Source organism: Sorghum bicolor, chromosome 2 (genome assembly GCF_000003195.3).
Source record: "Sorghum bicolor cultivar BTx623 chromosome 2, Sorghum_bicolor_NCBIv3, whole genome shotgun sequence".
Lineage (NCBI taxonomy): Eukaryota > Viridiplantae > Streptophyta > Magnoliopsida > Poales > Poaceae > Sorghum > Sorghum bicolor.
Window position 1 is genome coordinate 216,167 of NC_012871.2, and position 142,425 is coordinate 358,591.

Here is a 142,425-nt window from a genome sequence, read left to right on the forward strand (position 1 = left end):
ATGCATATCGGTTTGCACTGCACTGCACTGCACGCGTTATTATGATGATACAGTCGTAGCTAACTATTATAGCGACCTGCAACACAAACATGTACTACACCAAATTAGAAATTGGACAATAATTAATAAATTAAACCAGTCGTTCCCATCTTGATTTTCATGGTCTATATATAAACTACCTGGTGAAAAAAGAAAGCAAAACAAGTCCATAACCTAAAATACCCATTATTGTACACGTTTCCATATCTTAGGAACCAAATTTCTTCAAGAACCGAGGAACCAAACCAAATACTGTATTACCTAAGACACAATGTATATCTTGATGTATAGCAAAACCATGTATCTTGAAAAGTAAAAAACAACTTGCAATTTAGAATAGAAGAAAGATCAAGATGACTTAGAACCACGTAAATAAATATGGCCAATAAAACAAAAAAACTAGGAAAAATAGAACTATAATAATAAATGTATAGTAGCTAGGTGTAATAAGGGGGAAAACGAGATAATAACACCCCGATCTATATTAATAAAACGCTCCTAATAAAAACGATAAAAAGACAACATATATTTTCTCTTTTTCCTTACCTATGTACGCCGGGCTGTCGGCTTGGCTGGCGAACATCATAGCTTGAGGGTCACGATCACGACCTTGATCAGATTTGTTCTTCTCTTCGTAGCGACTCCTAGGTGCGTGGAAGACAGGAAGCGGGGTGATCCGGTGATGGATGGATGGGTGTAGTGAGATGTCCACCGCCTGGTTGGTAGGCAGGTAGCCAATCACGGAGAAAGACATGACTCCGATCCGTTCCTGCGCGGTCACCAACATATTCTTGTTTTCATGGACACACAATGACAGAACTTCTTATATGTGCTTAAGTTTAAACAAAAAACTCATAACTCGCTAGCTCCATTGACTAGTTCGTTAATAACTCGGTTTGAGCTCGACTGATTTTATAATGAGCCAGTTCGTTTTATAACGAGCCAGCTAGATTTATAACGAGCTAGCTCATAAACTGTTCACGAGCCATAACGAGCAAGTCAATTATCATGCTAACAACTAAAATTAGCTCGGTTATATGTCCATATATTTCTCATTAGCTTGACCTAGCCTATTCGTGAATTCCTTTATCCTTCAATGGATGATGCTTAAATTGTATGAGTATGGCTATCATGTAGTCACGGTTGTAATCGTAGTGGGCTGGCTAGACAAAACTCTAGTTCGTTTGTTGAATTGTTAAAGCTATAAGTACTTTGTTTAGTTTATTTTAAATATGCATGTGATGTATTTTTTACTCAATTGCTTTTATAAATTTATAGTCTCTTTGTACTGTGTTTTTATGATTTGGCTCGTGAGCCAAACGAGCTAGCTCGAGCTCACTAACAAGCCGAGCCGAGCCAGCCTTCTAGCTCGTTTGTATAACGAGCCGAGGTATAACGAGCCGAGCTGGCTCGATATCTAGCCCTATATGTGTGTTAATATATATATATATATATATATATATATATATATATATATATATATATATATATATATATATATATATATATATATGATGTTGATGATGCAGGAATATGATATAATATATGTACATATTTTTTAGTATAATTGTAGAAATTGTATTTATAGTGGATGATGTATCTCGCTGATGTGGATATCATTATTCTTATGCCAGTGAACTTTAAATGCAAATGATAGTGAATTGTTAAGGTGAACACCTCAAGAGAAATTACTAGTGACAAATGAAAGTGGACTACTAGATGGACGCCTTGCATGTCAAGAGAAATAGCTAGTGGAGTTTTGTTTTATAAGAGTTATAGATACAATAGATTCAAGCACACTCGGTTCTATGGATGTCCACATGCATGTCATATCTCTGTACTACATCTAGTTAAGAGAAAGAGAACGAGCCCATTGTTGACATACACTGGCACCCAGTGGCGAAGCTATATACAAGATAGTGCGTGCACCCACGAAAAAATTAAACACCATTGAGTAAACCAATTTTTCACCATAATTATAGCCTGAGTTTATGTATCTATAAGAGAAATGCACCACTCTCTTATTTGCTCTAGCTTCGCCACTGCTGACACCATCTATTACTAAAGGAATAATTAACTGTAAATACGAGCACTTATATCAATACTACTATAAAATTAATTTTTATAGACAATCAATTCCATTTTTAGAGACGGCCATAAACATCACCCATCTCTAAAAATACCTCATGCATCATGGGTCACATGTGTAAATCCTAAAGTCCAGATCATGTACATCTTTAGAGGCAGAGCCTAAATGGGCCACCTATATGATCAGCCAGTGTAAAACTATTTGCCACATGTTCAAAACCTTAACAAATAAAACCCGATTGGTCGCCCCTTCCCCAATCTCTTCTACTACCACACCAATTTGCCTATAGCGTTCACTCCTAGTTGCCCATCGACCGAGGCATGCAGATCCACCTTCCTCATCCCACAACGACGCCCTCTCTCTCCATATCTTGATTCATCTCGCTAGACCGAGGTGGGTATGGAAGGGTTGGGTCTAGGCTGTCAATAGCCACAACCTATCCTTGTTGCGGCTAATCTTCCTCATCTTCTTCAAGGTTGGTGGGAGGGGGGCTACCACACAGAGCTGACGGTGCATGTCCACGACTTACTCTATGTGTTGTTAGTCTTCCTCACCTTCCCTTTCATGGGCCGTCTTAGAGGTGCTGGTCACCATCAACCTGTGCTAAGTAACAATGGCTCTGTGCTTTATGTTGATCTCACCTCGAGCCCTTATTGGGCTTGCTTATGGGCACCTAGAAGTATGCCTTAGGCACCATCAAGGACGTTGTGTTCTTGGTGCTCTACTCTGGCTACCTAACATGCATCATGCCCACCATGTCTAAAGACAGACCCCATGTCTCCACCATCGGTGTCTTTAATGTCATGCTATTGTTCCTCAACTACATGGGGCACATTTTTCGCCTCACCGGCTACAGTGTAGATATGTTGTCGTACAACCATGATGAAGAGACGCTTTGCCCAACATTTCCTGTAGTGTCTTCTCCAGCTTTGTGTTTTGTAGTGTATTATTGGAGCTATCAGTGGGGGTGACAGTGGCTCTGATCCCTCGACTTAGCATCCAACAAGTTCACTACTAGGGCCGCATGTCAGCTATTGCCCCTACTTTGCCTCCTATCTCCCCATTTCTATGTGTTTATTCTTTTTTGTAGGTGTTAGTGCTTTCCTTCTCAAAATTGTGTTTTAGGTGGGTTGCACTCGTAATGGGGACACTATATATCCAAGCTTAGTCCACCGGGAGGAGGTCCTCACCTACACTAGTCATGAGGGTGGTTGATGCTAGCGCTGCACATGTCGGGCAAGAGATCCCTAGGCACTAATAAGGTCGCTCAACTTGTCCATGGACAAGACTTCTTTGTGCCCCTAGATGACCTCTTCATCACCTATGGCGGCCCGATCTGAGCAAGAAGATGGGGTTACTCCAAGTGCTTCGAGTGAAAAGAAGACAAGGATATTGCGGTTGACCAAGGTGGCGACGACATGGATTTGGCTGTCCTTTTTTGTTTTCTCTATTCCATTTTCAAGATGTGCATCCTAAGACACCAACCTCTGAAAATGATATTTTTAGAGTGGAGGTCCTGCCCGCTTGTGAAAGGTTCAATTTACACAGGCAGGTTGATAGAGGCAGGTGGCATAGCTATCTCTTAAATTCAATTGGGAACGTGAGTTTGGAGACAAAGCCACCAGTATGTAAGTTCTAATACAAGGAACCTAACTAAATAAGCTACACCTAACTGGCACAAGATCATCAAATACATAAACATGCGACTTAATTCATTTTTCAAATGACCGACCATCATGTACTTGTCCTCAACAATTTGCAATTCTCTAAGAATTTAAACAACAAACATCCACAAAAACTCCCTCCAATTCGATGTAAATGGGTATTTGGGTACGAAGAAGCAACAACAAGGTACTCAAACCCAAAGCTTGTTGCATGCATCTATCGACTTACAACTGTAAATGTTGAAATACAAGTTAATTGTTCTTCCTTAATATGATGCCAATGACATTTTTTTTTGACATGGGTCTTGAAATAGCATAATTAATAAACAATTTGTTTCATACTCCTATTATATGTTTGGTGAGACGTAGAGCGTTGAAGTATAAGTGATGTACGTCCTCGTCTTTTCTTATCAGTTACGCTTTGGGGTGCAAATGATTGGTGCCTACAACTGTAAGTCTGCAACTCAATGCTATACATGCATGTACGTATCTACTCCTTCTCTCCTTTATTAAGTGTCGTTAAGAGGTTTATGACAATCAAATTTATTACATTTGACTAGTTTTGTAAAATATATTAGCAATATTTATATCTTTAAATAAATTTATTATGAAAATAAATTCTAATGATACTAATTATGTACCATAAATATTAATATTATATATATATATATAGTCAATGAGAGTTAAAAAAAAAGGGATGGAGGAAGTATATACTAACGATAGCTAGCTGCACATACACATTGTGCATCATGTGAGCGCACAGCTAGAGCTAGATAATTAATTGAAATAAACTACAATCCTAACTGTACGTACGTTGTGCATCCACACAAGGCCACCACCGTGCAGCCTGCTGCATGCTGAATCAGTTCAATCTAAGTATCATTATTTCCATGGAAGAATAATCAAACTATATAGCAGAGGGATCGGCGGAGCGCCAAGAGTCCACTGCATACACTGCATACCCAGCAAATTCTCTTCTCTCTGGGGGACCGTGGACGACAGGAGGGAAGAGGGAATGCATGATATATTCCTTTGCAAGAAAATAAATTAACACACAATCGATTATGATATTTCACTCATGCATGGCGTGTACCTGTGTTTTTTCTATGCATATATAAACTACCATAAAAATGTCCTTTACCGAGAGCCTCTATATTTACCGAGAGCAAAAACACAGGATCTCGGCAAACAAGCCGTTTGTCGAGCGCACCTCTCAGCAAAGACGGGCCGTCGGCAAAACAACGACTTGCCGTGGGCCTAAATTTCAGCAACCAAAAGCTTTCAGCAAACGCCAGTAAAAAATGGTACTTTTCAAACTAGCTCGGCTACAATTTTTTTTATTTTTTTAAAAAATCTTTGCTGAGCGGGGCTCTCGGCAAAGGTGTTTGAAAATTTGTCAGAGATGACCGTTAATGGTCGTTTTGTGAAAATTTGTCAGAGATGACCGTTAATGGCCATTTTGCCGTTACTGTCGCTAATGTTTGCCGAGAGCCGGTGTTTGCCGAGCCCTTGACGTCTTGCGCTCGACAAAGCCTTTGCTAAAAGCTGCTCTCGGTAAACCATTTGCCGAGCGTCTATATATAATTTTTAGTTACGTAAGGATTTATTAACATCTTTTTGAGACCGCGACATGGTCACCATGCAGTGCGCGGTATCGGTATATGACGGTCTCCATCACATCATGGTGTGCGAAACAGGGACGCTAATCCAATCTCACGATGGTTGTGTTTGCTACGGTGGAAACAACCATCTAGATGGAGTGTTTGGGAGGATTTTCTCGATTCTCGCTATGGAGCGAGTGCAGATTCGACCGAGTTTGAACGGTCTCAAACACAAATATAAGGTCGATCTGGGTCCGCATAGGGAGGTTCGATCGACAACCAACTATAAAAATGCTTATCAACCATCACTGTTCTGCCATTCTGTGTGCTTGTGTAGTTGTGTACGTACATATATATATATATATATATATATATATAAGGAGTGTACATGCTTGTTCCTGCGAAATACTTACTATATGAACAGTAGTGCAATGCAACAAGGCGAACGGATCGGACTGAATTGATGATGAGTGGGAATATGTATAACGAACTATTGATTGCTACACATTGGAGCAATTATGATGGATCGATAAGCACAGCATGGTCGTATAGTAGTTGAGACATTGATGCAAAAGTACATATACCCAGTGTATAATTGTACCTGCTTGTGCATGGACGACGGATCGTCATTACTGCTGAATGCTGATCGAAAGCCACTATGGACTGGCCTGCTTGATGGAACACTGTACATACTCCCTCCGTACTGGTATTAGAGGTCGTTCTGGCATCCGCAGAAAATGAATGAAAGGAAGTCGTTCTGGCATCCGAGTGAAAAATTGGACGCCACTGCCCTTCGCGCTTCGGCTCCCGCGCCGCGCGTTAATGCAGCAGGTAGTCGAGCCGTCGGACCTGCTGCGTGGTGAGCGCGAAACAATTGAAACTGCCGCGCCCAAGCGAAACAAACGAGCGAATAAAACAAATCCGTGCGGCCACGCGCCATTGGAAAAAAAAAATCGTGCGGTGTAGAGGTCAAAAAAACATTGCGGCCAAAGTTTTCGGACGCTGGACCTCCAGCTTCGGGCCATGGAGCACATACCAATCAGGCAACGAAGAATTGATGGATAGGAGACACCCATAAGCGTATTGAATGAGGGCAAAGAAGGAAAACTCTCCCACAATTAATCACTCTTCGGCACTCCTTGGTATGCGCAATCATGTCCTAAACGACTTCTAATACCAGTACGGAGGGAGTATTATTTAAACATATGCGTAGATCGCAAGAGTACTTGCATTCGGTGAACTTCTTTTCATTCCGACCAGATAGACAACCGCACCCCCTACCCCTCCCCCTCTCCCGGCGCATTGCATACTGTGTGCTTGCTGCAAAAATAGGTGCAAACTCCATGCACGTTCTTACCCCAACACACACGCGTGCGCATAGGAAGAGAAACACGTGATGAGAATACAATAGGCAACCATTTTCATAACTAGTTTTTAGAGACGGTTGGGGTCTCTTAAGAGGGCACACCTCATGTGCCCATTTACAAAGATGCCCCCTCTTAAAAGGCATGCCTCGAGTTTTTCTATGGACCACCTTAGCAAATCAATGATGTCCCTATCACTGCACCACAACCTTTAAACAGTGATGGACAATCTGTTGCTGAAAGGGGTATACAACAATGTACAGTCCGTTGCTAAAGGCTATAGCGACGGACCACTGCTGTTGCTATTGAAGCCGTCGTTATATATATAGCAACGGACATCATATTTAGCAACGGACAGTTCGACAGTCCAAACTTTAGCAACGGATAGTCTGTTAATGCTTTTAGCAACGGACAGTCCATTGCAATAAAAAACTTTTAGCAATGGACAGTCCATTAAGATCAATTAAATATGAGAAAAAATAATCTAGATGTATATAAAACTGTAGTAAACATTCATCAGACAATACTGAATGAAATAAACAAATGGGGACATCCACCATACTCATTCATCAGCATATATCAAATAAGAACACACAAATGGGCACATTCATCTACATATATCGAATCATGTCACTAAGTTGAAGCTTAATTGTTTATATCAAGCCAACATACAAGCACATATAGTAGCTATTAGGTTCGAGTACAGAAGCCAAAACTACAAGTCCAGAACTGCTTCCAGCAACTTTCCTACCATCAAGCCAACAAGCTTGCACCTTAGTCAACACCAGCTAGTAAACAATGCTAATAGTTTAGCCAAAAGCCATCACGTTTGAGTCCAAAAGCCAACACTACATGATTGTAGTCCAAAATTGCTCCCAACACCCTTTCTGCCATCAAAACCAGCAAGCTAGCACCTAGGTCAGAAACCACTTAATCCAACCAAGTTAGCACCGCCTAGCATCTCTGAGACGATCCTACAACAGCACCTTAAGAAGATTTGTGAGAACCAGCAACACCCTTAGAAGATCTTGGTTGCTGACTGCAGACCTTTAGCTATCACAAGTATCATTAGTTAGAAACTGTAGATACCACATTAAAAAATGAGATAATAGAATCAAGCTGACATTACTCGATTAAATGGCCAGGCAATGAGCATCTTTATAGCATCGCCTAGAGTCTTGATTTCAGCATAAGGGCGTGGCACTAATGTTGCACGTCGAAGGACAACATTCACAATAACTTCACAATATTTTGTTCTAAGAGCCTCACCCGCTAGCTTATTGTTTGGATTAACTGGAACAACAGTTGCCTTAGCCATTTTTTCATTACCCGACGAGGCAAATAAGATTACCTCATTTCCAGCCTGAAGTAGATGAACTTATGAGAAATGGATAATGCTAGGTTGAGCAGATAATAAATCACAAATATAAAATTTGCATGAGAGGTTGAGAAGATTACAAGTGCATCATGTGAAAAGTGTTGGACATCATTCCTTGCTGATGTTGTAATGTTCATGGCAGGCGAGGTTGTAGGGGCTACAACATGTTGATTGGGGTCACCATCAGGTTCCTCATTACAATTTTCATTCTCCACATAGTCATCATCTTCTTCACCATAAACATGTTCATTACCCTCACCAAGTTCAGATCTTGGGCTCTACATCAAGCATAGGAAGAACAATCATAACAAAGCAAGTGCTGAATGTAATATGACAATTAAGACATGTTAGGTACTAAAATTTAGATTAGTATCACAAAAATTAGATTTGTATACAAGAACCATTATGTGAAAAAGCTGTTTGAATTACTTTACCATGTGTTGTCTTGAGTTAGAACCATGCTGTGAGTTTGTTTCGACATTTAAAAATTCTCGTGCCATCATTTGCTCCTCCCTTTGTTTCATTTCCAAGATACTTTGTCGCAGCACTAGATTGTCACTTTCAGTCTTTTGGCGTGCCAAAACTTGTATTTGAAGCCTTGTCGATGAGTATGCCTTCAGACCTGGGGCACCAATGCCTTGAGGAGTTGGTCCTAGACCCAAACAACGGACTCTACCCCTTGGCTCCTTTTCTCCACAAACAACAGCAAAAGCATCACCTTGTTGAATTGCCTTGTCCTTCAACTTCTTTTAGGGAATTCGAGTAGTGTAGGCAGCTACAACTACTAACTTGAGCATATATTGACTAAGATTAAACAAGCTGCTCCAACAAAGAACAATCAACAATAGAACTCAATAAGATTAAACAAGTTGCTCCAACAAAGCATCATCTAATATGACTTCTCCACCAAATCAAAATAAACAAATAATTGAGTATGCCACGATTGAACTGGATTACTTTTGTCAACCAAACAATTATTTATGCCATGCCTTTTATCCCCCAAAGACATTTTATTCATGCCATGCTATTTATCCCCCAAAGACACTTCTCTCTAGCATAAGAAAGAGAGACAGACAAAAATAGAGATGTTAACCATTCCAGATCAAGAGGCACCAACATAACTTAGCTCATAAAATTCCTTTTCTTGGTTCCCAAAATTACATATTGTAACTAATATGTAATATGTCGAAACATAGTAAAAGTATTATTAAACTGAATTGAAAAGCATCATCTAATATGTCTTAAAATAAAATCTGCAATTATATAAAATAAGTCCAAAAATCTTAAAACTAGATTGTGAATCACAAGCCACATCGACTCCAAGTACAGAGGCAGGAATACAACACTCAGGCACTGGTTCATAGTAATTGTGATACTAGGGCAGATGGGGATCAAATTTTGGGGAATAAGATTTGGGGGTACATCACCTGGCACACCTCTATCGATGGGTCGATGACACTTGGTGAAATAGATGCAGCACGAACAGTGTTGGAGCAGGTCCTAGGCTCGCCGGTCGGACCAACCTTTGGAGCGGGCGGCGTCTGGGCTCGGCTCAGGGACCTCTGGAGCGGGTGGCGTCTGGGCTTGCGGAGGTAGGCGCAGGCGAGGGCCTTGAGGAGGCGAGTTTGCCGGATGGGGGCGGCGTGCTGGACGAAGCCGAACGGGCACCGGCCGGAGCGGCGTGCTGGATGCAGCCAGCGGGCGTCGGCCGGGGTGACGGGGTGGAGGCAGTCGTCGGCCGGGGTGACGGGGTGGAGGCGGTGGACGCAGCCGAACGAGCCGTTCGGCCGGGGCGGCGTGCTGGACGTAGCCAAATGGGCGCCGGCCGAGGCTGCGTGCTGGATGCAGCCGGGCGGGCGTCGGCCGGGGCGACGAGGTGGAGGCGGGCGTCGGCCGGGGCGGATGGGGCGTCGGCAGGGGAGGTGGGGCGCATGGGGCGTCGGCCGGGGCAGATGCGTGCGTCGGGCGTCGGGAGGGGTAGTACGGTGTCGGGGCGGATGAGGCAGACGCAGGGGCGGCGGGGTGGATTCAGGGCGCGGGGGCTTGAGTGGCCTTAGGGTTTAGGTCATGGGCCAAAATTTTTCACAGGACGGGCCGAAAACTTCGTGCCACTAGATATTTTATTTCATGACGGACGATCTGATTCAGTTGATGACATATAGCGACGGATGATCCAACGTAAATTTACAATAATTATAGCAACAGACCGTCCATTGAAGTATTGAAATTCAACAATGGATGCTCTGTGGGGATCCTTTAGCAACAGACCGTTCAATGCTAATATTTATCTTTAGCAACACACGTCTGATGCTATTTAAGTGTTGTGGTATAGTCATACAAAAGCTAGTGAAACCATAACTACCGAGTACCATCGTCAATTCCTCTCATTATCTCTCCCATCCTCCTAGTCGCCACCTCTCTATGTATCCTATCTCTCTCTCACACACACACACACTCACTCACACATGCATGATGACAACTTTGCTGCTCCTCTCACATGTGCATCCTTCTACCAACTCATACGCGTGTCGCTAAGAATCCTTCCCTCAACCTTTGTCTCGCTATAGGTTCAATGTCGATGATGGTGATCGTGTGAGGGCTGCCCCACCCCCCTCTATCTCGGCGCAGCCCTACCACCTCTTGCTCGATTTTGCCCCCACTGGTATCATGCAGTGTACCCCTTTTGGCGCCGCGCAACCCTGCCTTCCTCCAGCTCGACACCGCTGCTAAATGACCTATATATATATATATGATTTTGGTAATTGAGACAACTAATGGACTAACCTTTTGCAAAGTATGTGGTTAAGCTAGTAGATTAGGCCCACACTAAGATGGATAGCAAGGCTTAGAGATGGATGAAGGAGGATTAATCCAATTGGAGCAACCTCTCACTTGGAAAAGACAATCAAAATCCAAAAGTGCGAAGGCAAAACAATAAATAGGGGTTTTGTTTTGCTAGTCAAGATATAATAAAGTGCGTGATCGGGGTTATGATATATAGTTATACAGTTAAAAGGAGAGATCTAATTAGCAACATAGTTATCTAGTGCCATTAGGTGTTGATCTACATGCATTTGCATTTAGGCTTAGTCACGTGGTGAGTAGCAAGCAAAAATGGTTTTGGGAAACACTTTGAAAATGTTCACCTAGGCTTAGATGTTTGGCAAAACTTTAGAGAGTTGACATGCTTGTGACGAGATGAGAGAGTGCTGCTAATGCTGTTGTGTTTGCATGCACTGGACGTGTCTGATGTGCCACCAAAGCTAGGCACCAAACGCATTGGGCGGAGCGCTAACTGTGCAAGTTTTTTAGCTGAGCACCTTGGTCTTCGGTGTGCACCAGATGTGTACTAACTGTTGGGTATTTTAAACGCAAACAGAAAAATCCGCAAGCGCACGGATACCGATGTAGCCTTCACCCGGGAGTATTCCAGAGTATCGATTTTCAACAGAGAACGTGAGTGTACTAATTAAGAATCAAGATCGCCCAAGGATAACTATATAATTGTTTTTGGTGGGAAAAGAGGAAGTTTCCTGAGAGTTCTCTAGTTGATCTAAGAATCAAGAATTACTTCAAGATTATCTATATCGGGACATCAGAGCACTAACCACAGAAAGAGATGAGAAGGGGGCTAGGAAGGTCTGACTACGGTCCTACAAACACCGATCCGAACGAGGTGGAATACGTCGACCGTTAGGGCTGTCACTACCCTAAGGCTACCACAACAATCCGCAGGATTGGGTGCAATTCCAGGTAATTGCAAGACTAAACACCACGTCTAATCTATTAATTACTACTCTAGCGTTATAAAGACTAGAGCACTTGATGCAAGCGGGAATCCAATAAATAACTTGAATGCAAATAAAAGTAATTAAAGAACTCAGGAATTATGAATTGAAGAACCTAGAGAACGATGAAGGACGAACCAGTTGCTGCAAAAGTACAGTGTTGAGGAAGATCCGACAGATCCGGCTCCTCCTCCGCTCTCCTCTTCTCTCTCCCTATTTTCTAGATTACAACTAGAACTAACTAGAACTAGAACTAGAGGAACTAGAACTAGAACTAGATGAACTAGAACTAGATCTAGATGAACTAGAGGTAGAACTAGAAGAACTAGAGGGATCCTCTCTACTTGGATGAAGAATTGAAACCCTAGCTTTGATTCTGTAGAAGAGGTATGCTCTCTAGGGGCCAGGGGGCCTTGCTTATATAGTCTTTTCAGATGAATCTGGGCCGTCGGATCAAACCGACATTAATCGCACGGTTTTCCTTGGTCCCTTAGGTCGGTGGAGCACGATCCGCGAAGTTGAAGCTGATTGGTTACTGTAGCTGGGCGGGCACCCAAGGGACTTGGGCGGGCGCCCTGCCCCCGGGCCCGATCGGCCTCCCGTTCGTTACCGTGGCTTCTGGAGTCTTCTAGATGGTAGAAAATTGCGCGGCACGTTAATATCTCTATGTAAACCCGACGTGTGGCCCTTTCTTCCGTATTTCCTGATAACTCCCTGCAGAAATAGACAAACACCAAAACTCGTGGAATTCTATCAGATAAAACCCTAAGTCTAGGTGTTGGTTGCATAGAAGTCCTTTTCTATGATTAGTTGATAGTTAAATGTAAGCATTAAGGACCGTCAACACTAACCAAAGATGTCTGATGAGGGCCAGATGAGCACGTGAAGTTCAACTTGGCTCAGCGAAGGTGTCCCACGCCACACCATTCTACGAGAGAGCATGTTTTCGGGGATGTTGAGATCTAACCTTCACCAAAATTGTCCGGTATGCACTAGATAGGGCATTGAATCTTTGAGGTGTAAAACAACTAGTTTTCCAGCTATTGGAAATTTTGGTGGCATCCAGTGTGGCCATCTAGTGATCGCAGCGGCTGTGCAGAGTGGGTAACTGTTGGATTCATGGTTGGCTATATAAAAAGAGCTTGTGGCTAGCCTTGACCACTCTCTTGGACCCTCTAACACTTCTGCACACCCTTTGAGAGCTGAGAAACACAACCCACTCATTTACATCTATTTGACTCACATTTAGGTGAGATTGGAGAGCCTCTAGTGCATTTGCATTGTCAATTTGCATTTTGTGGCACTAGTTGAGCATGGCCGCTAGAGTGGAGATCTTATTACTCTTGGTGATTGTCATCACCTATCTAGCTTAGAGTTAGAGGGATCATTGAGGGGTATTTTTGATTGTTGCCAGCTTTGATCGAGTAATTATTGTAAGGGGCTCTTGTGCTCATCCCTATGGGAGATCATGAATAGAAATTATAGTGGAATGCTTGTGGCTAGATGGAGTGGACCACTTTGATTGATTCTTGTGGCACCCAAGTCATGTGTCTAGCTTGTAACACTAGTAAGCGCATGGATCATCATTTGGGGACTTGCTACAACAAGAACGCAGGTTGCCGGCAAGAAACCAAACCTCAAGGATAAATCTTTTGTTCATCTCTTCCTCTTGGTGTTTTGCAAACTACACCCTTGCTCTTTACTTTCATATCTTGTGCTTGGTTGTGTAGTTGTTGCTTGTTCAACTAGCTAGAGTAGTGTAATTGTAGTTTTAGAAGTACTAGTTGTTAGTTGCTTTTTTAGCCACTCTATAGTGTAGCTACTACTAGTTGTAGCTTGTGTGGTGTCATGCTTGAGATTAGAGACCAAGCTACTAGAATTATGTAGGGGCATTCTTTGGGTGAAGTTAGAGCTAGTGCAATGTAGTTGCTATTAGGGCCTTGATAAGGATCGACTCATGGAAGGTACAGGGTGGTGGATAGGATAAAACTAGAATCACTCAGAGATCACTCAAAGATCAACAAGCACTAGAGATTACTCTACGGGTTTCTCAAAGAAGAGATATGCTTAATTCTGAAATCATATCATTATCACCCCACAAAAAATGGATAACATGGTTATTTATACTAGGAACATCCCTCATAGTTGGATGTGAAAATAAGCATAAAAAAGCAATTAGAAAATCATATTAGTGGAGAAATTGAAGAGTCCAAAAAGGTGAACTATTTGTTGCGTTAGAAACTAGACTCATATATCTTTCTAATGATATAGCATATGAATGTTGAAGCCATGAGTATTAACACCAGCAAGCCACCGAATATAAGAGTAATTTTGCATGCTTCCCATGGCCTTATGAGGTTGCTGGTCTTTCTTAGCATCACTTAATACTAGATTGTCATCCCCAACATGATGCCAAAAATGTTTGTTGGTATTTATGAATATTCCATTGAGAACTTAGATATTTGAATGAAGGTATCCACAAGTGCACAAATAAAATACCATTATAACTTTCACTGAGAGTAATCTTGATATTGTTATTTTATATTTTTACCACTAGGCAGGGATGGCTATAGAATTATGATATTCACTTGTACATGAAATGGAGAGTTAACCATATCCAATCTATCTACCCATAATAGGGATAAGTCACAAGATAAATGTATAATGAATGATAAATGATAAATGACAAGTCATAAATGATATAGCTCACTCAGAGTACTCCATTCTATAGCATTATCATGGTTTAGGTAAAGTAGAGAAATATTCCTAAGTCAATTTTAATCATATGCCAAAGCATACTATGATTAGTGCAATTGCACCTAGCAATCATGGTAAGACACCTTCATATCTACATGTAAGGAACATTACTAAGGAAGATTGGAACAGAGCAAGTCTTTCTTCGTAACCGGGTCCTACTTGTCCTATATTCGGGGAGTGGACTACAAAGGACTCAATGGGAGTGTCACATCCACGATCTACCACATGGCCTGGAATATATGGTGCATTCACAGGTAAGCAATGTATAAGCACCACGCTTAAACGTTGTCGACCACTCACCCGTTGCACTAGGTGAGCGCTATACGATCTTATGCTTGAATATAAAGATAATCTAACTATACTAAGCATATAATCGGAGTAAACAATGAACACTATAATCAAGAACATAGACAATATATAGAGCAATGTCGAATCCATTGTAGTAACAAATAAATATAGAAAGATACAAAAGAGAGATTATAGAAGACTTTACAAAGCCGCGCTCTTAACATGATCCGGAATCCAAGCAAAGCTTGCCTCCCTCTAAATCTAGCCTAGGTAGCTACCCCCTAGAATATGGTGGAGCTCTAAGGAGATTAGGGTTTCTAGCTCTGATGACTTGATCAAATAACTTCCTCCCCTAAACCCAGGGGTAGGGGCTTGCTTATATAGGCGAGAGCATCAATTTTCGACCCTCAGATCAAACCAACCTTGATCAATGGCTTAGATACATACCCTAAGGCGGTGGAGGATCGACATACGAAGGCGGTGGCTAATAGGTGGGTCCTCGGGTCGGCTGGCCCCTTTTGTCTGCCTCCTCCTCTCTACTTCGGTGTGGTGTCTTATGGTGTCTTCTAGATCTTTTCTACATTGGTGCCCATGCAAAATATCCAACTTAACCTAACGGGTGGGTCCTCTCTTAACCATTTTTGATTAATTCCTACAAAAACATAGATTCACCAAAACTTGTGAAATTATGTTAGTTTAACTCCTAAGTCTATGTTGGATATTGATTTATGCCCTTATTCATGTTTCATTAATGGTACATAATAGTTGTTAACTACTATCGATAGAGGCCTCATAAACATTTGCTATAGTCTTATTATTTGTAGAAAAACTTATAGGCTATTCACTCTCCTCTAGCCATCTAGATCCTATAAGCTGCTTCTCTAGCATTGCATGTTCCCACTACTCTTCCCCTTGATCAGATTCTCATCACTCCATTCAGTGGTTTAGATATAGTGAACCAAAGTGCAGTAGAGAGACCTCTATGACTTTTGTGGGTGGTCAATCTATCACTTTTGTGGGAAGTAGATTAGGTAAGGAGAAGGTCCTAGTACAGTGTGAAACCTAGATTTGCCATTGTTAGAGGAGGAATATGGATCAGAGGGGGAGGTGACAACACCAGGCTTGGTAACAGATTTGATGACATTACAAGTACAGGCAATAACAAGCTCTCTAGGTGGGCGTAGGTAGGGTCGACTAGCTTAGGGATACTCCAACTCAAAGATGCTTCATCTACTTGGCAAACAAGGCATAAACAAAATCATTTCCATGATTGGTCAAGAGAATAATGTACAATGAATTCATGGTTTTTACCATTGCTTTGATATAATACCAAATGGTGAAAATCAATGGCCTTACCCCATGTGCACCTATCTCCAACTTCAGCTACCTACCCATCAACTTGTGCTTTCCTGGAGTGACTAACGGGTAGGGCCCATGTGCTTAAGTGGCATCCAAGGACTAGCTACCACATGAGGACATGAATCAACTGTCCCATGTTCCATTAAACTCCTTCCTACCCACAACTGCTCCCTCCACCCCCTTTGTCTATCGATATGTGCCTCCCTTAGGATGCAGTGACTATCACATGGCCCTCGATAGCCGAACCTAGCTCATAGCCACCCAATGACGTCCCAACACTCTACCCTTGTGCATGGGCCCCAACAACATGAATGGAGGTGAACTCCTCATCCTATCTCCCACTTCGCTCTCAATCTCTCTCACCCTCATCTCTCTCTATTAGATATGGCAACAGTGCTGACATGTGGTGGCATGAGTAGGAGGGAAACTTGGTGAGATATGGTGATGAGCTAGGGTGACGAGACAATGATGCAAATTTAGCCTCGACGACATGGGCAACAATGGTTGTGGAGTGGACATCATGACAATGGTGTGGTAGCGACAGCATGAAAGTAGATGGTTAGAGGTGGGGTCTAGGGGTAAATAGCCTATTGTTGGTATAAATTAAATGCACATAAGAAAATAAAGTATACACAAGTGCACAAATAGTATGCTGTGGGGGTATAAACCCCTATATTCTCATGGCTCGACATAGGCTGCACCATCGGAGGTGGTCCGACCCATAAGATGAAGACGTGCGGTGTACGACACTGTTTGGCGTGTATCGCAAGGCTATAAAAAGATATTATACCAAATAGGATACTTTACTTGTAACTCTATCCCTTCATAGCATATAAGGAGAGGCAGGGGTCCCCTAGAGGACAACTCAACTCAACAAATCTCAACATAACTCATATCAATACAATCAGACGCGGGGTGTAGGTATTACATACTCACGGTGGCCGAACCTAGATAAAATTCTTGTCTATGTCTTGCGTCACCATCTAGTTCGTAGCTTGCGTACCAGTCTACCGACAATCACTACCTCTTGGGTATACCCCTAGGTAGACTGTCGACTATCTTTCGTTGACAGTGGCGTGCTAGGTAGGAGATGTGCGTACAACTTCCTAGGTGAACCAAATGGTCATCATCCTTGACTTCGTGGCCGTGGCGAATGACCTCATATTCACCGTTGACCAGATCACCTGGACCATCGGCTTCAATAACCTTGCCACCACGATCATGGAAGAGGCGATCCGATCTACGTCGATCACTTCTTCATCGGCATCAGCTACGACTCCGACCATGCTAGCTATGGCTTCAACCACACCAGCAATGTCTCCAACCACGCCAATAACGTGTTGCCCGCTTCTTTCCTACAAAGGGAGGCAGATCGACGACACTGACCTGCTCGGGCTATCGACCAAGTTGTTTGGCCTAATTGCTCTAACCACCTGTCCTGTCGCAATAATAATCGCTATGAAGAACAACGCTATGACAACCGCGACCACCGTCATGATAACATGTCAGAAAGTTGAGGGGTAGACAATTTTGTCGCCACCGAACACACCTCCGTCCAAAGGTAAGTGCACTTCTAATATTTATTTATTTTTAGCATAATATTTTGTATAATGTCCTTACATGATTATCCTTCAAAATAACTTTTTGGTAAGCCGACTAGTTTGTTCTCCTACACGAGTTTTCTAGAGCCGGCACTGTCTTTGACTCCTCCCCACACGTGCACGAGATCCGACATCTACGTTTCGAGTGGTCGGCAGTATCTCTCTAGCGAGGGTGACAATCCTACACGTGCCTAGGCTCCGTGCCTCATGCTCCAAATTGTTGGTCAAACCAGAGCTAGTGCAAACTCTAGGATGAATTAACTACTCGTGCTAATTTTAATATAACAAAAAATCTAAAAACTTATCTTAGTGCTGATTTTTTATATAGAGTTTATTTATACATCATGTACTACCTATTTTCTATATTTATTTTTAGGAGCTTGGTCCAGTCAACAAGCTAGGCTTGAGGACTCATCGACTAATCCCTACGCTGTGCTCGTGGACTGCTCCGACCATCGAGCAAGTTTACATTCCCAACCACACTCAGGGACTTATCGACTAGTCTCTACGCTGTGCTCGAGGACTGTACCGACCACCGAATATGTTTACATTCCTAACCACGCTTGGGGACTCGTTGACCAGTCCCTACGCCATGCTTAGGGACTGTGCCAACCACCGAGCACGTTTATGTTTCTAACCACGCTCGGGGACTCGTCGACTAGTCTCTACGCTGTGCTCAGGGACTGCTCTTTTTAGTTATGTATGAATTAGACTCATATACAACTAAGGGGTAATTTTAATTTTTTAGACCTTACTATAAGGCTCATACTTTGCCTTTCAGGAAGCTCGGGGACTATATCGGTACGATGCACCTAGCGATACATCTCAGTATCAGAATTTCTATGTGGATTTTTTTAGACCCTAGCACCACGTGTCTATGTCATCTACTACTAGGCTCGAGGACTAAGTGGGCACACTTCACCTTACGGTGAATATGCTTGCCTTTTCAAACCCTATACTTTTTAAAAAAGTAAAGTTGGCACACTTCATAAAGAAAGAAATATTTTTTTCTCAAGAGCAATATGTATTATTCGGACAACCTACTTCTTCAATGTTAATGGTGGTCGACTGTCTTCTGAGCTGGCTGAAATATCGTCGCAACTGCTCGGGCAACTTCCCTACTGGTCGTAGACGTCAAGCCTCACTGGTCAAAGAAGCTCAAGATGGCATGTCACATCACAATACATGGAGCTCGAGGACTAGCTGTGGGGTTATAAACCTCTATATCCTCATGGGTTGACATGGACCGCACCATCGGAGGTGGTCCAGCCCACAAGATGAAGACGTGCGGCATACGATGTTGGTCGGCGTGCACCACAAGGCTACAAAAAGATATTATACCAAATAGGATACTTTACTTGTAACTCTATTCCTTCATAGCACATAAAGAGAGGCAGGGGTCCCCTAGAGGACAACTCAATTCAACAGAACTCAACACAACTCATATCAATACAATCAGACACAAGATGTAGATATTACGCCCTCACGATGGCCGAACATGGATAGAATCCTTGTCTGTGTCTTACACCACCATCTAGTTCTTAGCTTGCGCACCTATCTACCGATAATCTACTACCTTGGGTATACCCCTAGGTAGACTGTCGACCATCTTTTGTCGACGTATGCCGATGTAGCACTTCACCCTAGTGTATTCTAGAGTATCGTTATTTATATTTTACCATAGGGAAGATGTATGATACTAAGTCTATACTTAATCCCTGAGATAGCAAAAAGGTTTGAGACGATAGGGATAATAAAGCAGGTCACTAGGGTCGTCTAGTTCTAACCTTATAAGCTATGTATATTACTACTTAGGCTAGGGACATTACTTAAGAGAAAGCACCATATAAGATAACTTTAACTTGGCAACCACATCCTATGTGCCACTATAGATGGGAGGTGGACTATATAAGAATCAACAAGGCTATAAAGTCACCCTCGCAGACTACCACCGATCTAGAATGTAGGGTGCATCTATGAGCAACGATAGTCTAAGCATGCATACACCACGTATACTACCCTAATCTAGGAGATACCAAGACTAGAGCACTCAAAAGAGAGTCATAAACCAGATGTATAACAATAAAAATGAACATAGTTGAATTAGAAGTTGAATACCAAAAGACTCTTAGAAGCAAGCTCCATGGCTTATGGAACTTGATCCTGCAGGTACAAGCCGAAGAGGAGCCACCGACAGGCCAGAGCTTCCCTAACTCTTCCCCAACACTCTATCTCTCTATTTCTAAATAAGACTAGTTCTAATCTCTTGTGGACTACAAAACTAATCTTATCTCAATGATTCTCTTGATTCTCTCTAGGAACTCTTGATGTAGAAGTGGAATTAAGGTTTCAACCTAGAGGAGAATACCTTCATCTAAGAGAGGGGGCTTGATATTATAGCTTGGTGGAATGAACATGGGCCTTTGGATCAAACGAACTTGAACAACGGTGACGATTAAACCTTGAGGTCGGTGGAGCAATATGAGAGAAGGCTACTGCCAGGTGGGGCCAGGCTAGGGCGGTTGCCCTAGCCCCCAAGTCGGCTTACCTGGCTCTATGCCAAGTGGGCCCCACCTTGTAGGGTCTCACTTCTAGTGATCTCTAGAATCTTCTTCTTTTGGAGTTGCGTTGGAATGTGCTTTTTACACCGACGTCTACCATATCTTCTTCTATTTTCCTATTTAATCCCTAAAAACACAGATATACCAAAACTCATGAAACTCTATCAGTTTAACCCCTATCTATGCATATATTTCATTATGAGCATCTATTCATGTTTAGTTGATGGTTAAGAGTGACACTTAACAACTGTCAACACCTATTTAAAATTTCTCCATAAAACACAACACTTAGGCAAAGTGGTTAGAACAAAATATGAACCTAATGGCCATAACTTTTTTAGCCTAATACACATCAAAGCAAGCCTCCTTAAGCAATTCTATTGGCAAGGTTAGTCAGCTACTAGACCACTCAAACAAGTAAAGGATAGCAACTAAACTAGCTACTCCTAGTTGAACTAAGCAGGTAAAACAACTAAACTAGCTACTCTACTAACCTAAAGCTACCACAAAACAAAGAGAGATACATAAAGAAGAAGCAACTACACAAACTTAATTATTTCTAGAATGTAAAGCACAAGTGTGAGATGCAAACCACCAGAGGCAAGAGGGAGACAAGATTTATCTATGAGGTTTGGTTGCTTGCCAGCAACCTAAGTCCTCATTGAGGTGAGTCTTTTGGTGATCGCTTTGCGCACTAAGAAGCCTATCATGCTTCACCCTCAATGTGGGCGCCACAAGAAGCCAAGTAACCAAGCACTCCAACTAGCTCTGAGCAATCCACTCTAGTTGTTCTTAGCAATATCCCGCAGGGTGAGCACTATATACCTCTCACAATCAATTGGCTAGAGCCAACATATAATAGCCACAATGAGCTCAACAATCTACCATTGCTCCGAGCTATCTACTAGGTGGAAACAACCACCAAGAATAACAAGAAATCCGCAACCCAATGATGAACTAGTGGCAAGAGTTGAAAATTCTCTAAGCAAATGCATTAGATCCCCCCGGTCTCACTTTTGATCAATCTCTAAGTGGATATAATGTAGGTGGGTTCCAATTAACTCATACAACTTAATGCATAACAACATAACCAAGTTAATGGAAGGTTAGTTAGGGCTTCGGGAACACGCCGGCGAGGACCTCCTCCTCGCACTCCTCAACAATCTCATTGTATTCTGTATTAGTCTCTGGTGTGTTCTCTGTACTAGCTATGCATACAAAGCATCCAAACAAGATCTCTAAGACATCATATTTTGATGTCAACAAGAGGGATAAGAGTTTAGAACCATTATAGATGAGATGTTCCAGAGTGGTGATGAGATTGAACGAAGACACTTTGGGACTGATCAAGACACTACACCACAACACCAAGATTAACGTTGGATGATCTGATGCTAAAAGCAGATACAACGATGGATGATCTGACGCTAAAAACTTATAGCGTCAGACTTCTGCACACGCTATAAGTCCTGACGCTAAAAATCATTTGTGTCAGACATTACTTTTAGCATCAGACATTTTGTTGCCATGAATATTTATAGCGACAGATAGCCCACTGCTACTCTTTAGCGACAGATAGCCCGCTGCTTACATATAGCCCGCTTCTAAATGGTTAAAAAAATAAAAATTAATTTGTGAACGATTATTACAAATGTCACAATGAGCTTCGAAAGTTTATTCAGCATACACAACTAGAATTCAACTTCAATAAAGATACATGAATCTGCACAAATTTGACTAGAAGTTATACAGTAGCTCACAAGGTAAGCTCACCATCACATCTAGTTCCTCTAGCTAGAACAGATAATCCATCCTTTCTATACATACCACGAGCAACACTAATTATATCTTTATTCTCTTTAGTGGTTTGAAACTAACTAAGAAATAACAAACATATTCTTCATTCCCTTCTTTTCTTCTATCTTTTTTAGAATTACATAGTACAATATAGACGTCCACAACATGAATGCATACTCACCCCTATTAACACACTATGCAAGCCCTACTCCTATGAGCACATTCGAAGGACTGAGCCAATAAATCTCGAGATTTATAAAGACATTGCACATCGCGCTGTCAATGGGAACATCGTCTACCACTAAAAATATAGCGTCAATAAATTCTAGAATTAAATTTAGAAAAATATGAGCACCCGTGTCAAATCGATAACTTGAATACTACACCCTTGAGAAAATTAGTTATTATATAATTAGTCATCCAATAATTAATAAATAATCGTCCCGGCGGTTTGAAATGGCAGAGGAGAGGAGAAACAGCCGGTGTCTTAGGGCATGTTTAGATTGGGGATGAAAATTTTTTAGGTGTCACATCGGATGTGTCAGAAGGATGTCGGGAGGGTTTTTTAGAAACTAATAAAAAAACAAATTACATAGCTCGTCAGGAAACTGCAAGACAAATTTATTAAGCATAATTAATCTGCCATTAGCATATGTGGGTTACTGTAGCACTTAAGGCTAATCATGGTGTAACTAGGCTTAAAAGATTCGTCTCGCGATTCTCAACTAAACTGTGTAATTAGTTTATTTTTTATCTACATTTAATGTTCCATGTATGTGTTTAAAGATTCGATGGGATGGATGAAAAATTTTTGGGTGGGAAACTAAACAGGGCCTAATTAACACACACAATGGTGACACGGTAGCTAGAGACCGGAGAAGAAGAATCTTTGATCGATCCAGCCCGGCCGCCGGCCCCATCATGAGCATGACAGATCGATTGATTGATACTTACCAGTTGATCTGCTAGTGGTAATAATGAATGCCGAGAGAGATGCATCGCAGAAGCAAACGTACGGCAACTGCACTGCAATAATTCCAGCCGAGTTCAACTTAAGGCTTTATTTAGGTCTTGTTTAGTTTACTCAAAAACTAGAAACTTTTATGATTTTTTTGTCACATTGGATCTTGCGGTATCTAAATGGAGTATTAAATATAGACGAAAACAAAAACTAATTACACAGTTGGTCTGTAAATTGCGAGATGAATCTTTTGACCCTAGTTAATCTAAGATTAGACAATAATTATTAAATAAAAACGAAAGTGCTACAATACATAGAACACGGAACTAAACAAGGCCTTAGTTTCTAAAAATTGATTCTCATCACATCAAACCTTTAGAGCATGCCTGAAGCATTAAATACAAATAAAAAATAATTAATTATATAGTTTATCTATAAAGGCCAGTCTCAATGAAGTTTAATTAGAATTTCATAGGCATTAATAAATATGTTCGTGTGGCACCGTATTAATGAAGAGAGAGATGATAAGAGTTTCATAAAAATAGAGAGAGTTTCATGAGGATAAAACTTCTAATAGTGATGACTCATTTACGAGACGAATCTTTTGAGACTAGTCATATTTGGTTGAAAATCTCACACATGTCCGCCTTTTCTTTGAAATCTCAACGTGTTTAAATTCATCAGCTTAGGGCTAGCTCTTTTAAAGGTAGCAATACTGATTACTAAAAAAATATTAATCAGTCCAATAGAATGCCAGCATGCAGCAGCTGATTACTCATCAATTAATTAGTGCAGTACTACGTCCATAGAAAAAGTAGGTGATGAGACAATCGCATTCTGCTACTGCAGCAACTAGACACTATTTTAATTAGTACCCATGTTCTAAATTATAAGTCCATTTGACTTTTTTATATATCTATTTTACTATGTATCTAGATATATATAGCAAAATTGATGTAAAAAAGTCAAAAGTCTTATAATCTGGAACAGAGAAAGTAGCACAAAAATATATAGACGTACATATATCTATCCCTGTTAATTGAGACACACAATGAGTATGATACCATATAGTGTACACACACACACACACCAGTTTGCTAGCTAGGATGTTTAGTTCCATCTTGTAAACTTTAGTCGATGTCCCATCGAATATTTAAACGCATACATAAAGTATTAAATATAGACTAATTATGAAATTAAATGCACAGATTGAGACTATTTTACAAGATGAATTTTTTAAACTTAATTAGTTTATGATTTAACAATGGTGCTACAATAAAATTTTGCTAATGATAAATTAATTAGACTTAATAAATTCGTCTCGCGAATTATTGACGACTTCTATAATTTATTATTTTTAGTATCCGAATACCGCATATATACATCTTCTAAACTTTAGTCTCTGTATCGGATGCATGCAGCCTGCAGGGGCCGCATACGTACTATTTATATCGATATTTTCTATGTGTGTGATAATGGGAAAGCGAGACAAAGGTCACAAGACAAAGGCATCCACACAAGCATCAGCTTTATTATGACTTGAGAGACTATACTATCTCACACATTGACCCATGGGATGATCGATGGAGACACAGAGAGAGAGTTAGTTGAATCAGTGACGTGTGCATATGCTACTAGCTGGTGGTCCACCATCCATGGATCAAACAAGTGAAGAGACAAATTAAAGGCCAAAAAGTGGTGGTTGAGGAGTGCAAGCTATCACACATGTATAGTGAGTGAGTGGTACGAAATATATTTATGTGTCCATCGATCCATCATTCCTTTTTTTCCCCCTTATTTCTCGTTCTACCTTTTTTTCCCCTGATGGGCTTCCGATCGATCAGCATGAAATAAAATCATTAGCACAAATAATGCATATGTCACGCTAGGTAATAAAATTTAAAAGTAACCCAATAGTCATCTTTTGACTCATAGTCGTGTTATGATGCACATAGGTGTCCATCTACTTCTTATTAATTAACTTATATTCATTTGTCAAATTCTAAGACTTGATCCATACACACAGGCCTTGTTTAGTTCGCAAAATTTTTTATTTTTGGCTACTGTAGCATTTCGTTTTTATTTGACAAACATTGTCCAATCACGGAGTAACTAGACTCAAAAGATTTATCTCACAAATTACAGGTAAACTGTGCAGTTAGTTTTTATTTTTGTCTATATTTAATGCTCCATACATACGACCAAAGATTCGATGCGACGGGGAATCTTGAAAATTTTTGCGAACTAAACAAGGCCACAGTCAAATTGCTCAAGTTTGACAGTCCACTTTAATTTTACTGATTCGGTTATATGCTCAATATAATGTTTGCTTGTGGTCTTCTATGGGTGTATGATAAGGAATTACTGCTCATTCTGGAAAAAAAAAGATAAGCATATATATGGTAGTAATTGAAAATTTCAACTTGTTGATCGACTTCTCGCATTCCTCCTAGAAGTCACACATATAGTTGTGGGTGTGATTTCTACCTAGAATAATATTTAAATAGTAAATGTCTAACAATATATGTTCTTGGACTCTTACTTTAGAGATGATGGAGGCATGGATCTTGCTGATTATTTCTAGGGATGCATGTAAAACCATCATGTATCACTACTAGAAACTAAAATGACAGCGGCGCAAGGGGCTTGACACTCTTTTTGCGCTAGTATCTTGACATGTGTGGAAGGAGCGGAACGCCAGGTGTTTTCGAGATGTCTCAGCCACCATCAACGATCTGCTGCAGCTCATCACGATGGAAGCCGATCGTTGGATCAACGCGGGTGCCACCGGCCTTGCAGTCTTAGCTAGGAGTTAACTTTTTCCTCCGGTTTGCGCCACAATCGTTTTTTGTTTCAATCATGTAGCCCAGTTTGAGCAGCCAGCTAGCCGGCCTGGTCAGTCGGTCTTTGTATTAATTTTGTTTCTTCTTAATGGAAATGATGCGTAGATCTTCTGCGTATTCGAGAATTTTTTTTCCTATCAGTAATTTGTCCACCGATAGAAAAAATACATATAATTTTGTCGAGTGTGCTGAACCGACAAAAATATTGCATACCGATAGAGTAATTGATTTTTTTTCTATCGGTGACTTTAATTTTTGTCGGTGTTTGTATTACACATAAGGAAATTTTTCCCTGACGTCTATTAACTTTAAACAACTTCTTATTGTCAAGTTCATTTCGGGGAGGGGGCAGGGGTAATAGAATGAGTGATTGGATCACATGACCACTAAAATAAACTAACCCTACTTCTCTTGCAACTAGGCAAACTGAGCAAAACCCCAATTTAAAGGATTGTCATGTACGTCACACAAAATTCTCATATAAGTTCATATATACCCCCATTAACTAGCTTGGTAGCAGCTTGAAGCTAAGTGCGCGCTGTGCGCTTGACTAAATCCAATTTACATATATCTACATGAATTGGTTTATTCAAGAAAATAAGTGCATATATATATATATAGCTAGCTCTCGAAACTTGAATCGGTGAATCTAATATATACACGCTATATATACTCCTGGCTCCTGCATGTAGGCACCAACTATAAGAGCAAAATTCTCCTAAATTACAAATTAGTATATTAGTTGATTGAATTTGTTGTCCAATGATAGTACTACAATGTATTTATATGCAAGACTAGTTAAGTGTATGTAGTCAGGGGGGGGGGATCTATATATTCACTATGCTGGGTGTGGCCGCACCTATGAAAAAAATTAGTAGTAATTAAGAGCCAAATTTCATTGTATTTACACGCCCTCGCGTCACAAAACTTGCCCTCACAAAGCAAGTACACCCCATCAGATTAGCTCTAAACTCTGCCCCGCCTAGCCTGTATATGTATCGTAGCCATGATATATATCAGTAGTAGAGAACAAAACGCATAGGTCGCCAGCTAATATAGCTTGCTTTGTGGCCACTACTACTGTGCACCAAAGCAAGAGACAGTGCCTCTCCCAACTCCTGAATTGAAATCAACAACAAAACAAACTTATTGGCACACCCACCAAACACCTAATAAGCAAGCAAACGTACAAATAAGCGTCAATTGAGAAGACTTGCATGGTTCTGACTTCTAAACTAGCTAGCAGCTACATACCGTGCCATTAGCTTCATTCCTCCTCTCTTATATGTATGTATTAGCAGCTACTACTACATGCATGTAAACTAAGCTAGATACCCACTCATGGTAGTACATATATATACATACAGGGATCATCGCAACAATATACGCAAGGCAAGTTAAGTATTTGTATATGTGTCACATCATCCATAACATATGGTATCAATTGGACCATTGACACACTAGCTAGCAAGATAGCTAGGGAAACAACAAAAACCCAGCCTGCTAAGCTCCGTTCTCCATCCAATCCACTCCAACTCCAAGTTGGCATGCGCCACTGATGACTACTACAAGTCGATCGCAGCAGTAGTCTTCGTACTATACTAGAAGGAAGCATCAGGCAGCAGCAAGCTCTGGCTCTGGCTCTGGTTCTGGCTCTGGCATAGGCATAGCATCCCCCAGCCCATGAACTCCACCAACTCCGCGGTAGAGCAAATGGCCAAGTACTACTGGGGTATGCTGGGCGCCGCAAGGACGACGACCGGCGGCGCTGGCGCAGCGACTAGTAGCCTCATCAGGTCAAGCTGGCCTCCACCAGCAGCGCATGGCCGCAGCGGCGGCGAGCCGTCGTGGGAGGAGCTGGCTTTCGCCCGGGACGCGGCGGGGCAACTCGGCGGCTGCGTGTGGCCGCCGCGCTCCTACACGTGCACCTTCTGCCGCCGAGAGTTCCGGTCCGCGCAGGCGCTCGGCGGCCATATGAACGTGCACCGCCGCGACCGGGCTCGACTTCGGCAGTGCGCCTCCCCGTCGTCCCCGCCGGATCATGACCAGGAGCCGATAGCCGCGCCTCTTCCAACGCCGGAATTGGCGGATCACCACCAGCTTCTGCAACTGCAGGGATCTCCCTTGTTCAGGACAACCAAGGCGGCAGTATTAATCTCTGGCCGCCCTGCTTGTGATCATCATCACCAAAATTATTACAATGATAACAGGGAGGAGGAGGAGGAGGAGGAGGAGGAGGAGGAGGAGGCTGTGATTACCACCACTTGTCCTCGGTACATATCAACGACCATCATCAAGGAGAGCAAGAGCAAGGTAGTCATCTCCATACCTGCATCAACAGCGGCGGCGGGGAGCATCAAAGAAACCGCTATAGCAATCATCGGTGAGGAGGAGGAGGAGGAGGAAGAGGAGATCATGTTGGCGGGGAGGAGAAAGCGAAGGCGACTAGTTTCACAGCCACCAGAGCCGGCGTTTACATCGCCGCCGTTCTACGACCTGCGGCTTGTGGCGGCATCATCACCCAAAGGAGGAGTTGAGCATGATGCGAAGGTACCCAACAATAAAGTAACCAGTACAAGCCCTAGTAGCCTCAGTCCACTGCATCATCTTGCAGGCCGGCAAGAAGAAGTGGATCTGGAGCTCAGGCTTGGCACTAGCTAGCTAGTCCTCCTCCTAAATTATGTTGCGTGAATGATCCGCAAGATTGAGTGTGTGCGTGCACAACTGAATCATCTGCTTGCTGCTTCATATATACTTCTCGTGATCCTTCTTGTTCTTGATTAATTTCATCTGTCTGTGTGCTCAGCTATGTGGGCCTCTTTAATTTGGTCATCTTGTGCATGATTATATTGTTATTCCTGATTTTGTATATCCAGGCCAATCGATCGATACTCCTTCGACCAAAGGCCTTATTATTAGCATGTATATGCCGATTGTATATTAGAGTTCTGCATATATAGATCGGGATCGATCGATTTCAAGTGGTGCACAATTTTTTGTTATTAGAAAAGATTTTGCATATTAATTTTCAAGCTAATGTGTGTACTGTAATAACCGACAATCACTAAATTAAAATATCGACACTCTATGTAGTTCCTTTCATGATATTTCCTGACTACATGCATGTATAGCTCGACTGATATGATGATGAATATGGTGAACCATTTTATGTGTGTTTATATGTTATGTTCACCATTGATGCCGATTCTACAGGATGTGCTGCTTATCGGGTTGTTATTAGTTCATTGACGATCACACTGGCCTTTAATTTTATGCCTTTTCTTCGTTCGTAACCTACATACTCAAGCTTTTGTCAAGATTTGTAGTCATGCATCATTCAAGTACTATACTTTGTTCTGTTATAGCAGGAATAAATACAATGCTCTAAGAACAAACATAGATCGCGAAGCTTCCTTGGGAACCCACACAAAAGATGGAACTGTATATAACAAATTAACAGGTATCGGTAAAATGATGAATTTTTGTTACAAGCATGCTCAATATATATATAGATTATCCTATATATTTCTTCACAGCATCATTTTCCAAAATATTTGTTCGATCTGACAGCAAATGTAAAACTAACTTGTAGGTTTTTCTCCCAGAAACTAGCTTATATATATATAGCTATTTCTTGTATAGTAAAGATATATGGTTGATTGAATATATAACGAGATTCATGCATATATACACTGCCAAACAATGATTAAACCTTGTCCATATATCACTACCTAGTTAGAACCAAATTGCTGGTAGCCCTGGTACATGCTTGCCTCTGAATTGACTGTATTTTTTGGCATCGGCCGGTCTTCTGGTCCTTGATTCCCCCCTTCAACTATAAGGTGTTGTTTCTTCCTCTAGCTCAGATCGATCACAAGCAAACAGTAGACAGGGCCAAGTGGTCATCTGTTCTTGTCTTTTGCACGACATATATCTCTATGGAACAAGGGCAGCACTGCAAGAAATATTAATCTTTAATCTCTCCTTTATTACATCAGAAATACTACCAATATTAGAAATTAAGGTGGCTGCATATAAATTTACAGTTGCTGTAAATGATACTATTAGCTAGCACACTCATGCTTATTAATTAATTAATTAATTAATTAATATACGCATCGTACTTTTTGGTATTTTTCTCTTTTATTTCATTCAGATTATTACCAGTTAGGGTCTATATTTGAGGTTTTGTGATGAGACTACTTTTTCCTGGCTTTTAATTTGGATGCATGCATTTCCTCCCCCTTGCTTGATACATATATATGTATATGCATGCATTGTATAGCGAAAAGTTTGCACCGATGATCAGATAAGCGGTAGAGACAGAGGGAACAATCGATCATATATGTCTTGGCTTGGTCTGTGTTCTGATCAGCTGTGTAGAGAGAGAGAGAGAGAGAGAGAGAGAGAGAGAGAGATGGAATCATATCGATCCGTGCAATTGCAAAGATGGACGCATGCAGTAGAGGTGCAGTGGGCGCACCTCGTTTGTAGTTATTATTCCATGCACGGCAGTACACGTATAGTACATGCGTATTCTTAGCTGTGTGTGCTGGAATGTGTCAGTGGCATATATTGTGAGTGGGTGAGAGATTAGGTCCCTTGTGACAAGCATCTCTGTCTCTGCACCAAGTGCATATATATATATATAAGCATGTATATAAATATATATGTATGTGTGCTCCTGCCCCAGGTCCAGGACATCTGTCTGCTCTGAACCTTACCGTACATACACATGCATATATACTCTTAGCTTGGATCCATCTCTGCTGCGCACATCACTTAGGTCTAGGGGTCTAACTCCTCGCTCCACTGTTATTGTAGGGTTGTACAGCCAGCTATTAGCTAGCTAGTGTGTGTGTGTGTGTGAAATACTAGAATATCATTTACCTAAAAGTATATTTTCATTTTGCCTTACCTTATTACTGGAACACATATGTAATGTGATTCCTCAGCAGGTCACAATGTCTTCTGCATGGCCTGGGTGGATTTTGTTGGACATGTATATACCTTATTCAAAGGGGCGGGGAGGTGTTATTAATTCAGATATTCAGTAGGTTGCCAACGATATGATATGATCTTTTTAATTTAGTGTCCTTGTTGATCTGTTAACACGGCTGGGGTTGCATGAAGAAGCACATGCAAAAGTATGTGTACACCAGCCGGCCGGCTGTGGCCCCGCACAAAGAATATTAAAATGTTGAGCCCTCAGTCACTATGCTTTGTACATATAGTATATCTATATATGTGTCATTCCATTATCCTTTCATTATTGGTTAGGTAAACCCCTAGTGGCTACACTTAATAAATGAATATACTAAATTGCAATCATCTTATGTATATTAATTATTGAAGCTTGCCTATCTGTGTATCATACACATATGCATCTGTTCAAGTACACACATTGATTTACAAATTCATGTTGTTTATTAGGATATCGACACGCCCTCTTTCTAACCGTTTCAATTTTTGTAGAAATGTGCTATTTTAAGTTGAGAAAGGTATATGTTATAAATGTATTATATCTAGTAACATCAACCGTGTCATCAATCTAGTTAAATAAATCTACCAGTCAATAGTCTAAGGGCTAGCTTGCATGGTAGATCCCGACCGACTTCTGAAGCTAATTCTTTAAGAAAAGGGATCTTGTGGATCAAAGTGATTCCCTTTGGTTCTTTATGATAAATTCACAAAGTGATTCACCATTCTCTATGACAAAATCTATAGAGGAAGCTAGTGATCCTGTGTGTGAAATGAATTAGGAGAATCATTTTTTAGCTCCTATCTCCTTAGATCAATTTAGAGAGTCACTTCACAAAAATAGCAAGGAAATATTTTGTTTTGTAAAAAAACTAATCGCCGTCCTTTTGGATTTAGCTTGGAAGCTACTCTAAGACAATCTATCTTCATAATTGGAGGGAGTCGCTCTATGATATATAGGTCATATCTCTCGATCACCTAACCCGTTTAGAGGCCTAGCCACCTCATCTATACATCACATATACTATGGGAAGCGAATTTGTCACACCCCGTCTCGGTGGCGGAGCGTGGTATCAACCAAAGGAGAGGCTAATTCATGTTGCTTCTAACTTCTAGCTACTACACATTGCTTATTTTCTTAGTTAAACATTACTATTGTTTTACTTTGACACATGAAACAAAGAACGCATTGACAGGAGTAACAATGAAACATCATCGAGCAAGGGGGTGTCGAAGCCTAGCTTAGCCTCCATGACACTCTGCCACTGCCCCATCTTCTGATGATAGATATGCCCACTCTTGCTCACCTCCTCTTCCATCACTTCTCTCTTGTTCGATGAAGGGGTTTAGGTTTAGGGCTCCAATTGTATATAGGGGTGTCGAGGAACTATCAAATAGGTGGTAGAGGTGGTCCAGACGGCGACGAGGTGGGACAGTAGGGGCACCACACGTCTAGGGTGGTGGTATAGTCCAATTTGGCAATGGAGGTGGCAGGGTATCGACGGAGAAGGAAAAGATGTTGGGATTAGGGGCAATAGTGGTTGCTAGCAACAAAGGTTGAAGTGGGGGAGGTGCTCTGAGCCAGATTTGAAGAAGGATAATGGGATTACAGCTGCAAAAAATTGGAACTCTGAGATCTCTTAAGAAACTTTTTGACAATGATAAATACATGCATACCTCATCTTAAAAAGGAAAAACTGAAAGAAAACAGAAAAGGGCAATATAAAAGGGATCCTCCATGCATAATAATAGATCGGGTCGGGTAGCGTATTGCACCACACTTTTTGCTGGATCTCAGGAAGGATTATGGTTCCCATATTAATTCATTTCAAAAGTGCCTAAACTAATCAACAACACAAGAACTCTTGAAAGGATCACCTGACCTAATACTAACTTAAGAACTTAGCACATTGGCCAATGTCGTAATTGTAATAAGATAGACTATGAGACATACTAAGTTATAACTGTATTGCTTCCAGCTGTTGAGTTTATCTAATAACCACACAATCCGCACCTCTGTGGCCCGATCCACCGAGATTTTGTACACCCCAGCAAGTAGTAACATACCTATCATGATATGATCGTCATCTTAACCTACAAATTCAATCTTCTCCTTGCTCCTTCAATTGTGAAGCACAATACGCAAAGAAGGGGATATCATCTCCTAAGGATCTCTGAAGCACGGTAATAATCATGCCTGTCGAAACAAAGGAGAGATTAAGAGGACGACACGGATGATCAAGCGAAATATTAGATGTACTGTCACGACTAACAAAGCACTCAGTGACTGACACAATGGTATCTTAGATATGCTGATCCACAAGATTCCTCACTGTTCTTTGGATTATCTCTAGGCCCTATTGTCGGTAAAGAACAAGAAAAAAAATTAATTATATCACATGATGAATGACAAGCAGCCGTTACCAGTTAAATATGCATGCAGTCACAGAAGCTGTCAGCCTGTCACTATTCTGTTGCATGGTTTAGCAGAGAACAGAAGTAGCTTGATGCATCATTCTGAAAGTAGGCATATTGATTTGTTTGTGCGCGCGGGAATATTTTAGTTAGCAGGGGTTAGAAAAGAAAAACTCTGGCTGTACATACATGAACATTGAAGAAATGTGATCACCAGAATCCAACATATCGATTTTGAGTGCAGTGGAACTATCTTCAGCAGCAAGGATATATATTGCAATTCAACAAGGGATGGAATGGACATGTGTATTTTATAAGCTAGCTTTAGTTTTAACAGATTATTAGTAGTTTAGAACACACAGTTTATCAGGAAAGGGTCAGCTTCTGGTTGATTAATACAAGGAAATACTAGATAAGTTTGTCATAACTTGATAACATGTGTAGGTTATAAAGAAGTTGATTTCTAATAAAAGCTGAACATTTTTACGCCTTCAAACATGCGATTTTCCAAATGCAAAAAATGACATGATAAAAGCGCATGTTATACTTCTTAATGACATATATATGTCGGGCATATATGGACACAGAAAATAAGGTTGTACGCAATGGAATAAAGAAAACAAAAGTAGCAGCGCTTAGAAGTATGTGGTACCTCTCTGACTGTATGAATGAAAGCATTTGGACAGCTGCAGCCTTGCAGAAATACATATAGCAATTCCTATCTTTTAACACAGTAAGAGGAAATCTTGGAACCAGTTGCTTAATAACTTAAAAAGGTGATGATGAAGACAATCTGGTATATATAGATAAACTGATGAGCATATATTACTTCGTACTCCCACACAGGATGTCTATATCTCTAGATTTAGGGTGTATATAACCGAACGAAATGTATATAGACGAAGTATATGATCATACTAGACCAATAGGTGATATGTATGCTAAGTATGTATATATACATTGAGTATATGTTTATACTTATTATATATATTACAGTAGTGGCATTTTAGTAATATATTAAAAAAGTATGGATTCCTTCGAAATTTTTTTGTATGGTAAGATCTAGAGTATCTTAATATGAGTATATAAACATACTCAAACTTATAAACAAGTATAAACATATACGTAATGTGGTTTATTGAAGATGAGGGTAACTACTCTAGGAATACGAAAAATGCAAATCTACAATACATGACTATTATATATCCACCTGCAGGGAAATTAAAACTCAAAATTATTAAGGAGTGTAGATATGGAAGGAAGGAAGACAAAAGTTGCTCTGCTTAAAAGTACTGTATTTCTTTAGGTTCTACTTTCTCTCTCTGGCACTCACTGTATATTGACTTTGCATTGACTCATCGTCCTTAGCTTGAAGGTAAATTGGAATTTTGGAATAGTAACTTAGTAGTCCTTGATGCGTGCATGGTCTGCAGTACTAGTCGACAGCATAGCCTTATATGCTTGCGATGCAACGGCTAGTAGCGACCCACGTCGTCATAAGCGTACGTTATGATAATGTCGTAAGATTAGCTTCTATAATAAGCCTTACAAGGAAACAAGGTAACCAGAATCACTGGTGGGAATCTCAGAAGCAGTCTAGAGGACAATTAATTTCTGTAGTAGTACAACTTACCTGGCTAGTGGCCAGGCCAGCTTTGTTATTATATATATTATGATATAATGGGAGGACGTACGTATGTACCACAATATATATCAGGTGGCCGGGCAGCGAAGGTGCATTGATCAAATTCAAGCAGTCTCGTTCTCAACTGAGCCAACAAGCCATTAACCATCAGATTTCCGATCTCGACATTACATCTCCATCGGAGCTGAGAAAGCTCCAAAGCTTGAAAATAAAGGATGGCTTCAACACTCATCTACTGATCCACATGTACATACACTCCGCTGTGAAATTGAATCGAACAGCTTATATATCATCATCTGCAGTCATCAGAAAACAAAACATGGATCGACCAAAATTAAGTGAAGTGCGGCATACCTTCGTCTAGTATATATAGTAGTAGTAGTAGTATGGGTGGTTGCCTAGTCATCTAGAATATATATATGCTGCCTGCGAATTAAACCCTAGATAGATAGCTGGACCCCAAAAGCACTACGGGCAGCCTCTCCTATACATTACATGGTTGAGGAAAAGGAATAATATAATGCCTCCGATCCAACTCCAACTGCACCCCAGGTGAGCTAGCAGGTTTCCGATCGACGCTGTGACACGACGACAGGAGACCGGATCGAGATCGGAGGGTGGTGGAGGCCATCAGGCCGGCGAGACTAGAGGTGAGGGATGATGACCTGCCTCACCGGCCCGGCCGGCCGGGCCTTCCTTCCTTTTCTAATAAATGGGCTGGCATCTTCATTTTTGGGCTTTTATTTCTTCTTTTTCTTTTCCCTCTTTCTTTTTTTCTTTCTTTCTTTCTTCATTTTTGGGCTTTCCCCTAATTATATTTATATGCCGTATTGATTGGAAGCAGCTGGTCATGATACCATTCCATCGTCTTCCTCCTCTTGATTGAAAACCAGTTTCAGCAAGAAAGAAAAAACTACACTTTCAGTTGCAGCTAGATAGGGGTGCAAATATCAAATCATTAGGGTGTATCCAATGCCCCTTTTTAACTAAACTAGTTATACTAGCTAGCTTTTCAAAACGAGATTGTGTCCATTTTTTTTAAAAAAAAAGAAACTAGTGTAATGCATTTATATTTTACAATTACATAAAGTCCATTTTTAACCTTCTGCTTGCATACATGCAGTGTCAGCCCTAAGGGGAGGGCAGGAGGTGCAACGACCGAGGGCCCTCGTGGGATGGGGGCCCAAGCCTAAATATATAATGCTACATACCCTTTAGTTATAGTCCTTGTTTATTAGTACATGCATATATATGGGACAACAGCCTATCACAAAAAAAGTCGTAAGCCAAGGAGCTGAGCACCAATGCTCGTACACGCGCTACCGCACATAGCGATCATGAGTCGCTACTTCCGGACTTCCGGTGAGACGGCGAGACCACGAGGAGAGACGCAGTGGCATCACTGATATGATCACCAGTTCACCACACGATCACCAGTTCCAGTGAATAATACCAAAACCTCTACGCCTGAGTTGTAGTCTTCCAAAATCCAAATGACAGCGGCGACCAGCTAGCAGGGCTTGACGAGGACTATGACATGTGATCTTGGTTATTTCCTTCTACCCTTTTATTTTTTATGATTTGTGAATCTTGGTTTTCATTCTGAATTAGTTCATGTCCCAATTGTCTAAGCACTAGGTTTTTTTTCTTGTTCAATTTTTGTCTAGTACTTTATACTCATATAGTCATATTTTTCTTGTAATTTAGGTCAGGTGTTAGAATTTTAGAATGTTACCTAAGAAACATTTGTTAGGGACTGTGAAAAGAAAGTAAAAAAGACAAGAAGAGCAATTTATCTATATGATTGGATTTGCTTTCCCTTTACGAATAAAATTAGATTATATTATTATAAAATTTTATAGTTTCACCCGAGGGCCCTCAAAACAATTGAAGGGCATCCAATACTCGGCTTCATAGTCAAAGGTTAAAAATTGGACATGTATGCAGGCAGAAGGTTAAAAATGGACAAAGTAATTTCAATTTTATAGAAAAATAAAAAAAATAGTTTGATATATCTCTAAAGATCATAATAAACTTTTTTCAAAACAAAAAAAGAAACTAGTAACTTTTTTCTAAAAATGTTATCTCTGTATGTTGGCGGTCGCTTCCATGCATTGTTTGGTCCCATGATGAACTGCTGACGGACTGCAGGCGCCAACCGCCAAACTGTGCTTCCCCTTCGGATCCACATACCTGTTGTCGGATATTCAACAGTGAATGCATGTAACGGGTGAGAAAAGTGACAGAACTGTCAAGGAAAGGTGTGTACCACCTTGTTCATGCTCAAGGTGAGTAAATTTGCCAATACGACAATACCTCCAAGTGGCATTTTAGGTTTTGTTTAGTTCCTAAAAATTTTCAAAATTCCCCGTCACATCGAATCTTTAGACGCATGCATGGAGCATTAAATATAGATAAAAAATTAGGCGAGTCTTTTGAGCCTAATTAGTCCATGATTAGACAATAATTGTCAAATACAAAGAAAGTAGTACAGTAGCCAAAACCAAAAAAATTTCCCCACTAAACAAGGACTTAGAATTTGAATGCATGAGTGGCTAGCTTGGAGTCATAGCTATATATTTGTCATCTTAAATTTGTTCAATCTTCTATGGTGTGAACGCTACTGCCTACTAGCACAAGGTTCATCTGGATATGTGACCCCACACCACACCACACCCCACACAAATGCATATTGACTAGCTTTTGTCGGAGGTAGGAGAGCATTCGTACGGAGAATGCAATCAATTTAAAGAAACGTGCAGGTGTGAATGCATATATATATATATATATATATATATATATATATATATATATATATATATATATATATATATATATATAGTCGCTGTTTCTCTTTCAAGTAGGAGATACGTACTCAGGTTTATATGTGAAAAGATTTTGGATTTTACTATTGTAGCATTTTTGTTTGTTTGTGGCAAATATTATCCAATCATGGATCATGGACTAACTAGGATCAAAAGATTCATCTCGCGATTTACAGTTAAACTGTGCAATTAGTTTTTATTTTCATCTATATTTAATGCTTCATGCATGTGCCGAAAGATTCGATGTGACAGAAAATCTTGGAAACATTTTGGTTTTTGGGGTGAACTAAACAAGGCCTCATAGACAGACATCCATTACTATGCATTTGATTTTTTTAGTAACGTCTCCTCTTTTGATAGAGAGGGCTAGCCGTCTTACGAACCAAGTTGTCTCTAAAAATATGTTTGTAGAGACAGCTAAAAATAATGCATATAGTCTTTGTTTCTCTTTTAATTAGGTACGTACTCCTAGACAGGCATACACTATTACAAATTTGTTTTTTAGCAATACCTCTTTTTAATAGTTTAGGTTTTGTTTTTAGGGTAAAAAAACTTAAAATACATTTATATTAGTGGGGATTTGCTAAATTTTTGGTGTCTGAATTTTAGTTCTCCTTCAGACGATGGTTATTGCATATAGTTTATATTAAAATTGCAGTATTAGTCCGTTACAATTTCTATAAACACCATCTGTAATTTTCGGTTTTGAGAATAAAAAACCAGTTAGACAAAACCACAAACCTGACAGGTCACTAATATCACTTTATTTATTGAGGGTTATTGAATTTCCTTGAGGGTTATTGAATTTCCTTGGAGGTTGGCACCCAAGAAAATGCTTATAAGTATTTTGGTGACTCCGACTGAAAAAACAATAATATCTTAACGGTGTCCAAAAATCATAAAATTGGCTTGAGATCATAATATGGTTGTATTATTTTACCATAAAATCTTCAAATTGTATTAACAATGTATAGTGCCACTTTTTTAAAAAAAAATCACAAATGGGTGCATCTCTCATATAGTTATATAAATATGTGAGAGATGTTCCATTTATTAACAATGTATATTACCACTTTGTTTAAATCATTTGATTTTTTATACAAATATTATACATCAAAACCATGTTGTCATGCAAGTTTATAGAATTTTCTATCAAAGTTTATATATTATCTTATGGTAGTTTGGAGATAGAACTATGATTTTTTGTCCAAGTCCAATATATTGTCTTCAATGAAACATATGATCCAAAATATACTTTTATGAATTTTTTAAATCTAACTCAAGATACATGTAGTTCAATTCAAAATTACTTCTAACAAGCACATAGAAATTCATTTAACTATATAAACTAGTAAATCTATTTAAAAATTTCTAAAATTCCTACACTACAACATATATATAGGTTGTTGCCTAAAAACATTATTGGATTATAGAAGCTATTTTAGGTTGATTCACATGGTGCCTTATTTTTTTATTTGAAAATAGCAAAAACAAATAAAAGTCATTATTAGAAAGTAAAGGGCTAAACAATTTCGTATTTGGTTCGTCGGAGATTCAGCCTGTCTCGGCCCATGTGTAGGCATACTCGTTTGGCACCGTTGGATCAACTTTGAACGGCTGATCCCAAACTTGCCTGCCCAAAACCCCCAAACCCTATCCTCTACTTTTCTCCACTTCGTAACCACATGCCACACTGTCGTGATGCTTCTTCTTCTATTGTGCCATCAGGTTCTCCTTTGGGCCTGACACAGTGGAACCATAAAGATTATCTTATTATTAGGCTTCACACAAGGCACAACTCGCAAAAATCCATTCTATCGGTTTAGCTTTGCTGAACTTCAAGTGGCTGCCTCTATCTTGGATATGATAATGTTTATTTGATGGTGAATCTTCTTTTTTGGGTTTGTAATACAATAAGTAATTCAATAAGTTTGTAGTCCAACTTATTTTACCATTTCTAGAACAAGTAATTATTTTTGGATAAATCGAAGTTAATCATGGCTTATATTGATCTACATACGAGCATAAAATGTTTAAAATATATAATCTTTATAGCTATCTGATAGGGGATAACGAGGCACTAATGGTGGGATACCGGCAAAGGGAGCCAGGGTTTAGCAACAAGTTCATCGTGCTGCAGATCAACACCAAAGTTGCAGCTGGTCTCCAGAAGTGAGTTGTACCTTGTGGCTGCGCTTCCACCACACTATCTTTAATGAGCCATGCTAATTTCGTACATGCTTAGTAATCGAATCTTTGTTCTATTCTCTCGTGTAGGTATGCGAGCAACAAATATACAACTTAAGCCAAAAGATAGTGTCCTAGGAGGTCTTGACTCAGGAGTTAGTAATATCCGTACCACTTTGGAAACTATTAGTGACTCGTGTGTCACACATTATATGAAATCCATGTAAGGATGAACTATAAATGCACTTACAATATTTGTATGGAGATTTTATGTCAACATAATGGTTGGGGACCATAATAAAATGTCTATGCATGTCACCATCTTTCAATTGAATATAGTGACTAGAATATTAGAATATATTTATTACTATAGTTATTTTTTACTGCTAGCATAAATTTTCATGGGGTCGGCCCTGAAGAAAATCACAATTAACTTGGTGGTTAATGACAGTAAAAGAAAAATATAATTTCCTTGGGGTGGAAAGCAGCCAAGGAAACAACAATTACCTTGACGGTCAAGAGTGTTTCCTTAGAGGTTGTCAACCCTCAAGAAAATTCGTTTACTTGGCAGTCATTGACCCCTAAGAAAACATCTTTCCAGGGCGGTTGTAATATTTTTTTGGCTCTTTGGCAAATTAAGTCTAGTCGTAGTTTCCTTGACGGCCAATCTTCTAGGAAATCATTCTTGAGTGCTCGAACCGCCAAGAAAACTAATTTCCCTTAGCTTCTATCCTTGAGTGTGTTTGCTTGATGGTTTATGGTCAAGGATCATTTCCTTGGCAGTTTAACCCCTTTTCTTGATGGTTTTTTGGCACTCAAGGCTATTTGAGATTGTGGTAGTGAATCCCTCAGCCAAAGTGTTAGGCTTATTGCCACCAAAGGCGAGTGTCGCAACCCACCTTGGCTCACCATCATTGTGTGACTCTTCCGGTCACCTTAGTGTCATCTTCAATATGGAATTGCTCTACCAATAAAGGGTCTCTCCTTGTCTCCCGTATACCAAGTCATCGCCACTCCACAAACCAAGCTTGGAGGATCAAAACCTTGTAAGGTCACCAAGACCTCAAGTACTCTAGCTCACCAAGATTGCAAGGACACAACAACTCAATCTCTTAAAACTCTTAAGCTCTAGCTAATCACTCTCCATATGCCTCTGATACAATCACTAGGCTCTTCTTACATGATGTTGCACTAGAAGTGTGGCAAGTCCCTCTAGCTTCTTTGGTCTCCAACAACCTTAAAAATGTTGGTTCAAGGGGTATAAATATTCCCAAGCAAGTTCAGTACTCATTGCTCTAAGCTCACATTTTTGTATGAATATCGAATGATCTGTTGACCCATAAACAGTACCACCAGACCATTCTATTATACTATGTGACCTCATTGGCTGAGTTACTAGACACAAGAAGATGATCCGTTGATCCATAAATAGTAACCCCTAAATCAAAAGTAGGCACCTACGTGTGTCTATTTGGCAAAATTACACCACTAAAAGGATGAATTTGGATCCTAGATTAATCATGAAGCAGCTCCACCATGGATCTATGATTCTATCTTAGAGCTAGATAAACTGTTTGGCTAACAACACAACTCCAGATCCACAAAACCAAGGTTTTGGTGGAAATAAGCTGTTTTGGCTTGGGTTATATGATATATCTTTTTTATATATATAGTACACATGATTTCATATTGAGTATAGTCCACCAACGGTCCTTAAACTTGTTCGATTGTATCATCTGAGTCCCTAAACTCATAAGTCGACCATTTAGGTCCTCAAACTTGTTCATCTGTGTCATCCTAGTTCCTAAACTTGCAAATCACTCGTTTAGGTTTTCTTTACTCTAACTGATTCTCGAGATTGCTTTACTACATTAGTGAGTCTCTATTTTCTATCTCTGGAATACTATTTACCTCATTTACTCATTTATCATTTATCATACTATTGACTAGTTATCACTAAAGCACTAGTACAATTTGCTATGATAGATTTACATAATTATAATTTCGTTAATCCTTATAAGATTACCTAAGCCTAATGAACAGAATGCTGCTTTATCCTTTTGGCATAAAATAAATCATCGATACTCGGAATACTTTCTGGGTGAAATGCTACAACGGGAGAATTATCTGTGGGCTTGCAAATATATTCTATTTAGAGTCATTGCGTGTAGATTATTTTTATCCTTGGGTTTTGGCATCATGTTAGGGATAACAACTTAATATGAAGTGATGTTAAAAATACCAACGGTACCTATAACGAGTCAAATATGACAGCCCGACCAACTTGAGGATAGTTGTTGGCCATCGGATGAGTGTCGTAGCATGCCATCATCCTTCTTGCGGTTAGTTGATGCATGCCAGGACATGAGCTTGGCATCCTCTGGGTTCTCGAATAGTGCACGCAAGCAGTTGGTCATACGCAGGTACCATAACGACAGTGCCGGACTTTTCCTCCACGTGTAACCCTATTCTTCCTTATCCTGCTGAGACGAGATGCGATTGGTTGTGGCACTGCTCTTCTTGGCCCCCTTCTTCCTCTTCGGACCACCCCGCAAGGCCACATCATTGTCTTCGTCCACACGACAACAATCATTCCTCTTGTAGCGACTGGCGCCTCAGTGCGGATAGCTCATCATATTCTCATACTCCTTGCTCTGATACAGGATGCAGTGGTTGGGGCAGACATCAAACTTTCTAATTTTCATCGCAACTGGACGAATTAGCTTCTTCGCACGGTAGGTATTTATGGGGACCTTGTTACCTGTCGGGTACGTGGTAGCAAGGTAACTTAACAGCTCATTGAAGCTAGTATCAGACCAGCCATGTCGGGCCTTCATCATCAACATGTGGAGGTTGAATCGGAGCACCGTGCACTCCTTCGGACAATCGCTGCCGTCCTTATACAAAGGATCTAGTGCAGCCTGCTTTGTTTCCCTTAAATTTTTCAACCACTTGGGGAGCCATACACAACGTCGTCTTCATCGATGTGGCTGACTAAACCCTCGATCACCTCGATATCCTTAGGTTCCTGCACGGTAGCCGCCTCGCCATCTGCAACACCATTTGCCATCTCCCTAAGTACATCCTCCACTATGATGTAATCACGAGCACTATCATTGTTGCCACAGGCTGGCCTTGCAGTCGTTGGAGATGAGATAGGCACTCTAGGTTCTAGGTTTATGGTCGTCGACGCCGAGCTCAAACCAGATGCACTGCCACTGGGGTCCACTCTTTCATCGTAATGAGTTCAGACTGTGTAACCCTCCATGAAATCAAACCGAATCAAGTGAGACAGCACCGTAACGTCATCATGAAGGCTGTCAGGTTCTTGTAGTGAGAACATGAACATATGGTTGTCGTCCGCTTCGATCTCTCACGGTGAGCTTTCGCCGTGGCAATAAACTTCCTCACTTTCATAAGGTACCGTGGGTCAAGCACCCGATTCATCCCGTATATCCATTTCGACCTATCTATTTCGTGCCTACGAACCCTTACACATCGAACAAAGAAGGTTTCATATGCATCTATTAAGAATCTAGATAAAAAACACAACTTTCTCTCTCCTCCATGAAACTAGATCTAGATCTAGCTACATATAGACATAGAGGGAGGCTCAAAAGTGAGAGAAAGAGGGAGGGAAAGAGGGGAGGGAGCTCCTATATACCTCTTATGATGTCCTACTCCACCAAATCAAAGCTCTAAACCACAATTTAATTGTTTGGTTAAATTTTAGGAAAAAATCACTGCCCCCACGATTTTGGAAGAGAGCAGTCGTGAGGAACAAGAAGAGAGTCGGCTAGCTGCTATTTATAAAGGAAACAAACTACCGAAGCGGGCAACATAACACACCCACTGCGGTTAATATTTGTTAACCGCAGCGGACATCGTAACATGCCCGCTGCGGTAAATGCATTAACCGTAGCGGGCTTGTTACATTGCCCGCTGCGGTTAATACCATTAACCGAAGCAGGCAATTTATGTTGCCACATACGGTTAATCGTTTACCGCAGCGGGCGTTCCTGTGGCCAGAAGCAATTGCGTGCGGTTGAATAACCGTGGCAGGCAAAAACTGTGTCCGCCACGGAGGAGGAAATGGGCTCGTTGTGGTTAATCAATCCTGTAGTAGTGTGCATACCTTTTCAAAATTTGAATTCTCCATTGCATGAAAAGTTTGAGATTAAGGATCCTCCTAAGAACACGGTCGAGCACTTCTCACAAAACCAAATCTGAGGATTGGAATACAATTGAAATTTTGTGGTACAGGGGCTGAGAATTGACCAAAGACCAAACTGTTGGGGAGTGAAGAGCATGAATTTCTTGGAGAAGAATGTGAATTCCTTGGAATAGACACGAGAGACTGAGCAAAAGTCACTTTCTTTGAAGATTTGGATTTTTGCTTTTCAGCTTTCGACAGTACCTCAGTATATTCTTTGTTGTTCTTGTTCCCAGAGTCGTTTTTCTCTTTCCCAATTAGTTGTTCCATCTCTCCAGAGATGAAAATATGCATCAAAAAGATTTGCTATGAACCGCCGAAGAGCATAGACATGAAACTCACTGCCTTATTGGCAATTGAAAACCGAAAATGCCTTTCACTTTGATAAGAAACATGAAATCCAGCAGGTGTGCCACCAAGACAAGAAGATAAGGCAAAGGCAATTGATTCTTCAGTTAAGCGAAAAGTGTATCTTCGAAAAGTGATCGACAAATAGAAAGATCCCCTAGGTGTGGCATCAGTGTGATGCACCGAACAACCAAAGAGTTGCAAGATCTCTTTTCTAAACGGGCAGATCCATCAAGAGGGGAGAAGTGAGAGGAGAGGAACCTGAGGAGATGTCGATCAGGGAGAATCCAGCGATGGAGATCCAAGAGGGCTTGGGGAGGGGATGTCGCCAAGGTGGATTCTCATGTCGAGAAAAAGAAAGATGTGGAGGAGGTAGAGGGAGTCAGATCTACCAGATCCAACCATCGCCGAAGGTGGCGGCTCGCTGGGATGGCGATGCGTGGAGCGCGTAGTCACCAGGTTGGTGGTTGTGCAGTTTTTGTTTTTTTGTCATTGCTTGGGTCGAGTGGGGAAGGAACGCAAAATAGAAATGAAACAATATGGGCTAGGGGTGTGTAACCAGTGCCATTGGTAGGTAATTACTACCCAACTCCATGACAAAGTACGAAACATGCTTTTATGGAGCACTCGTTGAGGAGTTCTACCAAAACCATAGATTTAGGCCCAAGATCCATGATTTTGGTGAATCGAGATTTAGTAGATCATCTAGATAGTTGAGTAAAACTTTGTCAAGTGGAGTTGTTTTTGGTGAATCTGAAGCTTGTGTGGAGCTCTATTAAACAGGCACATAGAGATTCCACTTGAAGCTCTCTACAATATTGTTGGGGGCGGAGGGAACGCATGTTTTTGCCCCGTACATACGCAAACTTGGGTGTGCAGTAATGCCCGATGCCCTGAAACCAATTTGTCAACACCTGTTGAGAACCGCCTTCAAACTTACGTCGTCCTCACGTGCTTTGGAGGTAATATAATAGGGCCAAATAAAAACACCTGGATCGGATGTATACAATATATATACAGTCCACTTGAATTCATATATGGTTTGTCCAAAGCATCTTGTGTGTGTAAACGGACAAGCTTGTCCGATACGTACAGTAATAAGAGGAGGACAATTTAGCATAGTGAAGGGGAGTGTGACGTACAGTGACGAGTGAGGACGACGGGCTTGCGCGTGGAGGTGGAGCCCGGCTGAAGAAGACACGTGCAGCAGCAGGTCCTTGTGTTCACACTCAGGCCGGCTGCCCCGCGCCTGCTGCTGGTGTAACTGCGCTTTGCATTTGTTAGCAGATCCCCCCCTATCTCTAACTAGTCTAGTCTTCTGTATATAAAAGGCAGCAGCAGGGAGCTTGCTCTGCCACAACATCACCACCTTAATTTTGGAATTCTCATCATCAGCTAGATAGCTAGCTTTATAGTCTTATATGATCGAGCGATCGAGAACGACATATCGATCGATCGAGCTGCATATGAGGCGATAGATGGCCCAGCAAGCAGCAGGCACGGTGGCGGTGTGCACGGCGGCGGCGGCGGCGGAGGGGCGGAACAAAGCAGCAGCAGCAAACAAGCAGCAGCAGGCGAGCAGCTGCTGCTCCGAGCATGATGAGGACATGGCGGACCTGGAGCTGGCGCTGGAGCTGCCGATGGGCGTGCAGCGGCAGGACTCGCTGTACAGGGACGCGACGAGGGCGGGCGGCGGCGGCGGCAACGGGAACCAGCAGCAGGAAGGGTGGGCGCGGACTCTGAGGCTGGCGTTCCAGTGCGTGGGCGTCCTGTACGGCGACATCGGGACGTCGCCGCTGTACGTGTACTCGAGCACCTTCACCGGCGGCATCCGAGACGTCGACGACCTCCTGGGCGTGCTCTCCCTCATCATCTACAGCTTCCTCCTCTTCACCATCATCAAGTACGTCTACATCGCGCTCAGAGCAAACGACGACGGGGACGGTATGTATATGTGTGTATGTCGTCGTCGATCGATCGTATGTTGTGTACCTAACCTACTAGCTGGTAGCTCATTCATTCTCATCTTGCTAGCTAAGTGTAGTGATTATCGATGATCGCGAGCCGTGAGCGATCATCGGATCAACAAGTCATGCCTGTTGCATGCATCTGTTTCAACAAGTCAAAGTAACAATTATAACTGATTGAAACGAATTGAACCACCACTGCACTCTGCACTAGAGATGTCGTCGTAACGTACCTACGAGACACCTCTGTGTGAGCTAACGAAATGATATGATGGAGATCGCTCGAAATGGATTCAATTCATCAACGGCCGGCCGCGGCGGAAGCCATGCATGCACCGGCCGGACCGGACCACCACTGATACATATATATGATAAGACGATGCATGAATAATGAATGATCGCACGCAGGCGGTACTTTGGCCCTCTACTCGCTCATCTCACGGCACGCCAAGGTTAGCCTGGTGCCCAATCACCAGCCGGAGGACGAGCTGCACACGACGGACGACGCCGCCGTGCTGGGCAAGCGCGGCAGCATGCGGCGGCGGTCGGTGCAGCTGGCGTCGCACCGGGAGCAGCGGGCGGTGTGGGTGAAGGAGCTGCTGGAGACGAGCAAGCCCGTGCGCATCTCCCTCTTCTTCCTCACCATCGTCGCCACCGCCATGGTCATCAGCGACGCCTGCCTCACGCCCGCCATCTCCGTCCTCTCCGCCGTCGGAGGACTCAAAGAGAAAGCGCCAAACCTCACCACAGGTATATACATACGACGTACTGTGTATGCATGCATGCATGCTTGCATATATATATTAATTCTCTCCTTACATACATATTAATTAGCTTAATATGTAGTAATTGATACTATATATATATATATATATATATATATATATATATATATACAAATATTCTAGATAAATATAATATATATAGTCGCTCTTGCGTTCGATTTCAAATATACAAACTGTTATTTATTATTACTGCAGACTTGTACGTAGCATTCTTAGTTTTTCTTTTAGGCCTTGTTTACTTCCAAAAAATTTTGCAAAATAGAAATAGTAGCACTTTCGTTTGTATTTGACAAATATTGTTCAATTATGGACTAACTAGGCTCAAAAGATTCGTCTCGTCAATTCCGACCAAACTGTGCAATTAGTTATTATTTTCATCTATATTTAATACTTCATGCATACGTCTAAAGATTCGATGTGATGGAGAATCCGAAAAATTTTGCAAAATTTTTCGGGAACTAAACAAGGCCTTAGTGTTTTTAGTTGCTTTGTACTGAACTGCTTGCTCTTCTTAATACTCTATATTGTAGGGGTGCAAACCCCTTCGGTTTCTTTAAAAAAATAACAATATATATATACATACATACATAATGCATCATTGACAGGACATGACGTTTGCTGTTAGCTATAGCCTATAGCTTCATCAAATAAATAAAGTCCTAAACAAGTAGCTAGGTAAACTGTAGCTTAGCGTGCTGGCGATGCAAACAGACTATACTGTATATTAATAATTATGTAGTGATCTGACGATCGACAAAACTAGCTAGCAGCTAATAAAGGTCTTCGTAGCTAGCTAGGCATGTTAATCGCGTGATTATATGCATATTGATTGATTGATTGATTACTAACATCGATCTGTCAGGGCACTCACAATGCAGACTCTATCATAGAGTCTAAAGTTATTTATTACCTCGAACAATGTGGACTTAGAGTCTAAATAAGACTTGGAGTCTTATTTTTTCTCTCTTTCTTCAATAAATATGCTGACACATCAGCAAAATACTATAAATAATATGTAATTAATTGTCTTAGACTCTGTGATAGAGTCTTGCATTGTCCCATCCACCTCGATCCACCTGGTCCGTCCACTCCTGTCCTGACTCCTGTAACTGTGCACCACAAAAATTACTGTGTGACGCTCTCTCTCTCTCTGTATTGTATCCACACAGCACACACGTACCTTTCATTAACTTAATTGCTGCGTCGTCTATCTAGTCTGGCCCAGATGTATGAACTCCTTAACTCCCAAAATTAATAGCGGAGATGCAGACGGATTGGCTACCACACTAGCTTCACAGCAGAATTAGCCCCTGTTTGTTGGTCTGTTAAACTTTATCATCTACCACATCGATGTTTGGACATGTTAGATATAGACTATTTACGAAACTAAAAACACAGTTAAAGAATAATTTACGAGACGAATCTTTGAAGCCTAATTAATCTATGATTAGACACTATTTAATAAATAAAACGAAAATAGTACAGTATATATTAAACTTTAACACCTCAAACCAAACACGCTCTTAGTATAGGCCTTGTTTACTTCACCCAAAAACGTAAAATTTTTCAAGATTCTCCGTCACATCAAATCTTTAGACGCATGCATGGAGTACTAAATATAGATGAAAATAAAAACTAATTGCATAGTTTGGTCGGAATTAACGAGACGAATCTTTTGAGCCTAGTTAGTCTATAATTAGACAATAATTACCACAAACAAACGAAAGTGTTACAGTATCGTAAATTTTTTTTCTTCAAGAACTAAACAAGGCCATAGTACTAGTACTGTAGTACACAGTACACACAAGACAGTGTGTAGTAGTAGCAGGAGGAGTATGGAGTATTGCTAAGCTATCTGAAGCTGAAAGGAATTGAAGCTAAAGAAAGCTACCTCTTGCGCTAGGGAGCGTTAATATTATTAATCTATGATCGATGCATATATGAGAACCAACCAAACCAACAGGGGAGGGGCAGCACGCAGGCTGCAGGAGGTCATCCTCATCCTTCCATCCATCCATCCCATACAAATTATATTTAAGCTGTTTTCATCCATATATACATCAAGCATCAAACTAGTCAAAAACGCGTGCAATATTATTATATAGTTTTTTGCGGGTACCACAATTCTAGTACACTCTTAAGATTTTGGAGGGACATATGTGTCACTATATATATTAGTATATAGTTAGTGAGGAGTGGAAAGGAAGTTTGATGAAACTTGATCTTGCATGCAACCGGTTTCTTGCATCAAAATGAAGGCACAAGAAACTCATTTTGGGTAGGTCGTGATGTTTCCGGCCGGTGCACTTTTGACTCATCACTCATTCTCTGTTTCAGAGAAAAAATAGAGTTGTTTCCTTCCTTAGAATGGTTTACAGACAATATACACTGAAACATGTTATAGTTTGTAATTAACTTTGTATATATACCGATCGACATATGTGGGGTTGTTTTCAGACAGAGTGTTAGTACCGATCGAGCTAGGGGGCAAAATGGGAAATATAATGCAGGTGCGTATTGAGCTGCTATCAACTCATAATAACAGTTAGCACCACAGCATGCAGCATCAGATACTGCTAGCTAGCTCTTTCTATATCAGTAGTGGAGATCGATATATGAAGCTGTACGTAACTTCACATGTGGATTATATATGTACTATGGGTTAGTTGAGCAGTCCGTGTCCTTATTACTCCTTACTTACGCGATCCCATCCGATCCGGCGGCCTCTTATCTATTTGATGATTGATGTCATAAAATTGTCTCTAGTTCCGTTGCCTTGTGTGTGGCCTTGCCTTGCGTACACATATAATCCCCAGCTGCAAAAGGTGTTACACGTACGGCCGATCATGTAGCTAGATGGATGGATCGAGGAACCGCACACGCGTTAATTGTAGGTGAGAGATGATCTAATGATACTTTTACAATATAGTATAGTAATTAACTACTACTCCGGCCCATGGTGTTGATGTGGATGTATAAATATGATCGTCGTTCTCACGTTTACGCCACGAAAAAGGTGGTTTATCATTGGTAGAGTACTCCCTTTGTCTGAAAACAATTTCATTATTTTAGGTTTAGAGGATGTAAACCTTTTTTTATTTATATCTCTAAATAAATATATTATAAAAATAAATGTCATTATTTATCTAATGATACTTATTTCACCTCATAAATATTGATGTTTTTATATATTTAGTTAAAGTTAAGGCTGATTAACCTCTTAGGAAGCGAGAAAGGTTTTTTTGACGGAGTAGATGTTATGTCAGTCTTAGTGGAAGTTTAGTCAGTGACGAACTAATCATAAGCTGCCACACAAGCGCTTTTGATGATGTGGCAACGTTTAAGAAGAGCGAGAAGAAATAAATTTCATAGAGATGAAACTTTCTTAGCACAACTACCAACTCTTTATGAGTAATAAAATTAAATATCTATGAAACCATATATAGGCCTTGTTTAATTCACCTAAAAAACAAAAAAATTTCAAGATTTCCCGTCAAATCGAATCTTGCGGCATATACATTATAAAAAAGATTGGTCACCTTAGGGCGGAACTTACGGATTTGAATCGTTTTAGTCAGGAGGATACCCATGCCAATGGACTGAACACAAACTTAATCTTGTTCTGGTCGTTACAACCTAGTGGTTGGCGCCCTTGCAAAGCGTAGTGCTTCTTTATCCAATTTGGACCCTATACTTTCTTACTTTCTAGCAATTAGGTACAGTCTCGTCCAGGCTGTTTGTTCTAGAACGGAAGTCTCGTAGCGACGGTCAGATCTTCGATAATGAACTCAATGGGATCTTCCACCATAGTATGCTTTCTGCTCCTGAGGTGAGACATTGACAATTGCCCCTTCTTTTTAGTCAACTTCGGGTTCGTCAGGTAGTCACCACACTCCATCAAACTCAAAACAAATCAAAAAACAAGGAATGCAAAACCATCAAACACAGTGTTCAGCGGCCCAATCCCTACTAAGGAGGTGCCGCCAATTGCACAAAAGAGCACAAAATCCATCGATCATAGAAGAAAATAGGACAAATCTGCACCTAAAAGTTGCTAATTTGGTATCAGAAATATGGTATATCGACTCTGATTCGCAGGGTTCGTTCGCGTCACGATATAGATAAATTATTCATTTGGCGATCTCATTCTTGTTCGGCTCTAAGATCGCTCACCGCCTGCATTGAAAGACGGGGACAGGAAGGCCTTCTTCCCGGAGCCGCGGGAATCAGCTATACGTGACTGGAGATACCCAGAGGAAGCCAATTCGGCTTGGAACGTAAGTTATGGATCGGTAGGGAGTGACGACTCTCCTCGTTACACACATGCCGGAGGAAGATCGGTTCACAGGTGGTGCATTAAATATAGATGAAAATAAACATTAATTGCACAGTTTGCCTGTAAATAATAAGATAAATCTTTTAAGTCTAGTTACTCTATAAGGCCAGTCTTAGTGCATAGTTTCATGGCACAATTATCAAGACTATAAACTAGGTAATCGAGCCACATGAGTTTCATGAGGATGAAACTCCTCTCTCATCCGATGAAACTCCTTCATTTAATGACCCTGCCAAGTCAGCAATTTTGCTTATGTGGCACCCTATTTAATGTGCATGACACTCTTATGAAACATGTATTGAGACTGGCCTAATAGGACAATGTTTATCAAATAAAAACAAAAGTGCTATAGTGTCAAAAATTTTAAAAAAAAAAGATCTAAACAAGGCCATCGATTGAAAAAATTATTAAGAATGGGTGTTTTATCTATGTATGTTTTTATTTTATTATATATGACATGATAATTTTGAAAATAAACACAATAAACTTTTCGCTGACGTTAGCAAGACGTCAGATATGATGATATATGGATAATGTCATCTTGTTCGTTTTCCTCGCGGTCCGATATGATCCTGCCGCCAGCCATCATTAATGTGTGCTGCCTGTGACTATATATTCAAAACTTGCATTGCCACCACGTAACATCCCCATTTAAACTTGCTTACCTACATGTAGACAGGGATGTGTCCATTATTACGACTAATTAGGTGATGAGTGGACCAGCCGGACGTCTTGTAAATAATGCATGATGCATATGGTGGTGGCCTGCTACCAGCAAATATAGTGCAAGCACAGTTAGAGATGATACTTGATGAGTATGTTTGGTTTGTTTCTTAGATAAGCATGGCTAGCAAAACTAAGACAAGCTAGCTCTAGCCAGCTTTATTAATGCAATTAGCAAATGTTTGGTTGTCTGTACTAGCTAAGCTTGGCTAAGAATCAGTGTCTTTGGTTACCTCGTTTAGTTTGAATAGACTCACCTCTTCCTTCACCTGGTAATTTTACTCTCTTTCGGAACTTTAGTCGAACATATTGTGGACATAGTGGACGAGCACCTCGGCAACCATGGCAACGGGCCACCATGCCGTTGTGAGCTGTGAGCTGGAGAAGAAGGCCGAGTCGGCAAGATAGAAGAGGGCCAGAAGGCTCGGAGGCTGAGCTCTCATCCATGGCCGCACAGCCAAGGTCGATTTGGAGGCAGTGAGCTGGAGAAGAAGGTGGAGCTTATGCTGGCGTGCTCGTGATACTTACGCTGGCGCTCGTGTTGCTCGTTGAAGCTTGCCGCCGCCACCAAAGTGCACGTAGGGGTTCACTGGGATCCGCGTGGCTGTACTGGAGTAGCAACGGGTGGTTGGTGATTCTAGATCCCAAATCGACGTCGAAATACTCCGCCTAAATGACGAGAAGGGCGGGGACGAAACGGCGACCATGATCCACCGCTCCGCCCCGAACGACGCGAAGGGGCTGCCCGCGGAGATCGCGAAAGGTGGGACCTTGGACCAGGCGACGTCCAGGTAGGGGAGCTTGGCGGGGCCACCCGAGCCCGAGCGGGCGGAGCGATCAAGGCAGAGCAGCGCGGCGGCGTCTGGCGCCGCGCCGCGCAGTAGGAAGACGACGGCGGCGGAGGCGACCACGAAGAGGAGCTTGGAGGAGTGCTCGGATCCTCCCTGCTAGGAGATTAGGGAGAGAGAAGGAACAACGGATCTGAAAGAGAGAGGGAGCACACGGTGGCCGTGCGAGATGTGGCTGGTGGTGTGAGATGTGGCCGGCGTGAAGGGGTGACGGGAGTGGTGAGTGGACGCGGCAGCGGGAGCTGGCTAAGCCTGGCTCCGCGAGAAGCCGAGAACGCCCGAATTAGGCGTTTTCAGTAAGCCACCGAATCCGTATGAAATGGGCTTGTGGAAGCCTGGCTACCAAGGCAAAGAGGGAACCAAACAAACCATATTATGAAAGTCTTGCTAGGGCCTAGTGTAGGGAACCAAACACACCCCAATATTTCTCCTCCCTAGTTAATTAGTAGTTCTTTATAATTAATTCAAATGGCCTTAAGATATATACCCTCAAGTGAACTACTGCCTAGCTAGTAGTAGCTTGATCGATCACTGCATGCATGCAACAGTTGAATTCATTCATGTATATATGGTATGATGATCATTCTTCATTGAACCGAAAAATGAGTTGCTTGCATTGATGGAGTAATTAACGTGCGTGCGTGCATGCAGACCAGATCGTGTGGATCACTGTTGGTATCCTGGTGGTTCTGTTCGGCGTGCAGCGTTTCGGCACCGACAAGGTGGGTTACCTGTTCGCCCCCGTGGTGCTGCTTTGGCTGGTCCTCATCGGCGGCGTGGGCGTGTACAACCTGGTGAAGCACGACATGAGCGTCCTCCGCGCCTTCAACCCAAAGTACATCCTGGACTACTTCCGGCGGAACGGCAGGGACGCCTGGGTCTCCCTCGGCGGCGTCCTCCTCTGCTTCACCGGCACGGAGGCGCTCTTCGCCGACCTGGGCTACTTCAGCGTGCGCTCCATCCAGCTGAGCTTCGGCTTCGGCCTCGTCCCGGCCGTGCTCCTCGCCTACATGGGGCAGGCCGCCTTCCTCCGGCGGTACCCGGAGCAGGTGGCCAACACCTTCTACCAGTCCACGCCGGAGTCCATGTTCTGGCCAACCTTCGTGCTGGCGCTGGCGGCGTCGGTGATCGGCAGCCAGGCCATGATCTCCTGCGCCTTCGCCACCATCTCCCACTCGCAGGCGCTGGGCTGCTTCCCGCGGGTCAAGGTCCTGCACACGTCGCGCCAGTACCAGGGCCAGCTCTACATCCCGGAGGTGAACCTGCTGCTCGCCGTCGTCGCCTGCGTCGTCACGCTCGCGTTCAAGACCACCACCGTCATCGCCGAGGCGCACGGCATCTGCGTCGTCCTCGTCATGCTCATCACCACGCTGCTGCTCACACTCGTCATGCTCCTGGTGTGGCGCGTCAACGCCGCCTGCGTCGCGCTCTTCTTCGCCGTCTTCGCCGCCGCCGAGTCCGTCTACCTCTCCTCCGTGCTCTACCGCTTCGCGCACGGCGGATACATCCCCGTCGCCATGTCCGCGCTGCTGGTGGCGGTCATGGTGCTGTGGCACTACGTGCACGTCAAGCGCTACGAGTACGAGCTGGAGCGCACGGTGTCGCACGAGAGCGTCGTGCGGGACCTGCTGCCGCGATGCCGCACCGTCCCCGGCGTCGGGCTCTTCTACACGGACCTGGTGCAGGGCATCCCGCCGCTGTTCCCGCACCTGGTGGACAAGATCCCATCCATCCACGCCGTCCTGCTCTTCGTCTCCGTCAAGCACCTGCCGGTGCCGCACGTAGACGCAACGGAGAGATTCCTATTCAGGCAGGTCACCAATTCCACCGGCAACGGCAACGGCAATGTCGCCGCCACCGGCAGCACCCTCACCCCCGGCAGCAGCCCCCGGGTGTTCCGGTGCGTGGCGCGCTACGGCTACCGTGACCCGCTGGAGGAGGCCAGGGACTTCGCGGCCAGCCTGGTGGAGCGCCTCCAGTACTACGTCCGCGACGTCAACCTCTACGGCGTGGACCACCAGCAGCCAGGGGCCAAGGTCAGCTACCCGAGCTCGCGCTGCGACAGCATGGTGCTGCGGCGACAGAGGTCCGTCATGATGCTGCGCCAGTCGTCCGCCGCGTCCTACTACTCATACACCACGGAGACGGCGGCGACGACCCAGCAGCAGCAGCTGGCGAGGGCCAGGTCCACGTCCGGGGGCATGGCCATGGGCATCCTCCACCACTCGAGCTCGGCGTCGTGCGCGGAGAGGGCCGAGCAGCTGGCCCGCGCCAGGTCCACGGGCATCTTCGCGGAGGAGATGCTCACGCCGGCGGAGTCCTTCTCGGAGCTGTCGCGGATGGGGAGCATCGGCGGCATGCAGCAGCACCAGGCAGCGGCGGCGGCGGTGAAGATCAGCCTGGAGGAGATGGCTCGGATCGAGGAGGAGCAGCGGTTCATCGAGCGGGAGATGGACAAGGGGGTGGTGTACATCCTCGGGGAGAGCGAGGTGGTGGCGCGGCCGCACTCGTCGCTGCTCAAGAAGCTCCTCGTCAACTACGCCTACGCTTTCCTCCGAAACAACTGCCGCCAGGGGGAGAAGATGCTCGCCATTCCAAAGTCGCAGCTGCTCAAGGTCGGCATGTCCTACGAGATCTGATCGATCGTCGTCGGCCGGTCTCCACCATCCTCCATCTCCATCATGCGTGCCATCATCATTTGCTTCATTGCTTGCTTGCTTGCTTCCTATAGCACATGACATATATATATATGACCCACCCACTACTGCCAGACTCCATCAGCAGGGCACTACGTACGTACTGCATATATACTCGTTTGTATGTATGTATGTATGCGTCCTCTTCAGACACATTGATTTCATATGCTTTCTCAGTAGTACACTGCTAGCTACCTAGCTAGTTATATAGTACATACTTATTAATCGTACGCCTGTTAGCTCCTGCAGTAGCATAATTGATTTCTCTTCCGTGTCTGTCGAACTTTTTTTAACTTTGATCAACTTTATGGCCTTGTTTAGTTCATCCTAAAAACCAAAAACTTTTCAAGAATTCCCATCACATCGAGGCCTTATTTATTTACAAAAAAAATACAAAATGTGAACAGTAGTACTTTCATTGTATTTGACAAATATTATTCAATCATAGGCTAACTAGGCTCAAAAGATTCGTCTCGCAAATTACATGTAAACTGTATAATTAGTTTTATATATATATATATATATATATATATATATATATATATATATATATATATATATATATATATATATATATATATATATATATATATATATTTAATGCTCCATGCATGTGTCGTAAGATTCTATATGACGGGGAATCTGAAACATTTTGCAAAAATATTTGGGGAAGTAAACAAGGCCCGAATCTTATGACACATGCACAGAGCATTAAATATAGATGAAAACAAAAACTAATTGCACATTTACATGTAAATCACGAGATGAATCTTTTAAACCTAATTACTATATAATTAGATAATGTTTGTCAAATAAAAACAAAAGTGTTGCAGTGCTAAAATACAAAAACTTTTTGGATCTAAACAAGACCATAGAAAAGAGTATCAATATCTATAACATAAAATGAGTATCTTATAAAAATATATTTTATAATAAATCTAATGGTATTAATTTGGTACTATAAATATTAGCTTAGAACAACTCTAGAAGTTACAACTTTCATGGATAGACGGAGTATATGTTGATTCATCTCCATGTTGTATATTGAATGTTGACACTAGTCGTCCAATATTTTGTTTGTGCGTGTGGCCCATTTAGGATGTCGGCCCTCATCCTCTTCTACTCTCTCCATATCAATAAAAAACTGTTTACGACAGTGATACGGTATCCAAAACCTAATTTAACTCCTTACTTTTGTAAAAAATATTAATCAAAAAGTGGTATATGTATATTTTTATAAAAGTATTTTTCAAGACAAATCTATTCATATGGTTTTTACGTTTTCAAACTCAACAACTTAAAAGTTACTCATGATTTATATTCCCAATATTTGATCCAGATCTTATCCAAAATAACTTTCTTTATAGGTATGGAGTGAGTATTTTATTTTCTATATTTATCTCTTTTTTGCGCTTTAGGTTTTTATAGTTAATTTTCTTTTTGTTCACTTCTCCATCAACCCATGCGGCTAGGGTCTTATATGAGACATAAACAGTAAATATACATGTGTGTGGACAAAGAAAAATGTGCATATTAATATGAATAAATTTACTCATATTAATATGCACATTTTTCTTTGTCCACACACATGATCTAGATACTATTTAATTTCTATTTAGTTGTGATAATTTTATTAGTTATTGATCAGATATGGTTCTTTTCATCTATATACACACATTAATTGTTGATGTTTCGTAGCATCAACTAGTAAATTTATAGTCATGTGTATGACTTCAGATGGTGATTAGTGCTCAAAGGCTCATGATTCATACTGGTTCAGGCAACGCGCCCTATGTCAGTTGATGCTCGATCATATTCCTGAACACAAGGACTCAATGTTTGTAGTAGCCAATAGGGGTTACAAAGTAGAGGTGAAAGAGATAGCATTGTAGTTCTAGCGACTAAGGGTGGTATTCAAAGAGCTAGAAGGGCAGTACTGTTCTCCCCTTATAGAGCTTTGAGGGGCCATGTTTCCAAGGAATAGGGAAAAGGGGTGTGTTGGGGGAGGTGGGGGGTTGCTTCATTCTGCCCTCCTATGGGCTCCACGACCACCAGTGGGGACCTTTGGTGCAGGCCCTACCTTAGCTAGGTTCCCCTTGTTTCAAGCTTTGATAAATTATTAAGAGAATTGTCTTAGCTGGGTTCCCAGTGTCGCCCCCACTCCTCGAGCTAGCCTGCACGTCCACGGGCACAGCCCAAACCCTTTTTTCTTGCTTACCATGCATGTTAATCACATGATAATCAAGCCCAATTACCAATGGTGAACCCAAATTAAACAATCACAATTAATAAAATTTGCATGTCCCATTTACGCTCATAGATTCAATTCACGCAGCCCATTTACATCCATACAAAAAAACAATTCACAAGGCCCAACATTCATCAGCACTCAACAGGAAAACTCACCATCCTAATAATCTGTATAATCCTATAAGAGTGCATCGGTAGGATCATAAACATTGGACTTTGTACCTCTTCCAGTTTTATAGACGGTTGGTCCCTCTTTTCGGAAACAAGGTAAGGTAAGGTGCAGGGACGGAGCCAACGCTCGGGCAGGGCGGGCTCGAGCCCCCCCTACCGCTGGCGTGTACATAGAGCTCCCCGAAGCCCCTCAAGAAAATTTCACGTATTTATATGTAGAATAGGAAGGGCTGACATATTTTGGGCTAATTTATATGATCTATTATCTTCTAAATTCATAATTTTGAGGTCCATATATATTTGATTAACCAATTTTATCTATTTCTCTAGATTGCTATTTTGGACAAATAATGTGTGTCAACATCAGGTGCCGTTTATTAGCTTCGTAAATCGTAGTTGGACCTTTCGGTATGAGTGAACTGTATCTTTTATTTTTTCATGATATATTTTATAAATTTTATCATTAATCAATGTTTCCAATATAAGAGTTTTAAGCTATGATATATTTGTCTATTGTTGTGGTCATAGTAGAGCTAAGTCGTCGTAAGATTTTTGTTCAGCCCCCCCTAAACTTTTTTCTGGCTTCGTCTCTGGTAAGGTGGAATGTAGTTTATTTGAATTTCTTTTGAAAAAAAATCTCCATGAATTAATAGGCCCTAAGTAAAGTGAGTTGGTTGTTGGGCCAGTTGGGCCCAGCTTCTACTATGTAGGTTCCCTCGCTCCTCAATTCCTAAAAAAATAAAAATCAGGGAAAAGGTTACTAGAAAGAAAGAAAAATTTGTGAATCTAAATAACATAAGTCGATGTCGTTTGCTAGGAACGAGCAGATGCTTGTGAAACGGCGAAAAGGGCCGTCGCATTCATCGGAAAGGCTAGCTAGCAATGGATGATCGATGTGGATTGCATCATCGTCTAACTAGGGGCACTGCGGCTTGCACATCGCCAACAGCATAACACAAATGAACACTTCTTGTCTTGTTATTGATCCACCAAAGTTTAACAACTTTGTTCTTGTTGCGCATCCATATCGCTTTTAATTATTTTGCTTGCTTAGTAAATAAGTGCCCCTGCCGGCCGCTAGCTACTTCAATTCTTGCATTGGAAGAGGCAGATGATATATGTATATATATTACACTGAAGAAGAATACCAGCAGAGCAACAGCTAGCCGGGCCTTTAGCTAGCTAGCTAGCCGAAGAATCCGGTCTTGCTCCAGACGGCGTCGCGCACGCGTGTGATGTCGCGGCCCTTGAGCGTCCGCCCGGCGCCCTCCAGCACCGACGCCCCTCCTGCTCCGCACCACCGCCGCTGCAGGTACTCGTGCGGAGGCACCCACTCGAGGTCGCCGCCGTCATAATCCGGCAAAGTGGCGGCGGGCCACTCGGGGACGCTGACCGGCGCCGAGTGCCGCGCGGGCGCGGCCTCGAACGCGAGCGACAGGCCGTACGCTGGGTCTGGGCGACGATGATGCACCAGGGCGCCGCCGTCCCGGTGGTGCTGGTTATTGTCGTTGGTGGTGACAGCCGACCAGACGTCCTCCTCGTCCAGGTCGGCGAGGTGGTCGGCCACGGCGGCGGAGGCAGAGACGTCGTGCCGGGCCGCCGCCGGGTGGAGGAGGCGCTCTGACGACGATGATCCGAAGAATCCAACGCCACCACGGTTACCGTAGTAGCTGCTGCGGCCCCTACTACCCATCGTCAACGAGACTACCGGCGGGGCGGGCGCGCGGCAGCAGAGGAGAGACCGATCGAGACAGGAGCAGCAGCGCCAGCGCCAGCAAGCTCACATATATACACGGCTGCTCTGGGCTGGGCTGGGCTGCCGTGGGATTCCGTTAGTTGGGTGGGACACAGGCCCAACACGAACAGGTCACCAGCGACGTTTCCGGACCCACCGCCCACGTGGGCGCGTGGCCCGCCAACCTGGCCTGGTCTGCTCTAGTGTGCCGTCACACACGTGCCTCCCTATCCAACTGTGCCATATGCTGCTACGTTAACGTTATCGTATAATTTCGGGCCTCGTTTAGTTCCTGGAAAATTTTTCAGATTCTCCGTCATATCAAATCTTTAAACGTATGCATGGAGTTTGATCGGAATTGACGAGACGAATCTTTTGAGCCTAGTTAGTCTATAATTGGACAATATTTGTCAAATACAAATGAAAGTGTTACTATTCCTATTTTGTAAAAAAATTTGGAAGTAAACAAGGCCTCGGTCAAACTTAAGGGCATTTCCAATGTAAAAATTATTGTGGTTTCTATAGATATTAATTGTAGTGCAATCTAAGCACTTTGCTGATGTGGCAAGAGGGTTATTGAAGAGAGAGAGAGAGAGAGCGCAAAAATTATAGAAACTGGGTCTAAGTTAGAAACTATATCTGCATAAAATTCAAGACATGAAGTGATATGATTGGCTAAAAATAGAGAAAGAATGAATTTGATTGGATAAAAAATATTTTATAGAAACTATCTATTGGGATCATAGTTTCTATATATAATGTCTATAAAAATTAAAACATATAAAAGCTATATATAGTTTCTAGCATTGGGAGTGTCCTAACTCTCTAAGATTGTTAGAATACTGTCTTAAGTTTGACCAATATTATAGAGAGAATTATAAAAAATTATGATATAAAATAAATATACTATGAAAATGTAATTAATAAAGAATCTAATAGTATTTAGTTGGTATAATAAATATTATTTATTTATCATATATTTTTTATTAAATTTAAGATGATTTGATTTTTCTACATTCTTAGAATATCTTATAATTTGGGGATGGCGGAGGTAATGGCATGGGGCGAGACTCGAGAGACCCTAGCTATAGCCAGCTGAAAATGGGAGCTACACGACGCGTGTATGCAGTATATCCAGCCAAAAGTAAAATTCAGACATTTTCGATCGTGGCTAGCTACCTCCAAAATGCTTGCATTGCATGGTCTCCTATTCCTTGTGTGTCATGTACGTCAGTTGCGCGTTCACATCATCAAGCTAAACTGCTACCAGAAATATTTCAACGACGTTGGAATATATGTGTACAATAGGGATCGATCGGTGTCATTGTCTTGCAGGACAGCCATGTAAAAGATATTCATTATTATGCTATACATCAACATATATGCGTGTGACGGAGAGGGATCCGCCGGCTAGATACTACTCTCGTCATATTCTCCATGAAGGAGTATATACTACTCTATGTCCGTTCAAATCTTCACTATTATAAAAATAATTTTGCAAAATAATATTCTTTTATTAATCGAGACGGTCATACAATCTAGTCATCTCATAAAGTGTTTAACAATTAATGTAAGCGATTAAAATTGCTCGTCTTGTAAAATCGGTTTAAAAAGGTGGTAAAAAAAATGCCTCCTAAATTAGATTTATGAAAACGAGCCTTTAAGAGGCTTGTCTCGGAAAATATACACGAGGGCAAGCAAAAGCTCATATCCAATTCACTTATCGTGCTTACATATAATCTGAAGTTAGGGTTCCAGCTCACTCTCCAACTCTCACTTCTCTCTCCCTCGGTCGCCCACCTGAGCATCAGCCAAATCCAGTAACCGCAAGTAGGTCTCTCAGACAGGTCAGATCCAACAAGCAGGCATGGAGCCCAATGGAGGACGGCTAGATCTCAACAATGGGCTGTTTTCCATCTCCTCCACCTCTATATCTAGCGACGGGAGGGCGAATCTCGATGCACGTGGTCTAGGTTCCGACGAACGGTTATGGCCATAGCGGTATATACACGGACAAAGCAACTGTCTCCATAGATCACCATTAATGGTGGCCTTCGATTGGAGGCGGTTGCAATCACTACTACCAAAAATCTTTTACGAGGCGTTTTGAAACAGGCCTTCGAGGCGGGCAGCATTTTCAATCGCCTTGGTTAATGGTAGGCATTAACCGAGGCGGTCATTTTTTAATAACCGAGGCGGTTGCTAGAAACCGCCTTGCAAAATCGATTAACCGAGGCGGACACGTTAAAATACCCGCCATGGTTAATAATGATTAACCGAGGCGGTCGTCTTAAGACAACCGCCTTGGTAAATCATTAACCGAGGCGGACATTGTAAAGAAACTGCCTCGGTAAATCAGCCCAGCACTCAGACGCACTCAGGCCCATGTCGGCGCCCCCTCCCCTCTCCCATCCCGTCGCCCCTACCTTCCCTTCCCCTCCCCTCCCAGCGATCCCTCCCCTCTCCCATCCCGTCGCCCCTACCTTCCCTTCCCCTCCCCTCCCAGCGATCCCTCCCCTCTCCCATCCCGTCGCCCCTACCTTCCCTTCTCCTCCCCTCTCCCAGCGACCCCTCCCCTCCCTTCTCTCCTGACGACTCGCGCGAGGAGGAGCCCTACGCGGCGGGCTAGAGCAGAGCCCCGACGAGGAGGACGACAGGAGCCTCGGTGAGTTCCTCTCCCCCGCATCCCCTTGTTTCCCCTCCCCTGGTTGCCAGGAGCCCGACGAGGAAGCCATCATGAGCCCCACTTGGTTGGTGTAGGGACAGCGAGTTCGGGGCATGGCGGCGGCGGCGCGAGGGCATGGCGGCGGCGACGCGAGGGCATGGCGAGGCGGAGACGCGAGGAGGAGGCTCTCCGCGGTGGTGCTCTGGTGGTGCGAGGAGGAGGCGCGAGGACTCCGGTGGTGCTCCGCGGCTCTCCTCTAGATCCACCGCGCGCGAGGAGGAGGCACGAGGACTCCGACGAGGAGACTGAGCGGCCACCACTAGATCCATCAAGTAGAAGGTCGGATCCGGCGATCTCGTGTGGTGGCGGGGCTCCTCGACGGCTGCAGTGCGCAGGTGCGCAGCGGCGGCGTGCAGGGACGGTGGAAGCGGCGCATAGATGGGCTTGGCGGGCCTGTGGTTGGGCTTGTCGAGCTTATCCACATTTTTTTTGTTTTTTCTATTCGATTTACCGTGGCGGGCAACAAACCGTCAGAGTAAATGTCGCATTTATCGTGACCTTTGTTCCGAGGCGGTTCGAAAAATCGTCTCGGTTAATGCCTTTTGCCCGCCGCAGTTAATGTTTTCTTCTTGAACTAAAATCGTCCACCTCCATTAAGCTTTATGCAGTAGTGGTTTGATCCTAACCGTGCTTAAATAAATATCCTATTATTACTTTATAAATGATGTAGCGTACGTATTTTACATATGCATTGGTATACTACGGTATGTCATTAGCGAAAAGGACATCTTACTTTATTTTCCCTTGACATAAAAAAAGTACTACTCCCTCTGTCCCAGTAAAAATGTCGTTGAAGCACTCGGTGCGCCTACCAAGACTGAAGGAAAATGACCATATTGCCCCTAGCATGTTCTTCTCTCTCCGGTCTCCACTCCTCGGTTCTCATCCAGACTGGAGGGGACAACGCAGACCGGCGCCGGGAAGAGAGGCTCCGACTCCAAGGGAAACAATAAAAGTTGTAGGCATGCAGCCTTTTCTTGTAGGCCTCAGGCTCTAAAACGACTTTTTCTTTGGGACAACGCCCAAACGCTACGACGACATTTTTATTGGGATAGAGGGAGTATGTACTAAGGACAACTTGTTATTTGTCAAAATTGGCACCGATCATCATCATCATCATATATATCAATTCAATCTGACAAACGGCCTGAAGCATACTTTGCTCCCTGCCGGTCCCCTTGCCTCTCTGGAATATTCACAGGCGTTCAAGTTGCAACCGATCACTACTAGCTACATACAACAGTAGGAAGATTCGAATACATTTTATTCTAGAATTTAGTACTCCAATTCCTATATAATAATATATACGGATTAAGATACTGTGGACGATAGCACTTCCTACCACATCATTCGTGTACTGTCATGTGAGCAGGTCTTCATTGTGACTACACTTCTTATTAAGTTTAAAATTACTGCACGCATGTCTCGTCATCTAAACAGTATAGCTATCTGCTCGATTATGCCTGGATTGGTAGAACTTAAAGTCTAAAAGGTGCATGGTTAATTGGTTCCAAGGCCATGTTTAATTTGGATAACTTTGATTTGTATTCGTGGTTTTTGCAGAGACTCGTCAAACAGGCCGTAGCTGGCATATATTCACACGATGTGTTTGGTGACTTATATTTATGACGATGAGAAGTTAGGGTACGTTTGGCACCGTGAACCGTTTTAGATTCTGAGGAGAATCGCTGGAATTGGAGGCAAATAGCACACCGGCGGGACATTTCTCCTCGGAACGCGGTTCGAAACGATTCGTGATGAGAACGTGAAACCGTGAAAATTAAGCTTGTTTCACTGTGATTCTAATTCTCCCTTTTCGTCATGTATGTCTTCTATAGTTAATCCTTTTTAAGGGCAACACAAGTTAAAATGACTTGTATTTAAGTTGTTCTTCGCTCACAAAAGATTGATTTTCAATAGCAAATTTTCATTTATATTTTTTGTACCCGTTTTAAAATCAGAATCCAACGTACAGCCAAATGGTCCAGTGATTCTGATTTACCATCCGAAACGTTTTCTATACGAGAATTTTGATTCCTATACAAACGCATCTTTAGTTTTACTGTCACGCAGATTTGATTTCAGGCGACACACGATTGTATTAAAAAGGCAGTTGTTAAGCAATAATAAGAAAGAGATTCTATCTGCACCCTATACCAGCAGCAGGGTCCTACACACAACAAGGGGATGGTGGTGAAAAGATGCATGCAATTTGCAAGGGATCTTCCTCCTCCCGTCAGCAAATTCAGATTATTAGAAATCTCTATCATCTATAATAATATATCTAGCAAAGCCAGCAGAAGCCCTCTCCACCATCAGTATATATAAAAAGTAAATAAAAAGTATTATTGTTGCTGCTATCATTGGATTGGATGGATGGATGGATGGATGCAGACCACACGTACAAATTAAATCCCAGCCCAACTTGCTTGGTCTGTTCCATTATTAGTTATTGATTCCGTAGCTCCTTTTACAAAAAAAAAAAGATATTTATTTAATTTATGAATAAATAACAGACATATAAATTGGAGGTGGGATCCTTAGTACTGATTCTTTGAATGTGAAAGAATCTTGTCGTCCATCCAACCGATCGATCCCCAAACATTTTGCTGGACATTCAATTCAATTTTGATTCAGATGGTGACCTCACGTTCACGTTATTGTACATGTGCCCAATTATTTGAAGGCTCACTGAATCCTCTTTACGTATTTCAGGAATCCTATGGACTATGGTTGATATGGTCTTCCTCTCATCCCCAAATATAATAATAGATTATAATTAAGTAGGCTGAATCACTACTACAAAAAATCTTTTGCGAGGCGTTTTAAAAAAGGCCATGGAGGCGGGCAAGATTTCCAACTGCCCTCGGTTAATACCTCGGATTAACCGAGACGGGCATTTTTATTAACCGAGGCGGTTACAAATAATCGCCTCGGTTAATCGATTTACGGAGGCGGGCAACCTAAAATGTCCGCCACGGTTAATACGGATTAACCGTGGCGGTTGTTATAACGCAAACGCCTCGGTTAATATATTAACCGAGACGGGCATACTATAAGGCCCGCCTCGGATAATACTGGCCCATCCACAGCCCAAACAACCCATCTCGGCCCAATAGCCTGCTCAATGTATATATACCGTCACTTTAGGGTTTCATTCCTCATCTCCTCAGCCTCCTCATCTTCACCAGACGCGTCGGCGCCTCCTCCCTCTCTTTCTCCTCCCCAACCACGGCGACCCCTCCTCCCTCTCCTTCTCCTCCCTCACCAGCGCTGACCCTCCTCGCTCTCCTTCTCCTCCCACGCCCAGCACCCCTCTCCCACCAAGGCAGCGCCCCTCCTCCCTCTCTCACCATGGAGGTGCCCCTGCTCCCTCTACCACCATGGCGGATCCGGGGGCGTGGTGGGCGGATCCGACTCCCTACGGCGTCGCTCCTCCACCCTCCCTCTCCCACATGGCGGCGTCCCTCCTCCCTCTCCCGCCATGGAGGCGCCCCTGCTCCCTCTCCCACCATGGCGGATCCGGGGGCGTGGTGGGCGGATCCGATGGCGTGGTGGCCGGATCCGGCTCCCTGCGGCGTCGCTCCCCTCCCTCCAGCGGCTCCGGATCTGGCGGGTTCGAGGCCAGCGGCTGCGGATCCAGCCTCCTCCCCTCCCTCCACGGCTCCATCGCAGGCAGCGGCAACGGCGGTTTCGGCTTATTGACGGGCTCGATGGGCCCATGGATGGGCTCAGCGGGCTTATCCATGGGTTTTTTATTTTTTTATTTTTTTATTTGATTTACCGAGGCGGGCATCAAACCGCCTCAGAAAATGTCCCATTTACCGTGACCTTATGTCCGAGGCGGTTACGATGCCCGCCTCGGTAAATCCATTTTGCCCGCCACGAATAATATTTTATGTAGTAGTGAATGCTAAGATAAAAAAAGAGAAAGAGGAGAAACAAACTGTTACATACATGATCTACTTGTCTTTCAAACAAGATTTCTTCCTCACGAATGAAATTCCTCAGTTAATATATTATCTAAATTAAATCAGTTACAGCTTGCTCTTTCCTCCCGTTTCTCTTCCAGCATGGCTACAGCTTCCTGATTATACTCGCTGGTAGAGGACAGACACGACACGAGAGACAATTAAGGACATCGCTGTGTCTGCTTGGGTGACCAAAGATTCTGCTGGTTCGGGCCCACAGCGCAGCAGAATCTCCATCTCTCATCCTCAAGTGAGACCTTTACCACGTATAAAAACTTTTTCATCATCGCATTGAATCTTTGAAACATGTATAAAGCATTAAATATAGATAAAAATAAAAACTAATTATACAATTTGGTTGTAAATTTCAAAACGAATATTTTAAATCTAATTAGTCTATAATTAGCTATAACTGATACAACAACTCTACATGTGCTAATGATAAATTAATTAGGCTTAATAAATTTATCTCATAGTTTCCTAACAAGTTGTGTAATTTATTTTTTTATTAATCTATATTTAGTATTTCAAATATGTGTTGACATATTTAACATGACATCCAAATTTTTTTGGTCTTGGGACTAATGAGGTGGGACCGTGGGAGCATGGAGGACCACGAACGAGACTGACAATGGGATCCCGTGATGCAATTCTGATCCGTCGGCAAAATGCATCTCCTAAGACTGTCTATAACAATGGTCACCCAAAATACAAGACCTATTTGTCCTTTGGGTAGCGCTACAGGTAAAAGGTTCCATACCTATTTTTAGTCTTCTCCAACAACAAGACCTAAAAGACAACACTCTCTGCAAATGGGTCTCGAAGAGAGAGGATACCCAAATTTAGGTTATGCCTCTCCTGATACTTAAAATGGGTCTTCTGTATGAGGGTACTCTGTTGGAGGCTATAGGTATTGTGTTGGAAACCTATTTTGGGTTTGGGTTCCCAAATGGCTCTTCTATTGGAGATAGCCTAAAGACGATTCATGCACCAAAAGAGGCCCAGGGAGCGTGGCCACGTCGCCCCCAATTCTCGGCCGTCCGATCGGCCGGCTGGACGGCTCAGATCGAGCCATTCTCTACTATTTTGCAAAAAAATCCTCGTGCTTTGTTGAAATATAACCCGCCGTCCAGCACACTCTTTCAGTTTTTTATTCAAAATAGTCCTCGAACTTTACTGAAATCAAATATCAGTCTATATTCGCACAGTATCTCAGCTTGCTGGGCCTAAGTGGGCCGAATACGGTCCTATGCTATTTTTATTTTTCAATTAATTTTTAATATTTTCTTTTCAAAATAGAGATCTCCAAAAATTCATAAAAAATTATAGAAAAATCATAAAAAACCAAACTAGTTTTATTGAGTTTCTTATGACTAGATCTATGCATTTAACTTAAAATATCATATGGTTTAGTGCATTTTATTTGATAGATATTGTTGATGCAAAACTGATCTGCAAACACAAAGGGCTAATACCCGATTCAAACGTTAAGGCGTGCCAGCCGATTTGACCTTGCTATCGGCAAAGGTGATAACTCGAATACTTTAGTCCTGACAACAGCGATGCGCCCGGATGTCACGGCTAAGAGGTACTCACGCGGAACTTGAGAACACGCCGAGCTTAAGTCGACGAATTCCTAAGAACTCGTAACAAAAGGAAAAAGTATGACGAAATCGTCGAAAAGTAAATGCTGGAATATGAGTAAAAACGTGTGTTTGATTGATTTCTTGATTCATTATTACAAGGCCCTAGGGTCTATATTTATACCCTGCTCAAAGAGCTACAACCAGACACGATTAGAATTCGAATTCCAAATTACACGGAATCCGTATACAAAACGATGCAAATAATTAAGGAAATAACAAAACTATCCCTCGTGACAAACCGAAACTCCTCCACATAACGACCGGCAGCTTCCAGACTCCTCCTTTGCATCATCGGCAGATCCTTTACCATAGTCATCGGCATACTTTCTTATCTAGCCATCGGCACCATATTACTGCCTGTGGACTTAGTCACATTCAACTTCTCCCTCATCGGCAACCATCCTCATCGGCAACCCGCTTTGTAAACATCGTACTGCCACCTTATCCTGCCATCCTAGACACGTGCCCAAAAACGGTGTCAACACATGCCCCCTAGTTTCGGAGTATAAAACTATTAATGCTCCGAAATTCTCTGCAGTAATGATGCCTTCTCCCGCAATTAATGCTCCTAATCTGGTAACCGACAACCTCAATCTGGACAACTCTGATCCTAATCCTCCGCAGATTCCTCGAAATCCCCAACTTCCTAAACGGGCATTTTTCTCAGTCGTACATCGGCAACAATACCGTTACAAAGATCTGCCGATGTTCTGACCAGGATATTCGCAAAAACGGTTACTTCCCCTCTATCCGCCCATCGGCAATATGACCGTTATAGAATATCGCCGATGGACCGACCAGGAGATCTCGCACAGTAAAATATCTTCAGATAATGACCGCTTCCCGTCAAATCACCTGCACAATCCCTGGATTACCGTGCGAACAGTTACCATATCCACCTGAGTACCATCGGATTTCTCGGATGCGGCAAAGAGATAAGTCGGATTTGCCCTTGCCCATCTTGTCCTATAAATAGTTCCTTCTTGGGTACTCCTTCCCCATCACACCATTCTACTACCCAACTTTACTTCTCCAGCGGCGGCGCCACCAAAAACTCCTAAGGTCTCCGACAAGTACCCCTCTTCATCAACTCCGGCGCCTTCACACGCTTCCTTCGCAGCAAGATGGCCGTCGGGTTCGTCGTCCCTGAGGTCAAATCTCCACCCCGTCTCCTGTATTTTTCTTCATATCCCTGTTCACTCGCAATTCATTTTACTGAACATATTCCTTTTCTTTCCTCTTTGTATTTCTTTTTACGCCCAAAATCACTAGGAATTGTCCAACAAAATTGTCATCCCCACCGATCAACCACACCTTCAATGCCTCGGCCCTCTAGGGGACCCAGATCCAACTGACCTTATCAACGCAGAAACCAACAGGATCCCCTTCAGAGCCGAAAATTTTTCCTTAGATCTGTGGAAGGACACCTTCCGCTCTTGGCCCAGCCCAACTGTAGGGTGGAAAGACTGGTTCTTGAGGGTCAGCAACTCTAATGAAGTTCAGTGGGGTGAAAGGAATCTAGCCCAATGCATTAGATTGTCCATTACCGATATGCATAGGAACGAGTCACTGCTGATAGCTGCATCCTACTTTTGGTCAGACACTCTCAATGCTTTTGCCTTTGGCCACGGCCCTGCTTCTCCTACTCTTGCCGATGTAGCCATGCTTACTGGTCTAGATATATCTTCTGCCGATAGCACCCACTTTTTTGATACTGCCCCTAGTGCCAAAGTGGAGACTCGCGCTATCGGCGGTTGGTCGGGATACATTCAGAAGTACCGTGGGAAAGGATCTGTCACCATAAAGGAACAAACCACCTTTCTGAACATGTGGCTGGACAAGTTTGTATTCTGTGGTCGATCGGCAGGACCGACTTCTGTCTACCTATCGGCAGCAGAAAGACTGGCTAACGGTGGCCGATTCCCTCTCGGCCGATACTTGCTTGGCGCTGCTTACCACCTTCTCCATCAAGTAGCCCAGAAACTTCTGCTCGGCCAATCCATTGGCAAATTGGGAGGCCCCTGGTGGTTTGTCAACATGTGGCTCAATCTGCATCTGCACAAGCGTCTCAACTTCAACCTGTTCACACAGCGTTTCCCAAGAGATATAGCTGAAAACCATGTATTAGGTGAAGAGGAATCGGCAACACGCACCCCCTTGAACTTTGGTGAAGCTGTCATAGTTCTGCCTGGTTCAGGGGGTCATCCAGATCAGATCGGTCGATTCTTCCAGACTCTGTATGAGGGTTTGACCAGAGACGAACGACCATGGTTGGCTTATGATGACCCAGATAGCATGCTCCCTCTGACCTTCAATCCGTTTGATGAAGCTCTCGACAGGGACAATGAGGTGATGATGGCAATTGTGACTCCCAGAATCATTCCAGTGAATTTCTTTGGTAGCACAAAAACCTCCCCTCAAACTTACGAATTTTACAATCCATCGGCATTAGCTCGCCAGTTAGCTTTCGGCCAGTTGCCGATTGCACTTCCTTATGCCGATGTGATAAAACCCAGAGAAACTATCAACAACCTTCTTGAGTGGACTCGAGCAGCCCAACTACCACCAAACGCCGATATAGATGTAAATCTGTCAGAATGGGTTCCGGCTGCCTTTATCACTCAGGCATACAAGTTATGGTGGGCAGAATGGAAAGAGCATCTATTCTGCAGATCGGCACTTTCATACCGCGGCATGATCGACTCCGAATACGAAGTTCCCGATGACACTGTAAGTAACTCAAACCAACGTTTCATTTTCTCAATATTACCCCCATCGGCAGCTCACCCTTGTATTCCTTTTGCAGGTTGACAATATTCCTCCATTGGTTAGCAGGAGTGGCAGGCCGATCGACTTGTTTCCATCAGGCCCGATTTCCTCAATCGGCCACAATGCTCCCACTCTAGCTTCCATCGTGCATCGGGGTGTACGCCTCAGGAAAGTCACCACCAGAAGAACTCAGACATCACCAACGGTTGCTGCTCCCACTCTTGCGCGGGCTTTCAAGGCAATTTGTCAAATCTTTTCCTTTATGCTGACTATCTTTATATCGGCTATATTTATGCTTATAAACTCTTGTTCATTATTGCAGCAAACCGGCGCATCGGCGAAAGCCAGGTGTGAGAGTACCGATGCCCCCCAGTCTAGCCAACCCAAGAGAAAGGGCACCACGGGTGCTAAGACTGGAACAAAGCGCCAGAAGGTAGCAACTCCCCCTCCTCCTCCGGTATCTCCAATTCCGGTGGAGTCTTCTCCTTCTTCTCCAGAAGCCCAGCCACAGCAAGCACCATCTCCCCCACCTATGCAGGAAGCACCACAGATAGAAGAACCCCAACAGGAAGGATCTCAAACAGAAGATACATCAGCTGACACGGGTGAACAAACAACTGGCCCGGTGGGTCCAGTTATACCATCGGCAGTTCTCCCGATTCAGACAACCGTTGTCCCTCCTCCAGGTAACATACTTTAACAATATCGCTACCGATGAACTTATTCTTATTTAGTCTCATAACTCCTTTTGTCTTCTTTCAGTTGATATCGTTCCATCGGCAATCTCAGCCGATCAACCTGTAGCTCCATCGGCATCTTTGGCCGATCAGCCTGCAGCTCCGTCAGCACTTCTCAGTCAAAGACAGGAGATCGCCTTGAAGCAAGTAAGTCACCGTTTACCGTTAGCACCATTTGCCGATTCTCTAAGTATGAGCTAATTTTACTTTCCCTCCCAGGAACAAGATTCTCCCGATAGCCTGTTCTCCTTCGCCATCGATTTCTCTGAAGAAGAAGAAGGTGAAGAAGCAAGCACTTCTCAGACGGTCGGCATCACATCGGCAGAGGTTAGGGTCAGGCTGGAAGAATTGTCAGCTCTCCTTCACCAGGACACAGCGCAATTGGTTGATGATTCCGACCCTACCAAGACCCTGTTCAGAACTCTCAGAGGCCAATCCCAGCCGATGTTGAAGAAATCCTGTTCCAAGCCGCTCATCTGGAGAGTCGCCAGCTGCAGTACCAAAGAGCTTCTCGGCGGCTTGCCGATAGAGCCGCTCAGACTCAACTCTCCGATGAAATGAGGAAAGAGAAGCTTTTGACCGATGAGAAGCACAAGAACATCGGTATCCTGAGATCTTCTGGAGACGCGCTGAAGCAGAAGATATCCGATCTATCGGCAAGAAAAGAGTCCCTGTTGGCGGAGCTCAAGGAAGTAGAGAACGCTCTGTCCCAAGCCCAACAGGAAGAGAGCCAATTGCCAGAGACCATCAGGCTTCTTGAGCGCGAGCGGAATGCTCATGGTCGCAAAGCACTCCAACTGAAGAAGAAGCTGAAGCCGATAGAAGGTTCTGCCGATGATGACATCAAGGAGATAGAAGCAGCCAACCAAATTCGGCTACGTGCTATATCGGCAATCTAGACGCTGCTTAACACATAGAGTTTCCATCGGCATTGTATCTGCGCTTTCTTGCTTCCTCAGCTTTTAGTCTAGCCGATAGGACTGTTATCGGCGCCTAAACTTTTGACACACCAAGTCTTGTCCCCAAGCATTTGGATCCAGCCGATAGGAGTGTTATCGGCACCTAAACTTCTATGCATCGACCCATATACTGGGGTAGTACTTCTTTAAATATTTGCCGTTTAATGCTCTGGGAAATTCAATTCCTTCGAGGGTTTCTAGAATGTAGGCATTACCAGGGGCCGATCGACTTATCCGATAAGGACCTTCCCAATTAGGAGACCACTTTCCAAACTTCGAACTTTTGGTCCCAATTGGTAAAATTAATTTCCATACCAAATCCCCATCGGCAAACTCTTTAGTCTTCACTTTCTTATCATACCATCTAGCAACTCTCTTCTTATTTTCTTCTATACTCATTAAAGCTTTTAACCGATGCCCTGCTAGATCGTCCAATTCATCGGTCATCAAAGTGGCATAACCATCGGAAGTTAATTGATCTTGAAAAGATAATCGCCTAGATCCAGCCTTAATTTCCCAAGGCAACACTGCATCATGTCCATACACCAATTGATAGGGTGATACCTTGGTCGATCCATGACAAGCCATCCGATAAGACCACAATGCTTCATTTAATAATGTATGCCACCGCTTAGGATTTTCTTCAATCTTTCGTTTAATAAGCTTGATAATTCCTTTGTTAGACGCTTCGGCCTGCCCATTGGCTTGAGCATAATAAGGAGAAGAATTCAACACTTTAATTCCCATACCGATTGCGAATTCATCGAACTCCCCCGATGTGAACATGGTGCCCTGATCGGTAGTAATCGTTTGGGGAATCCCGAATCGGTAAATAATATGCTCCTTCACAAAATCAATCATATTGGCCGATGTGACTTTCTTCAAAGGAATAGCTTCAACCCACTTAGTGAAATAGTCAGTGGCAACTAGAATGAACTTATGCCCTTTGCTAGATGGTGGATAAATCTGGCCGATCAGATCGATGGCCCATCCCCGGAACGGCCAAGGCTTTATTATAGGATTTATAGCCGATGCGGGTTCTCTCTGGATATTACCAAACTTTTGACAACCTTGACATCCTTGAAATATTTAAAACAATCTTCAAGTATGGTCGGCCAAAAATATCCATTCCTTCGAATCATCCACTTCATCTTAAAAGCTGACTGATGCGCTCCACACACTCCTTCATGGATTTCCCCCATCAAACCTCTAGCTTCATCATCACCCAAGCATCGGAGAAGAATTCCGTCGATAGTTCGATAATACAATTCATTTTCAAGGAGCACATACTTGGTTGCTTGAAATCGAACCCGTCTTTCAACTTTTTTGGATGGATCTGTTAGATAATCAATAATTTCTTTCCTCCAATCACCGGCACCGACTGCCGATGTCGCATTAATCATTGGCTGATATCCCGAGGCATGCTGAGCTAACCGATTAGCGTCTTCATTATGCAATCGGGGAACATGCTCCAATCGGAAATCCTTGAATTCCTTTAACAGTTGCATACTTCTCTCGAAATAAGTTATGAGAACTTCACTTCGGCATTCATAGCTTTCGGCCAATTGATTTATAACCAACATAGAATCCCCGAATATTTCAACAGCATCAGCACGAACTTCTCTTAACAACTCCAATCCCTTGATCAGTGCTTGATACTCAGCCTGATTATTTGTTGATGTGGCAACAATCGGCAAGGAAAACTCATACTTCCTCCCCTTAGGGGAAACTAATACAATGCCGATTCCTGCCCCCCGGTCACAGGTAGATCCATCAAAGAAGAGCGTCCAGGGTACAATTTCCAAGGTTTCCACTAGACCGCAATGCTGAGTCACAAAGTCGGCCATAATCTGCCCTTTGACTGCCTTAGCCGATTCGTAACGCAAATCGAACTCCGACAGCGCTAAAATCCATTTACCGATCCTACCACTCATAATCGGCATAGATAGCATGTATCGGACCACGTCATCTTTGCAAACAACAGTGCATTCGGCCGATAACAGGTAATGTCTCAGCTTGATACATGAAAAATATAAGCATAAGCATAATTTCTCAATGGCCGAATACCTGGTTTCAGCATCAATCAACCTCCTACTCAAATAATAAATTACCCTTTCTTTCCCTTCAAATTCTTGAACTAAAGCTGAACTGATAACCGATCCATCGGTAGATAAATACAATCTGAAGGGCTTCCCTTGTTGAGGTGGAACTAGAACTGGAGGATTTACTAGATACTTCTTGATTTCATCCAGAGCCAACTGCTGTTCTTCTCCCCAAATAAACTCTTGATCGGCTTTCAATTTAAGAAGAGGACTGAAAGCACGAATCCTACCAGACAAATTCGATATAAATATCCTGATAAAATTTACCTTGCCGATCAAGGATTGGAGCTCGGTTTTGTTGGTAGGGGCCACTATTTTATTGATGGCATCAATAGATCTTCGACTAATTTCAATACCCCTCTGATGTACCATGAAACCAAGAAACTGCCCTGCCGATACACCAAATGCACACTTGTTGGGATTCATCTTCAATCCATGCTTCCTTGTGCACTCTAACACTTTTTGTAAATCGGCAAGATGCTTTGAGAAATCTCCAGACTTAACCACCACATCATCAATATAAATCTCCACGAGCTTGCCGATGAACTCATGAAATATAAAATTCATAGCCCTTTGATAAGTAGCACCAGCATTCTTCAACCCAAAAGTCATGACTATCCACTCAAATAGCCCAACATGACCAGGACACCTAAATGCGGTTTTTGGAATATCCTCCTCCGCCATGAATATTTGATTGTAACCTGCATTACCATCCATGAAGCTGATGACCTGATGACCAGCCGCAGCATCAACCAGTAGATCGGCGACAGGCATTGGGTATCCATCCATCGGCGTAGCTTTATTGAGATTCCTGAAATCAATGCACACCCGAAGCTTCCCGTTCTTCTTGTAAACCGGAACAACATTGGAAATCCACTCGGCATACCGACACTGCCGAATAAACTTAGCTTCAATAAGTTTGGTGATTTCGGCCTTAATATCAGGTAGAATGTTAGGATTACATCGGCGGGCTGGTTGCTGATGTGGCCGAAATTCAGACTTGATGGGTAACCGATGTTCAACAATTGATCGGTCTAAACCAGGCATCTCAGTATAATCCCAAGCAAAGCAATCTTTATATTCCTTTAACAAACTAGTCAATTGTTGCTTACTCTCAGGATCTAATTTAGCACTAATAAAAGTAGGCCTAGGCTTATCACCACTACCTATATCTACTTCTACCAAATCATCGGCCGATGTGAATCCCTGGTCTAATTTTCCATCATCGGCGAATCTATCCATTAAAAACCGTCGTCACAACCGACTGCTTGGATCGGTGAAATCTCATAATCGGCAACTTTGAGAAAATCTTTCTCCCAAACTTCTCCTGAAATGCACCTGGTCCTTTCGTAAGTATCCGCTTCTGCCGACGCGATAACATAAGAAGAATCTCCTGGGACAATCTCAATCTTGTCACCTACCCACTGAACCAAGCATCGATGCATTGTAGATGGGATACAACAATTGGCATGAATCCAATCTCTTCCCAACAATAAGTTGTAAGCACCTTTTCCGCTGATCACGAAAAAAGTTGTCGGCAAGGTTTTGCTGCCGATGGTCAACTCTGCACATATCGCCCCCTTGACTGGAGACACGTTTCCTTCAAAGTCTTTGAGCATCATATCGGTCTTGGTCAAATCTTGATCCCCTTTCCCAAGCTTCCGATATACTGCATACGGCATAATATTAATAGCAGCTCCACCATCAACTAGGATCTTGGTCATTGGCTGCCCATCAACCCTTCCTTTGAGGAACAGAGCTTTAAGATGCTGCCTCTCGTCATCGGCAGGTTTCTCAAAGATAGCCGTCATCGGATCTAGAGCCAACTGAGCTATCTGATCAGAAAATTCCAACTCATCATCACTGGCTGGTGCAAGAAACTCCATCGGCAACATGAAGACCATGTTGACGCCTGCCGATGGACCTTCCCTCTTAGTGTCTGACGGCTGCCGACTTCCAGAGTTCTCTCCCTTGTTTAGCTCTTCTTGCCTTTCACGTTGCAATCTCCTTTTCTGTGTCTTGGTTAATCCTCCAGGGCACCATGGAGGAAGTGGCCTTTGCCTTGCCGTCGGTCGTCGGTTCTCCCTTGACTCCATACGATGCGTGTTAGCATCCCTGCAAAATATGAATTCATCGGGAACCCGCGCATCCGCCATTCCCTCGAGCTCTTCTTGGTTCCTGGGAAAATACTGGACACGGTCACTAAGTCTGTCGTGCCCACTACATCTGCCCCCCAGCCGGTCATGAACTGACACCCTTCCTCTGATCGGCCCATTAAATCGCCGTTCATCATTATGATAATGCCGATCGATCCTATCATACCGATCATAACCGTTGCACTCAGGGCAGTCTCTAACAGTAGGAAGCTTGATATTTTCCTCCCAACAATGGATGAAGAATGGACAATTCCAATGATCCCTGTGCCGATTCCACTCCTGTCGGCGTCTTTCTTCTTCCCGTAGATAATCTTCCTGCTGGCGCCGACACCGACCTTCCCGTTGTTGCCATTTTTCTCGAGGCCTTCTATGAGTTATGACGATACCGGATCGAGGAAGCCTTCCTGAGCTAGTTCCTTCCTGGACCAAGCCCTTACTTCTTGCATCGGCAGTAGTAACTTGATGCTGGGGATCTACCGATGCACTCTTCTCAACTGTCTCCGATGTTAAGACCTTAGCCTTCCCCTTAGCATCCAACATGTTTGTCGGGAAAGGATGTTGGTCTATCTTCATCGGCTTCTGGGCTTTGGAACTGTCAAACTTGATTCTCCCTGACTCTATAGCCGATTGCAGCTGCTGTCTGAATACTTTGCACTCGTTGGTGTCTTGGGAAGTTGCATTATGCCACTTGCAATATCTCATCCTCTTCAACTCTTCTGCCGATGGGATCACATGGTTAGGTGACAGTTTGATCTGACCTTCCTGAAGTAGAAAGTCAAATATCCTATCGGCCTTAGCGGTGTCAAAAGCAAACTTCTCTGGTTCCTTCTGCCCAAAAGGACAAGACATCGGCTTCTTGTTTTTTACCCACTCTGCCAAACCGATCACTGGTTCTTCATCGGAATCTGAGCTTGTTGCTTCATCGACAAATGACACTTTCTTATTCCATGCTCTCTTAGGCTCAAAAGGCTTGATGTCTTGATCAGAAATCCTCTGCACCAAATGACTTAAACTTTCGAACTCCTGAGAGGCATACTTATCCCTGATATGTGGCAACAAACCCTGGAAAGCCAAATCGGCTAGCTGCCGATCATCCAGAACCAGGCTATAGCATTTATTCTTGACCTCTCGTATCCTCTGCACAAATCCCTCAACCAACTCATCATTACGTTGCCTCAACTTGACCAAGTCGGTGATCTTCTTCTCATGAACCCCCGAGAAGAAGTATTTGTGGAATTGCTTCTCTAGATCGGTCCAAGTAATTACTGAGTTGGGAGGTAATGATATGAACCAAGTAAAGGCCGATCCAGACAATGATGATGAAAATAGACGAACCCTCAATTCGTCCCTGTTACCAGCCTCTCCACATTGAATAATGAACCTGTTGACATGCTCCATGGTTGACGTGTCGTCCTGTCCGGAAAACTTTGTAAAATCCGGTACCTTGTACCGATGTGGAAGCGGGATCAAATCATACGCGGGAGGATACGGTGTCCGATAAGAATAAGTGTTGACTTTGGGTTTTATCCCAAATTGTTCCCTCATTACTTCAGCAATCTTATCGGCCCAATATGCATCGGCATCTTGCCGATGAGGCGGCTGCGGATCTGGCACTTGGTGGCGAACCTCCACGTGTCTGTTCGGGACGTGATCTGCACGGAACATTGTATTGATCACCTGTCCTCCAATCTGCGGACCACCAAACTGCTGTCCACCGATTGGCTGTCCTCCGAGTTGCTGTCCAAAATTCATTGGCTGGTTGGGAATCCCCTGACCTTGGAACCCGGGATAGACCTGCCCTTGCTGGAACCCCGTAGTCTGGTAACTCTGCTGGGGCGATTGTGGAAAGGCTTGCTGTCCAAGCCATCCATTATTAGCGTTCATCGGCATAGGTGCTGCCGATGATTGGTAATTGGGTACCGTCGTTGAATTGACATACCCCGACTGGGCCATAGGCCTCTGTTGCATCAGCATTGACTCTGCCGATGCGTTGGGCATCTGGAACATTGAATCTTGAGGATTTCCAGTGTGAGGCCTTGCAGTAGTAGTTGTGGTATACCGAGGACTCTGGTTCACCGGCGCATTGGGAGGTGCCGATGTCATAGGAGTTTTGCCCCTCATGTCAGTTATTTGTGATGTTCCCGGCGTCAACTCTGGAGGCATACCGTAACCCCACCAGTTGGGAGGAAGAGTCAACCCTGACATTGCCGATGCCAACATATCTGTTGTCAGTTTATGCTGCTCAACTGAAATTTGTGGGTTGGTTGCCATCGGCATAGATAGTGCACCAGTAGTCCCCGATGTACTTGGAGGGACGACAGATTGTGCACTTGCATTAGTCAAGGCAGCCGATGGAGCCGTGACCTCTGGTGCCGTTGGCTGATGATGGGAGGGGCCCACATAATCTGGTGGGATTTGTCCTTCCTTGAAAGTTCTTGCCACGGCATTGAAAACCGTATTAGACAGTACACCAGCTTGGTTAATCAACGCTCGATTGATGGCATTGTCAACCATATCTTGAAGCTTGCCAGGATTGGCGTCAAAGGTAACCTGCCGTGGTGCCGGCAGTGCATCTTTCTGGACCACTTCGCCGCTCCTGTTTATGCTGAAAGACCTCAGGCATTGCTGCTTGAACTCTTCCATGGCTTGGGCAATAGCTTGCTTCTGCTCATCCTTGAGGTTGGCCTCCGTCACGGGGATGACGTTCTCTTGATCGAGGTCAGAGATCGACATGTTGATCTTGATCTTGAATCTGGTCCCACCGGGCGTGCCAAAAGATGTGTTGATGCAAAACTGATCTGCAAACATAAAGGGCTAATACCCGATTCAAACGTTAAGGCGTGCCAGCCGATTTGACCTTGCTATCGGCAAAGGTGATAACTCGAATACTTTAGTCCTGACAACAGCGATGCGCCCGGATGTCACGGCTAAGAGGTACTCACGCGGAACTTGAGAACACGCCGAGCTTAAGTCGACGAATTCCTAAGAACTCGTAACAAAAGGAAAAAGTATGACGAAATCGTCGAAAAGTAAATGCTGGAATATGAGTAAAAACGTGTGTTTGATTGATTTCTTGATTCATTATTACAAGGCCCTAGGGTCTATATTTATACCCTTCTCAAAGAGCTACAACCAGACACGATTAGAATTCGAATTCCAAATTACACGGAATCCGTATACAAAACGATGCAAATAATTAAGGAAATAACAAAACTATCCCTCGTGACAAACCGAAACTCCTCCACATAACGACCGGCAGCTTCCAGACTCCTCCTTTGCATCATCGGCAGATCCTTTGCCATAGTCATCGGCATACTTTCTTATCTAGCCATCGGCACCATATTACTGCCTGTGGACTTAGTCACATTCAACTTCTCCCTCATCGGCAACCATCCTCATCGGCAACCCAATTTGTAAACATCGTACTGCCACCTTATCCTGCCATCCTAGACACGTGCCCAAAAACGGTGTCAACAGATATATACATCTATAATTTTATGTCATTGATTAATTTTTTTCTCATATCGCATATGACTGAAAATATCTCCCCAAAACTAACTCTAAATAAATTTATACCCTTTTTCACAATCTTCGCTTTCTAATTCTCCCCACATTAATTCTAAATCAATTCATACATTTTTTTTCATAATATTCGTTTCCTAATCCTTTAATTTTATACTGACTTATAATACAAAATAATCCAAAACAAATAATCGCTGACATACATATAAGAAGCCAAATACTTCACTATATATATGACATTCCATACACTCGCATATATGAATACATCATATCACGCATGTAAACAAACAAAATAAATACATTTAAAATATACACCATACAAAGAAGAAACAAAAACACATAGACACACATACGACCCATAGCTAACCACTGGCCATAAAGCGGCAACGCCGCGGACATTTCTAGTCTCAACGATTCCGCCTCGTCCCTTCCTTCCTTGGGCTTCTTTTCCTATGCTGGGCTTGTCTGAGCTGGGCTATTTGGATATACAGCCATGGGCCCTCATGTGAGTACCTCTGCTGGCCCAAAAACATCAGAGACTTTGTGTTTACCGTGGTATTTTAAGCCTAATAATGGTAGGTATTAAGGTACGCATGTCATTTGGACTTCCATGGGAGGAGTTAATTCACCTAAAATACCTTATAATTTGAGAGAATTTTTGAATGTTTCAATACCTAAAATAACGTATTTTAAGCCTAATGGTGTGTTTGATATAGCTCCATGCCTCCATGTGCAGCTTCGAGAGCAGCTTCTCCGCTTCACCAACCAAACAGCCCAGCTTTAGGCATGGAGCTCTTGAAATCGCGTTGAAAAGAAAACCTCTAGGCTTTCAGACGTTTTTAAATGAATAGATAGATTGCATTGGTTCATGCATGTCGTTTATAATAAGGCATAAACGTACGACTTAGAGGCTCTGTACGTATCACGGAAAAAAAATATCCCGCTATTTTTACCGCTATAGCCCGAAATAGCTTGAAAAAAAATTGTGCCGCTATTTACGTTCATGCACAATTTTGCCGCTATTTTATCGCTAAAGTACGCTAATTACGGTTTATAAAACGCTAAACACGTTGGCCTTAGCTCGCTATTTAAAACATGAGTACGTATATATACTTGATGTGAACAATGTACATTGGACCATCAAGACTGTATGTTATGTAGGAGTATTATCTTTTCCTAATATGTAATTGTGAAAATATCATTCCATCGGGTACCTTTTGGTCCGCCTTTTTATCCACCAATATTCTATTCCCCGCGGGTGGCTGTCCAGAACTCGTCCAATAAGGAGGCAGGGCAGGAGTGCCCCTGGTCGTGGTCCGGCGTGCTATGGTGAGGCGGAGTTCTCGCGACGTAGCATCGCGCAGAGGAGGAGAACGGGCGGCTGCACTCGGGTGCCCTGCTGCTCACGGTCGACGAGTGCGAGCCAGAGCACGCTGTGGTGGTGGCGGCTCTGCTGTGGCGCGATTGAGGAGGCCGGCTCGTCCATGGTGCTAGAAGACGGGGAGGCAGAGAGGTTGCGCTTGCCATGGTGGCGACGCGGTGAGGCCCTAGCGATGGGCGGACGCACTGCCGAGGTAGGGTCGCGGTGGTGGAGTTGTCGGCGTCGTGGCACGGCCGGGTGCTCGGCGGATTGGAAGGGGGAGGAGAGGAGTGGCAGAGGTGCTCGACGAAGCTCGTCACGGCCATAGCAGGGAGAGGGAAGGAGAAGGCATGGTGGCGGTGCTGAGGAGCTTCAAGAGATGGGGGCGACGACGGCCATGGCTTAAATAGTGCGCGACACCTATGGTTCGAGGAGCTCCGTTCATCCTTGTCGTCCATGCCGCAGCGGGGCACGTGGCGAACATCGAAGGGCGAGCAGGTGGGGTGTGCGCGGCTCGACCTCCGAGCGGCGGCGGCTCCTGGGAGTAAGGCGCGTTAGGGTTAAAGGATGGGCGGCGGCGGCCTCGGCCGCGCGGCTGCTGGGCTGGTGAGGAGTTAGGCCAAGGGTGGACGCGGGGTGAAGCGAGCTAGCCTCACAGCTAGGCCGCGCGGGGCACTGCACGACTAGGCCAAGAGAAGAAGTGGGCCACACGAGCGTAGGCTTGGGCCGCGGGAAGGGGAAGGTTAGCCGGCTTGACGGGGAAGAGGTGGTGGGCCAGAGAATGGGGGGAAGGGTAGGGCAGGCCTTGTGGCCGGCTTGCAATCACATTTAATGAGATACATGCACAAGTGGTGAGACCCATGCACCTGTGGTGCTGTGATGATATTTGTATATGTGTATGGACTTTAGACCATGAAGTTTAACAATGTTTTAGTGTTCCTACAATGTTTTAATTTGTTTTTTTAATTTTTGTTCATTGGTTCATCTTGCATGTGAAAGCAATGAGTTAGCGACAAATGGAAATTAGAAAATCTCTAGATGGAAAATGTTTTTACCAGGATTCTTAGCGTTGTGTTCATGAAATATAGGCTATCTTCTCATATTTTTAATATGATCTTTGATATTGTTCTGTCGTTTTATCTTCATTGTATATGACAATATTTGTTATATAGGCTATCTTATTTTTTGTATAAGAGTTTTCATAATCCTTTGTTAGACATAGTGTAGTCTCTCATCTTAAGAAAAACGAAATATACATGATATGGTTAGTTTTGAATAAATCTTGAACACGCAATATATCTCCTGTTGCAATGTACGAGTATTTTTGCTAGTAATATATAATACAAGGACTGTGCAACTTTGGATGGATGGATGTCAAGGTGGTATTCAGATATATATATATATATAATATGCTAGCAAGTAAGTATTGTCTATTAATCTATGATAATCATATTGATTGATGATCTGATGAATTTTGGTAGCAGTCCAGTCTTGTTCATCATCAAGGTTTTTGCTTGACGGCGAGCGCATGGAGGGGCTTGTGATCGTCCATCCTGGCCTCCATCAGCTTCTCCTTGAGGCTCTGCTTCTGCTTCTGCTTCTGCTTCTGCTTGCCTCCCCCTCCCCCTCCCTCTCCCCGCTGCGGCGGCTGTGGCAATCCGGATCCGCCTGACGAGCTGCACTGCTCGCCTGCAACGGCTGGAGGAGGAGGAGGCGGCGGCGGCCCTTCCGCGGTCACGCTCGACCTCCTCCTGTCTTCCGAATAAGACGGCGACCAGCTGCCACCGTCGGGAGCTGTCCTCCCGGTCTTGTTCCTGCTCTCGGTGATGGCCGACCTCCAGAGCCTGCGTATGAGCGCGGTGTTCTTAGTCGAACGGCGGCTCGCGCCTGACGAACGAGCCTCCGTCGTCACCCCGCTGCCGACGCCGTTGCCGTTGCCATTGGCCACCGAAGCTGAGCGTTCGCTGGTGCCGACCCAGCTGCAGGAATCCATCTCCAGGTCGGCCGAGCTGCCGCCGTCGGCGTACATGTCGTCGTCGTCATCGGCCTTGGCCAAGAACAGGTCCGTGGCGGGGCTGACGGATTGCAGCATGTCGTTGGATTTGGACGACGCGGGGCTCGCTTGGCTGCTGATGCGGTACCTGCGCCCGTCGTCCTTGCTCCCGGCGCTCCGCCTCGGCCTCACCAGAGACGAGCTCGTGGCGGCGGCGGCGTCGCTGATGAGGCGCGCCTCCCGCAGCACGGCGGAGTGGGAGGCCGACTCGTCGTCCTTGCTGCGGAGGAAGGCCTCCATCTCCGCCTGCAGTCGGTTGAGGTGCGTGTACTTGTTGTCGAGCGCGAGCTTGGCGTCGGAGAGCTTCATCTGCACGCGCTCCTCCCGCCACACCTCGGCCATCTGCAGCATCCGTCGCTCCTCCTCCATCTCCTCCCGCATGCGCAGGCACTCCCGGCGGAGCAGCTCCACCTCGGCCTGGTCCTCCTCCACCTCCCGCGTGAGCTCGGAGCAGGCGTCCTCCATCAGCTCCCGCGCCTTACGCTCCATCTCGTAGCTCTGCGCCTGCTGCTTGGCCGACGCCCGCGCGTCCGCCAGGTCGCGCAGCAGCCGGGCGTTGGCCTGCTCCAGCTGCCGCCGGTGCCTCCGCTCCGCGCCGAGCTCGTCACGGAGGGCGGCCACGGCGTGGCGGGCCTTGTCACGGACCCGGGCCTTCCACGCCGCCTTGTCGTCGGCCAGCCTCCGCAGGAACCGCTCCAGCCGCTTGGTCATGACGCGCCGCTCGTCCTCCAGATCCCTGACGTGGCCTCGCGCCTTCTCCAGCTCCGCCTCCATCAGAAGCAGCAGAGGCGACGGCGAGGCGAAGAAGATGTCGTCCTCCAGCTGGAGTCCCCTCATCCGATGCAAATGGTTGGCGGCGTCCCATTTGGTGGCCTTCTCCATCATGGACGACGAGCCGTATCCGTATGCGGCTGGACACTCCACGCAAGCATCCATCTGATGCGATGCGATGCGATGCAGTCAATGAGGTGATCTGCTCCATGATGAATGGAAAATGGTGTCCGATCCGATGATGCCATGATGGTACCTTACCTTGTCTAAGATGCTGCCGTTCCTACATCGGCAATGGGTTTCTGCTCGCCTTTTGTTGCCATAGCAGAGGTGGCTTGCTGGCCTCCTCCGGCTCCGTCCCTTGTTCAGCTTTTGCTGGCAACAGACAGACAAGGAGACAAGCATGGCAAAAATCAGGTCAACCAGTCTTCATTCATCTTCCAGAAACAGAAATGCCATCTCCAAAAAGCATCATGCATACATTTTGGGTTATACAGTATAATCGAAAATGGAGTATCATGGTCATGGGGGTGGGCAGCAGGAGTACAGCGTGCTCTGCTTCAAATGGAATGGAATGGAATACTAGCAAGTCATCTGCAGCAATCAATCTTTTTTGTTTTCCCCATTAATCAAATCCCGGATGCTATTGCTAACAGATGTGCCGAACATGCGTGCCTAACGATCCAACCCCCAGAATCACTTATGAGTAAAAGTAAATAAATAATATCTATAAGAAAGGAAAAAAGAAAAGACATCTTTGGGACGATCTATATCCTCAGTCAAAAAAGGAAGCAGCTTTTGGCGAGAATGCTCACCGACCCCATTTCCCATGTTCCAAAAAGGAAGCAGCGATATAATACAAGGAGCCATGGAACAGGCACATACTATCCGGCAAAGATGAAGAGGGCAGCAACACAAATCAAATCAGGGAGAAGAGGAGAATATTGGGAATGGCGCGCAGGTGAAGCAGAGGACAAGGATCGCATGGCATGGAGATGATTCATCAAGGAAGGGAGGGAGGGAGGGAGGGAGGGAGGCACATGCACATACCGGGGTGGCGCCCGCCGGCGAGGCCCCGGCCGCCATCATCCGCTCGGCGTGGCCGGCGGCGAGGGCCCTGGCAGAGGCGGAGGCGCTTCCCCTGACAGAGGCAGAGGCGGCATTTCGCAGGAGTCGCCTCCTCTGGCTCTGGGACTGGGAGGTCCGGCGGCGAGGGGTGGCGGAGGAGGGGATCATGGAACGATCATGGTCATGGCCTGCCGTGCCGCATGGAGGGAGAAGGAGAAGAGAGAGAAAGAGAGGTTCGTTTGGATTGGAGCGATAGAGTTATTGATGGCAACAATGTGATGTGGTTGGTTTGCATGCGCATGTGACTTGTCATGTGTGGCGTGAGACCAAGCGCCGCATCACGAGGAAGAGGACCCCCCATCATCGATCATCTTCAAGGCCAAGGGGAGAAGAACTACTATTCCAGGACGACAGATTGAGAAAGGAGATACTACTATCAAGAAAAAAGAGATTAGTAGCCTTGTTTAGTTCCACGCCTAAAAACTTTTCACATTCAATTTTTCGACACATGTATGGAGCATTAAATATAAACGAAAACAAAAACTAATTGCACAGTTTAACCGTAAATCATAAGACGAATCTTTTAAGCCTAATTAGTCTATAATGAAATACTAATTGTGAAATAAAATAAAAATGTTACAGTAGCTAAATCCAAAAACTTTTAGGAACTAAACAAGACCTAAGAATGGATAGTTGATAGGAGGCCTGAGTAGATCTCTCCCATCATCGCCTTGATAAGACGATCCAGTGACTGCTGTTGCTGTCCTGATATCATCCCCTTCTGCCTGTTGTCTACTTGATGATAGGAGCAGATAGATTCTCTCATTCTCCGCTCCGGTCAGCAGCACTGCCCGCCCTTTTCTCTTCTCGCCATTGCAATGCATGTCCATTCATTCTTCCTCTCTCCAAAAAGATGCAATTTTAGCTTTAGGTTGATTCAAAATCCTCTAGGTTTCAGTAGGTTTATATATTCCATCCCGTGCTACTTATTTGGTATGTATTGTAAATCTTAGTAATTTTTATATAGATCATTTGATCAAACCTTAAAAAACCGTTTGAAATGCGATATTTACATCATTTCTCACCTAATCAATTAAGCCCCACATCTATTTTCCCAAGAGGCCTTGTCCTTGTTCACTGTTTTGTTCAAGGATGCATGCCTTTTATTGTCTCTTGTCTATGATCCACGGCTTTGCAGTGATCTGATAGAAATTCATTGGAAGAAGATCAATGTTTTTAGATAGTATACAAGATTCTTCCTTGCCTCAACATGTGTACGTACCTGCTATTAATTCTCTTGCCACCATGGATATACACAAATCTGAAGAATATAAGAATATGTTTTGTTTGTGTCAGATCCAATGGTATGTCCAATCGCTCTAGTTACATGAATTTCAATCTTTCAAAAAAAAAAAGTTCCATGAATTTGTTTCTCGAGATGACATGCAAATTCTTTCATTTAACTCTTAGACCTAAAGGTGCATAAATAGAAAAGAAAACATACCAAAACAAAACAAAAAACTTTTTCAAAAAAATACCAAAACAAAACAGATGTAAGATTTTACACTTGATGAGTGGATTCTCAATAGCCGAATGTACCATTCATCTACATTTTTAGAAAAAGAAAAATAAACAACAAGGAGTTGAATGTCTAGCTGAAAATCCTTGAAACAGCATAAAACCACTTCATTAAAAAAGCAACAACAACACAAAAAAAAAGAGTCGGCAACATAACTACTCAAGGTAACAAACTGTAATTAGCAAGCATGCATGTGAATTATGCAACCTATGATTGTGAAATGAGATGTGATGCTATTTGTGTATTGTATGCCTAGCTAGGCTATGCCTAGGCTATGGGTGATTGCAGCGACAGACTTGGTTGGATGGATGCGTGGAAACTGTACCGAACCAACGTCGGATTTGGATCCATTCATCTGTCCTCCCAGCCGTGCTGTTGTGGAGGGACCCCAAAACACAGAAAAATATTCCAATCAGGCTGTACTGCTGTAGTACTGTCAAGCAAAGCTGATCTGATATGAAATTTGGAGGGCATTGGGGCAATGAGTTAGGCTGAATTCTAGCTAAAAAGAACAAGGTTTCTCCCATGATGACATATACCCCTCTATATATTTGACTGTAAGGATGATGCCATGAATCCAAGAATCAAAAAAAAGTTATTTTACCTCTTTGGGTGTGCTGCTGACCTATAGTATTCTAGAGCTGGCAAGTCACTAAGGCCATGAAGAATTATTATGCCATTCTCTAGCTAGCTCCGCTAGTTTAACTGATGAACACTAAAATTGCTCTAGTATAGTGTAGTAGGATCAACTGGGGATGGGGAGTTACGTACGAGAGGAACGAATGAGGTGAGTGGTCAGTGGTGGACACAACACAACTGGACGGATCCAAGGAGTTGATGTTGGCCTTGAGGGGTACATCCACATCACAGGGAGATGTGGATGCTGATTAATCTATCACTACTACTATCTGAAACCACAAATAGTACATGGTAAATATCAACAGCTTCCACTGCAAGCATGAGTAATTTTGTCTTGAAATGCTACGTCTTGAAGACAGCAAAGATGTACGCTGTACAACAGTTGAATGACTAAGGCCATGTTTAGATACGAAAAGATTTTGGATTTCGCTACTGTAGCACTTTCGTTTGTTTGTGGTAAATATTGTCTAATTATGGACTAACTAGGATCAAAAGATTCGTCTCGTGATTTACAGATAAACTGTGCAATTAGTTTTTATTTTCGTCTATATTTAATATTTTATGCATATGCCGAAAGATTTGATGTGACGGGGAATCTTGAAAACTTTTTGGTTTTTGGGGTGAACTAAACAGGCTCTAAATAACATGTGACAGCAGTAACTATTGTCAAGCTCCCAACAGATGAGCCCTCCCTGTACTCTTGGTTAGATTCCAGATATATATAAGTACTTGTAAGGTGGCTGCCGGAAGTTAGCTGTTGGTGGCTCCTCACTGTTCAGCTGTTGGCAACTTGGGCATTTCCTCTCCATTTCATTAGAAATAGAATGGTCTGGTCCCCTCCTCTCCTCTCCCTCAGGTGGGTTTCCAGATGTTGGTTGGTTGTTCCTGCAACAATTCAATACATTACAATACAATACAGGAATCAGGAAATATATATGCTTCTTTAGTTTACTGCTTCTGTATGATAAGACGTGCCAACTCCCTGATAAACAATCTCTAGATGTATCTTAACTATATAATAATATATGCAAAAAAAAAAGCAAAGTAATAACCGTCTCCATTCCTCATTGTTCAGCTCTCGGCATCCCTCTCCATTTCTCTAGATGTTTTACTGGTTCAATATTGAGACAGACCGCAGAGGACCCCAACAGCATTTAGACATTCAAATGATTCAATACACGCACAGCTAGCATAACCAACTGATTTCAGTTCAGATAGATCAGAGCCTGAATAATTAAGTAACCAATTATTCGGAGCAACATAGCACCGTTCAGTACAGGAATCATGCATAACCATTTTGTGCCGTGAGGAGCAGACACTAAGCTAAAATCAAACTAGACAATATGCAATGTTGAAGGGCATCAAATGATCCGTCTATCAAATTTACTTGCTGAGGCATCATAGCAATTTTCTCATATCAAACAGACAAACACATCAATTAAACAATAAACATTATGTTAAACAATGGTGGAATCCATTCCAGTGTAGCTCTCCTCCATCGGACAACAAAATTCCCTCCCACCAAATCCTCATGCACATTTCGCATCTTTAGAAACACTGACGTTCTTTCTCGCTATACAAATGAATATAAATTATTACTATCATTATATTATATTATATATATATATGCCTTACAACAGATTACACTAACTGCTACCAGGAGATTCAAAAAATAAAACACATGTGAACCTACAACACTTTGATGCGACCACAAGATCGCAAAAACTCAGCGCTTCACTGACACTTCCAGTTAGCTCTCCTGAATGAATCATCTCCATGATAGGGCAACTGGATCTTGCTAAACTTGTACCAAGAGCACCAGAAGAAGGGAGACCAAAGAAGCAAGCAGCCTTAGCTTCAGGTTCTTGTGGTTCACACCTGCAAAAAGGAACTCTCAGATCTTCTTGTACCTTGCCCAAACAGGGAAGTTTCATCTTCCCCTGGAGCACTAAAAGTATACACCAGAGATCAAAGCAGGACTGAGAGAGCAGAACTAACTCCTACTTTCTCACCATTTTGTGCCGATGTCGCAGCGGGTCGCTCTGGGATATTGACAGCTGCAAACAGAAGCACCAAAAGTTACAGCAGACAACATAACATGAAAAAAAATGGCAAAGACATCCAAGCACCACAGGAAGTCCATGACACAATATAGCTGGAAAGCCTTATATTTAAGCAATTAATATGTCACAAGTACTTGCCTGCGCAGCTAGGCAACACCACAACAGTGCTTTAAATTCAAGATGGAAGAGTTGGAGGGTACAAGCAATTTTAAAATCTCATAGTTTATTGTTAAAAGAAATTCATACGACTAGTTATCTAATGACGAGTCTCTATGTCGACTAGTTGAGATATATTAAAAAATGTCCTTAAGACACAAGAGAAGACTAATACGACAAGAAATTGAGCAAACAGTGAAACAAATATAAAGTATAATCCTGCAAGCATGAAGGTGCATATTGAATCGCAGAACCTGCTTCTACAAAAAAATCATACATTGAGGCATCATCAGACAATTTCAGCATAAATGGGGTGAAGTAATCTAGTGGAATACAAGTATACAACAGAAGACTTCAATTTTAAGTGTACAGAGTAATGTACCAAATAGTAGCATTTAAGGGAAAACCCAAAGAAGTCGACGTGCATGTAAACAGAATTGTTAAAGAGCAAAGTATGTTCAGCACAGCAAGTAGATAACATACACTTGTTGCATGATGAAGATGGTGCTTGCATGGAAGATGGCCATGGAGCAGCAATGTTGTCATTCAGATCACATGTGAAGCTAATCCCAGAAGTGCTGTCGAAAGATGCATCAGAGGGCATACTTGGAAGGAGGCATCCAGATTCTGGGCAAAACAAGAAGACCAATGACTACTAAAGAATAAAATCAATATTCTTTTGAGTACAGCTCTAACATTGATGATGTGAGGTCTAATCTAATAAGTTTGAGCATAAATTATTTTCTGTACAGCTAGGCAATGTTGAAGAATTAATCTGTCAGCTAGGCAGACAAAATATAAACCTACAAAGCCAGATCGCAGAAGCAATTTCTCAACTGGACAAAGTAGTCAATAATAGATGTGCTTAGAATTTTCCAGCTTCTACATGTAGTTCTAGTATGCACAATTTTGCACCCTTCGTTCTCCTTGGACTAACTGATGCTACTTATTTGAATATTCGCTGAGAACAACTTCACATTATGCATGGTCCAACCATCCAAGATTATTTTCCCAGTTAGGGCCTGTTTGTAGGAGTGGGATCCCTCAAGGAAATTTTGAGCTGTATAAACAATTATAATGCAGCAAGACATGTAAAATCAATCGCATTTTGCAAGGAAACATGATACTTAATCTCAGCTTAACCAGAGCATAGCATATCATACAAAAAATGATTTACAACAGATACCATTAGAACAAACTAATAAAAAAACTTGAAAATGTTAGTTACCTTGAGATCCAACTGTTTGCAAATCCAGTAGGGGGCAGTCATTCAAACACAACGGTTGAAAAGGTAAATAAATACTTCATCAGTTCAGTTGCCAACAAATGCAGAGCCAGAGGATAAATATGGCCCTTATGCATAATCAATTGATAGATCTTGAATAACTTACCTTGAAGTGAAAAATCTTTTAGTGTTATTTGACAAGAGCTATAGACATTCGTGCTAACATTCATCTTTTGCAACTTTGCCCCAAGGAAAGAAGCACAATTTAAAGCTTGCAAGTTTGTTATGAAGCTTTGCTTTTGCAAATGGGCTACATAAGTTAACATAGCCTTGCAACATGCAGTACTGTTCTTCATCGTTCCACCACACTCTTTTGCCACCTTACTTGTGTCTGGAAAACTTAGCGGACAAACTGGAGGGATGGAGTAAGAACAGGTTGCTCAGTATAAAAACTACTAGCACTGAACAAGCAGAATAGAACTCAAAATGTAGTGAAGTATTTTAAATTGTTATTAAAGAATTAAAAACATATATACATGTATTCCACCAGGTTCACTAAAACCTAAGTCCAATAAACTTTTGAAATCTAGAACCTGCATAATTATGGCTATTCAAATGCTCAATAACCTTTTGCCTCAAATAAATATGCCTAAGCTTTTGTTCTTTAATAAAAATCATATATATTTCAGTACTACGGCACCTAATAGCTTTGTGGCATATTGCTGATCTGAACACTTGAAGTCAAACCCTGCATTGGGCTCCTATTGAGTTTGACGCTATCAATTTCAAATAGCATGAAAGAGTACCAAATATTGTACTTGGTAAAAGGAAAATTTTCAGACAGTTTTATATGGATTACTCAAGCTATTGCTTTAGAGTATGGTACTCTTCAGCCAAAAAGAAAAGCATAATGTCATTAAAGTTAAATAATCTGGCTTCAGCATTTCCTTTCCTTTATAGACCTGAAAATTTTGGCCTCTTCCACTCTAGTCCATGCTTCAAGTTCAACCGTTTTGGTGCTTTGTGCACTGTGCAGTGTTCTCTGGTTTAACTAAATTATGAACTCAATATTTGGATGTAAGAACTGTTTTCTACTGCAGAAATTCAGGCAAATCAACTTGCTTGGTAAAGAGGCCAATAACATGATGAGTCAATAAAATGTTACATGAACATGGTCTGCAACATCTAGTATCTTAGAAGGTGTGGTCCATTTTAATTATTACTGAGGTAGTACTAACCAAGGACTAAGCTACGAAATTTTTAATATTGTAAGCGAACTATAACAGAAGCAGAGAATAAAGAATATACATTTATTCATTCCAACAAAATAGAATGCAATAACTTAAGACATGGAAACCAAATTCGAATTAGTTATTATAGTTTGGAAGTACCTCCATTGACATTACAGTTAGATATCTGCCTCAACATTTCCTTCGCGGACTGTGGGTCAAGCCTGCTTGACAACCATCTCAGAACTACGTTCCTGCAACTGTCAACCTTGGGGCTCCCAGGGTAGGTCGTCAAACCTCCATCCTTAGACGAGATTTTCTGGGCAGCTTCATTTATCGCATTCTGGCATGTCTGGCTGCAGCACTCATTAACAGAGTCGATCTTCCGACAGGCCTCAAGGAGCTTGGACGAATCAACGACGCTCTCAAACGAATCCACAGTGCTAACAGGGCAGGACCCCTCAGTTACATTCGAGAGGTGAACCGAGCAAAGGCTATGGAGATTATCACTGGCGCCTTGGCTCAACAACAGCTCCTGGACATCCGACAGGCAGTAGTTGGCCACCGTGGGATCCAATGCGAGAGACCCTGTCTGCTTGCTAGACTGCCCTATGAGGATGGTCAGTGTTGCCTGAAGCTGCGGGCAGCAGATGACATTGGCCAAGAAAGGTGCAAACGAGGTGAAGCAGTCGACAGCCGTGGTGGTCATGAGTTTGTCGACAGCGGTAAAGTTGAGTGTGCATTTCCCTGCAAAGCATTAAGGAAATCGACAGGCACTTTCAGTTGGCAGGCCACACCGCCACAGTTGCTTCTTGTTTAGTTGTAAACGAACTGCACGTATGCACTAAACTTTTGAGCTCCCCCAACCATAATAACGAAGCTGGAAAAGACACGAAAAGTAGATTAGTGACAGAGAGTGGAACCTGAGAGCTTTGGCGTGCTGTTGTTAAAGAAGGGCGCGAGTGGTGCGGGAGCCAGGAAGGGAACAAATGGCCTCGGGGAGCCGCTGGGTGAGGGTGAGAGGTCCGGCATGGGCATGAAGCCACTGGGCGGGAGCTCCGGCATGAGGCCGCCGCCGCCGCCGTCATTTGCCTCTGCGCGAACGATCCGGTGAAGCGGCGGCTGGCTCTGAGCCAATGCGCTGCCTGAATCGCCCCACAGCCCCTGCAAACCTGCACATTATCAAGCGAAGAGCACAAATCAGCGGGCTTTGTTGCCGGCAAGGAGAATTGACTCCCAGGCAGTGGAGAGGTAAATTCAGGAGGCAGCAGTAGCAGCCTCCCTGCGCCTGGGAGACAGATCAAAACCAACAAAGCACAGCGCAGGGAACGGAAGATCATCCGGGAGCGAGAAGGAATCCAGGGCCCGTAGAACAGCTGCTGAAATTCGCATTGGGGAAACAAAAAAAAGGAAATAGGAGCAGGAAAGGGAAAGAATCAGAAGCAGAGGCAGAGGCAGATCACGAGGAGGTAGGCACTCACAGAGGAAGGAGAGGGCGGCTACCGCGAGGAGCCGCCCGGCAGGCGCCATAGGGTGGCGCGGTAGTCGGCAGCAGTAGTGAGCGGCGGCGAAGCGGAAGGGGAAGAAGGGGAGGGGGCGACGGCGGCGCTGTCTGCGTGAGCTCGCGAGGAGTAGGAAGTGGAGAAAGTGGGCAGGCAGCTCGCTTTGGAAGGAGGAAGCACGAGCACTACGAAATTGTTTAGTGCACCCGGAGAAATAGCACGTCTCTTCCCCCCACTTTTCCCTCTTTGGTCTTCCTTTCCTTCCAAAAGAAAATGATTCTAAAGTACGAACACTAAAGTCAACTTTGGTTCTAAAGCTCCAAAGAATGTTAAAGATAATGCGAAAATCTAACGATCAATATTGAAATTGAATTTTGCAATATTATTGTTTATGTCTATTTGTGTGTGTGGAGGAGGGGGAGAGGAGCCCATTGAAATGATGTCACATGATAACAAATAGATTTATAATTTCCTTTCCAAAATAGTATTTATAAGTGAAGACCTATCACGGTTTAGTGGAGATGACCTCAATAACTTCTGAATATAGATTTTTCCTTGCTTATCCATAATTTATACGACTCAATATAAATCACGGGTTGCATAGAATGTTGGTTTGCAGATCGCCAGAATGAGGGGAGAACCTAATTATTATTGTAAAAAATGGCATGGCAATAGTTGTAGTTATAGTTATTATGATAGTTTGAGTGAGTGATATAGATAAGCATATCCTTGGTGTTGAGAAATACTACTCCATAGCATCTGGTGTACATTTTTGAGAGAGGGAGAGAGAGAGAGAATAGCATCTGGTGGTGTACATGTGTAGAGGTGGGCGTAGCAAAGGGACGGATGGGGGGGGGTGCTCAGGAATTGATGGCGGCCCAGCCCATTTAATATGCACATTAACGCCCTTCATTCAATCCAGCCTTGCCACCCTGTGCGGCAGCGGTACTCCTACGGGTACATGCCTCGCTGCCAGGTGGGACCTGCCCCCTCCCACCACTCAGGTTAGCTGCCGGATCCGGCGTAGTAACTCTACTCTGGCCCCACCGCCTCAGATGTCTCACTGACCGGTGGGACAGGATGCTGGGTCGCCGGTGGGCCCATTCTGTCATTGCGATTGGGGAATGCATGGCCATAAAACTTTGTGAGAACTGAGAAGAGAAATTCATCACGAGTCAAAATTAGCATGCTTGAGTGACGATGACAAGAGAAAATCGTCAACGCGCGGCGATCCATACACTCGAGCCGTCGAGCGTACGACACATGCATAAGACTATTTTTTCACCGAAAATGTCACTCACCTGCCTAACATGCCGGACTTTTTGTGACATTATTACAAGACGGATTAATTAAACGTCTCTCATCCCGGTCTGTCCTCGTATAAAATTATTTATCACCTTGGATCATGTCTTTGTTGGGGCACTCAACGATGCTCTGAATAACAAAAATCCACATAGATTTAAATGATGTCGGATAAGAATCTGTTTTCTATTTACGCTTGACTTTTTTTTAAGAGATCACCTGGCGGGTGAGAGTTCCACCTAAATATTTTCTATTGATCCCGGCAAACCGGTAATGGAGGGTGCTAGGCAAAGTGGCTCATGGGCAAGGTTACACAGCCGCCAAAAGCGCGGGTAGGAGAAGGGTTGAGAGGAAGGAGTGAAATGATTACACCATTGATGGAGGATCCATCTATCATCTACTTTTAGTCTATTTGCCCATAGCTTACAAGTATCTTGACAGGCAGAGAGGAGGCGTCGACGGCAAGGGCGGAGGCCTCTGAAGACCACGTCGTGTCTGTGCAGCCACAACTGCCGGCAGCAGAGAAGAAGTATCGTGGAGTGAAGCTTCATGGGCGCTGCAGGCGGGAGCTCCAGATCAAGGAGGCAGTGCACCGTGGGGTAGTTCGGGAGCCAGAACCCCAAGGATTCCCAAAACTCCTTGGCAATGGTGCATTTGAATAGCAAGTGGTCGCCTGTCTCCGGAGCAGCATGACAAAGCTCACAAGTGCCACCACTTAGGACGTGCTTCTTCAGAAGGTTAGCCTGGCATTGGCATTAGAGCCTACCGAGCATGAGTTGCCACCCGAAGAATTTCACCTGGGGGTGCGTGGTTCTGCCAGACGAATTTGTAGAAGGAGCAGGTGGAGCCGGGAGAGGTGGTGGCTCTGTAAATCATAGTTGTGTGGAGCTTATTCTCATATGCGAACTTACAGATTCTTTGATTCGGCTCTTCACTCAGGACGGTGGCGTTGAGGAGGGGAATGAGCGCCCTTCTCTCCTCCGCAACTGTTGCAGACAACCTAGGTTGTAGGGAGGAGTCCAAACCCAGGGCCAGCACTTCCGCAATAGAGATCTCTGGGCTCGATCACATGACTGAAGAGAGCCGGGTAGCGATCGTCGAGAGGAGCATCACCGACCCAGTTGTCAAGCCAGAAGGCGATCGATGAGCCATCACCTACCGAGCAGGAGGAGATACACCGGTAGGCAGGAAGAAGACACTGTAAGCCGTCCCAGTGGGAGCCCATGGCTTGCGAAGCAAGTGTAACCATGTTGAGGCCCGATCGTGCCCAAGTAGCCCAAGCCGAATCCCTCGGGTTGAAGAGGCTTGACTTTTTTTTAAAAAATATATATACTTGAGATTAAAAAAAATATTACTTGACTTCCCATCATAAGAATCCGTTTTCCATTCACATAGATTAAAATGTGACAATCCCTGGTTACGAACCAAACGCTATCTAACTTGTGGAGTTTTTCTAGCATTGTTATAATGGCCAAGAATTCTAGATTTTAGACATCTCAGATGATCATGCCTAGTGGTTAGGTGGTTAAAAAAGACATCAATGTTATCCACATTCATGTATACCAACTGCAATTAATACTTGAGATTTTTTTCCTCTATTTTTATGGATTCAGTTAGCACGTAGTAGAAGTGGACCCTTAAACCTTTTTCTTCTTGTAATTAAAGTAGAAGCAGGACGAGAAACACAGAGATGTTATAATGATGTTTTTGAATAAACTGATTAATTAGCTTGTTATTATTACTCTTCTATGCTAGATATCCCATGTTTATGATGAAGGCCTTGTTTAGTTCGAAAAAAAATTGGTTTTTCGACACTGTAGCATTTTCGTTTGATAAACATTGTTCAATCATAGAGTAACTAGACTTAAAAGATTGGTCTCGCGATTTACAGATGAGTTGTGCAATTAATTTTTGTTTTTATGTATATTTAATGCACCATGCATGTGCCGCAGGATTCGATGTGATGGGGAATTTTGAAAATTTTTGGAAACCCCCCCTTTGGTTTCTTTTATTTATAAACAATAAAAGAGAGACCAAGAAGAAATGTGCATTGTATTATTATGTGGATTGATTTATTATATTATATAGATAAAAGAGAGATTTGAAAAACACAATTAAATTGTTTGAGCTGATTATTATCGTAATAATGACAGTGAGTGGATTGAAACAGACCGTTCACAAATTGCATGCCTGAAACTGAAAAACGGAAGGGGGCATCTCCACCTTCAACAGGTCGGTCCAGTCCAGGTGGCAAGCAGCAAGGCAGGCAGGCGTTCCGTGACACCCGTGTCCCCGTGCCGTGAGACGAGACGAAAGAAAAAAAGAGTCGCGGCGGCGGCGGAGTCGGAGCTCCACTCATCATCAATGCCTAGGGTTTGATCCTCCCTCCCTCACTCCGCGCTCCGCTCGTGCTAGCCAGCCAGCCCCCCCACCCACAACCCGCCACGGCGATGGCTTCGCCGCACCCGCTCAGCTGGGCCGACGCGCCGCCCTTTTACTACCACGGGACGACACCCCAGCCGGCACCCGACTCCTCCTCCGACGGGGCCGGGCCGCGCTCGCTCTGGATCGGCGGCCTGCTGCACTGGATGGACGAGGACTACCTCTACGCCTGCTTCACCACCTCGCCCGAGGTCCGTCCCGCCCCCCGACTTGCTGTTTGTTCGATCATCATCAGTTTGGTGCTGGGGTTTTTCATGTCGCTGCGGCAATATACTACTAGTACTTTAACCCAAGCCCCAGGATTGTGGCCTAATCGTCTCAAAGCCACTGGATTGATTGATTTGTTCGTTTATTTAATGGCCGTCGCTTTCCTCATGGGTGTCGTGCACTGCACACATATATTCATATATGCTCAGTTCCAGTCTAGTTTTGTGCCAACCATGTGACCCGTCATCAATTTCCCCCATTTAGGCCTTGTTTGGATGTAGTCGGATTCACGTCAATCCACACGTGTTGAGGTGGATTGGAATGGAACTTGAACTAAATTCCACCCTAATCCACACCAACACACATGGATTAAAGTGAATCCGACAACATCCAAACAAGGCCTTATATGTAACTGATTCATTAATATACTACTACTGCCACTCCATCTCTATTGTAATTGTAATTACCTCCTTATTACTACTGTACTCGTACTATCATCTATCGCGCCTGCCCAAATGGGAGTATTATCCTCCCCTGTTTTTTCCTTTCGTTGTGAAACCAATATCCTTAATCTCAGCATTGCCATTGATGGTATGCACTGCAGTAGCACCTAGATTGCTATTAGTGTTCCACCTATGTTTCCTCATTATTATCCCTATCATGACTCCCAATTTCCACTTGTTCCCTCAACATCTTTGGTTTGTGTGATGCAGCTTCTTTCCGTTGTCATCAGACGGAGCAAGCAGACTGGGCAATCAGAGGGTTTTGGCTTTCTCAATTTTGCTGACCATACCACCGCTGCTCAGATTCTCAAGTCTTACAATGGTCACAAGATGCCTAACTCTGTTCAAGATTTCAAGCTCAACTGGGCCACTCAACAACCTGCTCCCGACAAACTTCCTGATCCACATTTCAAGCTCGACCCGGCCATGCAGCAGGATGTGCCTCAGAGGCACGACGACGATAATTCCTCATCTGAGCATTTCATATTTGTTGGGGACTTGGCCTATGATGTCACAGAATACATGCTACACCATCTGTTCAAGACCCGCTACGCATCAGTGAAGAGGGCGAAAATTATCGTTGACAGGTTCACTGGTCGCTCGAAAGGCTATGGCTTTGTTCAGTTTGGAGATGTCAATGAGCAGACACAAGCACTGACAGAAATGAATGGAGCCTACTGTTCTACCAGGCCTATGCGGATTGGACCTGTTCCCAACAAGAAAAGTACGTACCCGTATGACTAAGTAATCTGTAGCTTCTTTGATTGATTTTAGCTTTCTTTGTTTCCTTGAGTTGCAATGCCTCAAGCATATATCTTTGTGTAGGCTGTTCCTCTGAGTTGCTTCCCTCCAGCATTAATATATTTTTCCTGCAGTCACATTTAAGCGTGTGTAAACTTTTCTAGCCCCTAGTAAGTACTAGTAAAGTAAGGATTATCAGCACTGCTTGCTTAGGATGCCAGTCGAGCCATTTCACTCTAAGGAGAGGTCTTTGTGTACCGCATTGTCATTTCAGTTTCTTTTGGCTCTTCCTTATTTCATAAAGCAACAAAATACAGTGTGTGTGTGTTGTAGGGTTATTTGGTCAAAAGGGCCTCCATGCAATGATATTCCAGTTGGTGGTTTCTCTCCCTCTCTGTTGACCGTCAAAATTTTTTTTGCCTAATGCTAAGACAGTACATACAGATATTTTCGGTACACTTTTGTAATGTTGTTGCATTGCATTGTATTGGTCTATTGCTACTTGGCTTGTGGTGTGTGAATATAAAATACAGATCAGTCAGAAATCTAGAATATAGGATAGCATGCATTAGCATTACATTGTCCATGGTATTGTTGGGTTAATCACGAATACTTGTGCATTCAAGATTCAGAGGAGCTAGTAACTATTATATTAGCCTGAAGTAGCAGTCCCAATAGAACCATTTAATCAGATTTTTTGTGATATGCAGAATTTTCCCACAACAAACAAGGGACTGAGCCTTATCATGATAACAATTCAAGGGTGAGTACATTTTCCGCTTTTTGAAAGCAGAAAGGTAGAACATTTAAGATAAGGATGTATTTATTGCTTGCAGCTATTTGTTAGGCAACTTGACCAAAGTGTCACTTATGAAGATATGATACAAGCCTTTCGTCCATATGGAGAGCTTATTGATGTCAATATATTAGCAGGGAAGGGCTTTGGGTTTGTCACATACTCTAATAGGTAATTCGTTTTCATCATCACAGTTTCAAACAGTAGACAGTGGACCGACCTGCAGTGAATTAGCTGATCATTATTCCTCCTCATGACTTCAAGCTATTATATGAAAACTGTTATATAATTTTTGTGTCACATGTGGTTCGCACACAAACCGCAACTGTAGAATTTGTGATTGCAAGAATTTAAACTTTGGCTGTGCCATGCATCTTTTTAGCTGGCTCAGCATAGCCCCCTCACATGTTCTAGTCAGGAGGACTGACTTACGTCTTTTAGGCCATCAGCAGAGGAAGCCATTAGAATGCTAAATGGAAGTCAACTGGGAGGTAAAGCTATAAAACTTTCATGGGGCCGTTCTGCTGACAAGCAGGTAGTTTCTGTCGCTTGTTTATTTGCTACATAGAAGCTAATTTCCATCCAAGTTGTGTTTGTTTACATGCATACTCTTCCTGCACAAATATGGGCAGGCTCAAAGGAATAGCGGCGGCTTCGGTTGGTCTCCTCAGGATCCCTATGCTTATGCTCAGACCGGCCATCCGGGATATGGATATTACCAACAGCAGCTGCCCGCAGTGCAGGTAAATTTTTTGGTTAGAATCAGGGAGAAGTATGTCTTCAGATCAGAGATTTTAATACATTGCATTTGTTTCTGTAATAAAGTTGAGTATCAGAGATTCATTCAAGCATAATGAGTAGTACATTATATCTTTGTGCAGTGAGATCATGTGAAGAAAGATGTCAGTCACACGGAACAGGATGTAGATGAATTTTTGGTCGATGAAAACTGTCACTTTTTTTTTTTCCTTTTTGGAAATAGCTTCCACCTTTGGTTGCGGCCGCACGACGGAGGCGCCCTTTGATGCCTGGGACGACAGTGTTTGTTATTAGAGACATCGAGAATTTAGCCGCTTAAATGAACCTGTTGAAACAGAGGTTTTGGTTTGCCTGAGTTTTGCTGTGCCATGGATATTACTGTCATGACTTGGGTTCAGACTTCAGAGCGAGTAGTAACTTGTAACACCTGAATGAAACAAGTTGTACGTTTAGGCAGTAGGCGTAGTTACATATTGTTTGGTGATTTTTTGTCTTTTCTTTTTGCCTGCGCCAGTATTTTGCATACATATGCAGATGTTTCGGTTACACTGCCTTGAGGGGGCATCTGTGGCACCTTGGTCTCAGCCTGCCCTGGGCATGCAAGCTAGCTCAAATGTTCTTGGTAGGATTATTACATATTTATATATGACTTGATGTATGTCTTGTCACTGTAGAGCACCAGCACTTGATGAGCCGAGCAGAGGAGGACAGGCCATTCAAAAGCATGTTGCATGCATGCTAGTAGTTTGCTAGCTGTAGCTAGAGGACAAGATGGACGATAGGGTTGAAGAGCAGGTCCTTGACCATTTGCTTCATGCGATGAGTCGGCGAACTGATGCCGTCCCCGTCCTGGTAGATGCAGTGGATGATCCGGGCGAGGTTGAGGCACAGGTTGGCCATGGTCGTCCATGCTTTCCGCCGTTTCTGATGATGAGCAGCAGGGGTCGTTATCGTTACCAACGGACCCGGAGGAGGAGGAGGCGGCGACGACGACGACCTCCCAGTTGAGCGCCTTCCAGGTCTCGGCGATGACGCCCTGGACGGCGTCGCGGGCTTGCTCCTCGCCGGCGCACCAGGGCTCGGCCATGCAGCAGGCGATGGACGACGGCGCGTCCCCTCGCTCTGACTCGGCCTCGTGCGACGCGCAGTCGTTGCAGAGGCGGAAGATGGTCGAGGACAGCTCCACCAGCCTCGGGTAGTCGACGATGCCGCCGGCGCCGGCGCCATTATTGGCCTGCGTCTGCGTCTGCGTCTGCGTCTGCGTGATGGGAATAATGCCTGCTGCGGGAAGTGCATGGAGCAGCAGGAGAGGCCCCGTCGACGTGACCCAGCCGTTGCTGACGTACTCGGCGAAGCTGGGCATGTGTCCCTGCTGCTGCCACTGCGCTTCCACCAGGAACGCCTTGCACAGCTCGTGCCACTGCATGCATTGGATTATTGTTGCATGCATGTATTGATCAGTTCAGTTTCAGCATGCAGATGAACATGATGGATGTTAATTAATTTACTTATTACCGCTTTCTTGTAGAGTGGAAGCATGTCGTATCCATGTTTCTCGAGCACGCGATCTGCCGCGGCGACCGAAGTTGTCCAGATGGCGGAGTACATGGCCTTCATGTACTCGGGGAGGTGGTTGCAGCGGCAGTTCTCCCAGCTGGCGGCGGCAATGGCGTCAGTGAAGGCCTGGAGCTCATCCAGAGTGCCGTACACGTCGTAGATGTCGTCGAGGTGGACGAGGAGGGCGCCGATCTTGGCTAGCACCTCCCTGCACTCCGCCAGGCGCGGCTCCGGCGCGATGCAGGCGGCGCAGAAGAAGCACTCCACCACGCGGTCCCTGGCGAAGGAGTAGTCGCCCACGCCCAGGCCGCTCTCCTTCCACCACCTCGTCACCTCCGCGAGCTCTCGCCGGTGGAGAGCCTGCACCAGGTTGAAGTCCACCTGAGCCAGCTGCAGGATGGCCGGATCGACGACGGCGACCTTCTTGTTATGGTTATGGTCGTCGCCCTTGCCCTTGAGCGACCACATGGCCTGCAGCCTCGGAGCTGTCCAGTGCAACGGCAACGGCAACGGCAGGCGTGTGCAGTCAGAGTCATCGTCATCGTCACGTCGTCCTGCAGCTCGCTTGCCGATAGCCAACGCTCTTGCTTGGTCCAGCACCGTCTCTCCCGGTCCCGGGAAGGCAAGATATGAAGCTTGGTACAGAGCGAGCACTCCGTCGCTGTCAGTTATTACCTTGTCGTCTTCCTCTCTCAATGCACTCATCAACATGTCTGTAGCAGTGATAGTGAAATATACCAAGGCCTTGTTTAGATACGAAAAGATTTTGGATTTCGCTACCGTAGCATTTTCGTTTGTTTGTGGCAAATATTGTCCAATTATGGATTAACTAGGATCAAAAGATTCGTCTCGTGATTTACTGTGCAACTAGTTTTTATTTTCGTTTATATTTAATGCTTCATGCATGTATCGAAAGATTCGATGTGACGGAAAATCTTGAAAACTTTTTGGTTTTCAGGGTGAACTAAACAAGGCCCAAAGCGGGATGACAATTATATATATGATGTGTGTGTTGCAACTTGCAAGAAGTATATATATGTTGTGTTTGGCCTTCTTTTTTTTTGTAATATAATTGTTTACACAAAATATAATTTTGTCATTGTTTGGTTTCAGTTGTATGAATTGTCTATCGTAAGCTGTTATTTTAATTATACTAGTTGATTTGATTGTGCAAGAATATTTCATCATAAAATTCAGACACCTATATAAAGCAACTCACAGTCCCACCTGTGGATGCAGGAATGCCCAGTCCTCGGAGCATTCTGAAAAGAAGCGCAGCTGAATGCAGGTCAAGATGATGCTGCTGCTGCTGCTGGTGCAGTGACAGGAGAATGCCTCTGATCTCTTGGTGGAAATGGTAGGCTATTCCAAGGCTCTGCAGCTGATGGATGGTCCTGATCAGCATCAGCCTGCTTCTGTCGTCGTCGTCCTCCTCTTGGAGCACCAGCAGCAGTCGCCTGACGCTGTCCTTGAGGCTTGCTTGGACTTGGACCAACTCCGTCTCGCTGCTAATATTATACATACTATCTGTGTTGCCATTAGCGACCTGCATATATTAAGTACACAGTACATTACACACACAAGACATGACGACATGCTAATAAAATCCAGGCGTAGCGATTGAAAACGAAGGAATACGTAGACAGACGTAGTACGTACCACTACCTGCAGGAGGTTGGCGTCGTCGTCGTCGTCGGCGGCTTCTTCTTCCTCTGTTTCTTCACTGGCGCCGAGAGGGAGAGGGCGGCGGCTGAGCGAGGAGATGATGGAGTCGTAGTCCCAGGTGGTGGGCTGGTAGTTCGCCGACCGCCTGCGCAACTGCAACACGGGCGGCGGCGACTCCACGTCCACGGCGGCGGCGACCTGTACCTGTTGGCGGTGCTCGGAGTCGGAGCACACGACGACGGGGGGAACCCCAACAACCGAAGACATGATCCTGCAATGGATTATGGATAGATCGAGATGGTTAATTACTAGCTATTCATATATTTGATGAATGTGTTATTGTACGAGGAAACAGCCTAGTGCTGCTGCCTTATTTATAGATGCACGTACGTATGGTATGCACAATCCATGTCTATACACGCGAGCTGTATCCAATAGTGTAGTGCCTTATTGTACCAGAGGATATATAGTTAAATTGAAAACGTGAAAAAGGCACCGCGACAGCAATAGGCTAACAGAAATCCAACCTTGCCAAATGGGATCTTGCTAGACCAGTTGGTCAAGCCTCTAGAGGATGTCCACCGTGATTAGGGTTTAAAAGTCAGGAATAGCAAATTTGTGGTCGACGGTATGGAAAAAAACCTCTTGCCTATCCCGCGTTCCCAAAGCACAGGTACGTGAATTAATTCTCTCACTGAGTAACAGACCCTTTTGTGCCGGTGAGGCATGGAGTTCGAGGGGTTTCTCACACTGAGATATGAGTTTTCTACGTTAAGCACAATAGCTTGGGGGTGTCTTCCCCTCCATGCATAGCCCTAGTTTTTTTTATATCAGTTGAGCCAAGCGGCACTTATACGTAATAATTATATAACTAATGCTATATTATTTTAATAACTACACAATTTTGAATCTTAGATTGTATATTTGACAATGTATAAGTGATCTCAAATAACAAATGTTGTAAGTACTGCAACTTTAATGTTAATTCTCTCCATTATTCGATATTGTTAACCATATTAAATTTGATCTAAAAAATTATATGAAATATTTGACATATAAATCATCTCACATTTAAAAGTTGTCAGCTATAAAATTTTAGATCTCTACAATTTTGACACAAAATTTATCTTGAACTTGTACGGAGAAGTTATGATTTTTTTATAAAAAAACAATGTATCGCTGCAGTTCAAATGACAAACCGGTAGTGATAGATGGCCTATCATCGTCTGTTCATAGCTACAATTGGCAGTGATATATGGTTCATGCGGCTAAAATCAGCAATTATAGTCTAATTTACAAATAGACAGTGATCACTACGGAGAGTCGGCCCGCCAGTTTGCCGTGAGCAACACACGGCAAAGACTGGGTTTGCCCTGTGCTCAGCCCACCACACGGCAAACGCCAGACACACGGTATACCTGGTCTTTGCCGTGTGTTGCACACGGCAAACACCAGACACATGGCGAACTCAAACCTTTGCCGTGAGCAACACACGAAAACAGAGCACACGGTAAAAGCTAACCCCACGCTAACGTCCGCCCACAGCCGTCAATGTTTGCCGTGTGCGGCCATTAGACACACGGCAAAGCCTGGGTTTGCCGTGTGCTTGAGGCTGGCACACGGCAAACACAAAATTTTCCATGTGCCAGGTGTGCAGCACACGACAAACAATGGCCCTCCAAATTTTTTCTTCTCTACACACTCACCATTTATAACTCCTATACTCAAATTTCATAAAATTTGAAACATGTTTACTATATTTTTGCAATTAACATAATTTATTTTTATTTTTCCGGACGCGGTCAAATTTGAACTACGAGTCAGTGAAATAGTTGAAAAAATATCGAAAAAATGATATTCATGTTACCCAACCCTGTCCGAAAACACACATTCAAAACGGAAATAACTTTCGAATGCCGTGGTTAGGAGACGGCGTCGAACGTGCGTCGGTACTTTTCAAAAATTCTAATAAATGCTATTTTATTCCGTAATTCCTGAACTCGTACATATACCATGTTATCATACATAGAGGCCACAGAAAAAGTTTGGAAAGATTTCGAACAAGTTGTCACGTAGGATGTGTAGAAACCAGAGTTTCACAAAGTTATAAGTGAAGGAGCATGAGTTAGAGTAGGATTCGACTTTTATATTTGAGTTTGATTTTAAAACTTCTTCTATAGGCACTACACCACATAGATTGTGTCGTATCCAAATTTAGGAATTTTTCGGAATCATTTGCTATTTCTTAATTATTTTCAGTATTTTAATTGAAAATTTTAAAATTTGAATTTTTTAAATAACCTTAGATGGAAAAACTCTCTAAATAAACTTTGTAGATCTTAAAAAGTTATGAAACTTTGTAGTTGACAAATTTTTATTTTGAAATCATCTTGTCATGCAAAAACTACGTTTGAATTTTTCAAATTTGAAATTCAAATTTTGTAAACGACCTCGGATAGAGAAACTCCCTAAATGAAAATTATAGATCCCAAAAAGTTATAAAACTTTATAATTGATAACTTTTTTGATTTGAAATCATTTAAGATCTCAAATAATCAATATACATATAATTTGGTATAATATTTAAGGATCCGAAATACAATATAAACATAAGTCATAGTGTGTGCTTTGGTTAAAAGCATGGGTTCGAATCCCATGGGCCGCAAATACATAACAAATTTTACTTTGGATTTTTTTTTGGGTTTGTCGTGTGTCCAATCCTAGCATATAGCAAATATTGAGACTTTATCGTGTGTCTGCATGGTGACACATGACAAACCCTGCTGTCAAGCCGTCTATCACCTTTTTTGCCGTTTGTCAAGATTGAGTTACAGCAAAAAGCTTTGCCGTATGTCCACAATTTGACCGTGAGTAAAAATAAGGTTCACCGTTGAAGAGTTTGTCGTGTGTTCTTTGCCGTGAGCAACACCGAGTGCGATTTGAGCTTTGCCGTGTGCGGCAGGCACACGGCAAACCCCTTTCATCCGGTAGTGGACAGTCCTACAGTATAGCGTTCTCAGTAGTAGTGATAGCTAACACACGTGCAGTTGGGGAGATTATAAATGGCCCATGGTCAAAATGCCTACTGTTGTTGGAAATTTATCTGTTGGTCTTTATATCAAATAGCCAACAGTATATGATATTCGTGATGGTTATAAATTGACAAATCAAACATTGGACTAAATGACTAACCCGGTAAATTACTTCCCGGTAGTCGTAATATGGTAGATGGAAAATGGTTGTAATTCCCATAGGTGTGACAATTCCCAACCGTATTATAATGATAATCATTTATTCGTCGAACTCTTATCAATTGTTGTTGGTTTTGGCCGTTAGTTTTTGTATTAAACTAGAAGCATACCCTATATAGGATTTAAATCTATACGTTCTTACATCCATTTTTATTAAAATTGGTCGAGGCAACGAAAAATCTAATAAAAAATACCAGAATGTTGGCGGCGACCGACCATGCGTGCTGAATGGTTGTTCGCTTGATCCAGCAAATCTTCTAACTATTCAACAATATTTTTCTATCACAACAAATCAGCGAGTTTAGCTTATCAGTTTTTTTTAAAAGAATAATTTTTTTTTGAAGAATAGCTTATCAGTTGTCGTCGCAAGAATTTGTTTCCCATTCGAATGGCCAGCCAATGGACGCGTGCGTTTGCTTTGCACGTGTAACGTGTAGCTACCACGTGTGGGTTTGCTTTGCAATTTGCACACGCCACGCGGATTTAATTTGCTGGAGCACTGATGATGACTGATAAGTGATAAGACAACAACTTAGTACATACGGCCCCCCGCCCAGCTAGGCCGCGGGTGCACGGAAGCAAACAACACGCCATATTGGTATTGCACGTGGTAGCCAAATCGAGAACAAACAAGCCCATCTCTGTTCGGGTGAAAATCCATTTTCCCCCTTTTATTACTAAACACTATGCTCTTCATCCTAAATTATAAAATATTTGAATTTTTATCTTAATTTTGACTACTCGTCTTATTTAAAAAAAATTATATAAACATAGTCAAATTTAAGTTATTTTGAAGAACTTTTATTAATAAACCAAGCCATAACAAAAGAAGTGATATTTTATATAAATTTTGGAATAAGACGAGTGGTCAAACTTAATGCTAAAAAATCAAACGTCTTATAATTTAGGATGTATATTGAGCATGGAAGGAAATAAAACTAAGATCAATATTCGGGTTTCTAATTTTAGTTGTCATCAACTTATTATGCTCGATCTACACTCAACTTAATGGTACTAGAGTTATGGTGTTACTTTCGTCAAATTTCTTTTTTTATTGTGATTACTTTCGTCAAATTTCTAGATATATAATTGGTGAAACCAAAATTCATATATAAATATTTGGGAATTTGATGTTTCTGCCCTTGCTTGAGACTCCAATGGTAATTTTACCCTACTATTTTAACTTTGTGATTTTGTCCTCGCCTCTTTCAAACGAAGCAGATGTTTACCCCTACTTTCTAACATCGTGGGGACTGGCTGAATTAAATGGCAAAAAGAACACCAAAAGACAGACATACCCCTTAGTTTGTTTCCTTCCCTCCCAGTCTCGGGCGCTCGATCAGCCATTTAGCTCGAGCACGCGCAGCACACGGCGGACCTAGGGTTTAATTTCATGGCCTCCTCGCTGGCATCCTTTGGGCGGTGCTCCTGCTAGCGATAGGCCTTGTGCCGCCCCTCCCTCCCCTCATCCTCCCCCTCATGATTGAGCAGCAGTCTTTAGCATCGCGTCTTGGGCACGCGCACTTCTAGCATGAGCGACTGGTTTCAACGCCCTGCTGCGGCTCCCCTAGCCGGTGACGCCTGCCATCCTCCCCGGCAGACGGCTCCGCCACCCCCGCCCCTACCTCCCTCTAGCAGAGGGTGCGCGCAGCCCCTGCCTCCCCATCCTCGTCCCCTGCCTCCCCCAGCAGAGGATGCGGCGACCCCTGCCTCCCTAGTTCGATCATTGGATATTGTTTCAGTTGATTATCGTAAGCTTAAAATTCCTTGTGTAATTTCTTTAGTATTATTGGTGTCTGATCCATTTGATTTTCGCCTATAAATTCAAAAGTTGTAGACTTTGATGCTCACTTGACTCAACTGTAATTCTACCTATATGGTGCTAGATGCCCTTACTTGTGGCTACTGCCACATATTAGATGTGGAAACACACAAGCAGGATGATCACATGTAGAGTTTTTTTCTTGCAGAAACGGTCAGCATCTCTACAGCAAATGCTGCTGCGAGTTTTACCTTTGATGATGTGATGCTGGTATGCTTACAGTGTTTCTTGTAGTGGGAGTATGAGTGTGTGGGACATGCCAATTTTACCGGGTCAAATATCTCTGGCTTCTTTTTGATTTAGCTACTGACCCGTGACAATATTGTTGAAAATGGACCATATAAGTTCAGGTGTTTGTTGAGACATAGAATTCATAGTTACAGTGTATCATCGGTTTTGAAGGTACATATTTAGTACAGATGGTCATTTGCTACCTGTTACTCCTGAGATAGCCCTCGTAGATGAACATTGTTCATATTTGGAGCATTCTGTAATGGTGGTGGTGACCATGGTTATTGTGCTAGTGCTAGTTTTGCTAAGCATCAAAATGGAAACTATACCCAATTAGATGATATTCAAACCCCTTCCAGTCACTATTCAGGAGATGCCAATAATGAGACAAAAAATAAGATAAGCCAGCATTGCTTCTCTTTACTACATATTTTGGTAACTTTACCAACATAATTCTGCTCTTTCTTATATAAAGTGTAAGCACTTCATGGAAGGGAATAGGAAGGAGGGGAAGAGGAGAAACTTCTAGGAGACTTGCTACTTTGTTAGGTTTCAATGTTTGATTTTGCAGCTCACTACTAGTTGCCTAGGAAACTCACTACTAGTTCCTTATTTTGTTTGACATGTAATTTGGATATAATATGGTAATATGATGGCATGTTATATGGACTTGGTTTGTTGCCATTAATGCAATATGTGTGACACTAAATTTTGTTTATATGGATTGTTAGTTGGAATGTTGTTAAATTTTTCTAAAAACTCTGTATCAAAACTGCCAACTTTCTGATTTAAAAGTAGGGGTAGAAATATAAATACCAAAATAAAACGGGAGTAAAAACACATGAGCAAAGTTGTCCTTTGCCCAAAAGTTAACACCGTTAGAAGGATTTCAAAGATCAGGGGTAAAAGTCTCCCTTCATTTTGAAATAGCAGAGGTAAAATCACAAAGTTAAAAAAAATAAGAGCAAAATCACCATTTCGCTTAAAAACACGGGTAGAAACGCTTAAGCCAAACAAACAAACTCATGTGTAATCTAAAAAAAAAGGGAATTTTTAGAGAAAATTTGATAGTGATAGAGTAAGTAGAACTCGACTGTAAATATGTATGCAATTGTGCTGCAATATGAACATGCTGAGGCGCCAAGAAATCCGCACGCAGCGCACATAAATATGGATGGGAGTACTCTTTTAATTAAATGTTTAGATCAAGCTTTTACGTCGAGGGAAGTACACTCTTCTAAATTATAAGTCATTTTGATTCTTTTTTTGATACATCTATTTTGATACATAGCAATTTTTATGTAAAAAAAAAAGCAAAATGGCTTATAATTTAAAATAGAAGAAGTACGTAACTAATTAAATCAGACTAATTGTTAATCCATTAATTATAGGCTAGTTGTTAATTCAATAGTCCAAGTTCACTCAATGGGACGGACCTCAAGCTCGCTGACATGAGTAATATATGTCCGATGCAGGAAAGTTTTGTGGGCCGAGCACCAGAGCGTGGGCCATCTTGTGGGCTTGTGAGGGCATCGACATGGAGACCTGACCTTGAGGAGGGCAGCTGCAGGTCCGCCGTGGTTGTCTTGTCGAGCATCTCGACGACCCTGCTCATCGTCGGCCGATCCTGCGGCGAGAGGCGGATGCACCAGAGGCCAACGATCACCAGCTTCCTCACCACCTCCTCCGTGGCTTCCTCCGCATCCGGTCCACGACCACGACCACAGGCGGCGGCGGCTGCTTCCGCGCAGAACCGGTCCAGATCTTCATACAGCCACTCAGGGAAGTACCTGGTGCTGGTGGCAGTGCTCGCCCCGCCGGTCGTCGCTCCCGTTCCGCCACCGCCTCTGGTGGCGCCGACCATCTCCAGCACCATCATTCCGTAGCTGTACACGTCGGACTTGCTGGTGACGGCGGCTCCCGCATGCCTGGAGAAGACCTCCGGCGCGATGTAGCCGGCGGTGCCCCTGGCGCCGGCGATGGACACGGCGATGGTGCTCTCCTTCTGCGGGCACAGCTTGGCCAGCCCGAAGTCGGAGATCTTGGGGCGGAGTCCGCCGTCCAGCAGGATGTTGTGGGGCTTGATGTCGAAGTGCACGATGTGGGCGCTGCAGCCGCGGTGGAGGTACTCCAGCCCCCGCGCGATGCCCACCGCCACGTCGAACAGCTGCTCCCACCGCAGGCACCACCGTCCGTCGCCGCCGCCGCCGCCGACGGTGTACCTTTCCAGCGAGCCCTTGGGCATGTACTCGTAGACGAGGCCCCTCTTGCACTTGGATCCCCCCGATCCCTCCAGGCAGAACCCCAGCAGCGTCACCACGTTCACGTGCGACGTCCGGCTGATGCTGGCCACCTCGTTCACGAACTCCTCGCCGTCCACCTTGGCCTCCTTGAGCATCTTCACCGCCACCTCGCGCCCGTCCGGCTCCGGGAGACTGCCCTTGTACACCGTGCCGTTGCCGCCTTGCCCCAGCTTGTGGGCGAACGACCTGGTCATCCGCTTCACCTGCGCGTAGCTGTACCGTCGTGGGTAGTGGTAGTGGTGCTGCAGCTGCACCTGCAGCAGTGACTCTGAGGATCCCCTTCTTCGCTTCTTCCATAGCCAGAAACCTCCGGCAGCAAGGAAGCAAAGCAGCGCCGCCGAACCCAGCGCGATGTCTGCGATGCCGGGCATCAACAAATTAAGTGAAGAATTCGTCGATTCAATGAGCAAATAACAAATCAATTGATACTCGAGATCGATCGGTACTCAGTACTCACAGATTGTTGTCTTTCTCCTTGTCCTCGAGGAGCTCACCGCACCTCCTGACGGAGGCGGCGGTTCCACCAGCGGCGCCATGGACGGCGGCGTGGCAGGCACGATGGCCATGAACTCGTAGCGCAGGTAGCAGCTGGCCGCGTTGATGCGGACGCCGTCCATGTCCGCGCAGCAGACGCCGACCCGGACCACGTTCCCCGCCAAGCAGCGCCGGCACTCCTTGCCGGTCAGGTCCTCGGTGCACTGCGCCAGCCCGTGCAGCGTCGCGTTGGCGCCGGTGACCCGCTCGTCGTCGAACGCGAACCGGCGCGGCGACGCCGCCGCCGCCGCGAGCATCCGGCCGTTCAGTCTCTCGCGCGCCGCGGCGAGTCCGGACGGGTCGGAGAAGTTGCTGGGGTTGGGCACGTCGAACCAGCGCGCCTTCGTCGTGTCCGCCACGCCGAAGAAGGTGGCGTTGTCGTAGCGCACCAGGCACTGCGGGTACCAGAGCACCATGTCCCTGCGGCTCGCGCACCGCGTCCCGGGCAACTCGCCGGCCGCCGCGGCGAGGCAGGCGACGCAATCGGACGCCTCGGCGTCCGCGAGGCACGTGGCGAGGCCGTACACCGTCTCCTCCGGCGTGTCGCTGTCGCCCGCGAAGGTGGCGTTCAGGAAGCTCGCGTTGCTGGCGAGCATGTCCTTGAGGGAGTCCCGGAAACGGAGGAGATTGGCCTCGAAGGTGGGCCCTCGATCGGAGGTGGCAGCAGAGGTGGAGCAGTCTGCGCAGGCGTACCTGCCATTGGCCTTGGTCCCGCAGAGGTTGGGCGCCTGAGGGTGCACGCCAGGAGCAGGGAGGACGAAGACGAGGACGACGGAGACGGTGAGCAGGCGGTGACGGAACGGGAACATGCTTCTACTAGCTTGGATGTCGCAGCTGCACGGCCAAGCAATGGATGTGGAAGAACGTCAAGTGGAAGCAGAGAGTGACAACCACGGCAGCATGTTGACTGGACGGGGTCAGCGTCAGCCAGGTCGCCGGTCTCCGCATTGCAGTTCAGGTCAGAGGAGCCGGCCGGCCGGTTGGCTGGCAGCTGGCTGATGCCCCCCACACGGCATAGACTCGACCACAGCAAGGAGTAACAAGAACCACTAGTACTATTACTAGTGTTCTGTTCTCATTTCTCAAGCAAGCATGTAAGATCAATTTGCCAGGACAATCCAGTTAGTACCAAAACTATAACAATAACCCTACCTTAACGACCCCTCAAATCTGCAATATATAACAGTATTACTGCACAGTTCATTCAGTTTCAGATCCAGTCCTCAGGAATACAATTACCACAAAGTACTCCATAAACATCACAGGGACCAACAAGACCACAAATCATTGGCCTTATCTTCGTCAAGAATGCACATGCAATTCAAATAATGGTATGGTACTGCTGGAGATGTCATGTCATGCTCCGGGTAGCAGTAGCACAACCGACCAAATAACAACTTGGAGATGCAACCACAAAAGGAGTCGTCAAATTCATTAGCACCACTCAGAACTCTTTCTCATATAGAATTGATGATGATGACGACGATGCATGGTCATTCGTCACAAACACTGATGCTTCCATAAACATAACAGCACAAGCAAAAGCATTCAACTACAACCGGATGTAGGTTTTCAGCCGTTTCAGCTTATCCGGAGTTCTTAGCATGTAACACCATAAAACAAAAACAAAAAAAAAAAACTCTCTAGTTAATAGGGTGGTATTGCGCCGATACCCGCTTGGGAGGAAGCTTCCGAAGGACGAAGAGAACTAGCGCAGAAGGCAGTATCTCCGCGAACTGTACAATTGAGAACATTAATCATCGGGATGAAAAGGTGCTATAATAATCGAGCACAGGCAGTGTTTGTGCTTTTACCATATAATAGAAGAAATCTAGGATTGGATGATCCAAAACCTCGAGAGATACATCGGCATCGAATGCAGATAATGCAACCTACCATCAGTGCACAAAAGGATCAACTATCAGAAATAAAAAACACTGCACACTTTACATATATACATGTGGGATGTCTTTTCTTTAAAGAGAATTAGCAAACTACGAATTTGTTTGTTTTGTCATAGTCTTCACATATCATCCCGTGTGGTACAAACTAGTCTACTGTGTGTCATGTTTGTATGAGACAGGTCAACATCATACATCTACTTTCGGCCAACCAAAGTAATAATCAAACTTTCCTTGAATACCAACCAATCAGTACGTGGGAACAAAATACTCACCACAACACATCTTATCAGGAAGCAGGTAACACAAATTGCTGTCACAGTCCCAACCTGAGACATTTTGAAAAATGCAACATCAGAATGGAAAGTATGGAGATGCTACAGACAGTCATATTATTAGATGAAGAACCAAATAGATCTAGATTCGTTATTAAGATACCAGATCGTTTTTTTTAACAAAATATACCAGATAGTAAATAAAATACTACCTTTTTCAAACAAAACAAATGGAAGTTCTATGCAGAGTTTCTTGAGATAATGTATGTGACAAGGATCTTGCCACCCTTTCGAGAGAAAAAAAAATTATAAGTAGAGATATTATATACTATAGTTAGTTAGTCACTAGACAAATGACCAATTGATACAAGATTTAGCTACAGGTATAGAGCTCCAAAAAAACATGTTGCAAACGTGGCAAAAGAATTTCATGTTCGACACATGTCAATTTCCACTATTTAACAGTAAGTATGATTTCGTAATTCATAGTCAGCGATAGCGTCAACCAAATGCTGTGTTGTAACACCATACTACGTCAACGATTTGTTTTCTAATTTCTACACTAGCCTGCTGATGGGAAGTTGGACAGTAAAGGTAGTTGTTGCAGGGTTGCAATCACCTCATAAAGCTTCTTTTGCCGCCCCTTAGATTCAATAGGGAAACGTCTCAGCAAGACAAATAACCTGAAGTAAAACAACAGCAGCTTTTTCTTTAGGCAATACATAACTAGGGCTGCAAATCAGTACAATAGCAAAAGACACTAAACATTGGGTTACCTTCCACCATAAACTGAAAAGCCAAGAAGCGCGATGAAGGAGACAGCTACAATGAATATTTTGCTGGCCAGCTCAATCACAGCATTATCATTTATTCCGAGGTATATCCATATGCAAACCTGTCCAGATGTGCAACCAGAGGTACGGAGTCAAAGTTGGAAAAAGGCAATTTACAATCCTCAATTAATAGAAAAGAAATCCAATAAATTATATACAGAAGATAGAACTTGCACGGACAGGAAGAAAAAGATGACTTTATTGAATGAGAAAGAAGTAAGGATGAAAAGACCTGGACAACATATATGATGGTGTTAACGGCAATGTATGCAGGCCTTAGCTTGTCGGTCGGGAGACTCCTAGCCTGCAACTCAACCAAGATTTGTGATCGTTGGTAAAATGTAACGAAACTCAAGGCTTCCCTTTCCTGATGTAATAAAAATGGGGGGAAAAATGGAGATGATTTAAAACGAAAAGTGAGTGTGGCACCTGATGGTATATTTCTGCCCAGAAGAGCACAAGCAAGGTGTAGGTGGAGAAAAACAACAACCCGGGGAGATCTAGCAACACCAACTTGTATACCTGTGGAGGAAGCAAAAGGGGAAGATCTTCAGAGGAAAGTGAACCTTGATGTTTATTAGGCACAAGACCGCACATCGTTAGTTGGAGAGCAGATGAAGAAGAAAATTACAATCTTACTTTTGTGTGGAGGAGGAAGACATGTGCATGGAAGCCGAATACCAGAGCACGGACTGCAGCAGGAAGACCGGTTGGTTAGCTGGCACGATTTTTAGCAGCATATTCATGAAATAGGGTGACATTTGAGGAAGGATGAAATCAACAATGAAGAAACAGATTGATTAGAGATAAGTAAAGAAAAGATGATTAATTACCCCCATTGACGAGGAAGTTCATGAGGTGGAAGACCTTCTGCGTGGTCCATCCGAACTCTGGCACCCGGCGCTGGATCCTGATGAGCTGAATCTGCAAGTGGGTGGGGGGCATGACAGAGGGAGCAGAGGTGAGGATCCAATCGAGTTCCCATGTCCGAATCGGAACGCTGCCAGGTGCCTCTTGCTCCCCCATCTAGAAGCAGAAGGGCGCAGGGCGGCAACAGGGCAGAAAAGATTTGGTTTTTGCAGCAGGCGCGGCACCAATCGGCGAATAGCAGCAGAGATCAAGCAGTAATCCCCCCGTCCCCAAAGAGGCAAGGAAGGGAGGGGAGGGGAGGGGAGGGCGTACCAGTGCGACGGCGGAGACGAGGGCGTAGGCGGCGGCGAGGGAGAAGAAGGCCGCGTCCTGCCACTGGGGCGACTCGTTGACGTCGTCCCACCAGCCCCGGAGCGCGTCGGCAGCCGAGGAGGAAGCGCCCGCCGTGGCGGCGGCAGTAGCGAAGGAGGAAGCGAGCTCCCTCCTCATCTCTGGCTCGCTCGCTCTCGCTCTCGCTCTCTCTCCCCCTTGGTCCTCGCCCTCTCCCTCTCTGCTTTGGCTTTCTGTGTATGCCGCCTGCCTGCGCCGCGACCCGCCGCGAGGGAGGGAGAGAGGAGGAACAAGACACGCAGAAAGGGAGAGAAAAGGCGGTGGCCCACGCGTCAGTGTGTGTTTTGGTCGTGCGCGGCGGCTGGGCCCAGGCAACAGTGAGGGTGAGGGCGGTGGGATTCTTTTTTCAGCGCTGCGTCAGCGGATAGATGTGTTTGGCGCCGGCACACGTCGGCTCCACGTGGCCACTCGTACTTTCTACTAGCAACTTCCTTCCGTTTTGCTTGCCTGCCTCTCACCGGGTAGGGTGGTCTAAGTGTGGGCCCCACCTGGCAGCCTGACATGGTGTGTTTGCCTTTGCTTTCCTCTCGGCCTCTAATCCTAGCTACCCCTCCAACTCCCTAATTCCTAACCCTGATCTGCAACTGCTGGAGCCAAAGGAGAAAAGGATGAACATTTGATCGAACCAAGAGAAACCTTAGTTAGCGTTTGGTCAGGAGATAACGTGGAGTCGATCATCAAATCTATGTTTCGAGGAATAGGCCGGTAGTTTCATTTCTTGTTGATACATGGGGCCTATAATGTCAACATTATTTTTTCCCTCCTCTCCTTCTCATATTCATCCCGTTCGTGAAACTCCGCTTTAGTACCTCAACCTCGCGCTGGCAAAGGTTCGCGGCCCTCAAACCCGCTTAGGGGCTGTTCGGTTCTCCCGGATTACACCAGTAGTAGTTCCTGTGGATCGAAATCTTATCTACATTAGCTTAGAAATCCAGTAGAAATTTGTCGGCGTCTAGACTCATGGTCTAGGCACTAACGAGTATAAGTCTGCGTGATTACCCGAGCTTGGATGGTGATGCAAGTGAGACACAGAGGGTTTATACTGGTTCGGGCCAAGAATGCCCTACGTCCAGTGTGATTGGGGGTTCTGTATAACCTTGCACCCAAAGGTGCTTGTAGTAGGGGGTACAAGCAGGTTGCGAGAGAGGGCTAAGTCCCAGGTCTCGGCTTAGTGGTGGACAGAGTGCTGATCGCTGCTCTGTGAAAGAGTGTGGTGGGCGTGTGTGTGAACCTGATCCTAGCTATGAGCCCTGGCTCCCCTTTTATAGCCTCAAGGGGAGACAGAGATTTACATGGGTAGATTTCCCTCTGCCGAGCGGAAGAGTCACAGTCCCGACCCTGTTGAAGTCTGTCCATCTTGTCCTTGAGGGATGGTTGTTTCTGTGGAGGGTTACCGAGCCCTGTAGGAGTCATGGGGGTCGGATCGCCGGTGCTGCTGAATATCGCGTCAATGGTGGGAAAAGACATCAAATAGTAGTGCTGATTAACCTCCCCCATTCCCTTTCCACTGTGAGGCGGTACGCCACAGTGAAAGAGGTAAGGTCACACAGTGAAAGAGGTGAGGCTGCAGTGCCCAGGGTGGTTGGAACAGTCGACACTCTGCCCTGCTGCGGTATGGGAGTCATCGCGCCTGTCACGTCGTGGGTACGGGCGCCGTGTGGTGGAAGTCTTGCTGCCCAGGTAGAGTGGGGTCCGGCGCCCGAGCCTGGAAGGGGTCGGGCGATACGGAACTTGCGTCCGAGACCTTGAGGGGTCGGACGAGTCGGAACTTGCGTCCGAGGCCCTGGGGGGTCGGGCGAGTCGAATGAGCTGGGGCCCGTACTCCGGTGATTGTGGTTAGTATGCTTTGTTTTTTGCGTTTTTTATTGCTCTGATTTGGGTATCCCTTTTTATGGTACCCAACAGTAGCCCCCGAGCCTCTGAAGGGGTGGGGTCCCCTCTTCAGAGGTTCTTTCCCCAGGGGCTGTTTGTTGACTGGGAGCTTTTTACTTTTCTCCAGAGGGTGCGCGCGAGCGCACCCGCCGGGTGTAGCCCCCGAGCCTTTTGGAGGAATGGTGTTATTCCTTCAAAGGCTTTTACCCCTAACAGCTATAGTCTGGAGTATTTTGAGGGATAGGTTGTGTGTTCTTTACACGTAGTGCCTGTTCCCATGGTGCGAGGAAGCCCCCGAGCCCTTTCCCCGCAAGGGTCGATCCGGTTCTTTCTTGTCTTGTAATTACGTCCCTCATTCTTCCTTTCGCTCGGAGGAGGGGTGGGTCGTGCCGTACTACCCTCGATGGGCGAGTGACGACGCTTCCCGGGAGCTGCAGGCGGGTAGATCCAAGCGGATGTCCGAGTCCCATTCGATAGGGGTCGGCTAGTGGCCCTATGGGCACATCTCAAAAAGTATCCGAGGGCAGTCACGGTGGATGTCGGAACCGTTCGTTAGGTTCCAAGGGCTCGATGCCTCCCTCGATGGGATCCCACTCACGTGACACCCGCATGGGTCTCGGATATGACTTGTAAAGATGCGCCGACTCCCTATGGGGCTCGGACCCTGGCCTCTATTGTGCTCATCTTCAGTCATCCCTCGCTCAGTCATCCTGAGGCGACTGTTCGAACCTGTGTCGCAGGTCAGTCTCGCAACCTCTGGAACGTAGGTGGCCATGGCCTGGGGATTTTGGGCCTCGAAAGGCTTTTTTCAGACTTGTTTTGTAGTGTTGGGGTCGGGCGAGACGGAATCTGCGCCCGACGGGAAACCGCCTTGCAACTTTGCTCGGGGTCTTGATGGGGTCGGGTGAGACGGAAAACTACGCCCGACGGAGACCTTCCCGCGACGCTTGGTCAGCGGGGGGTCAGGCGCCGCGTCCCCTGGAAGGAACCGCCCTGACATAACTTTTCAGGGCGCTTCTTTTGAGGCGCGGCGCGTGGGGACTCGAAACGGCCGTGCCGTCTCGCCCTGGCTGGATGGGACGTCTCACCTGCGAAATAAATGCGTGCGTGCGGCGGGCGTGAGAATCGGAGGGAGTTGGTGCTTCGAGTTTTTCACCTGGTGGGGAGTGGGCGACGGTTGTTCTCCTTCTCGCTTGGCCTTCTGCGCGGGCAGCATGGTCGTGGCGCGCCCCTTCTATAAAAGCAGCCGCAGGGGACTTAGTTCTTTTCCTACTGCTCCCGCGCAAGAAAGCCCCTGCCCCTTGCCTCTACTTCCGCCGTCGTCTTCTCTATTTTCACCGCGCAATCGCTCTTCTCCCCCCGAAACCATGGCCGGCGTTGAGGCATGGCCTCCCTGCAATGTGACCAAGTCCGCGCTGGAGGCACGTGTGAAGGTCGGGATTCTCCGTCCTCTTAAGGACGTCGAGTTCCTAGAGTGGATCGTTCCTTCGGCGAATGACAAGGAGCCAAACCCGCCACCGGGCTATGTGGTTTGCTTCCTGTCGTTCTTAGACCGGGGGTTTGGGGTTCCGGCCGATTGTCTGATCAGGGCGATCCTCCACTACTACGAGTTGGAGCTGCACAACTTGAACCCCAACTCGGTGATGCAGGCCGCCGTCTTCGCCATGGTCTGCGAGGGGTTCCTAGGGGTTCCTGTCAATTGGAACCTCTGGCTTCACCTCTTCAAGGCGGAGATGTCGGCCCGTTACGTGGGGAAGGAGAAGTTCCCCCTGCGAGCCGGTGGCTGCACGTTTGAAAGGTCCAAATGGCTAGGGGGGGGGGTGAATAGCCTATTTAAAATTTCTACAAACTTCACTAAGCAAGTGAGTTAGTAAAACAAAAGGCGAAGCTATTTTAGCACTAGCACAACTAAGCTATGCAAGCCACCTATACAAGTCTAGTACAAGGCTAAACACTAAAGCACAACAACAAGAGAACTAAGCTAAACAAGCTACACAACTAGCAAGGTAAGCAAGTATGTAAAGAGAGGAGAGTGATTGTTATACCGACGTTGTAGAGATGAGATATATCCAATCAATCACGTACACAATTACAAGAGAGACCTCGGCAAGAGATGACACAAGATTTTTTACCGAGGTTCACTTGCTTCCCGGCAAGCTACTCCTCGTTGTGGCGATACACCCACTTGATGGATCACGAGCTAATTGGCAATCCAAAGCCAAACTCTTAGCGGGTGCCGCACGTCCACTCACAAGATGGGGATCCTCCAAGCCACGAGCAATCCACTAGAGTAGCCAATTGCGATCTCCCGCGGGGAAGGCTCAAGAACCCCTCACAAATCACTTGGTGAGGCTCGAAACAATCTCGAATCACGAGCTCAACACCACCGCTGCTCCAAGCCGTCTAGGGCGTCGGGAAACACCCAAGAGTAACAAGAAATCCGCAGCAAACTCAAGAATCAAGTGCCACTAAATGCAACTCTCAAAGCAATGCACTTGAATCTCACTCAATCTCACTAGGATGAGCAATCAAGCAAGGAGATGAGTGGAGGGAGTGTTCTCTAGCTCAATGTATACCTCAAGTAATCAAATGTGCAAGAGAGAGCCTCCCAAAGCCGGCCACCCTTCTATTTATAAGCCCCTCAAAGAAACTAGCCGTTGGCCACTTTCACTGGGCTGAAATCGGGGGCACCGGACGCTACTAAGTGAGCACCGGACGCTCGACTCCCTGCGTCCGGTGCACTGGAGTTGGCCACGTGTCCTCTTTGAATCTCGCGTGTCAGATTCTAACGGTCACCTGTGGACCACCGGACGCTCTGCAAGTCCACACCGGACGGTCCGGTGCTCACCGGACTCGTGCGCAGAGAGGGTGTCAAACTCGCGACCTCACCGGACGCTGGGCACCGGACGGTCCGGTGCTCACCGGACTCGTACGCAGAGAGGGTTACAAAAACCCCTCACACCGGACGCTGAGCACCGGACTCACTCCAGTGAGTCCGGTGCACACCTGCGCCACAGACACCACACCGGATGCTCTGGACCAGCGTCCGGTGCTGCCAGCACCAGCGTCCGGTGAGTGTTTCTCAGTGAGAAAACACTCCCGCGACTTCACCAAATTTCCCATCGGCGCAATAGAAAATATACTCTTATTTTTCTCAAAAGCGCCGAATCCCGCGGAGCAAGCTCGGCGGGAGGGAGAGAGGAACCCACACCCCTCTCAACCCTAGGAACTCCACCTCCTTTGTAAATGTGCTAACACCAACAAGTGTCCACCACCAAGGTGCAAGTGTGTTAGCTTTTTCACAAACATTTTCACCAAAGGAGTTTAGTTAGCACTTTACTAGATCCTAATGCATATGCTCAAGATATGGACCTAGTAGCACTTGATTCGAGAGATGACCATGATTTCTCCTCTTGATAGTCGGCTATCTATCCTAAACCCGGTCAATCACTTCTCTACTCATCTTAGACCGGCAAAAGTAAAACCCTATGTTTATACCTTTGCCTTGATAACTTTGCTCCTCGTCTATTATCATGATCTCCACATCAAGCTTCATCCCTTTGTGATCGTGTGGCCACCTATCCATGCCACCATGCACCTTCATCACATGTGTTGCTATGCCTAACTCAAATCACTTAAACACAAGGCATTAGCAACTTGGTGTCATTAATTACCAAAACCAAACTTGGGCTTTCAATCTCCCCCTTTTTGGTAATTGATGACAACCATCACAAAGATATGAAATGAAATCATAATGAACTTGAATTGCTTGTCCAAAGCATTTTAATCAAGAGACAAAGTTGGACAAACATTTCAATTTTGGTTTTGGTAGTACTAGCTCCCCCTACATATGTGCTTCCATGAGTTTGGTTCAAGTTTGCACATATGCATGAATTAGAGTTTCGGGAGATTTATTACTACCAAAATGATGCTAAGGTATATAGAATGGACCTTTGAAGCGTGATACCAATCGGAGTTGCCAATATACCATCCTTAGCACCAATGTAGCTAGACATACATCAAAAACTCAAGATACCTCGTGAGATCACATTATATGTCTAGATACCATATGAAAATAAAATTCTATGCTAGAATTCAAAACATCATTCAAGTTCTATTTCTAGCAAGCACCAATCAAACAAGAGTAGTATATTTAAACTTGCAATGCATCACCTCATTATGTTAGTGCACATTCAAATGCAACAAATGGTTCATGAGCTTGCTCCCCCTATTTGTGTGCTCAAGTTTTAATTTAATTTTTTTCAAAGTTATCTCTCCCCCTTAAGCACTTTCTCCTCCTTTATGACTTTATCTTTGTTTCTCTCCCCCTTTGTCATCAATGACCACAAAGGTTCAAATTTTAGTGAGAATTAAGTCAATCAATATGAGGGTCAAATTATGGTTTAATCTAGATCACTTGCCTAGAATATGTAATTCAGTTTGATCCAAGGACAAGCTTCTTCACACCTCATAAAGTATAAGGGTTATCTTGACCATGTTGAATTACACATCTTAAGCTCATATTCTAGATTCAACACTAGGCTTGCAAGCTCACAAATATGTCATATGCTACCACTAGATCAATCAATCATAGAAGCAATAGTGGTACCATACATACATCAAATCCTTTTGATTTTCATGAATGAGCCTATTGTCATGCAAATATGTCTATATGTTCTAATCATGTCCTTAGCAAGTATGAATGATATGTCAACCAACTTTACCTCGCTTTGTTGGAGGAGAGGCATATCATATATAAGTGTGGGGGTGCACTCATCTCAAGTTGGAGAAGTCAAGTATGTTCAACTCATTCCTCAATTTGCAAAATCTCTTCTCATCAAGTGGCTTTGTGAAGATGTCGGCTAGTTGATCTTCGGTGCCAATGCTTTCAATGCTAATATCACCCTTTTGTTGATGGTCTCTTATGAAATGGTGCCTTATGTCAATGTGCTTGGTTCTTGAATGTTGAACCGGATTTTGTGTCATCTTGATTGCACTCTCATTGTCACATAGCAAAGGCACATTCTTGAATTTGATTCCAAAGTCATTCAAGGTAGCTTTCATCCAAAGCAATTGTGCACAACAACTACCGGCACTAATGTATTCGGCTTCGGCGGTTGATAGTGCAACACTATTTTGTTTCTTTGATGACCATGAAACTAGAGACCTTCCTAGCAATTGACAAGTGCCACTTGTGCTCATTCTATCAATTTTGCATCCACCATAGTCGGAGTCCGAATATCCAATCAACTCAAAGTTAGACCCCTTGGGATACCATAATCCTACATCCTGAGTGCCCTTTAGATACCTCAATATTCTTTTGGTTGCCTTCAAGTGACTTTCCCTTGGTGAAGCTTGGTATCTTGCACATTTGCACACACTAAACATTACATCCGGCCTTGATGCGGTGACATAGAGCAAACTTCCAATCATAGACCGATATAGCTTTTGGTCTACCATGTTGCCACTTGCATCACTACCTATTTGATCATTTGTGCCCATAGGTGTGCTCATTGGTTTAGCTTCTTGCAACCCAAACTTCTTGATCATGTCCTTGATGTACTTTCCTTGACTCACAAAAGTGCCATTCTTCATTTGCTTGATTTGAAGACCAAGGAAGTAACTAAGCTCACCAATCATGGACATCTCAAACTCATTTGCCATCATTTTTCCAAACTCTTCACAAAAGTCTTGATTGGTTGATCCAAAGATGATATCATCAACATAGATTTGCAACACAAACAAGTCATTGCCTAGCTTCTTGGTGAAGAGGGTAGTGTCAACTTTCCCCATCTTGAACCCTTTAGAGAGAAGGAAATCTCTCAATCTCTCATACCATGCTCTAGGTGCTTGCTTCAAACCATACAATGCCTTCTTAAGCTTGTAAACATGGTTGGGTTTCTTGTCATCTTCAAAACCGGGAGGTTGTTCAACATAAACCAACTCATTTATGTATCCATTGAGAAATGCACTCTTCACATCCATTTGATAGAGCTTGATGTTGTGGGCACAAGCATAGGCTAATAATATTCTAATTGCCTCCAATCTTGCAACCGGTGCATATGTTTCTCCAAAGTCAAGACCTTCAACTTGAGTGTAGCCTTGTGCTACTAATCTTGCTTTGTTTCTCACAACCACACCATCTTGATCTTGCTTGTTTCTAAAGACCCACTTAGTACCAATCACATTGTAGTTCTTTGGCCTCTCAACAAGCTCCCACACTTGATTTCTTGTGAAGTTGTTCAATTCTTCATGCATGGCATTTACCCAATCGGAATCCTTCAATGCATCTTCTATTTTCTTTGGTTCTTCAAATGAGACAAATGAGTAGTGCCCACAAAAGGATGCTAGCCTTGATCTTGTTTGCACACCACTTTGAATGCCACCGATGACTTGATCTAATGGATGATCTCTTGCTATGCTTGTAGGTTGGAGTATTGGGAGTTGATTGCTTCCACTAGCTTGATTTTGATTTTGATCATCATCATGAGAGCCACTAGTACTTGCTTGATTTGTATCAATTTGTACTTCTTGATTGATCATGTGAATATTACTATCATCATCAACTTGCCTTGGCCTTATGTCACCTACATCCATGTTCTTCATTGCATTTGCCAATTGATCTCCCCTCACATCATCAAGATTTTGAGCTTCATTTTGAGATCCCTCGGTTTCATCAAACTCAACATCATGGACTTCTTCCAATGTGCCACTTGCCAAGTTCCAAACTCTATATGCCTTGCTTGTGGTGGAATAACCAAGTAAGAAACCTTCATCACATTTCTTCTCAAATTTGCTCAATCTAGTGCCTTTCTTGAGAATGTAGCATTTGCAACCAAACACTCTAAAGTATGCAATGTTGGGCTTTCTACCATTCAATAGCTCATATGGTGTCTTCCCAAGCTTTCCATGGCAATAAAGACGGTTGCTATAATAGCAAGCCGTGTTGATAGCTTCACTCCAAAATGAATGGCTAACATTGTATTCACTAAGCATTGATCTAGCCATATCAATCAATGTTCTATTCTTCCTTTCAACTACACCATTGGATTGAGGAGTGTATGTTGGAGAGAATTGATGTCCAATGCCAAGATCATCACACAATTCCTCAATTCTTGTGTTCTTGAATTCACTACCATTGTCACTTCTAATCTTCTTGATAGTGGTTTCAAACTCATTTTGCACCCTCTTGACAAAAGACTTGAATAGATCACAAACATCACTCTTGTCATAGAGGAAGAACACCCAAGTGTATCTAGTGTAGTCATCTACTATCACAAATCCATACTTGTTGCCACCAATGCTAGTGTATGTTGTTGGCCCAAATAAATCCATGTGCAATAGCTCAAATGCCTTTGATGTGCTCATTTCACTTTTCTTAGGATGTGCATGTCCAACTTGCTTTCCGGCTTGACAAGCACTACATGGTTTATCCTTCTCAAAGGTGACATCCTTCAAGCCTCTAACTAAGTCATGCCTCAATAGTTTGTTCAATTGTTTCATTCCAACATGACCAAGCCTTCTATGCCACAACCAACCCAAACTTGATTTGCTAATTAGGCATGATGTCAATTGAGTGTCACTATCATTGAAATCAACCAAGTATAAGCTACCATGCCTAAATCCTTTGAATATCAAGTTTGATCCATCAACACTAACAACCTCAACATCATCACTTCCAAAGATGCACTTGAAACCAAGGTCACAAAGTTGTGCAATAGACAAGAGATTGAAATCAAGGCTTTCAACTAGCAACACATTTGATATGCTCATGTCATTTGAGATAGCAATTTTACCAAGTCCTTTGACCTTGCCTTTCTTGTTGTTGCCGAAAGTGATAGAATCAAATCCACCATTTTGACTAGTATCAATTGATTTGAACATACAAGATTCCCCAGTCATATGTTGAGTGCACCCACTATCAAGCACCCAATGCCTTCCTCCGGCTTTGTAATTGACCTACAAGACAAGATCAATTCTTTTTAGGTACCCAAACTTGATTGGGTCCTCCAAGGTTAGCAACTAAGCTCTTTGGTACCCAAATGGCTTTCTTCTTTGAGCCCATCCATGGTGCACCAATGAACTTAGCATGAACACCTTTTGTATCCTTGGTAAGTACATAGAAAGAATTAAGCTTAATTGAGGATACATTAGCTTTGGGTTTCTTGTTCATGCATTGTTGCTCTAAGTGACCAACTTGCTTGCAAGCTTTGCAATATCGGCCATTTGTCTTCACAAAACTAGTCTTGTGAGGAGCAAAGGCGGACTTGCCTTTCTTGGGGTTATAGCCCAATCCCTCTTTATAGAGAGAAGCTCTTTGGCTACCCAAGCACATAAGCAAGCGGTCCTCACCACCATAAGCCTTGGCTAAGGTGTGATTGAGCTCCTTTACCTCCTTCTTGAGAATTTCATTCTCAACTTTTAGTGTGGTGTCACATGTGAAACCATCACTACTAGATGAGGATGATGTAGATGTGCTACATGAAGGGTTAGTAGAAGCAACAACAATAGGCTTACTTAAGATATCACATGTTAGGCCTATGTTGCAAGTTTTAGCTTTCTTAATTTTAGTTGGCTCATTTTCACATTTGTTAACTAGAGAGGAATGAGCTTCTTCAAGCTTAGTGTGAGCCTTTTGAAGCTTCTTATGGTCTTCCTTTAGACTCTCATAAGATGCTCTAAGCTCATCAAGTTCTTGCTCAAGGGTTTTCTTATCCTTAAGCAAAGCCTTGCACTCCTTTCTAGTTTCTTTATAGTGATGAGTGCAATCTTCTAGCATAGTGATTAGTTCATCTTTAGTTGGTTCATCATCATCACTATCACTTTCATTAGCATGGTCACTCTCATCATCGGATGATACCTTAGTGGCCTTAGCCATGAAACATGATGGAGTGTCGAAGATGGAGCTTTTTTTCTTGAATGGCAATGCTAGCATGCGCCTTCTTCTTGGTGCTCTCATCATCACTTGAGGAGTCATCACTATCCCAAGTTGCAACATGGGCATCACCCTTCTTCTTGTTTGAGCCTTCCTTCTTTTCTTGCTTCTTCTTTTGCTTCTTTCTTTCCTTCTTGATAGCATCTTCATCATCACTATCATAAGGACACTTGGCGATGAGATGATCCTTGCTATGGCATCTAAAGCACCTCATGGAATGGTCATTTTTCTTGGAGGAGCTCTTCTTCCTTCTTGCCCGATAGCCCTTCTTCTTCATAAACTTGCCAAATCTTTTGACAAGAAGAGCCATCTCCTCATCTTCATCACTATCACAAGAGCTTGCTTCCTCTTCACTTGATGACTCTTTCTTGGCTTTGCCCTTAGATGAGGAGGCCTTGAATGCCACACTTTTCTTCTTCTCATCATCTTTCTTCTCACCATCCTTCTTCTTCTTCTTGATCAACTCATCCTTCTCATCATCTTCCCTATAAGCATCATCGGTCATCACCTCTTGGAAGACTTGTTGAGGAGTTGATTCACTAAGTGTTGTCTTGACTAGCACGGTGATCAATGTGTCAAATCTCTTGGGCAAGCTTCTCAAGAACTTCATAGAGAATTGACTATCCTTCACTTCTTCCCCAAGTGCCTTGAGCTCATTTACAATAACTTGTAACCGGTGAAACATCTCCGGCACACTTTCATCTTCTTGCATCTTGAAGCTTGAGAACTTTTCTTGGAGGATGTATGCTTTGGCGGTCTTGGTTCCCTTGGTGCCCTCAAATGTTTCTTCTAATTTTGCCCATGCATCATGAGCAATCACAATGTTCTTGATTTGCTCAAAGGTCTTGTCATCAAGAGCTTCATGAAGAGCACTAATTGCAATATCATTGCATTGTAGCTTCTTCTCTTCAACCGGTGTTGGTGCATTCTCATTTGCAACCTCAAACTTTGTTTCGGTCACCTTCCAAACCTCTCTATTGATTGACTTAAGATGAGCGGTCATCTTAACCTTCCAATATGCATAATTGGTGCCATCAAAGAAAGGTGCCTTCTTGGTGTTGTAGATATGCAAACTAAGAGCCATTTCTTCACCGAAGGTTGTTAAGCCTCAAATAAACGGTGCCTCGGCTCCGATACCACTTGAAAGGTCCAAATGGCTAGAGGGGGGGGGGTGAATAGCCTATTTAAAATTTCTACAAACTTCACTAAGCAAGTGAGTTAGTAAAACAAAAGGCGAAGCTATTTTAGCACTAGCACAACTAAGCTATGCAAGCCACCTATACAAGTCTAGTACAAGGCTAAACACTAAAGCACAACAACAAGAGAACTAAGCTAAACAAGCTACACAACTAGCAAGGTAAGCAAGTATGTAAAGAGAGGAGAGTGATTGTTATACCGACGTTGTAGAGATGAGATATATCCAATCAATCACGTACACAATTACAAGAGAGACCTCGGCAAGAGATGACACAAGATTTTTTACCGAGGTTCACTTGCTTCCCGGCAAGCTACTCCTCGTTGTGGCGATACACCCACTTGATGGATCACGAGCTAATTGGCAATCCAAAGCCAAACTCTTAGCGGGTGCCGCACGTCCACTCACAAGATGGGGATCCTCCAAGCCACGAGCAATCCACTAGAGTAGCCAATTGCGATCTCCCGCGGGGAAGGCTCAAGAACCCCTCACAAATCACTTGGTGAGGCTCGAAACAATCTCGAATCACGAGCTCAACACCACCGCTGCTCCAAGCCGTCTAGGGCGTCGGGAAACACCCAAGAGTAACAAGAAATCCGCAGCAAACTCAAGAATCAAGTGCCACTAAATGCAACTCTCAAAGCAATGCACTTGAATCTCACTCAATCTCACTAGGATGAGCAATCAAGCAAGGAGATGAGTGGAGGGAGTGTTCTCTAGCTCAATGTATACCTCAAGTAATCAAATGTGCAAGAGAGAGCCTCCCAAAGCCGGCCACCCTTCTATTTATAAGCCCCTCAAAGAAACTAGCCGTTGGCCACTTTCACTGGGCTGAAATCGGGGGCACCGGACGCTACTAAGTGAGCACCGGACGCTCGACTCCCTGCGTCCGGTGCACTGGAGTTGGCCACGTGTCCTCTTTGAATCTCGCGTGTCAGATTCTAACGGTCACCTGCGGACCACCGGACGCTCTGCAAGTCCACACCGGACGGTCCGGTGCTCACCGGACTCGTGCGCAGAGAGGGTGTCAAACTCGCGACCTCACCGGACGCTGGGCACCGGACGGTCCGGTGCTCACCGGACTCGTACGCAGAGAGGGTTACAAAAACCCCTCACACCGGACGCTGAGCACCGGACTCACTCCAGTGAGTCCGGTGCACACCTGCGCCACAGACACCACACCGGATGCTCTGGACCAGCGTCCGGTGCTGCCAGCACCAGCGTCCGGTGAGTGTTTCTCAGTGAGAAAACACTCCCGCGACTTCACCAAATTTCCCATCGGCGCAATAGAAAATATACTCTTATTTTTCTCAAAAGCGCCGAATCCCGCGGAGCAAGCTCGGCGGGAGGGAGAGAGGAACCCACACCCCTCTCAACCCTAGGAACTCCACCTCCTTTGTAAATGTGCTAACACCAACAAGTGTCCACCACCAAGGTGCAAGTGTGTTAGCTTTTTCACAAACATTTTCACCAAAGGAGTTAAGTTAGCACTTTACTAGATCCTAATGCATATGCTCAAGATATGGACCTAGTAGCACTTGATTCGAGAGATGACCATGATTTCTCCTCTTGATAGTCGGCTATCTATCCTAAACCCGGTCAATCACTTCTCTACTCATCTTAGACCGGCAAAAGTAAAACCCTATGTTTATACCTTTGCCTTGATAACTTTGCTCCTCGTCTATTATCATGATCTCCACATCAAGCTTCATCCCTTTGTGATCGTGTGGCCACCTATCCATGCCACCATGCACCTTCATCACATGTGTTGCTATGCCTAACTCAAATCACTTAAACACAAGGCATTAGCAACTTGGTGTCATTAATTACCAAAACCAAACTTGGGCTTTCAACGTTGCAGCTTCGTCAGCAACGGGCCGAGTTGTACATCTGGAGCTCGATGCCCTCGTCAAACCGGGGGTGGCAGAGCGGGTGGTTCTACCTCCGGAATGATGGCGGTCTGCTGCCGAAGTACACCGGGAAGATGGTGACGGAGGCCCCCCAAAAGTGGGCGTGGGGTGCTCCGTCAGAGGAGCAGAAGAAGCTCGCCCTGTTTCTTGCGGGGCTTCAGAAGCTGCGGGATGCCCGAGTTACCGCGGCCACGGTGGCAATAGCGTTCCACAAGAGGAGCCTGCTTCCGCTGGCGCAGCGTCGGGTGCTCATGTTCGAGATGACTCGGGACGTCCCCTGGGCTGGGACGAAGATGTTAGCCAAGCCGGTATCGGCATCGGACATCACCGCCCGGGTGGAGAAGACGACGCACCCGGACATGAAGAATTCCCGGGTGGTGCCGATGCGCCCTGAAAAGGGCTATATTTCTCTGGTAAAGTGTGGATTTTTGCGCCTTCTTCCTTTTTCCTTCTTGCCTTTTTCTTGACCCCTGATTGTTCGCAGAGGATGGGGGTCGTCAAGGATTCCCTGCCCCCTGTCCCAGAGGACAAGGAGATCCGGGCCAAGAATCGGGCCCGGAATGAAGAACAAAAGAAGGTCAAGGAGGACAAGAAGGCCAAATCGGCGCGGAGGGCGCAAAGGTGGGAGATCTCCGTCAAGAACCGTCACGAAGCCGAGAAGGCGGGGGTAGCCCCGCCCCCCTCTCCTGAGACTTCGGTCTCGGAGATAGAGGGCGAGGGCGACAACGCTGACTGGCTCGATGAGCTGGCGGAGGAGGACGACGTAATCCCCCCTGCAGGCGGGGGGACTGAGGTTCCAGAGGGGTCGAAGGCCCGAGGGGGGTCGGAGGCCCCCGAGGGGACCCAGGCGCCGGGGGGCGGACAGGCCGTCCCCCACATCATCGTGGATGACGAGGATAGCACTCCTCGGGAGGGCTCAGCCCCCGTGGGTCCCCAGGAGGAGGAGAAGGCGTCGGAGGATGAGTTCGAGGCGCCCCCTCAACCGGTGGTGCCAGAGGGTCTGGTCGAGCCCCGGCCAGCGTCCGAGGCGGGAGCCTGTGCCTCGGTGGAGGCGACACAGGCTGAGACCACCGTCGAGGCCCCTGCGCCATCCACAGGCGAGGCAGGGGTTCGGCCTACGGCCCCCGGCACTGCGGGAGGCCCCCAAGGAGTTCCGAGCTCCCATAAGAAGGCTGCCCCCCGAGCGAGGTACGTACTGGATTTCTGTTCCTTCTGTTGATTTTTTTTGTTTTTCTCTTTCTTCTGATTTGTATTGCTTCTTCAGCCGAAAGCAAAAGGCTGCATCGGTGGCGCTGGCCCCCCTGAAGGCCGTAAAGAGGGGGGCACAGTCGACTCTTGGGTCGGCTAGGCCCATGTCGCCACCCCCTCTGAGCTGCGATGAGGGGGAGCGCCGTCAATGGCAGGATACGGGGGCACCGAGGCCCCAAAGGCAGGAGGAGACAACCTCTGCCCCCGGAGCCATGCGTCCTCAGGAGGACGCCGATTTAGGAGGCGCGGTCCGATCTGCGCAGGTCGAGGGAGAGCGAGCCATCGTGGCGTCCAGCGCGGCGCCCGAGGCCCCCACGGCGGGAAGGGAGGGAGATGCCCGATGGGGCAAGAGCCCCGTAATCTGGCCCAACCTCGACGATGCCGAGGGGGGCGCCAGATTCATTCTGGACGACCCGTCGGAGAATTACCTCTGGCAGGGTCTGGACGCGTGTGGGCGTGCCGGCGTCGAGGCCATCAACCGAGCTTCTCAGCTCGTGGCCCGAGACATGTACAATTTGGCCCAGGTAAGGCTTTCACCCATGTTGTAAAGTATTTTTGCCCTTATCTTGCAATACTAACTCCCTATGTGACTTCCGATTGTGTAGGCGCTCAAGGCCACATCCCTGGAGAAGTCAGTTTTTCTCCGCCGGGAAAGGGATGCCTGGGCGTCCTACGAGAACGAGAGGGCTGCCAGGGAGGCGGCTGAGGGGGAGCTCGTGAGGGAGTGCGAGATCTCCGCCGAGCTTCGGCAGAAGTGCTCGGCCCTGGCATTGGAGGCTCAGGAGGCCCGGGAAAAGGTCTCCCCCTAGAGAAGAGGGTCGGGGACCTTACCCAGGAATCCGAGGAGCAGAAGGCGACGGCTGAGGGGTATAAGGGTGAGGTTGCTCGGCTTGAGGCTTTGCTCGCCGAAAAAGACCTTGCCCTGAACCAAACTCAGGCTGACCTTGCTGCGGCTCTGAGCCAGGTGGCCCGCTGGCATCAGAGCTCGGCGGAGCACGAGAAGCGAGCCGAAGGTAAGATTTGCGTTTTTTACCTCGGCCCTCTTTGTTCTTTGGGTTAATTTTCCTAACTTCTCGTTTTTTGTTCTGCTTTTCAACAGAGTTGGAGAGGAAGGTGGTCAAGGCGACCTCTACTGCCGAGGCCCTGCAGAAGTCCTTTGACGTCGAGGCTTCGGACCGCTTGGCTCTTTAAGCCGTGGTCACCTCGGCGTGCGAGGGGCTCGGGGTGTCCACGTCGGGGTCGTCGTTGCGGAGTCGGGTCGAAGCCCTTTACTCCTGGGCCGGGGAGAGGATGAGGGAGGCGCTCCATGCCGGGGTGAAGAAAGCCCTGGCAGTGGTGAGCTCTCACTATGCCGGCATTGACTTGCCGGCGGTCTGTGAGGGCTACGTTCTCCCTGATGATGAGACGGAGGCCCAGGAGGAGGTGTAGAGGCTTGAAGACGCCGCGGCTGTCCCCGGAGATGCCTTGGCCGCCTTCTTTGACGACGAGGTGGAGCTTCCCCCCCTCAGGGTGCAAGGGCCTACGCAGACAGGGCAGCAGGATCCTTAGTTTTTCTTTTTTTTCTTTGCGTGGGTATTAAGGCCGGTGGGCCTTGTATTATATATACACTGTTAATGTCGAATATAGATATTTGTATAACTGCTCTTTTTAGGCTTTTTTCCTAAGTGTCTTAATTTCTTCTTCCTTATGCCGATCCGACCTTGGCAGCGCGAGGTCGGGTGAGCTACTTAGAGTTTTGCGCTAGCCAGAGTCCCCGAGCCTAAGTCCTTTTCCTTTTTCCTTAGTAGCTTTTTAGAAGTCCGAATCCATCCCCCGAATCTAAGGTGAGTAGAGGCGGTCTTTGCTCGTGAGCGCAGACCTTTCCTCGAGCTCATGCCTTAAGATTTATGGGATGAGTTTTCGGTTTCTTAAATCTTTTTGGGAGAGAGGAGGAAGACCTTGGGTCGGGGTTCTTTTATCTTGCGCGAAAAGAGGAAAAAGATTTGGAGTCGACACAAAAGATTTAGAGTCGACACAGGGGGTTCCCCCATGTAGCCCCCGAGAGAGGCTCAGACTCTGGTGGGCAGGTCCGAGGCTCTCTGATGAGGAAAAGGCCATATAACTTAAACTTTCATTTATTCCTCCAAGGTGATGAACAAACGAAGAAATTTTTACAAAGTTCTAAGGGTAAAAGCGACGTAGCTGTTCTATGTTCCACGCGTTTTTGAAGATCTCCCCTGCTTCATTGGCGAGCTTGTAGGTGCCGGGTCGGAGAACTTCGGTGATGACGAAAGGTCCTTCCCAAGGGGGTGTGAACTTGTGATGACCCTTGTTGCTCTGTCTGAGCCTCAGTACCAAGTCACCGACTTGAAAGGCTCGGCCTCAGATTCGTCGCGCATGGTACCGGCGGAGGGCCTACTGGTATTTGGCAGAGTGTAGGAGGGCTACATCGTGGCTTCATCCAGCTGGTCCAGCGCGTCTCCTTGGAACGTTTTGCCGCTATTTTCGTCGTAGGCTTGTACCCTCGGGGACCCGTACTCTAGATCAGTGGGGAGGACGGCTTCCGACCCATAGACCATGAAGAACGGGGTGAAGCCTGTGGCTCGGCTTCGGGAGGTTCTCAGACTCCAGACCATGGCCGGTAGCTCTTTGAGCCACCTTTTTCCAAACTTGTTCAGACGGTTGAAAATCCTGGGCTTCAAACCCTGGAGGATCATCCCATTGGCACGCTCCACTTGACCGTTGGTCTTGGGGTGAGCCACTGCCGTCCAGTCCACACATATGTGGTGTCTGTCGCAGAATTGCAGGAACTTTCGCCCGGTGAACTGTGTGCCGTTGTCGGTGATTATGGAGTTCGGCACTCCAAATCGATGGATGATATCCGTGAAGAACAACACCGCCTGTTCGGCCTTGATCCTTGTGATGGGTCGGACTTCGATCCACTTGGAGAACTTGTCGATTGCGACAAGCAAGTGGGTGAAGCCCCCGGGCGCCTTCTGCAGAGGCCCGACCAGGTCGAGGCCCTAGACAGCAAAAGGCCAGGTGATGGAGATCGTCTGCAGGGCCTGAGCGGGTAGATGTATCTGCCGAGCGTAAAACTGGCATCCCTCACAGGTCCGCACGATCTCTGTGGCGTCGGCCACGGCGGTGGGCCAGTAGAAGCCTTGTCGGAAGGAATTTCCTACCAACGTCCGAGGCGCGGCGTGATAGCCACAAGCCCCCGAGTGTATGTCCTGCAGGAGCTTGATTCCCTCTTGACGTGGGATGCAACGCATGAGGACGCCCGAGGGGCTGCGCTTGTACATCTCCCCGTCAAGGAGGACAAAGGTCTTGGCACGACGAGCCACGTGCCTTGCCTCAGCCTGGTCCGGGGGCAGAGTGCCGTCGACCAAGCGTTGAAGCAAAGGGTAGCGCCAGTCAGGCGAGTCGTCAGATGTAGGTGGCTCTGGCTCGATGTCCATGGCCTCCTGTTCTTGAGCGGCGGTGTCTTTGGGGTCGGAACTCGGTTTGCTTGGGGGTTCGTCTGACCCCCCGTCGTCCTTGTAGTCGACGGAAGGCTTGTAGAGGTCGCTAACGAAAACATCCGGGGGGACCGTGGCCCGCTCGGATGCCATCTTGGCGAGCGCGTCGGCGGCCTCATTATATTTCCTTAACACGTGGTTAAGTTCGAGGCCGTCGAACTTTTCTTCCAGGCGTCGGACCGCTTTGCAGTATGCGTCCATCTTGGGATCGTGGCAGCTAGACTCTTTCATGACTTGGTCGATGATGAGTCTAGAATCGCCTCGGACATCGAGCCGTTTGATCCCAAGCTCGATCGCGATGTGGAGACCATTGACAAGGGCCTCGTACTCTGCTGCATTGTTTGAAGCGGGGAAATGGAGCCGGATTGCGTATCGCATCCTTATCCCGAGAGGTGAGATGAAGACAAGGCCCGTGTCGGCCCCAGTTTTCATCAAAGACTCGTGCTGGATTTGTGGTGGGGAGAGCTGAGTCCCGGTCCACTCTGCCACAAAGTCCGCCAGGACTTGGGACTTTATGGCTTTTCGAGGCTCATAGGCGATCCCATCTCCCATGAGCTCTATGGCCCATTTAGCAATTCTACCATTGGCCTCTCGGTTCTGAATCACTTCTCCTAGAGGGAAAGATGAGACCACCGAGACTGGGTGGGACTCAAAGTAATGGCGGAGCTTGCGTCGGGCCAAAACTACAGCGTAGAGTAGTTTTTGGATCTGGGGGTATCGGGTCTTTGTGTCGGATAGCACTTCACTGATGAAGTACACCGGTCTTTGGACCGGCAGGGCGTGCCCTTCTTCCTTCCTCTCAACCACGATAGCTGCGCTGGCCACCTGATCAGTGGCTGCGACGTAGAGAAGGAGTGGTTCCCCCTCGGCGGGGGGCATCAGAATGGGAGGGTTGGTGAGCGGAGCCTTGAGCTTGTCATGGGCTTCCTGGGCCTCGGGGGTCTAGGAAAAATGCTCAGATTTCCTAAGTAACCTATACAGAGGTAGCCCTTTTTCCCCGAGACGAGAGATGAAATGGCTTAGGGAGGCCAGACATCCCATGACCCTCTGTACTCCCTTTAGGTTACGGATTGGGCCCATGTTTGCAATGGCCGAGACCTTTTCTGGATTGGCCTCGATTCCTCGCTCAGACACAATAAACCCGAGGAGCATGCCTCGGGGGTCCCCAAAAACGCATTTTTCAGGGTTAAGTCTGATCCCCTTCGCCCTAAGGCATTGGAATGTTTCTTCCAGGTCAGCAACCAGGCCGCTTACTTTCCTGGACTTGATGACAATGTCGTCTACGTAAGCCTCTACTGTTTTGCCTATAAGGTTCCCAAAAACCTGGAGCATACATCGTTGATATGTAGCTCCCGCGTTCTTGAGGCCAAAAGGCATGGTTATGTAGCAATACATTCCAAAAGGGGTGATGAAAGAAGTCGCGAGCTGGTCGGACTCTTTCATCTTGATTTGGTGGTAACCGGAATAAGCATCAAGAAAAGATAAAATTTCACATCCCGCGGTGGAGTCAACTATCTGATCAATACGAGGTAATGGAAAGGGGTTCTTTGGACAGGCTTTATTTAAACTAGTATAGTCTACACACATCCTCCACTTCCCATTTTTCTTTTTAACTAGCACGGGGTTGGCTAACCACTCGGGATGGAATACCTCCTTGATGAATCCGGCCGCCAGCAACTTGTGGATCTCTTCCCCGATGGCTCGACGCTTCTCCTCGTCGAATCGGCGCAGGCGTTGCTTCACGGGTTTGGAGCCGGCTCTGATGTCCAAGGAGTGCTCGGCGACTTCCCTCGGTATTCCAGGCATGTCCGAGGGACTCCACGCAAATATGTCGGCGTTTGCGCGGAGAAAGTCGACAAGCACCACTTCCTATTTGGGGTCGAGGCTGGAGCTAATCCTCAACGCCCTGCCTTCAGAGGTCCCAGGGTCGAGAAAGACTAGCTTGGTCTCCTCCGCTGGCTCGAAGCTCCCGGCATGACGCTTGGGGTCGGGGACGTCCTGGTCGCAGTCGCCGAGGCCGGTGAGGATGGCCAGAGACTCAGCCAGAGCCTCAGCCTGTTCAATGCACTCGACGTCGCACTGGTAGGCGTGCTGACTGGTCGTGCTGACGGTAATGATGCCTTTTGGCCCTGGCATCTTGAGCTTGAGGTAGGTATAGTTGGGGACGGCCATGAACTTGGCGTAGCATGGTCGTCCAAGAATCGCGTGGTAGGTTCCTGGGAACCCGACCACGTCGAAGGTGAGGACCTCCCGTCTAAAGTTGTCGGGGGTCCCGAAGTAGACAGGCAAATCGATCTGTCCGAGAGGGTGGGCACGGTGTCCCGGCACCACTCCGTGGAATGGTGTTGTGTCGTTCCTCAGCCGGGACTTACTGATCCCCATGAGGGCCAGAGTCTCGGCGTAAAGGATGTTGAGGCCACTGCCTCCATCCATCAGCACCTTGGTGAGACGGGTCTCGGCGATGACAGGGTCGACGATCAGAGGGTAGCTCCCGGGATTGGGGATCCGATCCGGGTGATCCTGTCTGTCGAACGTAATCGCGCTCTCGGACCACTTAAGGTACGAGGGCGTGACCGAGCTGACCGCGCAAACTTCTCGGAGTTCGCGTTTCCTCTGAGTCACAGTGAGGCGAGCCGCACGTCCCCCAAAGATCAGGAGGCAGTTCTTGATCTTGGGGAAACCTTCCTCCTGGGGATCGTCGTCCTTGGGGGGCTCTTCGGTGCTCTCCTTGGTGATGATGTCGGTATAGTACCGACGAAGGACGGTGCACTCCTCAAGGGTGTGCTTGGTTGGTCCCCTGTGATAGGGGCACGGCTTCTTCAACATCTCGTCGAAGAGACCGGGGCCAGCAGGAGCCCGCTTGGGGTTCTTGCGATCAGCTGCGGCGACTAGGTTGTTGTTCGATTGACCCTGCTTCCCCTTGCGACCCTTCTTCTTCTTGGGGTCGCGTGAGCGCGAGGCTTCAGTGGCCTCGGCCTTCTGTTTACTCTTGGCTGCGCAATCGGAGAAAATGGCGCCAACTGCCTCTTCGCCTGAGGCAAAGTTGGTGGCGATGTCGAGCAGCTGGCTAGTGCTTGTGGGGGTCTTGCGTCCGAGCTCGTGTACGAGCTCCTTGCAAGTGGTGCCGGAAATGAAGGCTCCGATGACGTCAGAGTCCGTGATGTTGGGGAGCTCGGTGCACTGTTTGGAGAATCGCCTGATGAAGTCTCGGAGGGACTCATCGGGCTTCTGCCGGCAGCTCCTGAGGTCCCAGGAGTTCCCAGGGCGCACGTAAGTGCCCTGGAAGTTCCCGACGAAGATCCTGACTAGGTCGGCCCAGTCGTGGATCATGCGGTCAGGGAGGTGCTCGAGCCACGCTCTGGCTGTATCGGCCAGGTGTAGCGGGAGGTTGCGGATGATGAGTAGATCATCGTCCGCTCCACCAAGCTGACACGCTAGGCGGTAATCTGCCAGCCAGAGCTCAGGGTTGGTTTCCCCTGAGTACTTGGTGAGGTTGGCGGGTTGTCGAAATCGCGCTGGGAACTTGGCCCTGCGTATGGCCTCGCTGAAGACGCGGGGGCCAGGAGGCTCTGGTGACGTGCTGCGGTCGTGATCGGGGTCGTACCTTCCGCCTCGGCGCGGTCGGTAGCGTCGGGACTCGGCCTCGTCCCTATCACGTCGCCTGGCCTCGAGGGTGGCCCGAACGTCCGCGTCAGCCCCAACGCGCTCGTGGACTGACGGGGCCCTGTTGCCCCCTTGTGGGTTAGGGGGCGGCGGACCCTGCACCTTGGTGCCTTGCTAGGAGGGGGTCGATCCTCTCGACGTCTCGTGCCGTGTGATTGTGATGCAGAACTTTCTGCGTTGTGCACCACAGCCTGCTCCAGAAGGCCTCGTAGCCCCTGGCGTACTCTCCTTCCCTCAGGGGTCGATGGCTCGGGCATCGCCCTGAGGAGGAGTGCGGCGGCCATCACGTTCTGGCTGGCCGTGCTGAAGACCGGGGCGTCACCCCCTGGTCCTCGACGATACGGCGGTTGACGTCACGGGCGCGGCGTCTAGCCTCACCCCCGTCTCTGCGGCCGGATGGGTCTCGGACCAGGGCTTCACGGAGTTGGCGGAGGCGTGCGCGTTCTTCTTCGAGTCTGGCCTCCAGCTCATTGAGCTGCTCGAGGTCAGGGCGGTGACCTCCTACGGGGGCTGATGCTACCCCACGGGCTCCAGGGTCAGTCCCGGGAGTAGGGTTGGGAGGTGGGGTCACATTCTCTTGCCTAGAAGGCCCTGCGTCCCCCTGGGCGTTATGCGGCGTGCCTATGACTTCCAGGTTGAAGCATTCTCGTGACGGGTCGTAGCTCCCGTCGTCGGAGTCGGAGTAGCCGAGACAGTAGTTGCTGGCTTCCAAGAAGCGCATGAAGGTCTCCGGGTCGCGACACCCGGAAAAGTCAGCGCCGGTCCACTCGTCATCGCCCGAGGTGGGGTCCTCTGGGTATGATGAGACGGGCGGTGTGGAGATGAGGTCCAGGGTAGACGTCAAGTGGTGCCCTGGAAGTTCCGCGTACGCACTTAACGAAGTGCTCACGGAAGAGGCATAGGTAACGGCAGCGTTCCTGAGCCCGAAAGGGAACTCGGAAGATGCTGCTGTTTCTCCTTCATCCACAGGTGGAGGAAGAGGACGGGATGTTGATGCCCCTTTGTCCCCCTTGCGGGGGACGGGTGCAGGCCGTGCCTTCCCCTTCGACCGGGGCAGGACGGGAGGTCGCGATGATCCTCTGTTGGTCCGGGGAGCGGAGCTTGATGCCCCGCGAGCCCTTCCTCTAGCGCCTGCCGGGCCAGAGGAACGGGCGATCGGATGAGGAATATGCGGGGGGAGGGCTAGACGGATCCTGGCCTCAGCGGTAGGGTCGGAGATCCTGGACCTCTGACGCCCCCGCCAGGTGCCCTCCGCACGGTGTCCCGAACGGCTCCCACGCACTGTCTGTGGTAGGATCGGCTCGGGGCGAGGCTCGACATTTCCACGTGGCGGGAGGAGGACCATGTCGTAGCCGGAACCGAGGGACATGAACTCCAAACTCCCGAACATCATGATGGTGCCGCGGCGGAGTGGGTGGAATCCGTCTGCCGTCCAAGCTTTCCCAGTAGGGACAGGTGAGTGTCACGCAGAAGGCCCCTACCTGGCGCGCCAACTGTCGGCGTCTAGACTCGTGGTCTAGGCACTAACGAGTATAAGTCTGCGTGATTACCCGAGCTTAGATGGTGATGCTAGTGAGACACAGAGGGTTTATACTGGTTCGGGCCAAGAATGCCCTACGTCCAGTGTGATTGGGGGTTCTGTATAACCTTGCACCCAAAGGTGCTTGTAGTAGGGGGTACAAGCAGGTTGCGAGAGAGGGCTAAGTCCCAGGTCTCGGCTTAGTGGTGGACAGAGTGCTGATCGCTGCTCTGTGAAAGAGTGTGGTGGGCGTGTGTGTGAACCTGATCCTAGCTATGAGCCCTGGCTCCCCTTTTATAGCCTCAAGGGGAGACAGGGATTTACATGGGTAGATTTCCCTCTGCCGAGCAGAAGAGTCACAGTCCCGACCCTGTTGAAGCCTGTCCATCTTGTCCTTGAGGGATGGCTGTTTCTGTGGAGGGTTACCGAGCCCTGTAGGAGTCATGGGGGTCGGATCGCCGGTGCTGCTGAATATCGCGTCAATGGTGGGAAAAGACATCAAATAGTAGTGCTGATTAACCTCCCCCATTCCCTTTCCACTGTGAGGCGGTATGCCACAGTGAAAGAGGTAAGGTCACACAACGAAAGAGGTGAGGCTGCAGTGCCGAGGGTGGTTGGAACAGTCGACACCCTGCCCTGCTGCGGTATGGGAGTCATCGCGCCTGTCACGTCGTGGGTACGGGCGTCGTGTGGTGGAAGTCTTGCTGCCCAGGTGGAGTGGGATCCGGCGCCCGAGGCTGGAAGGGGTCGAGCGATACGGAACTTGCGTCCGAGACCCTGAGGGGTCGGACGAGTCGGAACTTGCGTCCGAGGCCCTGGGGGGTCGGGCGAGTCGAATGAGCTGGGGCCCGTACTCCGGTGATTGTGGTTAGTATGCTTTGTTTTTTGCGTTTTTTATTGCTCTGATTTGGGTATCCCTTTTTATGGTACCCAACAAAATTGTTCCAGGGATAGTTCCCCCGGAAACGAACAAGCCCTTAATTAGAAGAAAATTACATGGCCCCTGAGTCCATTTGACGGTTGATGCGCCCCTAGGCTTTTACGATGGATCAGCTCAGCTTTGTGGATGACTTGCAACGGTCCAGCTCGCCAGCGAGGCTTTGCCGAGGATCTACCTTGGGTACAGTGCTGCTTTATTCTTGGAAGCGGCCAACACATCCTCCGTTTGGTGAGGTCGCCTTGCATCGGCCTCGCCCCATGGCAGTAGAGTGATCGTGTCGTGCCCTTTTTGTGCTGCTGGTGCAGTGACCGTAGCGCTAGATTTATTCCTTTGCCACGCGTCAGTGATCAAGCCTACGGGCGCATCAGTGGTCGAATGGACCCAGGGATCACGTAATTTTCTTCCGCTTAATTAGCATTAATTCCACGCCAAACTCAAACCCATGCCATCTTTGGTCATTCGTTGTTGCTCAGCCAAGAGACTCTTTATATTCTTCCTAAATGTGGAATAGAGATTTTGATGAAAATTACTCTCCAACAACTTGCCTAAATGGTCATCCAAATATAGTCATGTCTATTATAGATTTTTCGCTAGCCAAATATATAATGACTCTCTAGAGTGCGTATGAGATTTAGCAAAACTGTCGGAGAGTGAAAAGATATAGAAAACAATTTTTATGCAAATAACTCTTTCAAACGATGATTTAAAGAGTGAGATTTAGAAAAGCTCTTGGAGATGCTGGTACGTGCCCAAGTGGTGCCAGTCCCACCAAAAGCTGACTTTTTTTTGTCTATTAATTGTTTCTTCTAGGCCGT

The 142,425-nt window shown here is 45.2% G+C and overlaps 9 protein-coding genes across 12 annotated transcripts; 3 read left to right on the forward strand and 6 right to left on the reverse strand.

The window, feature by feature from the left end:
* On the forward strand, positions 27,349-29,030 carry LOC8054489 (zinc finger protein 10). The gene has a single exon (XM_002459150.2). The coding sequence runs from the start codon at positions 27,774-27,776 to the stop codon at positions 28,749-28,751; it is 978 nt and encodes a 325-aa protein (XP_002459195.1). The 5' UTR covers positions 27,349-27,773; the 3' UTR covers positions 28,752-29,030.
* LOC8081576 (potassium transporter 22) lies at positions 46,023-56,334 on the forward strand. The gene is made up of 3 exons (XM_002459151.2): positions 46,023-46,647; positions 47,079-47,420; positions 54,014-56,334. The coding sequence occupies exons 1-3, from the start codon at positions 46,182-46,184 to the stop codon at positions 55,999-56,001; spliced, it is 2,796 nt and encodes a 931-aa protein (XP_002459196.1). The 5' UTR covers positions 46,023-46,181; the 3' UTR covers positions 56,002-56,334.
* LOC8081577 lies at positions 59,431-60,252 on the reverse strand. The gene has a single exon (XM_002461249.2). The coding sequence runs from the start codon at positions 60,170-60,172 to the stop codon at positions 59,666-59,668; it is 507 nt and encodes a 168-aa protein (XP_002461294.1). The 5' UTR covers positions 60,173-60,252; the 3' UTR covers positions 59,431-59,665.
* LOC8054490 (actin cytoskeleton-regulatory complex protein pan1) lies at positions 83,427-86,532 on the reverse strand. Of its 3 annotated transcripts, none has more exons than XM_021452409.1 (3): positions 86,036-86,532; positions 85,247-85,360; positions 83,427-85,150 (listed from the first exon to the last, which is right to left on the reverse strand). In XM_021452409.1, exons 1-3 carry the CDS (start codon positions 86,219-86,221, stop codon positions 83,663-83,665), a joined length of 1,788 nt encoding a protein of 595 aa, XP_021308084.1. In that variant the 5' UTR covers positions 86,222-86,532; the 3' UTR covers positions 83,427-83,662. The 3 variants fall into 3 exon arrangements, with proteins under 3 accessions (XP_021308084.1, XP_021308085.1, XP_002461295.1); XM_021452410.1 differs by lacking the exon at positions 86,036-86,532 and adding an exon at positions 85,467-86,016; XM_002461250.2 differs by lacking the exon at positions 86,036-86,532 and having other exon boundaries at positions 85,242-85,384.
* LOC8054491 (uncharacterized GPI-anchored protein At1g61900) lies at positions 89,710-94,627 on the reverse strand. The gene is made up of 8 exons (XM_002461251.2): positions 94,426-94,627; positions 93,868-94,116; positions 93,107-93,691; positions 91,882-92,127; positions 91,719-91,730; positions 90,974-91,117; positions 90,284-90,328; positions 89,710-90,149 (listed from the first exon to the last, which is right to left on the reverse strand). Exons 1-8 carry the CDS (start codon positions 94,472-94,474, stop codon positions 90,070-90,072), a joined length of 1,410 nt encoding a protein of 469 aa, XP_002461296.1. The 5' UTR covers positions 94,475-94,627; the 3' UTR covers positions 89,710-90,069.
* LOC8054492 (polyadenylate-binding protein RBP45) lies at positions 98,046-101,633 on the forward strand. The gene is made up of 7 exons (XM_002459152.2): positions 98,046-98,381; positions 99,111-99,624; positions 100,352-100,404; positions 100,478-100,608; positions 100,879-100,972; positions 101,070-101,180; positions 101,319-101,633. Exons 1-7 carry the CDS (start codon positions 98,199-98,201, stop codon positions 101,319-101,321), a joined length of 1,089 nt encoding a protein of 362 aa, XP_002459197.2. The 5' UTR covers positions 98,046-98,198; the 3' UTR covers positions 101,322-101,633.
* Positions 101,668-104,838, reverse strand: LOC8081578 (alpha-terpineol synthase, chloroplastic). 2 transcript variants are annotated; one of them, XM_021454835.1, is made up of 5 exons: positions 104,809-104,838; positions 104,419-104,689; positions 103,981-104,299; positions 102,712-103,466; positions 101,668-102,616 (listed from the first exon to the last, which is right to left on the reverse strand). In XM_021454835.1, the coding sequence occupies exons 1-5, from the start codon at positions 104,826-104,828 to the stop codon at positions 101,828-101,830; spliced, it is 2,154 nt and encodes a 717-aa protein (XP_021310510.1). In that variant the 5' UTR covers positions 104,829-104,838; the 3' UTR covers positions 101,668-101,827. The 2 variants fall into 2 exon arrangements, with proteins under 2 accessions (XP_021310510.1, XP_021310509.1); XM_021454834.1 differs by having other exon boundaries at positions 104,413-104,689.
* LOC8054493 (LEAF RUST 10 DISEASE-RESISTANCE LOCUS RECEPTOR-LIKE PROTEIN KINASE-like 2.3) lies at positions 111,084-113,824 on the reverse strand. Its single transcript, XM_002461253.2, has 2 exons — positions 112,483-113,824; positions 111,084-112,380 (listed from the first exon to the last, which is right to left on the reverse strand). Exons 1-2 carry the CDS (start codon positions 113,366-113,368, stop codon positions 111,122-111,124), a joined length of 2,145 nt encoding a protein of 714 aa, XP_002461298.1. The 5' UTR covers positions 113,369-113,824; the 3' UTR covers positions 111,084-111,121.
* LOC8054494 (tobamovirus multiplication protein 1) lies at positions 113,965-117,073 on the reverse strand. The gene is made up of 10 exons (XM_002461254.2): positions 116,751-117,073; positions 116,402-116,492; positions 116,208-116,260; positions 115,998-116,090; positions 115,801-115,872; positions 115,512-115,630; positions 115,355-115,418; positions 114,736-114,789; positions 114,374-114,451; positions 113,965-114,295 (listed from the first exon to the last, which is right to left on the reverse strand). Exons 1-10 carry the CDS (start codon positions 116,925-116,927, stop codon positions 114,203-114,205), a joined length of 894 nt encoding a protein of 297 aa, XP_002461299.1. The 5' UTR covers positions 116,928-117,073; the 3' UTR covers positions 113,965-114,202.

Coding starts and splice junctions, on each gene's coding strand:
- LOC8081577 (XM_002461249.2), bottom strand. CDS start 60,172: ATGGGTAGTAGGGGCCGCAGCAGCTACTACGGTAACCGTGGTGGCGTT.
- LOC8081576 (XM_002459151.2), top strand. CDS start 46,182: ATGGCCCAGCAAGCAGCAGGCACGGTGGCGGTGTGCACGGCGGCGGCG. Junction 46,648..47,078: donor AGCAAACGACGACGGGGACG/GTATGTATATGT, acceptor GATCGCACGCAG/GCGGTACTTTGGCCCTCTAC. Junction 47,421..54,013: donor AGCGCCAAACCTCACCACAG/GTATATACATAC, acceptor GCGTGCATGCAG/ACCAGATCGTGTGGATCACT.
- LOC8081578 (XM_021454834.1), bottom strand. CDS start 104,828: ATGGATTGTGCATACCATAC. Junction 104,300..104,412: donor CCAACCTCCTGCAGGTAGTG/GTACGTACTACG, acceptor TAATATATGCAG/GTCGCTAATGGCAACACAGA. Junction 102,617..102,711: donor TTCCACTCTACAAGAAAGCG/GTAATAAGTAAA, acceptor CAATGCATGCAG/TGGCACGAGCTGTGCAAGGC.
- LOC8054492 (XM_002459152.2), top strand. CDS start 98,199: ATGGCTTCGCCGCACCCGCTCAGCTGGGCCGACGCGCCGCCCTTTTAC. Junction 98,382..99,110: donor GCTTCACCACCTCGCCCGAG/GTCCGTCCCGCC, acceptor TGTGTGATGCAG/CTTCTTTCCGTTGTCATCAG. Junction 99,625..100,351: donor ACCTGTTCCCAACAAGAAAA/GTACGTACCCGT, acceptor TGTGATATGCAG/AATTTTCCCACAACAAACAA.
- LOC8054490 (XM_021452409.1), bottom strand. CDS start 86,221: ATGATCCCCTCCTCCGCCACCCCTCGCCGCCGGACCTCCCAGTCCCAG. Junction 85,361..86,035: donor CGCCGGCGGGCGCCACCCCG/GTATGTGCATGT, acceptor GTCTGTTGCCAG/CAAAAGCTGAACAAGGGACG. Junction 85,151..85,246: donor ACGGCAGCATCTTAGACAAG/GTAAGGTACCAT, acceptor GCATCGCATCAG/ATGGATGCTTGCGTGGAGTG.
- LOC8054494 (XM_002461254.2), bottom strand. CDS start 116,927: ATGAGGAGGGAGCTCGCTTCCTCCTTCGCTACTGCCGCCGCCACGGCG. Junction 116,493..116,750: donor TCGTCTCCGCCGTCGCACTG/GTACGCCCTCCC, acceptor ACCCACTTGCAG/ATTCAGCTCATCAGGATCCA. Junction 115,419..115,511: donor TTTTCAGTTTATGGTGGAAG/GTAACCCAATGT, acceptor GTTTTACTTCAG/GTTATTTGTCTTGCTGAGAC.
- LOC8054489 (XM_002459150.2), top strand. CDS start 27,774: ATGAACTCCACCAACTCCGCGGTAGAGCAAATGGCCAAGTACTACTGG.
- LOC8054493 (XM_002461253.2), bottom strand. CDS start 113,368: ATGTTCCCGTTCCGTCACCGCCTGCTCACCGTCTCCGTCGTCCTCGTC. Junction 112,381..112,482: donor AAGGAGAAAGACAACAATCT/GTGAGTACTGAG, acceptor CCGGCATCGCAG/ACATCGCGCTGGGTTCGGCG.
- LOC8054491 (XM_002461251.2), bottom strand. CDS start 94,474: ATGGCGCCTGCCGGGCGGCTCCTCGCGGTAGCCGCCCTCTCCTTCCTC. Junction 94,117..94,425: donor AGCCGCCCTCTCCTTCCTCT/GTGAGTGCCTAC, acceptor GATAATGTGCAG/GTTTGCAGGGGCTGTGGGGC. Junction 90,150..90,283: donor TGCGACATCGGCACAAAATG/GTGAGAAAGTAG, acceptor TCCTTTTTGCAG/GTGTGAACCACAAGAACCTG.